Raw genomic sequence first — 132,117 nt, 5'->3', positions numbered from 1 at the left:
AGTAATGGAATGACTTTGTTTTTAAAGCCAGAGTAGACCTGACCATATTTTTACAGGGAGAACAGGGACCATGATGCGGAAGAAGCTGAATGCTCACGAAAAGCAGAACTGTGAAGCAGCTTTTTTGGACAGCGGGGAGGAGAGTGATCCGGCACACAGGGCAACGGGGCACCTTTATAAGGGAACAGACATTTCTTCATAAACAGGAGCGAGAAGAGAGATGAGGCTAAGCCACGCTGTCCATAAGAGGAGTGAAATTAGGATTTATATTGGAATGGCTTCAGTCTGCTCAGTGACATGGGATGTGAGATCATCTGCTAAGACTTCAGGGAGCAGCTGGCAGTGGGATAAGTGTTTAAAGAGAATTTAAAGGGTATGTGGCAGCTACTGGGGAAAACCGGCAGGGTCAACTCTGAAAGAAGGAATGACCTGCAGGGAGGATGGACAGAAGTTAGAGCTCAGGGGGACACTGGGGAGCAGGTGTTCCCAAAAACAGGAGCATTGATTGAAAGTCTGTGTAAGGACAGTTACCTTCCAAGCTGTCCACCTCCACCCGGCATGAGGCTGAAGTTCATTTTCTAGAGAGACTGAAACAGAGGTATCACTGAGGTTAAGAGAATTCAATAAAAATGGACCCACTAAATGGTAAGACCCCTGAGCCCCTTCAGTTCAGAGCACATGCGTTGCCAGATTTATACTCTTCCTGCTACACACTCACGCTAGGACTTTGAGGATTTCTCTTGAGCCCTAACAATGATCCAAACATAGCAAGGGAAAGACCCAGCCAAACCTCCCTACCTTGAAGCCAGCAGTCAGCAAGCCTCACCCACAGATACTTTGGAACACACCGCCTTTAAATATGAACTATCAGCAGACATTTCACAAAAGCATCTACAAGCACAGGGTTTCTCAGCCTCAGCACTATTGTGATTTGCGGCTGGAAAATCCTTTGCTATGGCAAAGTGTATTAGTCAGGGTTGTCTAGAGGGACAGGACTAACAGGATAGATGTATATACGAAAGGGAGTTTATTAAGGAGCATTGACTCACACGGTCACAAAGTGAAGTCCTACAATAGGCCATCTGCAAGCTGAGGAGCAAGAAAGCCACTCCAAGTCCCAAAACCTCAAAAGTAAGAAGGCGACAGTGCAGCCTTCAGTCTGTGTCCAAAGGCCTGAGATCCCCCTGGCAAACCACTGGTGTAGGTCCAAGAGTCCAAAAGCTGAAGAACTTGGAGTCCAATGTTCTAGGGCAGGAAGCATCCAGCATGGGAGAAAGATGAAAGCCAGAAGACTCAGCCAGTCTAGTTCCTCCACATTCTTCTGCCTGCTTTATTCCAGCTGCACTGGCAGCTGATTAGATTGTGCCCACCCAGATTGAGGGTGGGTCTGCCTTTTCCCGTCCACTGACTCAAATGTGAATCTCCTTTGGCAACAGCCCTACAGACACACCCAGGAACAATACTTTGCATCCGTCAATCCAATCAGGTTGACACTCAGTATTAACCATCACAGGGGGCTATTCTGTGCATTGTAAAATGCTTAACAACATCCCTGGCCTCCACCTGCTAGATGCTAGCAGCACCCACGCCAGTTGTGACAACTCAAACTATTTCCAGCTATTGACAAATATCTATTGAAGACGAAATATCTGCCTACCCCCAACCCAGTTGAGAATCACTTATCTAACATGAAAGGAAAGACAAACTCTAAAAAATAAAAAATAGAAAAAAAGAGATGTTGCAGGGAGCATAATATGTCTTTTGAGGAAAAAACTATAATTAATATCCTAATAGCTATTAGTAGATATTTTTTAAATAAAATCAGAATAAAGTGTAATTACAAAAAAAATAGATTCAAGCAACTAAAAATAGACATAGGAAACTAAAAATATCAGGTCAAAGTGAAAAATAGATGCATTGAAAGGCAAAATTGAACAAAGAAATCTTCCAGCTAGTAAGACAAAGTGACAGAGAGATGAAAATGGGAGAGAAAATTAAACAAAATGAAAAGATCATTCCAGGAAGCCAACATCCACATAACAGATATTTTAGAAAGTAACTTCACAGCAAAATGGAGAATAAATTACCAAATAAATAATTTAGGAATATTTCCAGGAACTGAAGGACGCAAGACTCCAGTTGGAAAGTTACCTTTAAACATCCAGTACAAATGGATGAAAGACACTTACCTCAATGCAATCCATGTAAATTTTCAGAAAACTGGGGCTAAAGAGAAGAACTTCAAGGCTTTTAGAGCAAAAACTAGGGCACAAAAGATTGGAAATGAGAATGGTGTTGGATTCCTCTTCAGCAATAATGGAAGCTATACAATAAAGAAGAACAATTCAGAGTCTTAAGAAACAGTGCCAAGTGTTGACAAGGATGGGCAACTATTAAAATCTCATGCGTTGCTGGCACAAATGCAAAATGGCACAGCTACTTTGGAAAAGAGTTTGGCCATTTCTTATAAACTTAAGTACAAACTTACCATATGACCTAGCAATACCACTCATTGAAAAAGAAATGAAATAAACACATGTGTGCACACAAAGACTTGTATGCTAATGTTTGTTTCAGAATAATTAATAAAATCCCAAAATGGATGCAAATAAATTGTCTATCAGTTGTTGAAGGGACGTTACAGGATATCCATACTAGGGAATACTACTCAGCCATAAAATGAAATGAAATACTGGCATACACAACAACATGGATGAATCACAAAACATACTAAATAAGAAGTTAAACACAAGAGTCTACATAATGTGTGATTCCTTTTATATGAAGTTCTGGAAAAGGCAAATCTATAGTGACGCAAAGCAGAGCACTGGCTGCCTGAGGTTCAAATATAGAGGGGCATGAGGAATTGTTTTAGGGTGATAGGACTGTTCTGTATCTTGATAGTAGTAGTTGTTACACAGTTGTATACAGTTACCAAAATCATAAAACTGTATACTTTTTAATGAGTGATCATTATTTCTTGTAAATTATGTATCAGTAAAGCTAATAAAAGAGTATTAAAAATCAAAAAATAATTGTTCACCCCCTAAAATTTTATACCTAGCCAAATTGTCATTCAATTAAAGTGTTAAGAAAAATACATCTTAAAAATGCAGAAATTCAATACCTTCTAGGTCCCCTTTCTTCACATTTCTTAACAGGATCCTAAAGATATATTTCATCCACATGAGAAAGATAACCATGAAAGAGGACTGAACATATGATAACCTAGGACAGGAGAAATATTGAACAGCTCCCTGAAGGATAATGAATAGACACTCCAGGACGGAATCTGTGCCACAGCCCTACTGGAGCATGAAGATGGAGGAAGAGTCTCTGAAAAAAACATTTGAAAAAAGGAAACTACAGGTTACTCTTGAGACCTTTGAATATATTAAGGAAAAAATATATTTTTGGTGGAAAGTCCAGCATTAAAATAGTGGAAAGTACATAAAAACTAAGCAAAGGTAAAATTAGAAAATTATTAACTCCAGGAAAGAAAATGCAATGACAGTATGTTAAATGACTCAGCTGTGGATTACATTAACAAAGACATAATAAAGAAAACATCTAAACATCAATTGTATTGAGAAAATAAGGGAAAGGAAAGATCAGAAGGAGAGGCAAATCCTCATGTTTCGTGTAGGAAGTCATCATACAATATCTGAAACTGAAAAATTAAGAAAGAGCTACATAAGCATGTTTTAGAAATATGGAAGTGCCCAAAGGAGCAGCTGAAAAAGTTGAAAGCTATTTTGGCGGGGAAACAGGACATGGAAATGGAAATTTTGGGGCATAGAATGCTGTGTTTTTCTTATCAGCTTTGTAGAATCATGTAATATTTTCACAAGTAAGAAACAAAAACCAGGCAATGGGCCAAGAGGGAAGGGGAATGTGTATGCTAAAAAAATTAGGCTGACGTAGAGGCGGAGGCTAAAAAGAAAATGAAGGTTAAATGGCGGTGGTTGGAAGAAATTAATGAGAGAGCAGAGACACAGTCATAGTGGGGCTGTGGAGCAAGGTCAGTAAATGGCTGTGGTTGCAGACATGCACAGGAAATTAATTGAGGCAGCAGGAGGGTAGGGGTGGAATTCAGCATTCGGATCAGAACAATGTGTCTCGAAAACCATCTTCATCAGTTTTCTGTTCATCTGCAGGTCAGGTATTCAAGCACTTCATTTCTCAAACAAAATGTCCCTTTTGTTCTATTCTAAATCATTTTATCAATAAAGTAAGAGTCATAATAATGAAGAACAGTTACCGAGACAGTACTGCCACTGCCCAAGTTTTCAAGGGACACATGCACTAAACATTTATATGCTGTAACACTTTGCTGGAAATTCTGCCTTTGGCAGATGAATGTGCTTCTCTTTACATAACCTGGTCTACCAGATTAACTAAAGGTCTGCAGGACTCATGATGAACATGATTAAGAAAACAAAGTCTAAGCCACGACATGAATATCATGCTTTTAAGAATTGGCTCCAAAGAACTCTAAAAGCATAGACAGGCTAAAGCCTCTAAATGCAGAATACAACCAATGGCATTATATACATCTTCAAAATGGAGATAATAGTTCCCAATCCATAGGGTCAGTGTCAGGGTTAAATGAAAAAAAAAAAAACGAGAGCACTTAGAATGACATCTGGCATGGCATGTGAGCTGGACACCTGTTCATAGTCACAGCCATGGTGGTCGTGCTGTTGCTGGTGGCAGCTGGCATGGTAGCATGTGTGGTACCACCATGCAAGCTTGCCTTCCCCCTGCACATAGAGTCTGCTCCTCTTTGGGGGCAAGCTTATGCCCTGCTTTGTAATGCACTTTAGTTTGATCCTAACTTTTCTTCCTTGTTAGGCTGAAATGTTTCAAAAAGCAAGAACTCTGTCTCATGTATCATTGATTTTTCAACATGCTGGAGTAGGGGGACTCAACACAGATGCTCAACACCTACAGTGCAATTAGAAATTTTTGAAATAATGGGCATTTGAATGACCCACCATTCAAGGATGTTTATCCACTCTAAAGGGTGACAGAGAATTTGTTGTCTGAGACTCCACAATAAGGAACCTATGGACTTTCGTTTTATTTCATCCATGGGACATGGGTTGGCAACAGTTCCATCTCAGATGTGCTCCCTGATAGATGGAAGATACAGACCCCCGGCTCCTCACTGCCTGTTAAGAAAACATAAGCGCCTCACTTTCATTTATAACTCTATGAGTTAGAGTGGTGCTAGCTGCTGTAACAGGTAAGTCCCCAAATCTCTGGGATGCACACAATAGTAGTTCATTTATTGCTCAAGTTAAATCCAAAAGAAGTGTTCCTGAACATCAGGAGGCCTTCTATATGACCATTCAGGGACGTGGATGCTTTCCATCCTGTGGGGCTCTGCTATTGTCTCCATCTGTTAAGACTGCTAAAACAAAACTGCCATCATATGGGTGGCTTCTATACAGGAATTTATTTTTCACAGCTCTGGAGGCTGGCAAGTCCAAGGTCTAGGTGCAGATTCTGCATCCAGTGAGGGTCTGTCTCCTGGTTCATAGAAGATACCCTCTTGCTGTGTTCTTATGTGGTGGAAGAGGCATGGGAGCTCTCTCAGGCCTCAATTATAAGGGCATAAATTCCATTCATAATGGCTTCCTCCTCATGACCTCCCTCCCCCATCCAAGACCCCACCTCTTAACACTGTCACACTGAGGATTAGATTTCAACACAGGATTTCTGGGAGAACACAAACATTCAAATACTAGCAGCCCTCTTAAACCAGTTCCAAAGTCACCCTAATGGGCATGAAAATAAAAGTGCTATGTGTGATCCTCCATTCTCTTTCCCCATCATGGAAACAAGGAGAAAGAGAACGGAGGACCACACATAGCACTTTTATTTTCTATGCTCCTGGCTTGAAAGTGGCTCATGTGGCTTCTGCCCTGTGGTTTCACTGGCCAGGACTCAGGCACCTGGCCACATTTCACTACCAGGAAGGCTGGCCAGTGTTGACAGGCTGTTCCCAAGATGAAGAGAAGACAGGCTGGTGAGCTGTTAGCCAGCTCGGCTACAGTGGCCATCTGTTGTCCAGCCTGGCCTTCACCTACCTCTCCAGACTCAGATTCCACTGCACCCCTCCAAGCTCCCTATGCACTTCCCAGCCTGGAAGAGTTGCTATTCCTCAAAAGAAGTGTTTTCTTGCCTCTGTGTGTGGCCCTTCCTAAAATGTCCTTTTCCCTATCTCCACCTGTTCAACTTCTATGCTTTCTTCGAGACCTATATTTCTCTATCAAGTATTCCCCTAGTCAACATTGAGCTCTCCCCCTTCCCATTCTTCATCTGTTTGTCTGTCAGAGGACTCACCACTTTTACCTTATTGGGGAACATGTCTGTCACTTCCATGAAAAAGCAAACTCCTTGAAGACAGATGGCCACGTCTTGCCATTGTGCCTCACCGAAGAAAACCTATAAGCACTACCTGTGCCTGACTGCATCCTTCACTCTGTCCCCGTGAAATTGGTACAATGCCTTGGACATGGTAGATGCAGAGTGAACTAGAGCCCAACTCATGCTCTCTGGTGTCATCTGCCCCAGTCACAAACTGACCATGGCTATCCAACTCCTAGAATGAAATCTGTTGCATCTGCAGACACGGAGAGTGGGCTTGCCAGAATTTGTGGCAGACAGGGTTATCCACTGACTACGTACTTGTCAAAGGCATGGTAGAACATGTTTTCTCTTACCTCAAAACCAAACTATAGGGAAGTTATTTTCTTTCTCACCTAGTGACTTTGTTTCTTTTCTCTCTTCCTTTCCGGTCTCCCTTCCTTTGATTCTTTTCTTCCTTCTTTTTGCCCTTCCTCCAGCTTCATTATGCTTTTGGTCTTTAGTTCTTTCAAAACATTATTTACTTTTTTATCTGCTATGTGTACAAGACAGAACTGGATCAATAATCAGTAATGAGGTACTAAATTACATAAGCTTGTTTTTCCCACTTTGATCTTCTGCAAGCCAGCAGAAAATTTTCCAGAACAGAAGGGGTAGCATAGAATAGGAAAGTGAACCTGGTCCCTTTCCCCACCTGCCAAGAACCTACACAGCCTTCTTGCTTGCAAATATGCTATATGGCTCTATTCAGACAAGGTAGCCTGGATCTGCTTCCAACAGGCTGCCAATTGATGCTTTGCAGCTTGATGTAGATTATGCTGGAGTTGCTGATATGCAGTTCTGAAAGCAGCCAAAGTGGAAATAAATTTTCTGTATCCTCCCTACTCAGAGTTGATAGCTGTGCTTGAAGAATAAAACATCAGGCTTCACCTAGCCGGCTTCTCTTCTTTGGCAGATGAACTTGTCAACATTTGCTTCCATCAGCTTGAGACATCTGCATTGTCACTCCTGTCAATTGCTTTCATCCAGTTTCTGGACCAGAAATTGAGAACTTTGGCTGTATTTTCAGTCTTTGATGTGTCCTTGAACAAGTCACTGTGGGGACAAGAAAGCTGAGACAGTGTCTAGGATGAAAGAAAGAACTTTTGCAAGGAAAGGCAGCCCCCAGTAAGCACTTAGCTCTAAGCACTTAGCTCTAGCGAGCTCAGCCCCCAGTGATAAGTAAAGGAAATCGGAGGCTAGGCATGGGGGCCGTGACAACTGTCCCACAAGGATAAAAGACCAGGAGTCAGTACAGTTAGAAGCAGCATCCTATGGGGCAAAAGGCACAGGCTCTGAAAAGTCTGCTCAGAAGGAATCAGTGGTTCTACCATTTATGAATGACCTGGGAAATTTGTCAAGGGACTCTGTGCCTCTGTTTATTTGTCTGAAGATTGGATAACTACGAGTGTCCACCTCAGAGGCTTCTTGTGAGGATTAAAAGGAGATAATCCTTGCAAAGTCCTCAGCATGGCATCGGGCACAGAGGAAGCACTCCTTGAACACTGGCCATGTTTCTGAGACTGGCTAGGTGCTCACCACCTCCATCTGCTCATCTGGGCAAACAGGAGGATGATCTTCCCACCCTCCCTTGCAACCAGGGCTGTGCTGTGTGATTTGAGCTGACCGATGGAATGCAAGTGGGCATGGGCGCCACTTCTAGGCATGATAATAAAACAAACAAACATGTGCAGTGGGTTGAATAGCACCCCCCTAAAAGATGTACCCAAGCCCTAACTCATGGAACTCGTGAAGGAAACCTTATCTGAAAAAACGTATTTTTGTAGATGTAAGTTAAAGATCAAAAGATGAGATCATCCTGGATTTAGGGTAGGCCCTAAAGCCAATGACTGCTGTCCTTGTAAGAGGCAAAAAAAAAAAAAAAAAAAAAAAAAGAAGAAGATTCACACAGGCACAAAGGGCGATGTGGGGATGGAGGCAGAGACTGGAGTTCCGTGTCTACACTCCAAGGAATGCCAAGGACTGCTGGCAGCCACCAGAAGCTAAGAGAGCCATGGAACAGATTCTCCCTCTGTCTCCAGAAGGAACCACCCCTGCCAACACCTTGGTTTCAGAATTTCAGCCTCCAGAACTGTAAGACAACAAATTTTTATTGTGTAAACTATCCAGTGTGGAAATTTGTTATGGCAGCCCTAGAAACTAACACATTTTGTGATCATCCAAGCTCTTTCTCTCAGAAGCAAATGACCCAAAGACACAGTCATCCAAGGGACAGAGCCTGCATCCCTGAGTCACTGCCTGAAGGGAGAGCTGCCTAGATAGCTGCATAAAGCTCATCAGGCTTCACAGGAGTGAGAACGATACTTCCTGTGTATTAAATCACTGAATGGTGGGGTTGTTAGTTATAGCATCTGGCATTGATTATCCCAAGCAATATGACTACTATTCTTAAGGGATCTATAGTAGGGATCTAGATAGAGAGGAAAAGAAGCCTGGATATTAGGAAAGGTGGTGAAGAACTAATTACAGTGATTAGCAGTTCCAGCCCCTCACCTTCAGTAGCATATCAAGTTCTGGACCTTTCTAGTGGATATGGGTTCAGGATAGAATGACTCACACAGTCCTGCTAAGCCCCACATTATCCTCACAACCTACTGAACTAACTGCTGTCTTAGAGACTAAGTCAGACTTCGTATTACAAACAGAATGATAGAGTCCATGAACCCTGTGGAAAGCCACTGGGGAGACCTCAGATTGGGAATGAGTGTGATTCCAGACCAGAGGAAGCCAAGAGAAACATCCCAGGACTGCTTCAATCCAGAATGAGCATCCAGTTTAAAGCAAGTTAAAGATAATGTAATCTATCTAGATGGTAACTCAGCTTGTTACACTGCCCATAAAGGAAACTAGAAAATCATAGCATGGGACTTAAAAACTATAGGAAAAGAGGAAAGACAGGACCCTGGAAAATGCTGAGGGGCTACAGTGGAATCAATTTCACCCCAAACTGGATTTATTTTAGTTAGAATAGCTTTTCACAGCCCTAGACTAGCACAGGTGCTGGGAGGTGGGCTCTGCTATTTGCAGGCTATAGAGTCATGCCTCTCTGCAGCCAGGGTGGCTGAGAGCTTTTGTCCACCAAAGAACATTGGCACAAGGTGTCAGGGAGCCTCCTGGGAAGCAGCTAGCCAAGGACAGAGGGCTTCAAGGTGACTGAGGTGACCAAACACAGAATCGTTCTCAGGGAGTGAGGACCATTCCAAGAATGGTCTGAGGGTAAGGGGCATCCCACTGGGATGAAGCTTCCAGAAAAAAATAGAGACTGCATCTCTCTCATCTTCATACCTTCAGGACTTAGATGGATCCCAACACAAAGCAGTTGGGTCACACCCTCCTACTCTACCTTCCTTCCCTTCAAGGAAAGGAAATAACTCTTGATAGACATAAACTAAGTTAATATCTGCCCATTTTTATCTTAAGGCACTGATTTCTTAATTTAAAAAAAGAGGTTGTGAAAAATAAGACATAAACAAACCATGGTACATATGGTCCAGAATGCTTGGAACCTGAAGTTCTTCAGCAGAGAACAAATGGGCAAGCATCAGGAAGACAGAGAGGGGCCAGGCCATGGGTAACATGGCACGGGGAAGGGAGGGGATGAACATGTGCACAGAGCACATCCCTGTTTTAACCCGAGATGCAGAAGCAGATTCAAGATGTCAGCATATCCCAGAGAGTGGAGAACCAAGTCACACATGCAAATCAGTCAAGAAAACAGCGTCCCTGAAGCCACCGAAATGCATGTTCCACCAACCTAGAAAAGCAGAGGGAGAGTTTGTATACAATTCCCAAGGAAGCAGAAGGGAGGGGTTCATGGCTGAAATGCTTGTGATCAAATAGATGAGGCTGAAGCAGCAGCACGTGATCTTGTGATGGACACTGAGACCCTCACTCTTGGGCTGAGGGTCCTTTCTCCTCCTCCCACTTCTCTGGTCCTCTTCTAGAAGCTTCTGGCTTCCCAGCTATCCATGGAGTCGTGTCCCTTTCTCAAGGACACATTTGCTTTTTCATAAATGTGAGCTTCACTGCGATACATCTTGCATTTCTCTCTCGTGCTCTTAGCTGACCTCTCATATACATGTCTCTTAAGTCTCCCATTTGAATGTAGCTTCCAGGGAAAGTAGAGGCCACGTCTCTCTCATCTTCGTGCTTCCAGGACTTAGATGAATTCCAGCACAGAGCAGATGGGTCCTCCTACTCCACCTGCCTTCCTTTGTAGGGAAGCTTTTCCTTCAAGGAAAGGAAACACTCTTGATGGACAAAAACTAAGTTAATTTCTGCCCATTTATATCTTAAGAGGCTGATTTCTTAATTGAAAAAAAAGAGGTTGTGAAACCTAAGATGTAAACAAAACATATGGTGCATATGGTCCAGAATTCTTGGAACCTGGAGTTTTAGCTAAAAATGCCCACGTCTCTCCTTTGCCATATGTCTTAGGATGGGTTCTCCTAGATGGCAAACCTTGAGACAAGCATTTAAATATAAGTGGTTGGTTTGGGAGGTTATCTGGGGAGTATCAGGAGGGAAGTGAGCATGTGAGACAGGGAGCAAAGCCCAGGCAAAGTGCTCCCTCCAGCAGTTTACTGCATGTGACCTGGGGCTCACCCCTACAATGGAACTCTGGAAGGCAGAACAGTACGGCCTCAGAAGCGATTTCACATAGAGAGCAAGTTAGCTGGGATATTTATCCTCCAAGTCCCACCAGGCATTGGCCAGGAACAGTGCTGAGCAGCAGGAATGCCAATCACTTCCAGCTGCCCTGTGTGCTGGCTAGGAGATGCATCAACATTAGCTGGAAGGATGAGTGCTGGGAAGATGCGTGCATGGATGGAAACCATCTTCTGCCATACCAATCACATGTCTCCAGGCCACACAGCACCAGGAGAATTGGACAGGTGTCAACTCTCTAGGGAACTCAGGCCACATGTGTGCCTATCTACCTAGTTTAGGCCACAAAAGATGGCCCATGAGGCAGAGACTGTGCTCTTCTCCATCCATCCTCCCAGTTGTCCACCACCTTGTCCCCTTCTTGTGGCTGGACATGAATGCAGTGGTGATCCATCTCAGGCTATGAGAGGAAGGGCAGGACACTAAAGATGGCCAGACAAGGTAGAAGTTCTGGTCCTGATACAGGAAGCTGCTGTTCATCCAGACTCTTACAGATGAGACACATGAGCCCTGTCATTGAAGCCACCGTTACTGGGGGTGTCAGACAAAGTGCTGAGATTCCATCCTGATGGCCACATCCCTTCCCTCCACTCTTCTGAAATTCGGACTGAAAAAGCAATGGAGTGGGCCACTGTCTGTTTGCTTTTGCTCTTTCTTCCATGTCTATTCCCAGGGAATTCAAGCAAGTGATTGGGCAACCTGGCCAGCAACGGGCGTCTCGGGGCCTGAATGGACAAAACACAGCCTCCCATCTCTGGTGGAGAGTTGCAGATGGGTGGCGGCAGCCTTGCTGAGGGTTCAGCTGCATCAGGGTACGCACTGGCCCTGAAGGTTGCTATGCCTGGGCCTGGCCCGTGGTCGCAGGCAAGTGCTCCATTTCTCAGAGCTTTGCTTCACTTGTTTATAAAATGCAGGGATGGATGAGGTCCCTAAGGTAGCTAGCAGCACTCACGCTCTTTGATTTATAAACATGAAGACACATCAGGGAGCCGGTAGATGTGGGGGAGAGGCACTGAGTAAATGAGAGCTGGACTGGGAGCCAGGCATTCAGAAAGGAGCTGAAGAATGCCTTTGTTCATTGAGACCAAGCCAATCAAAAAGGGGAGCCCAACAACTCTAATCACTGTCCCACGGAGTTCGCTCACCTTCACACACCCACAAGGAGGTCATCAAAGTCATAAAACACCCACTTTCTGCTTTACCACCCCACCGGTGTACACTGGGTGGGTGGGCAGCTCCTCCCCTGGGAGCTTGACAGCAGTGGGGCCAGGGAATGCAGGGAATGGCATGGTATTTCAGGCAGGAATACAAATGGTGCAGAGTCTTCACGGCTCCCTCTCGGCCTGCAGCTCTGCAGTGGCAGAACCATTTGCACGGCAGCCAGATTTATTGTCTTGGCTCCGTGCCTGGGGTTGCAGAGGCTGCTGGCTTGGTTGCAAACAAATCACACGAAAGAGCCTGAGCAACACCTGAACAAGGAGAATATCTGGCCAGTGCTGGCCACAGGCCAGCCTCCAAATCTCACCCACAGTTGTCAGGCCACAGCAGCTGATGAAACACGATGCTGCTGGCTTGCCTCAGCCCTCGGCACCTCCCTGTCCAAGGGGGTCCTACAGAGACTGTGGTATAATCATGTTGCTGCAGATCCCACCCATTCCCAGAGACCAGGGCTGAGGACAGTGTGATCTGCCAGCCATCTCAGTAACCTCACCACCGCACCACAGTTTTAAAGACCAGAAAACATTTCCTCGGCTCTTCTGTATCTGCACTGTCCTCATGGAGAGGGATGTACTGGATGACTCTCTCGAGGGATGCTGTGTGGGCTGGGGTGATAATAATTAGTGTATGCGTAACAGTTGAGCTGCAAGACCACACCAGGCATTAAGGTACAAGAGACATGGCACAGAAATTACCACTGCATTATAATTTCTAAATTACCACGAACCTAGTAGCTTCAAACCACACAAATTTACTATGCTATAGTTCTGGGGCTCAGAAGTCCAAACTGTGTCTATTATAATAAGGTAAAAATCAAAGTTTTGGCAGGGCTGTGTTCCTTCTGGAGGCTCCTAGGGAGAATCTGTTCCTTCCCTTTCTAGAGGCCACCTGCATTCCTTGGCTCTTGGCCCCTTCCTCCATCCTCAAAGCACATTCCTCCCACCTTTTTTTCCAAGGCAGATCCTCTCTTACCTCCTTCTTAGAAATATGCTTGTGATTTTACTGAACCCACTGACGCAATCCAGTACAATATTTCCATCTCAAAATCCTTAACTTAATCACATCCATGAAGTCCTTTTGGGCATATTCATGTGTGCTGGGGTTTTGGACATGGACATCTTTAGGGGTCTTATTCTGTCTACAGTCATCACTACTGGAATGCAGAGGCAGAGGATCCCCAAAGGACTTGAATCATGAGAGGCATCATGGGGGCACTGGAGATTACAGAACCCAAACGGTGCCCCACATGGATAGGAAGCACTGTAAGTTACAAAATACATTGGTGTTCAATGCCTCCTACTAGATGAAGTGGGTGTCAAAGACTTCAGGCTCTCAAGTCAAACCCAGATGCAGAATTCAACCTCATCTGTCAATAGCTGCATGACCCTCATCCTCTCTGAGCCTTAGGTTTCTTGTCTGTAAAATGGGGATAAAGTACATCCTCTTTAAGACTATTCAGACTCAATGAAATAATATGTGTGAAGCCCTTCACAGCTTGCCACAACCCAATACACAGGAAGAGCTCCACACAGGTTGCTTTTAATCCCTCCCTACCATCCTGGGAGTTATGTCCATTTTATAGAGGGGTAGGTTGCGGCCAGAGGAAGTTGTGCTTCTTTCCCAGGACAACTCTAGTACTAGACTGGCTGACCACAAGCCCAGGGCAGTCCACTGCCCACAGTGAGGGTAGGCTAACAGCAGGCATTTGTTCTGTACAGAAAGAATGACATGGCCAGGCGTGTTTGCTCACGCCTGTAATCCCAGCACTCTGGGAGGCTGAGGTGGATGGATCACCTGACGTTAGGAGTTTGAGACCAGCCTGGCCAACATGGTGAAACCCCATCTCTACTAAAAATACAAAAATTAGCCGGGCATGGTGGTGGGCACCTGTAATCCTAGCTACTTGGGAGGCTGAGACAGGAGAATCGCTTGAACCCAGGAGGTGGAAGTTGCAGGTTGCAAAGAGCCTGTAAAGAAAGAATAGCATGGAAGAAAGTAGGATCCTGGGTTTGCAGTTTTCAGGTGCCTGTTGACCTGAAGACCACCATAGGCTTGGGGATTTGTTCAGCTTTTTGGGGGAATAAACAGAGGCCTAGAAATGTACCTGTGTCTTGGTGCCTGTCTGTCCTGAATTCCACTCTATGTCTAGCCATTGTAAATTAGGATGACAAGAAAATCTACAGCACAGTGGCTTTCTAACACCCTCCTTAGAGAGGAAAATGAAAAGCTGAAGCATACCGGCTGACTTTGGACTCTGACCAGATCAAGGTCTTCCTTGACTGTTTACTGAATGAAAACATTAGGGTTCCTTTATGTACCTCTGCCCTCAGATACACTGGGAAAGATGATTTCTGTAGAGTGTGTGCCACGAATGTGGGCATGGATGCATTTATTCATTCTTGCTGCAAGTTCTTACAGAGCACCTGAACCGTTGGTAAAACGGTGTCCCTGACCTCATGGAGCAGCATGGAGGAGATGAGTATTGATCGGACAATCACAGTGATGCCTGTGAATTACAGTTGTAATAAGTGCCACCAGGAACAGGACCATAGGTGAGTGGGGTGGGTAGGTATGTGGGAAGGGTTGGGGTGTGAGGGGAGGGGGCTGTGGCAGAAACTGCAGTGATGCCCCAAACCTGCTTCCTCTACTTCCTGAGCACACAGGTGGACTGCATTTCCCCGCTCACCTGCACATAGGCGAGACCAGGTGTTTTCTCCCAGCCAGTGGAATCAATGTCAATCAGTCACTTCTGGGTTTAACCCATCAGAAACTTTTGACACAGCCTCCCGCATGGAAAATGCAGATGACTCTGGAGCACCAGTCTTGGATTCTGCTGTAAGCAAGAAATAAAGGCACCGGGATTTGGGGGTTTATCTTTCCATCAGTTAGTTCTCCCTCAACTACTCCAGAAAGTAACAGGTCAGCTCAGAACTAAGATGATAGGAAGTACCAGATGCAGAGAAAGAGGGGCAGGGTGAGACTGAGAAGCAGACTCAAGCGTCTTGATGTTGGGGCGGGCAGGAGAGCACATCCCAGGAACATCAGAAGCCTCCAGAACGAGAGGAGAGGTGGCAGTGTGGGTGCCACACAGAGGAAATTGGCTTTATCCTATGAGCACAGTTAAGACATTGAAGAATGTTGAATTTTGAGGGGAGGGAAGCATGGAAAAGATGATAGGACCAGGTTTGCAGTTTTTAAAAATTACTCTGGCTGCTACAGAAAATACTAGAAAGAGGAAATGATGTGGTGAAATTGGAGGGATGGTCACTGAAAGTATCCAGGTATAGAACAGTGTTAGCTCTCAGTATTAGCACTGTCTAAGCCTCTGCACCTGTCAAGAGTTACAGAGTCAGCCACAAGCGATTTTGTCTAGGGCCAGACATGCCGCATGTGTGGCTCCCAAACCACAGTGCTTGGTTAGGAGGCCTGGGTACAGGTGGCCTGGCTGCAGCAGAGGGAGGAAAGCAGCCAGCTGAATATTGTTGGCATCAGTAAGGTTCACATAAGAATACAGCAGGAAGGCGTGGACTCCTCCTAGTTTCATCAAATACCATGTGATTTCACCTGAGTCTAGGCATTTCCGTGCAGGAATCCATCTCACTAAATCAAAGACAGCCTGGCTTTGAACAAGACAATCATCTAACAACATAGTTCATGCCGTAGGTAGCCTAGAAAATTCTTCCTTAGCTTGGGGACTGTAAGAAAGACCCCCAATAGAAGCCCCAGAAGCACTAACAGAAAAGTACATCTCTCTCCTTTGTGAGCTGTCATGGTCCATGTGATGGTAGCTCTTTAATCCCTCAGATGCCAGAGAAAGCCTGAAGTACAGGCATATAGAAATAATGAGTGGTTAGCTTTTGGGGGCGGGGGAGGGGCAAAAATTTCATATTCAAATCAGCTTTACAGGGCAGAGAGCAAAAACAGTGACTCTACTTTAACAATTCTCTGGCGGTTTTATTCATAAAGCCTGATCAAGCCTCACCCTCTAGCAGGTGCCCTCCAACATATGCCTCAGCCCAAACCCATCATCATCCCCTCTCTGCAGACTCCTAACTCCCATGGAGGGCACATAAAGCATAGCAGCATTCTGCTTACCCTTAATTCTTATTGAATTAAGTAACTGTTAACAAAAGAGCAGAAGAATTCCTAAAGGGCAATGGGGCACTGAACAGAGTGCATTGTCACAGCGGTAGGGAAAATGGAGCCAGTCTTGAAGCAGCAACCGGAGGGGAAGGGTGGCAGGCGATGAGCATAAATCCACATTGTGCAGTAAATCAATGGGCAGTAAATAAAGTCCAATCTACTGTTCAGTCTGATCAAATTACAGAAAATGAAGCCCAAGGGTGAGCTGAATGTTATGGACTGAATGTTTATGTCCCTTTAAATTCACATGGTGAATCCCTAACCCCCAAGATGATGATATTGAAGTGGGACCTTTGGGAGGTAATTAGGCTTAGATGAAATAAAGAGGGTTGGGCCCCATGATGGGACTATTACCCTTACAAGAAGAGACAAAGCTGGGCGCAGTGGCTCATGGATGTAATCCCAGCACTTTGGGAGGCTGAGGTGGGTGGATCACCTGAGGTCAGAAGTTTGAGACCAGCATGGCCAAAATGGTGAAACCCCATCTCTACTAAAAATACAAAAATTAGCGGGGCGTGGTGGTGCACACCTATAATCCCAGCTACTCAGGAGGCTGAGGCAGGAGAATTGCTTGAACCCAGGAGGCAGAGGTTGCAGTGAGCTGAGATCCCACCATTCCACTCCAGCCTGGGTAACATAGTGAGACCTCCATCTCAAAACAACAACAACAAAAAAAGAAGAACAGCAAGTTCACTACCATGAACCATGGTACCATGTGAGGACACAGCAAGAAGGTGGCTGTCTAAAAGCCAGGAAGAGAGACCTCACCGGGAACCAAGTCCTGCAGCACCTTCATCTTGGACATCCTAGCCTCCGGAAGTGTGAAAAATAAGTGTCTATTGTTTAAGCCACTCTCGTATGGTATTTTGTTATAGCATCTCTAGCTAAAAGAGTGACCAAGGGACTCTACCTTGATTGTCCACGATTTGAGCTGTAATCAAGTGAAATCTCCTAAACATGACATTTCTGTGAGTCCTCATCTTAAACGCAAATCCTAAATAAGCCCTAACCCTAAACTCTTCCTGTTCAATCTCCCCTTACAATTATACTAATTTATTTAGGTTAATCTCCACAGTCTATAAAATGTGTGCATTCAAAGGTACAATAAGAGACTCATAAAACTTGAGAAAAGATGATCTTATGAAGTTAAAATCAATCAACCCAAAATAGCTGACCCATGCAAATGACAACCCCGTGAGATGGTCTGTCACTATAACTGTTGAGACTGAACTCATGCCCAAGCCTCCCTCAACACACAAGAATTAATTATAAGGAAGATGAGACAGAACAAAGGAAAGGAATTGAAAGTAGTTGGAAAGAAGAGACAAAATTATTGTTATTTGCAAGTGATAGGACCTGGAAATCCAAAAATATTCACTGAAAAATGATCGGGACTGTAGTTCAGTAAGATGAATAGTTACAGAGCTAAATATACAGAAATCAGTAGTTCTTTGAGATAACAGCAACACCCACTAGAGAATGCTTTCAAAAAAGATCGTGCTTACCAGGACAACAAAAACTATGAAACACTTAGAAATAGAACAAAAAGAAATGTGCAAGACCTACATGAAGAAAACTATAAAACCACCAAACGTCATAAAGTGCTGTAAAAACAATAATATAAAGACGTCAATTCTTCCCCACTGTGCCCCAGTTTATTTATAAATCTAATATAATTCTGCCTGCCCACGGTGTTCTGTTCTTTTCTTGGGTGTCTTCGATGTTCTATTCTTGGATGTCTGTGAGACCTGAATAATTCTCTCTTTTTTTAGCTAGTATGAGTGGGTTTCTATTCATTGCTACCAAATGACTAACTCAACCTAGGCTACCTCTTCATCTCTCATGGGCTCATGTACCTTGAGTCTCAAATCCTCTCCTTCTTCCTGCACCTGTCTCCACATGGGCTTTTGCAGTTCCTTGAAAAAAAAAAAAAACAGTTTTTTAAAACCTTTTTTGCAGCTTTTACCTGTCACCACACCAGCCTTGTCCCAGCTCAACATCTACCTCAACTTAACTGGCTCAGCTCCTATGATGGTTAATTCAGAATCACTAGAGAAATATTCAGACAGGCTGAGCCCACCCCTTGAGTCAAGTGCCTACCACTGGTCCAACTGGCTGTAGCCAAGGGAAACTGAGTCCCATGGCTTCCGTTGAGTGAGGTGTTGTGTGTTGCGTGTTGATAAGGGAAGCCATGGTTGACTCTTTACCACACTGGTTTATCAATAATGACAGCTTACATTTATTAGACACCTACACTGAGCCAGACACTCATGCGTTTTGCCTCATTCTAAATTCCTAACACTTTGCCAACCACCTTACCACAAAGATTTTATCATCACTTTGCTGTTAAAGAAACTGGCTGCTTGAGGTAGGCAACTTCTCTGTAGTCACTTGACTGACTGTAAGTCAAAGATGGATCCAGTTTCAAGTCTCAAATACTTGGGTTCTTGCCTCCTGGCCTCCCCAAGTTCAGAGAGCAGAGTCACATCCCCCAGGCTGAAGTGCACTGATAAATTCAGCCTCTGGGATGGCAAAGTTTGTCACCTCCTTCTCAAGGACTTTGCCCAGACACTTCTTCACCAACCACCGCCTTTATTTACCCAGGAATTCCTGTCAGCCTTCAGTGCACTGCCGGGCATGGCTAGACCTGGAGAAGACTTGAGTGATTGATTCTCCATGCTCTGCCTTGCTGTGCCCCTCCTTCTGTTCCAGCATCTGCTTATCCTCGTCCCTTCCCCACCAGCCTGACAGCACCTTGACAAGGACTGTCCTGCTTTGCAGCCACTGCACCAAGTCCACACCCACAGCATGAGTTGAATACACACGGCTGAAGGGACATTGAATTAGTGATGCTCCAAATTGCTGGCACCCCGTAGCACCTCAGGAGTTTCCTTCCTTTACCCTAAATAAATACTGCAGCCCATGGCAAGGAAAAGGTGCTCCCAAGCCTGGAGCCACAATCCCTTGTCCTTCTTCTGGTTTTGTGAGACCATAGACACAACATACCCAGTTCCTATGATGAGGGGGGTGCATTTGGAATCTTCCCCATGCTGTTAGCTGAAGCTCTAGACCCTGATGAATCTACCTGGGAAGTGAATAGTTAAATTCATCCCGATGGTTCAAAGGAAAGCAGTTATACCCGCCCTGTGATTGGAACAAGAGAGGCACATCACAATCTTTGAGGGACCTCTCCAAATTTCACATCTCTCACCCCACTCTCATCCTTCTTCCCCCAGTGGGCCATTGTTACTGAAAGAATATTCCCAGTCCCTTGGGGACATAGGGAAGAACCACTCCATTGGGATTTTCTGCTGTACATGGAGAGTCCCCTCTAAAAAAAGCATCCTCATTATAAGCCAGATTAGCTTCCAGAGGGGTCAGCGTCGGGGCACCACCGGCCAGAGTGCAGCCAGTAGAGACAGCGCCCCTACTTTCTTTAGGTGAACTATTCAGAGGATGGAGATGCTTGAAGTATGAGGTGTGGTGAAACTGATCCAAAATATGTAAGTGCTTGTTTTGTTCCTGGCTTACTTTACATTGGTAGCTTAAGGGAACGCCAAAGAAGACTACATCGAGACCCACCTGATTTCTGTGGCATTCGTACCCCTGCTGTCTCAGGAAGCTTTTCCTGGAGTGTCCCTTCAGCCTGTGGTCCTCTTTTCAGTAGCCCCACAGCATCAGGAGCCCCACAGAGGCCTCGCTGGTTATCAGGGCCAAGTGATCCTATTTAGCTCTCTGATGATTGGAAATTCATCAGAGTCTATGAGTTTTCCCTGTCTCTAATGACTGCAGGGAATTGTCTGGCAGGAGAGATTTCCTTACACGAGAAAATATGCACATTTTCAGAGGGATTTTCGAGACAGTAAATCACCCAAGCACTCCAGCGTTTCTCGACCTGTGCCCTCCCGACAATAAACGGGGCCCTGCCGCAGGAACAGCGGCACATCCACCTGCAGTCATTGCCCTGCCCACGCCTCACTCCCACCATCCCTTACATCCACACACCCATGCACATGCATGTGCACACGCACGGCATCATCCCTCGCCCCTTTTCCCATTATTCTTCATGCTCCACCTTGACCTTTTGTTAAGGAGCTGGCAAAGGAAAGACATGCAATGTCCCACGGTGTACAAGAGCAGTCGTGGAGCATCTCAAGCATCTCAGGAGGTTGAAGATGAGATGTGACTTACACATCACGTTATCATGTGGAAAACTTCAAACAAAAGCCACAAGTACCTCCCAAGGCGGGTACCCACCCAACCAACTGGCCCCCAAATCAGTGGCGGTGAGGTCCTCTCCATGTGACGGACCTCTCCTCACTGCCTACAAAACTACTTTGGGATTTACAGAACAGTTTACCTGCAAGGTTTGCATGGGAGAAGATGGAGTGGAAGAGAAGCCTGATAGCTTCTCTAAATTGCTATAGGTTGTAATAAGTAACCCTACCAGGTGGCAAATCACAGCATAGAGGGAGTTGGGGGATCTGGAGAAGGTGCTGGTACCCTGGAGCCACACAGGTGCAGAGCACCGCAGGTAAGCTGCAGAATGGCCTGTAACAGGCTAGGGTGTCCCCTTTGGAGATTTGAAATGGGTCTGCTGAGTAAATCTGGGGATGCTCCAAACACAGATGCATCACCTTCTCCCATTTTGTCCTCCTGAAGCAGTCATAATTCCCCAGGGAAACTTCTGTCTTTGGCACCCGAGGATACAGGGCTCTATTCCCATGATAAGAAGAAAATATGTTGCCATCGCCAGCCAGCACTTAGGACTCTCCAAATGAGGCAAGCATGGCTGAAAATGGATCTCTCACTCTCAGCAAAAAAGCTCCTAACAGAAGATGATGTGTTACATCTCTGACTCCAAAGAAAAAGAAATAGACACCTGGCTCACAGTCACCTCTAACATCGGGTAAAATAAAGAGAGAGAGAAAGGCAGTCACTTGAATTCACTCATCTTAACTTCATTTTATTACAACATCAAGGAAAATAGTTGCAGGAGGAATGAAAATGGAGAGAAACATAGAGATTAAGCTACTCACAATTCCATCGTCTATACCTTCCTACAAGGGTATAAATATCACGGGTTTCTGTACATGCATTGGAGGTTTGCTGTGTGTGTGTGGATTGTGTGTGGATGACTTCTCTCTAGGGTGTTGTTCTTTTAATTTCTTGACAGGTGATGGTTGAATTTGGTGTTTTCAGGTGGACTAGGAGCGGGCTTTCCCGCTAGGACTGAGACCCAGCCTTCTTCTTCTGGAATTTTCTGAACTGAGACTGAATGGCCACCGCTGCACGTTCTGTCTCTGGTGCGTCCATGTCAATGTCAAATTCTTCTTGAACTTTCTTCTGTCCATCTGTAGCAAGACAAACACAAACAGAAGGCAATCACTGAGCTGAAAATAGGAACACAGACAGCCCCCACTAGATAAGTGAAGCCAGGGAGTCCACCTTGGGGCACACACGGGGGCTTGACTTACACCCCAGGACAAAAGCTCATTTGCAAAGTAAAATCCAGTGGAGTGTTTTGACAGAGCTTAGAATCTACCACCTGAGCAGGACGATGAAACTCAAGGACACAGTCTCAACACTTCATGTATTTTCTGCACATGATTTGCTGTTCTCAATGACCATCTTGATATATGGCTGTGCTGTTACTTTCTCCTGCTATCTCACATAGGTGCCACTTAAATATTGCTAAGATATTGGTCCAGTGATAGCTGATATTCACAATTACTGAGTTAGCAAAGTTGTACACTGAGTTTCCGTGTGTAATTCTGTGTGTCATTCTCAGGAAAGATTTGCTTATTGCAATCAGGGCTTCCTTTTTTATCATCGTCAAGATGGGATGACACCATTTGACCTTCAAAGTTCGACTGAACTTTCACAAAGCTTACATTCTTGTTCCTATGAGGTAGACTTGGCAAATGGCTTGCTAAAGTGGAGAGATTTCACCAATTCACACGGTGACAGGATACAAAGCGGGGGGCGGTGGGGAGCAAAGGCTTGGGCCTCTGTGCTGTGTACCTTACTACAGCACAGGGCCAGTGCAGCCAAGATGGAAAAACAAATAAATCAATAAAATTCTTCAGTCGTGGAAGGTAAATGTCTTTCAAAAGCCTCTAGTCTGATGAGACCCGGCGTGTTCAGGGTGGTATGGCCGTAGAGTGTATAGTGTATGCTGCTCAGGTGATGGGTGCATCAAAATCTTACAAATCACCACTGAAGAACTTACTCATGTAACCAAACACCACCTGTTCCCCAAAAACCTACAGAAATAAAAAACTAAAATAAAATAATAAATGCCTCTAGTCTGATGAAGGCTAAACATCAGATTCATCAAAGGCATCCTTTTCCTTTTTCTTTCTTTTTTTAAATACAGGCATGACGGTCTCACCCCAGACTCAGGGCTTCCTCCTTGCACAGCCGCAGTGGGAAGGGTGCTCCTAAGGGCAAGATGGATGTTGAGAAATCCGTGTCCCTGGGGGGAGGCCAGACAGCTACACTTTTAAAAAGACTCTCAGGTGTGGCCGGAATTGAGATCCAAGGACAAAGAAGGTCTTGGAGTTAGCTCAAGCCAGAACTGGGGACAGAACTCACCTCTCCTGGGACCTGGGCCAAGAGCCTCACTGCCACCCTGGGCTTGCACCTAGCGCAGAGGAGGACAGCCCTGTGAGGAGCACAGCCGGCTTGGAGATGGGAGAACTGGAGGCATTCTGAGGCAGAGGAAAAGCCCCAGCCAGTGGGCAGGGCGTGGGCTCTATTCCTGAGTGTCACCAGGCAGCCTGAGTTCATCATCTGCTACCTTGTTTAGGGACTTTGCATAACAATGCTTAGGCACCAGCTCTATCAGAGAGGGTGGAGGAAGCTGGGCTTCCTTGAGGACTTGAGGTAAGGCCTGCCTATTCTATCCTGCTTGCTCTAGATTAGATAGATAGATTAGATAGATGATAGATAGATAGATTAGATATAGATAGATAGATAGATAGATAGATAGATGATAGATGATATAGATAGGTAGATAGATAGATGATAGATAGATAGATAGATAGATAGATGATAGATAGATAGATGATAGATAGATGATAGATAGATAGATGATAGACAGACAAACATAAGTAGGATGATAGATAGATACAGATAGACAGGTAATAGATAGATGAGAATTAGCACTTATTTCAGACGCATCTGCAGAGCTGTAAGCAGCCTCCTCTCAATTTTCCTAGATCCTAAGCAGCTTCCACCAGGAACCCTTCAATCATACTCTCACCTAGGAGGAGGGAATATCAGCTCTGGCTTTGGAAGCCTTGTAGGACTGATGGAGCCATGACCCAAATCAGAGAACTGTTGTCTTCTATTTCAAACTTGCCGCCAATGCTCATAAAAGCAGAGATGTTGAGTGCACCAATGTTCAGGAATATTTCAGAGGCAGGGGAGGGGGGTGCTTCCTTTTTAACCCACGACAGCCCAAATGATAGAGAGACAAATGGAACTGTTTCTCACACTCCAGGTAGCTATTCACATTGTCTTCTACATTGCCAAGGCCCTTTCTTTGCAGAACAATAAGGGGTAGGATCACTGGGAGAAGTAAAAGTTTCCTGTGGCTCAAGTAGATGCTTTAAAAGTGGTTAATTAATGTTATCACATGAGCCTGGGACTGGAGGGCAAGTGTCTAGCAAACCCAGAATGTAAATGGCTCCAGTGTTTGTGCTGATGGCAATAAACCCTTTAGTACCAATAACATCCTTGGTTAGGTAGCATCTACAGCACTAGGAGTTGTCATTCTTCATAAGATGGTTTATAGTCCCAAATCCTTCTACTCCCAGAGGAATCCTTGCATCGACTGTACAGTGAGTGCAAGGGGGAAAAATTCACTCGGATTCCAAGTAGGAGGGGAAGTTTCCCTTTTAAATGTAAAATGTTGCTGCAATCTGAAGTATTTAAAGGGCCTGATTCATCTTTTCCCTTTTATAATAATGGAAGAAAGCGGCAATATTATTTTTTGACAAATGACAAACGAAGATGCAGAAAATTATGTATATTAAGGAAATATATAATGAAACAGTGAGGACAGGTCACAAAAATCAATTTTGCACTTATATCTTAAACTGATATCTCAGCCAAAAGTGATTGATTGATTCCTCATTTGAAAAATACTACATTGTTTAAAAAAGAAACCACTAACATTTAAGGAATCGCTACTTTCTGTATCCTTCAGACAGTCCAGTTCCCGGGGGGAAGGTCAGATGCTGTGAGAGGAGTGACAGGAGCTCCTTCCGCTGAGCCAGCCAGGAGTGTGTAAGGAAGAGAACGGGGCACCCGACTGCAGTGGAGAAGGGACAACCAATTAGACTCGGTGGCACGGGGTTCAATACAAATGGTCTGTGGCCCTGGAAGTCAGGAAAGTACAGTTCTAAATACCCCGGATTCGGCGGGCACAAAGGTGGGGGAAGAGAGTAAGGGAAGGGACCACAGCCAGGCATCCACTCCCAGAACCACTCTTCAGGGCCTTGGAGCCTGCCAAGGTTCCCCAAGGATGACCCTCGTGATAGTGACAAGGCCACAGGAGCAGGGTGGCCCTGTGAGGAGCCTCCCCAGCCCCATCACTCCCGGGCAGAGGCGCGGACCCACGGGCAGTACAGGGGGCCCTTTCTACTGCTGACACCAGCAGGGAAGCCCTCGGCCATGCCTGCTGGGAAGACTGAAGAGCCCTAGGCGAGGACATTCCCCGAATATGTCCCCTAGGGGCACGCCACACCCCCAAGCCTGCATTGCAGTTCTTCACAGTTCAATTGCTACCCATTACTTTACGTCTTTCTTTCCTTCCCTGGTTTGTCCTCTGTCTTCTACTCTAGAGTGTGAGCTCTGTGAGGCCAGGGACTTTGTCTGCCTTGTTCCAACAGCTTACATAGGACCCAGCACACAGTAGGTGTTCAATTAAAAACTGTTGATTGCAAGTGAGTCCATTACTCAATATGCTAGGCAGCTGTCCAATGCATACGTTTATCTGGAGAACTAAACAAGCATGGTACCCTCCTTAGTAACCATTTAACTTCAGTTTCTGAGGCGAGTCCTTGTCCTCACTCCCTGCAGCATTGTCATGGAGGAGGGTCTCAACAGGCCTCTAAGGGGGACATGTAGCTGGGAGCTGTCCTGAGAAAGCCACTGTCTGGGCAGCCAGAGGGACACAGCCCACAGGTGGCACCGTAAGGAAGATGGAAAACCTGGCGCCTGAGAATGATGTCAGGAAGCACTGCTGTTTCGTGGGGGAAAGCCTCGGGAAATGCTCAAGGCCGGATGCAGAGAAGAGGGGCACAGGTGTCCAGGGGCAGACGTCCAGACCTCAACAGACACACAGGGAAAGAGGAAGGCACGGGTGCACCCTCATGCCCCTGGGCCAGGGCCTGTGGCCCCAGAGGAGGCTGTGGGGACCCAGCAAAGCCAGAGAAGCTCCAGGTGGGTTTTTAAGCCTCTTCTTGCCTAGAACAGAGCCTGCCACCAATAGCTGGCCAGGGAATAAACCAAACCTGGGGCCAGGTGTGGTGGCTCGTGCCGGTAATCTCAGCACATTCAGAGACTGAGGTGAGAGTTTGAGACCAGCCTGGGCAGCATATGGAGACAACGTTTCTACAAAAAGTTAAAAATTAGCCAGGAGTAGTGGCAGCTAATTTTTACACAGAGCTGAGCATAGTCCCAGCTACTCAGGAGACTGAGATGGGAGGATCACTGGAGCCCGGCAGGTGGAGGCTGCTGTGAGCTATGATTGCACCACTGCACTCCAGCCTGGGCAACAGAGTGAGACCTGTCTCAAACAAAAACAAAAACAAAAAACACAGGCCTCGTGTCCCAGCAGCCAAAGCCCTCAGTCTCCTTGGGGACGAGAGGCTGCCTCTCTCCTCTCACCTAGATACTCCCTGCACTGAGGCAGGCATCCTGCATAAGTGGGGCTATGGAGTTCAGGTAAAATCTGAATTTGGGGATTGCCTCTGACTGCTCTGTGACTCTGAAAAAAGTTCTTAGCTTCTCTGGTGCTCAGTTTTCTCATCTAGAAAACAAAAGCCTGTGCTACCTGGCTCCCAGTGTTAGGTTTATGTTCAGATCAACACTCGGTTGTACCTTAAAGCACAGGCCACACCGTACTGGGCATGGCATGGCCAGAGCTGCAAAGGCCAGTGAAGGGGACATGGGCAGTAAGGTGGCTCTCCAGCCTCAGGGTGTCTGTGTCTGCTCAGGGGTGAGATTCATGGATCACTCGGGCCCCCATCTAGGGAGGAAGGGGGCACTTTCCATCATGGCCGCCCGCGTGGCCATCATGGCCGCCCGCGTGGCCATCATGGCCAGCTGTGTTTGCTGGGCTTGTTGCAAGATGGCCCCAGCTCAGAAATACAAACAGGAAAGAATATCCTTAAAATTTGTTCAAAAGAGAGACTTCCCACTGCCGACCGATACAGTCCACAACTCACAAGTCATGTCACTGCAAAGCTTAGACAATGCAGAAGGACATTCTCCTTAGCTACAAGGGCACACACCACGCCCTCCTAGTGGCCTAGAGGCCTTTGCAGAGCTTCTGTGTCCAGGAGGGAGCAGGGCATCTAAATGAGTGGTACCGACGAAACAAATGCCATTGTCATGTCCAGATTGCAGTACAATCATTTCCGTCATATTACCACTTGCTCCTTCACACAGATGTCTGAAGGCGTAGGTCTGGACTGGGTGGCCTCTCCCTGACGTGCACGTAGGATTCTGCCGCCTGTATTGGAAAATCACCTTGGCCACACCCACTCTCTTTTTTTTTTTTTTTTTTTCAGTACCCAAAGTATTTTTATTGCTATATTAGCAATGGGTTTTTTGGATATTTTTTAAGGGCCACAAAAAAATAGATTCAAGGAACAAATTAAATTGAAGTCCTAGATTTAAATGTTTGGTTTAAAGAATTTTCTACAACAAATTTCATGTTTATGTATGAAAAGTTATATAACCTTATATGAAAATGTCATGAAGTATTTTCTACACTATACTAAATGTGTTCCCCAAGAGGGAAAAAATTAAAATATCTAAAATATATTAGATTAAGATTACAAGACCATCATAGATCTTTTGAACATGCATCTGTTTACAGAATTAACAGTATACAAAATTTTTATTTCATTATGGACCATAAAGAAATGAGTTGGTGACAACTATCCTTTGCACAACAATATCAACTCACTTTAGCCACAAGCATGTCCTTGGTATGTGTGTAAAAGAAATAGGTTCATTTATCCCTCATCAAATCATCCACAGGTTTACTTGGAAGTAAAGATGAAGGTACAGAAATGTGAAATATGTCAAGTATATTTTTTCTTTCTTTCAAACAACATCCCAAGCATGGCCTCAGTAGCCTGAAATTATAAAATACTTAACTGGGCTTTTACTTATCTACACTGACTGCCAGAATGTAAATTAAGTTGCCCAAATTAGCACATCAAATAACAAAATCAGCCAGAAGGCAGGCTGAAAAGCATTAAATGTTTCATATAGGTGAGTTTTTAAATCATTTAATTTCTATGGAAAAATTTTATTCACAATATAATGTGACAGAAATTGCCACAGGAATGATATACTGATTGCAATAAGGTTGCATGCAGCAGCAGCTTTGTACTTTATAGCTATTTTTGTTTATAAAAATTAAACCTCTCCAGTCATGCTTATCACATGGTCTTAGATTTGTAATGTAAGTGAATAAGGAATACCATCTAGTTCAAAGAGAAAATGTAATTTTGAATGTGAATTATCTGTATGAAACATGAAGTATACTACTGAACCCTGAAACATGCATGTCTAGATTTGCTTTTTGTCCAAATCCAGCCTGTTTGCAATCACTTCCTACTCATATAATACCAAGAGGATCCGTTTGTAATTGTGGTTGTATCAGCTGAGGTTGCAATGGTGGCAGCAACTGAAGTGGTACCATTGGTTCCACCAACTGTCCTGGGTTTGAAGGTGGTGGAGGAGCCACAATGTTCGTCATTTCTACAATTTCCCCATTGTAAAAGAAAAACTGACACTGCTGAATGAATGTTTCAACAACAGATTGATGAATCTTAGTAGTAGACAGAAACTCTCGATTTTCAAAATCAGCTCTCATCAAGGTTGGCCAAAAACGGATAAGTTGTCTGCTGTCATTAGGTTGATTTTATTTTGCTGACTAACCCTGTTTAGATGTGTTATCACATATCTGAACACATCATAGTTTACAGGATGAAATTTCTTAACAATTTCTTTCAAGGCATGAAGACGTTCTGTTTTATCCGAGATTTTTGCTGCTTCCAATAGTTCCGGATGAAGAGAATATGGAGTTAAAGGATCTGGCAGATCTGCAAAGAAAGCTTTAAGGGCTCCAGCTACAGCATTTACTGTTACTTCCGTTGACACTAGATTGATATTATGATCTTGATCAAACTGCTTTTGAATATTGTCTTGGTCAGTTTTGTTCCCACTGACATGGTAGAGTCCTTCGGTACATAACCCTGTATCTTCAATAAATTCCACACATTTCTCAACAAGTAGTGGTACGAGCTTCTCAGCTGTAACCAGATCCTGGAGGGGCATCCCAAAGTAATTACTTTCCCAATTTCTACGTGTTGGTGGATTGAAGTTCTTAGTTTTCTTTTTCTGCTTTTTATCTTCTTTCACTTTGTGGGTTTTCTTCTTCATCTTCTTATCATCTAACTCCTGGTCAGAAGTGATTGCAGGATTATCAATACCACCTTTCCAAGTTTCAACAGGAGAAAGAAGTGGATCTTCTTCACTTCCACGATGTCTTCCTTTTCTTTTTGTTTTAGAAGTGGTGAAAGCCTCATCATCACTGGCATCTGAATGTGTTCTTCTATAGTATGACTTGGCTTTACTAAACAAGGTTTTAGATTTATATTTGTATTTTGAAGGCCTCCATTCCCCATGACTTTTTGAGGTTCTATCAGAAAATCCATTTTCTTCATCTCCTTGGGTATTATTTACAAATGAGTTTCGAATTTTAATGCGATTTTGACTATCATCTGGGACAACATAAATCTCATCAGAATAGCCCTTCTTCTGTTTGAAAATCGTATCAATGGGTTCCGCATAGCTATCTGAAGGATCCATATCTTCAGGATGTGCCAAAGGCACCCGGGAAGTCTGCTTTCTTGGATTTTTACCAATACCAGCTTCAATTGTTTTTAAAAGGTTTGGATCCAGTTTTTTCACATTTGTCTTAGGTACAACTGGTTTAGGTTTAATAGGTGGAGGCACTTTATGGTTGCGTTCATGGTCATGACAGTTTGGGGTACTATGAATAGGATATTCATTTCCTTCCAAATGTAATCTATATCTGGAACGGTGGCTTTTCAGTCTGAGCGAGCAGCAGGTTACACTAGATTACATTTGGCCTGAGGATGCCTCCATACTCCAGTCCTCAAATAAAAACTACAATCTTGGCCGGGCGCGGTGGCTCACGCTTGTAATCCCAGCACTTTGGGAGGCCGAGGCGGGCGGATCACGAGGTCAGGAGATCGAGACCACAGTGAAACCCCGTCTCTACTAAAAAATACAAAAAATTAGCCGGGCGTGGTGGCGGGCGCCTGTAGTCCCAGCTACTCGGAGAGGCTGAGGCAGGAGAATGGCGTGAACCCGGGAGGCGGAGCTTGCAGTGAGCCGAGATTGAGCCACTGCACTCCAGCCTGGGCGACAGAGCGATACTCCGTCTCAAAAAAAAAAAAAAAAAAAAAAAAAAAAAAAAAAAAAAAAAAAACTACAATCTTACTTAGTACAAAAACTAACTAGAAGCCTAACTCAGGAGTACTGTACAGGTGTGCTCTGGTCAACAAACAGTGGGGTCTCCGTCAATCACAGCAGCCCATTTTCAGTCAATCACAGGTGGGCAACTTACTCAAACAGGGCAAAATGCTGCACTGTAACCAGTTAAGCTGCCTCGGTGCCTCACATCTGCTTTCTGCCCATCAAGGCGGCCGGACCACGTGGCAGGTTGGAGTTCTGCGAACGTGTTCTGGTTCAGAGAGATGCCTAATTCTGGAATCATTCTTTGTTCAACTCCACTACATTTGACTTGTCCTCGGCTTTTCCTTTTAAGAAGTATTTCACCAAAATACCTTGTAAGCCATCCAGGGCTTCACAGTTGTCATACTTGCATTTGCCTCAGGTCCTGGAATTCTACCTTTTCCCACTCTGCATAGACATTCTGAAATTCTCAAGCTGACCACAGAACAGTCAAGAGATATTCATGCCAATTAGCAGATTTGATGTAAGAGAACAGCAATTCCAACTCCACTAGAAGGCGAGGGAAACCCGACTTATTGATCATTATAGCTCAATAAAAACAGTCCCATGATTCAACGTCCTGTGTCCCTGGGGGGCCATTATCCCTCATAAGGCCTTCAGACTTCAGCCAAGTCCATCACCTGTAAGATCTCACCTCAAAGGAAGTGACAATGCAAATCTATCAGGCTGGGCAGCTATGTGAACTGCTACATTATCTAGCTACCTGTCCATTACCTGTCTACCTGTCACATTGCCCTTTCTCAATAAAGAGTGTAGCTGCAAAATGGCTCCAAGCAATGAGGCTTTTCCCTCTGAGCAGAAACCTCATTAAACCACCAGGACCTGACACAGAGCTCTGCCAATGGCCCTTGAATAATGAAGAAATGATGATGCTCCCTGAGGCTTGGAACGTCCCCTGATTCAGTTCTGCCATGACCTCCACTAGGGAGCAAAACAGTCCTATTCAAGTTTAAACTTTGCACTAGTATAGACATTTCTTATGCTACTTTCCTGAAATACTGCCTTTCCCCCAGAGAAACTGAATAGAAGGTGGCCTCTGCAATTATGTTTTATGATGTCATAAGAGAAAGCTCAGGCAGCCCTTCTTAAAGATGGAATGGTAATAAAAACCACTCTTTATTGAGCATTAAATAGATCCTCCCTCATATACTCAAGTAGATTTTATTTTACAGATCATTTGATGGGCAAATGTAAAATAGAGAATCATAAATATAAAGGTTAGGAACTATTATACTACCAGTTGAAGACAATCCCAAATGAATATTACAAGTCTCAGGGCCAGGCATGGTGACTCACACCTGTAATCCTAGCACTTTGGGAGGCCAAGGCAGGAGGGTCACTTGAGCCCAGGAGTTTGAGACTAGCCTGGGCAACATAGTGAGATCCTGTCTCCATACTTTTTTTAAGTCTCTGGTATTGTGGTGAAAATCCAAAGAACAGAAAAATGCTTTGATAAATTAAAATTCCACTTGCATTTATCTATTCTGATAAAACAGAGTTTGGTGCTGGAGCAGAGGTTCTCACATCAGTCCCATAGTCCATCAGCAGATACTTGTCAAGAAGAGTATGAGTTTGCTCAGGCTGCCATAACAAAATACCAGAGACTAGGTGGCTTCACCAATGGGAATTTATTTTCCCACAGTTCTGGAGGCCGGAAGTTGGAGACGAAGGTGTTGGCAGGTGTGGTTTCTCATGAGGCCTCTCTCCATGGCTTGCAGATGGCCACCTTTTTGCTGTGTTGTCACCACATGAGGACATTAATTTAACATTAATCAATTAACCATCTCTTTAACCATCTCCAAAAGTAGTTACACTCTGGGGTTACTAGAGGTTAGAGCTTCCACATATTAATTTGGGTGGGGAGATGACATGGCTCAGCCTATAACCGCACCTGACCTAATTTGGAGGCTTCATAGGTTTTAAAGTAGCTTTGCATCATAGAGAATCTATATTTAAGATTCCCTATTTTACAAAGAGAATTTGGGTTTCTGTAATCTGTAGTTTGGACTTACGTAGTCATTTATGAGAGCTGAGGAAACATTCATCATCCCCATTCCAGAAGGGTGCTTAAGATCACCTTGTGAAAACTGGCCAAGCCTGAGTTGGGATCTGGGTCTTGTTCCAAATCTTGTTTTCATGCTGTGGGGTTGTGCTACTTCATCTCCTTAGATGTAGACCAAGTTGACAGACTTCTTTATGGACCAGTTAATACAGCTCTGGGGAAAAAGCACCTCTTGGATGGTCCAAGTCTAAACACATAATACAGTCAACCAGCTTGCAAACTCTGCTGGTTTACCAGGCAGTCTGGGGGAACTATACCAAATTCATGCATTCGGCGAGTGGTCTGAGAGAGCCATCCCTGTCCTGGGGGCTGGGAGGGAGCAGAGAACAAACCTAGTCCCCTCCCTCCCCAGGAAAACAAATGGAAAGGTAAATGCACAACTAAGTAATAGAATTTCAGAGATTCAAAGAGCAAAGCAGGCTGCTGGAGAGGGTGAGGTAACATTGTCAGGGGGGGCCTCTGCCAAGGAGCCATCCTGGGAGGGGCACAGCCCCACAGTGAGGCCAACCAGGATGGGGGCGGCAGCCAGGGCTCTTCACGGATGGTGGGAAATAGCACTTCCAGAAAAATGGTCTTCATCTGTGCACTCACAATCGAAGTGGCAGGCTTCAAATAATTAACATAAATTCCTAGGAAATTAACAGACATGAAAAGTCACCTAGGGCATGGCAGAGATATTCATGGATCCTGCAACAGTCCCAGAAGGGATAAAAAGTTTGAAACACAGCACTATTCAAAAACACATTAACCCCTAAACTTGGGAAAGGAAGCTCTCAAATCTGTTTGTTTCCCAGTTGATGGCGATGAAGGGTCATTGCTCACATCATCATGGTTACGTCATTGGAGGAACCAGCAATAAGTCACCACAGCAGCTTTTACTTTTAACACACAGACACACGCACATACAACATGCCACACACGCACAACAGACCGACACATCCACACCCATCACATAGTCACATACCACACACACTCACACAAACACACCACACACACACCACACCAAACATATATATCATACCACATACGCAAACACACCACACACATACCACACACACATCACACCACATGACACATCAAGTACACACCACACACACACCACACACATACTACACCACACACACTCACACCACACGAAACACATGTCCTACACACAACACACACACCACACACAAACACACCACACCCACACCACACCAAACACACATATCGTATCACACACACACACCACACCCATCACACATCACACATCAAACACACTACACCACACACACCACACACACAAACACCCCACACACAGACCAAACACACACAATCACACACACCACACACACACAAACACACCCTACACACACCACACACACACGCCTACACCCACACACCACACACATCACACATCAAACACACCCCACACACAAACACATGACACAGACACCAACACACACCCCTCACTCCACACACATGCAATCATACACAAACACACCTCACCACACACACTCCTACACAAACAACCCTCACCGCACACACTCACACACACCACACACAAACACACCACACCACACACACAAAACACACATACCACACACTCACAAATACACCACATTACACACACAAACACATACCACACATACACAAATACACATTACACACCTCACACTACACACACACACACACACCACACACACACAAACCACACACACCATACACATACACACATTAGACCACACACATCACACCACATACACACTCATACACACCACATAAACAGGTAAATGCTTTAATTCACATATTGATCACTCTTCATATTTTAAGATTGATTTGATAGAAACGAATGACCTCCTAACGCCTAATCCTGTAGATCAGAAATTTGTGCCCAAGCAGTAAATTGGGATGTAATAGTCCGGAGTAGGAGTCTGCCTTCATTAGGAGTCGCAGCACATAGCATAGTATAAAAGCACCTAAATTTTAGCACGCTATAAAGAAATAACAGTCATTGAACTTAAGTATGCCTTCCAATTGGGGTATTTTAATGCCAAGGTTCTTAGAACGTTCTACCTTCTTTCAAAGTATGATATTAACTTTGGAAGAATTAACGTCTGTCAGCTGTGTTGCCCTTGATATAGTTAAGCTAATTGATGCAGAGTTCTGTGCTGCTGGGGCCCTCTTAGCTGGGATTCCCTCCGCCACACCAAGGCCACTCAGCCAAGGAGATGGAGTGGGGGTTCCCTCCTAAGGACCCAAACCCTTGCCCTTGAGGCAGAGAAAGCCAAAGAGACAGGTAACAAAGCAAGCAAGGATTGCAATTTTATCCTTTACACCTCACATTGGATCAAGATATACTCAAAGAATAAGGCATCTAGTGTTGGAGAAAAGGTCAATTCCTCCAGAGGAAAAAAACTATAACAATAAATTTATACCTGTAGTACCTAATAATGCTGGCATACAGCATCACGCTTTATGCAATGCCAATTAAAAAAAAAGACAATAAGCTCTTTAAAAAGCTGGGAACAAAGCATGCAGAGAGGCACTGTGTCCTTCTGCCTGACTTCCTGAGTTGCAGCCCCTCCACAGCTTGGGGAGTGTGGGATTCCAACGAGCCAGCCCCACAGCCCAGAGCCACTTCTCGTTCCTGCCCGCTGGCTCCGTATTTACCGAACGGGGGCTGCTGGTGTGGAGAATTGCAATTTTCCAGGTCTGTGCTAAGAGGCAGAGATTAATGAGCAAGTTCAGGCATTAGCAGTCCCAGGCAAGGGGACTTTCTGCATCTATTGTATTCCCCAGATCAAATAAAAACACAATTTGCATTTCTTCTAGCATTCCGTTTACCAAGTTAGTGCCTTCTTTGGTACTTAAAGCTTTTTCCAAGAGCGAACAATTCTCTTTTGTCCTAAAATAGAAGTATTCTGAAACCCACAGTCTTCGATTGTTCAAATCAAGTTCAAATCAGTTCTCATTAATACAAAGCCTAATTTGGTAGCCAAAAGTAAGAGTTTACTCTGAGCTCCTCTCGGTCATCTATTTCCCATTCTTCTGTCTCTCGGGCTTCCATCCAGAGGCACCCTGGCTTATATAAAACGCCCACTGTGGCACTAGATAATCAAATTAGCACAAATCCATGCTTATCGATTCCAAAGAATGAGAACTAATGAGATCAGATCTTCCTCCAAATTTATTAAGCGAGGAAGGGCACAAAAAAACAAGGTATAATCATCACTGAAGAAACACTAATTTTTCTGTTGAAAAGGCAAAATTCATTCCTATTTGTATGAATTGCTTAGGCTGTCATGACAAAGTATCACACACGGGGTCACTTAAGCAACAGAAATTTATGTTCTCACATCCAGGAGGCTGGAGTCCAAGATGAAGGTGTTGGCAGAGCAGGTTCCTCCTAAGACCTCTCTCCTGGCTTGCAGATGGCTTCCCTCTGTGTCCTCACATGAGGATCCCTTTGTGAATGTCTGTGTCCTGATTTCTTCTTCTAAGGACAGCAGCCAGACCGGATGAGGGCCCAGCCTGAGGACATCATTTCGATTGAATTACCTCTATAAAGACCCTATCTCCAAATAAGCTCAAATTCTGAGGTCATGGAGATTAGGGCTTCAACACTTGAACTGGATAAGGAGGGACTACACAATTCAACCCAGAACCACTAGCCAAATGCCTACATTTTCAAGAAAAAAATAAAGACAATCAGAGAGGTATGATGAGAAGCAGCTTGACTAAGAACAGCTTGAATTCAAGTCATGACTCTTGACTGTGGTCAGATTTGCCTTCCTGAGGTTCAAATCCTTGCCCAGGCTTGTTTTTCTCTGGAAAGCATGTGCAGGGACACAGTTTGTAAGGAGTAGAGGGCCATCCCAATGCAGAGGTGCATTGCCCAAGATGGCAGCCGGCAGCCTGGCTTACCCAAAGCACCCTCCTTCCAGCTTCTCCATCTACCACCAGGCTGAGAAGCTGGAGGACATCATTCCCAGATGTCTCAGGGGTGGAAGTCTGCCGCACAGGTGAGGGCTGGCCAGGCAGGTGCACTAGAAGGTTATGAGGCAGAAGTGCGCACCAGGGGCCAGCCAACCACAGGAAGATCCCACCTTCTGGTAAGCCCTGAGGCGGAGGTACTGGGTTTCTCTGGGGCAGCTGTGGGGACATCCCAGTGTCCTTTGCCTGGTGGCACATGCCAGGCAACATTAGGAGCAGTCAAGCATCTGCTAGAAAGATCTATCGTGTCGCTAAATATCTTCCATATGAATTGTTTCTAGCTGGACACCATCTAGGCTGAGCTCTCTGCCTCCCAGAAATTTTTTTTTTCTGTAACTTTTATTGTAAGTTCCGGGGTACATGTGTAGGATGTGCAGGTTTGCTACATAGGTAAATGTGTGCCATGGTGATCTGCTTCACAGATCAACCCATCACCTAGGTATTAAGCCCAGCATCCATTAGCTATTCTTCCGGATGCTCTCCCTCCCGATAAGCCCCAGTGTGTATTGTTCTCCCCCATGCATTCATGTGTTCTCATCATTCAGCTCCCACTTATAAGTGAGAACACGTGGTGTTTCATTTTCTGTTCCTGTGTTAGTTTGCTGAGGATAACAGCTTCTAACTCCATCCATGTCCCTGCAAAGGATACGATCTCATTCCTTTTTTAGAGCTGCATAGTATGCCATGGTTTTTATCCAGTCTATTATTGATGGGCATTTAGGTTGATTTCATGTCTCTGCTATTGTGAATAGTGCTGCAATGAACATACACATGCTTCTGTCTTTATAATAGAATGATTTATATCCCTTTGGGTATATACCCAATAACGGGATTGCTGGGTCAAATGGTATTTCTGCTTCTAGATATTTGAGGAATCACCACACTGTCTTCCACAGTGGTTGCACAATGGTTGAACTAAGACATACATAGTTTCAAAACAAAGGGATGGAGGAAAATTTACCAAGCCAGAAATTATTAAAGGACTTGTAATAAAAGCCCTTTCTTCCAAATCCAACAAGAGTAGATTCTGCTGTCTGCACCACCACCTCCTATGGCCATAACCAGTTACGCTGGGGCCAGGGGAGGAGAGAAATAGTATATAAAGAAAAGGGGTAATCTTGTGCTGTTAGAGATCAGATTGCAAGATTTTAGTTTATTTACATAGAAAATATGTTAATATTTACTCGAGAATACCTTGAAGGAAAGTGGGTAAATGAAAATGCTTTTGGGAGTGAGAATAACATACCAAATGCTTTCTTCTCTCTGAGCACATGGAAGGAACTGAAATTCCTTCCCAGGAATCAGCAGCTAGCTGCCCTAACAGCAAACCACAGAAAAGCCACAGTTTGCCCTTCTTCACACTCTGACTAGGAAACATAGAAAAAAAATCTCTTCAGGCTAATTGGAGGGATAGAGGACAAATTAGTCATCCGACAATTCAGACAACCCCTCTGTGCAAGCTAACGAGCTTGTAAGTACCCAATAAACTCCAGGAGCAGAAAGGTGTTGTGGCTGAGTCTGTTCATTGCCTTTGTTTATCCGCTTTTTCTTAGTTCCAAAACCCCTGATCTGGGGCTGAGCACATGGTTATCCAGAAAACAGTTTCCAGCCTCCTTACTGTTGGATGTGTCTCTGCAACTAGGATTTGGTCAATATGATGTAAGTGGAAAAAAGAAATCTTACAATAAAATTAACAGACATCCCTTGCCCATTTTTTCCCTCTGTTCATATCTGTTTTCTGTTGGCTGAAAGGTAGGTGCAATGGCTGGTGCTCATGCAGCCATATTCAACCATAAGTTGGAAGTCTTATGCCAAATATTGCCAAACAGTAACAGATGCTTGATGCTCCTTGAAACTACACGGACTGCCCTTGACCATCTACCTCCAGAATCCTTCTATATGAGAGAGAAATAACCTTCTCTATTGTTTAAGCAGTTGTTATCTTGGGGTTTCAGCTTCTTTTAAATGAATCTCATCTTCTACCCATATGTGATAATCAGTGTATAATTCATCAGGAAACATTTTATTTCAAGTTGATAATGGAAATTCACATGTATTTTACTGTGTATTGGATGGGTTCATTTCCTTCCCTGAACTGCACATTTTATCTTTTGCTTATGTGCATCCATTCAGTTTCTGAAATGGGTGGTCATTTCTTCATAGTATTTAATGCTTTAAAAATCCCAGAGATTTTTTTTTTTGCAGAAATACTTCCTTTATATTCAGTAACCTTTGGCAACATTCCCTCTGAGGCTTCCCTGCTTCATGTTATTTTTTTTCTCCTTGTGGGGCATTTGCTTCTCCTTCCATACCCTTCCCTTTGCAGTTGTGGAAACTATGTAGTTTTTCACGTGCCTGAAAACACAGGAAATTGATGTGAGCAGGTCCTGCTCCAGGGAAGGTGACCTCCCTAGTCAGATTTCAGGCCACTCCCTTCATTCTGCACTAGGTCTATTTGTTTCTTCCTTTCACAGCTTTGGAATAATTGGAGTTTTCCTTTTCCTCTGATATTCCCTGGTTTTACCAGGTATCAACTGACTCTCCTGAGGGTGCTCACCACCTTCTAGGACTCACATGTGTCCCAGCTTCTAAAATTTCCAATACCAGATTTACAGCATTAAACTCTAAAAATTTCACCACCATAGAGAATTTCATACAGTTCCCCAGTTTTTAAATAGAAAAAAAAGTCGAATGCAATCATAATTACAGGACATTTTTAAGTAGTCTCAAAGGAACATCAATTAGCCTAATTAATATAAGAACCTCACTTGAACCCACTGAGTTTCTTCTAATTAATTCTCCTTGCCCCATAATTCTACAAAGAATTTTACTTTCTTTTTTTCTTTTTCTTTTTCTTTTTTTTTTTTTTTTTTTTTTTTTTTTGAGATAGCTCTGTCACGCAGGCTGGAGTGCAGTGGCATGATCCTGGCTCACTGCAACCTCTGCCTCCTGGGTTCAAGAGATTCTCCTGCCTCAGCCTCCTGAGTACCTGAGATTATAGGCACGTGCCACCACACCCAGCTAATTTTGTGTGTGTGTGTTTTTAGTAGAGATGGTGTTTCACCATGTTGGCCAGGCTGATCTCGAACTCCTGACCTCAGGTGATCCACTTGCCTCAGCTTCCCAAAGTGCTGGGATTACAGACATGAGCCACCATGCCTGGCCAAAGATTTTGACTTTAAGAAGGAAAGGTAGAAGCCAAGGCAAATGGAGTGTGTTCCAGGGTTCGGTGAAGAAGGAAGAGAAAGGCTGGTAAGAGCCCCCGAGAGCTTCATGAACAATGGAGAAAGCAAAGAGCAGCTTGGGTTGCAAAATCATCACAGGTACATCAGAAAGGGACTAAAGCTGCTTTCAAAAGTGGGTATTCTGGGCCTTTTCTCCTTACAAATACTCTTTATTTTCTTTGGGGCTGTCTGATTTAAATAAAGAATAAGAATACTCTTAAAGAATAAGAATACTCTTTCTTCTCTTTGGTGCTGTCTGATTTAAATGCCTTTCTCCCACAGCGTGTGTGTGCATCTGGCATCCTTCATGACGCACGTTTCTGCATCCTTCTTGGCCCTGGCTGTCAACTCAGCTGCTGGGCCATGCTATCTCATGGGGCACTTCCCGCCCTGGCTCTTCACCCTGAGCTACCAATCCCTGCAGACAGGTGTTTCTCTTTGTGTATTTCCAGGGATTACAAGCTTCCTTAAATGCACGAGACTATTCGGGAGATGGGTCTGTCGTGTATGGAATTTCACGTGGGGTACAACTCTCTGGCAACTCCAAAGGGGGTCTGTGAAGCAAAGCCAGGGCCAAGTCCATCCCAGGTCCAACCACGCAGCTGAGCTGATAGACGCCCATCACTGCTCAAAATCTCAAGCCCGAGGCTACCACCAACCTGGAATCTCCATTCAGTCGTGGGTCCTGTGTTTCGTTTCATGCTCTACACTTTTCACGCATGGCAAGAAAATGGCAGAGCAGAAATAGACACCACTGTATATAACTCTGAAGTCCCATGTTTTAAAATACCCTTCAAACATGCTGAACATGACTGGGCATCCCACGTCAGAATGTTGTCATAAGGACAGAGAGGGCTGTTGCCCAGAGGTGTGTGCCTGGATTTGTAAGTGAGTATTTTATGTCTAAACAAAGATGAGTGCTGATTTCTAGGGATGGCCAGCCCTGTGACAGTTAAACTTCACTATCTCCAGTTTGCTAATCCACAGCCACAGCCCCTCACGTCCCTTCTCTTGGTAGGTTTGGAGCAAAGACGTAGCACTTCTATTTGCTTTTTTTAAGATGACACTATCTTAAGAGCTCATGGCCAGACACTTGCTGATTTCTTGGAAATACCTTTTTAAAGATGGGTCATTTTAAGCTTTGTACCTTTTTCTACTTATCAGGAAGATGAGTTCTTATATTTATAAAAAGATAATAAAATTAAATACCCCAGAAGTAAAGTTATGTGGCATTCTAGACTAAGTAGCTGAACTACATATAGTAACCTGGACTCAAAAAGATTAACTAAGAGTAGAGTTTTGGTGTCAGTTTTAAGCAACAAGTAATAATGTCCTCACTTTGGGAGGCCTAGATGAGAGGATCCCTTGAGGCCAGGAGTTTGAGACCAGCCTGCGCAACACAGTGAGACCTCATCTCTTCAAAAAATAAGTTACCTGGTTATAGTGGCCTGCACCTGTAGTCCCAGCTACTCTGGAGGCTGAAGCAGGAGGATTGCTTGAGCTGGGAGTTCAAGGTTATAGTGAGCTAAGATCTCACTACTGCACTCCAGCCTGGGAGACAGAGCAAGACCTTGTCTCTAAAAAATAAAAATAAAAATAGATTAAATTAAAATAATAATGTTCTGACACCTAATCACCCCGAAAAATGGCACTGGGAAGTTCTTCCCAGGGTTGTGAAAAGTTCTGAAGCTGCAGACTTTTTTTATATTGGTTCAGGTAGATGAACACCTAGGCAGAATTCAGTTGGGGCCTGGTTAAATGTGACCATTTAACCAGGGCCTGTTTTATGTGGTACCTTGGCAGGAAAGCAAGGCTCCTGCCCTTTGTGGGTGCCATCGGAGCATGCCCGTCCAAAAAGCTTTTACAAACCAAAAATAAAGTGGATTACTTTTATTCTTTTCAAGAAATTTCAAAGACAGAAAGAAATTTTCTGGGATCAGGGCAACAGGATCAAAAATTAATCAGTTTGGAAATACTTTAAAAAAAACAAACCTTTCAAAAGACCAACAATGAAATATCATCCCTTAACACATTCTAATTATCGGCAGAGGTAGTAGAAGCATTTCTGTCTAAACCAAAAATTTAAGCAGTGATAAAATATGCATTTGGGGCTGCCATGGCTCAAGGGAGCATTAACAGAGGCTGATGTCAAGAAACTGATGGGGAAAACAAATTTAGATAGAATGTGAGAAAAAAAAATGTCTAACATCAGTCTATTAGAGATTGAAAACACCTCCCAGGAGCAGCAGCATCTGACCTTTTGCTAAAGTCATTTGAAGCTGAACTGAGGAAATACACAACAGGGAGTCATATTTCACCAGCTGTGAATGGCTGGGGTGACCTAATAGGCCGTTTCTAGCCCAGATAGGTAATTGGCAACGTTTTATAGTTTTGTTTAACTGTGAGATATGTGAATAGAATAAGAGTGAACATCTTATCTGCAGGTAGCTCATCTTGTCTTCTAAAACCCTATCTCCTTCTTCCACAAACAAGTCTGGATTATAATTTCAAAATTACGGTTCAACTCTTCCACATACAGCCATCATTTAAGGTAACAATAGGCTGGATTTATAGAAAAGACAAGTGAGGCTTTTTCAAGAAACAGCTATAACTCAGTATTCCGTTGCCATGGGGCTGGGAGCACCTATCCCGGCAACCTCTGGCTGAGGTTTCCCATAGTGCTTGGTTGGTACCAGGTCACGCTGACGAGGCCCACAGGTGAAAAGGCTGTACAGTTTCTAAAGAATGTTGGCTACCTTCTGCCTGAAAGATCGCAGTCATACTTTAATTTCATGTATGCAAATTGCCACCAGAGGGAGGCACCCACTTCTTTTGTGTTTCTGTGTCGAGTGGACCACTGTTGTCTACACCTGTGCTCACCTCGAGGCCAGTCCCTGGGGCGCCAGCCTCCTTTCTAAACTGGACACACACTACAGAAAGGTCCAGGAAAATAAACCCTGTTTCCCTGTTTTACTGTCAGATAGTCGGAAATGCAGTTTTTCTAGAGGAAAAGTTAAATTTTCCCATTTTCACCCATTTTGTTGAAATAGTTGTTATTTCAACAAAAATAACTACTTGTTATCCTGTGTTCACAGCCGGTGACAATCCCATTCAGATTCCATCCATTGCCCTCACTTTCCCCTCCATTGCCTCCATCAAGAAAAATCATCATATTTCTCCTGTGGACTCATATGTGATATCCCCTTGATGCTTACAGAAAATAAAATCAAAAGGAGTCAAATGTCCTACACTGTCCCAGGAAAGAGACAGCCACAGAATCATAAAGAGTCAGAATTCGACAAGTCCCCAAAGACAATGTCATCGTACAATGCTGCAACCCAAAGAAGGTGAACCAGGAACAAATGAGTAAAGCATAGAACGGCAGGGACAGAACAAATGGGAATTCACCCAAGCCCCACCCTTCATGAGTAAACCAAGAGTCAGATGAGGTTTATTGGCAGGGCTTTGGGCCAAGCAGCTCAGGGGCACTGCAACAGGGGAAATGGCTAAAGGGCGAGGAGGACCCTAAAAACAGTCAGCAAAAATGCCCAACTCCTGCTGGCACGGAGGCAGCCTGGCGTCAGCTAATCCATGGAAAACCCCAGCCAAAACTGGATGCTAAACATTGTTCTATCTTCTTCTGAAAGTTCTATGAAACAATTATTGAGCTCAGAGCTACCTGGGAGGAACCTTCAAAGCACTTTCCCCAACCAGCAAATGCATTACAGTCTACAACCAAGCATCTGCATGGACCGTTTCTCATTGCCTGGCCCATTTTCAAAGCTCACTATAAAAACACTTTTTTTTTTAATGGACTGGTGGGAAATTGGATTTTGGTGAGTGCACATCCATCCAAACTGCCAAAAGCTTTATGTTTGCGTGGAAACAGCGAAACTCGAAGTGTAAGAAAGGTTGGGGGCAACAAGGATCATGGTCCTACGGTGATTAGCCCTGTTCGCAATGACTGCTGTGGGAAGCGAGGTCTGCCCTCCTACACAGGCCAGGTCTGTTGCACTTGGATTTGGTGAACTGGTAGCAACTGGAGTCTGAAGTGAGACTTGCTTCACTCACATCAGTGCCCGGCCACTAAAGCGTCTCTCTGACATCCGAGGAGACTTTGCTTTCTAAATGAACGCCAGAGCGTGATTCGATTTCCAATTGTTTTCAGGGTCTGGGATGGTAGAATAGCAGAGAGAGAAGAACGCACCTTAGAAATATTGAAGAAGCCTTGAGAGGCCGAGGCAGGCAGATCGCCCGAGATCGGGAATTTGAGACCAGCCTGACAAACATGGAGAAATCCCATTTCTACTAAAAATACAAAAATTAGCCAGACGTAGTGGCGCATGCCTATAATCCCAGCTACTCAGGAGGCTGAGGCAGGAGAATCGCTTGAACCCGGGAGGCAGAGGTTGCGGTGAGCCAAGGTCATGCCATTGCACTCCAGCCTGGGTAACAAGAGTGAAACTCCATCTCAAAAAAAAAAAAAAAAAAAGAAAGGAAGGAAGAAATTTTGAAGAAGCTGCTTGCCAAGCACAAAAACAGCAGCAAGCATCCCCTTCACATAACTGTACATTCCTGAAGGGAGAGTTTTCATAAACATTGTGATGGAGGCCACGTCCCTGACTTCCCAGTTCCTCCTCCCGGCACCCCCAGCCATATCTGGGTCTATCCAACCGATACGTATTTCCACTGATCACAGTTCTACACCATTCCACATCCCAAGAGGTAAAAAGGAAATGGCAGCAGGAAGAGAAAAACCATGACTAGAATGCAAGGCGATCCCAGCAGGTGAATATGAAGCATCTGCTCCTTAGTGAATAGGAGAAGGGGGTAACTTTCAAAGGAAATACAATTTTAAAATTAAACCTAGTGATATGCAAATAATTTGGCTTCTTGCTCATGATGAGACTGAGGGAAATAACATGACAGAAAAACAGAGCAGCGACACGGAACAACAGTCTGTAAGAAAAGGGTGTGCTCAGCCTGAGCAGATACAGGATCTGCCCAAGGAAAAAGCGATAGTAAAAGAACAGATCAATACGCCATAATATCCACAAGAAACTGTCATTATAATAACTGTAATATCTACTCCTTCGAATTAATGCTGGAAATAGTGAAGTCTATAAATGGCTGCATTTTAAATTTAATGATCTCACAGTACTTGTTATTCTTCTTCCTTCTTGAACATTCAGAATGTACTTGACATTAAAGGGGCCCTGATCTCATTTCTTCACCATGGTGCAAAAAAGAGCAATTCCCCAGGTTGTGTCGGGGGAGGAGAGAGAAGAACTTAAAAGGAAATACGTATAATTTAAATAAAGAGATGGTCATTTCTCATATTTTTAAGCAGCTGATCTTGCAGTCACAAATTTGAAGTTTAATTCAAGGTAATGAAGCCAGGAAATCCAAGAGGGACCTAAATGAAAGCAGATTGGCTCCTTGATGCCTGTCCATGGGGTGGAGGCAAAGTTTAGCCTCTCCTCTGAGACCTCAGTGCTGCCTTCCAACCCAGACCAACACCTACAGCCCCAGGCCCAGTAGCAGCTACTCCAACCTCCCAGAGAGCACCTGGGGCCGCAGGCACTCCCACCCTCCTCCCCACCTTTCCTTTGGGTCGAGGCAGCTGGGGAGTCATCCAGAGACTCTGCTCAGTGGGAGCAGAGCCTGGGGCGCCACTGAGCCCTTGAGAAAGCAGCTTTCTGGAAGCCCGCAGTCTGTGGGTGTGTGGCTGGAAGCTACTCTCCTCCTCCCTCCTGGTCTGACAAACCCCAGCTTACAGGGGAGAACCGTGCCTGCCCAGTCCCCTCCCCATTTCCCAGTTGGCCTGCCATTCAGCCGGGCCTTCCGTTCAGACTGGGTGGAGGTGTGAACAGCTCTGTATCCACCCTCACCCACCTTCCAGCCAGCTTCCTCTTGTGTCTCCTCTTTGGCCACCTCCTTGTCCCCTTAATGACACCTGAGGAGGGATGAGGGGCTTACACCGACTGTGGGGAACACACATTAACCTTCACAGGGACAGCTTCATCACTCCAGGAATGTCAAATATGTCATCCTTAAAAAAGAGATCTGACAGTTTTCCTTCCTTTAGAAATACTAAGCCAGCCAATTACACTACACAGTTAACATGAAAGCATGGTTTCAATAAACCACTTTTCTTGCTTTTTTTTTCCTGAAGCCAATCCAGAATTTGTATACAAAAAATCAGTCCCACTTTGTCTTTGGGAAACTGCAACCACTTATCGTATCATAAGCTACATTTTTTAATTAGTGGGGACCGACAGGGGAACAGGGTGACCTGGCCCAAAAGCCAGGAAGGGAAGTGCATTGGCAACAACTGGAAAAAGGCACTTGATACAATGGAACGCTGCATTTCTTCCTTCTCAGATTCACTCTCCTCTCTTCTCTTGTCCCACCTAATCATTGCTCTGTAGTTTTGGCTGGGAAAGTCCAACCCGTAGAAGTGATTAGAAGGCACTTTTTTTTTTTGAGACAGTCTCATTCTGTTGCCCAGGCTGGAGTGCAGTGGCACGATCTCTGCTCACCTCAATCTCCGCCTCCTGGGTTCAAGTGATTCTCATGCCTCAGCCTCCCAAGTAGCTGGGATTACAGGTGCCTGCCACCACGCCCAGATAATTTTTGTATTTTTTAGTAGAGATGGAGTTTCACCATGTTGGCCGGGCTGGCCTCAAACTCCTGACTTCAGGTGATCCACCCACCTCGGCCTCCCAAAGTGCTGGGAGCCACCACACAGGGCCTTTATGTCTCAATTCTAGCAGTCCTACTAGTCTCCGCAAAGTTGCCACAGCTTAGCTATGCCTTTCAACAGGCCGAAGCCCCTGTCTGTCTACTCCTCCAGATAGGCCTCCCTGGGATTCTGGTTTCTCCTTTTCTGGGTCTGCATTTCCCCCAGGCTTTGTTCTAGATTGGCTGCTAGAGAGCTTTCTTGGGCGACCCTGGGGACTTCTGCCTCGGGGTCCGAGGCATGTTCTGTGGTTGCTCTAAGGATATCTTGGAGACACGCTCAGGGCTGCAAGGCTGATTCTTCCCTGCCTCATGTGGAGGGGAGAACAGGTCTAGCTTGAGAGGGAGATGTACTCTCTGAGGACAATTCAGCCCACTCCGTCTACTGACAGCATTATTTTCCAAGGAGAAATATTAGCATTTTTCCGTGCTTTTGTAATCCCAGATGTACCTAACTAATATGAAACCTACAAATTTAAACCATCTTATCATTTGGCCCAGCCTGAAATTTAGGTTGGGTTTTGCTTCTGAAAAACTGCCTGCTGTGCAAATTAATTCTATAAATAAGATTATGAGTGTTTCACCTACTTAAAAGAGCAAAAATGTTTTCAAGCCTGTGAGAAATACTATTTCCATAAAAGTAATTGACAAGCAGAACCTGAAACATTTGAAACCTGGAATATCTCCTGCTTGGGGCAGGTTTCCAAAGCCTACAAGGATCCACATTCTCCTGGTTCAAGCTGCTTCACAGCCAAGATCTTGAAGAAGATCTTTAAGAGCAATTCATTTAGAATAATGTATAACTTCACTTTTTCACCAAGGTGTATAAGCTTTCTCTGTATGATGTGGAATGAAATTCTATTTCAGCTGATCTAAAGCTGTCCACTGCTCAATCTCAAAAAGAAAGAAGGAAGAAAAGGATGAAAGGTAGGAAGAAAAGATGGAAGGAAGGGCAGGAAAGGGGGAAGGAAGGGGAAGAAGGAGGAGAGGAAGGGGAAGAAGGAGGAGAGGAAGGAAGAAAGGAGGGAGAAAGAGGGTGAGGAAGAGGGCAGGTGAAATATGAAAAGGCTATAAATGAGCATGTTGCTTTGATGTTTTAATTTTGAAAATTATCACGGCTGTCCCTGTTATTAGTCTGAGATCACCTCTATTTGCCAGAGGCTAGTTAATTAAACTTATGAGATAATGGTACTATGGAGACAAGAGTTTCTGGTTTGGCTGAGATGTAGCCCGTTAACCTTATTTTGTTCCAGGGGCTTAGACCACAGCCCACCCAAGTTGCCCATCTACAAACAAGACCCTGGTCAGGAGGGAAGTCAGGAGAAAGTGTAAATAGAGACAACCTGGTGTGTTTGGACTGTGGGTCAGATGACCAAAACTTTCCTCCTCTTATTTATGTGACCTTAGGACAATCTCGAGTTCACCAGCAACTCTGCCTGAGATCCTCTCCCAACCCACCTGCAAGGCCGTGGTGAAATCAAAGGGAAGACAGCATGGGGGAGCATTTTTTTTTTTTGAGACGGAGTCTTGCTCTGTTGCCCAGGCTGGAGTGCAGTGGTGCCATATCGGCTCACTGCAAGCTCTGCCTGCCGGGTTCACCCCATTCTCCTGCCTCAGCCTCAGGAGTAGCTGGGACTACAGGCGCCCGCCACCACGCCCGGCTAATTTTTTGTATTTTTAGTAGAGACGGGGTTTCACCGTGTTAGCCAGGATGGTCTCAACCTCCTGACCTCATGATCCACCCGCCTCAGCCTCCCAAAGTGCTGGGATTACAGGCGTGAGCCACCACGCCCCGCCGCATTTTTTTAAACTATGCAAATCCATAGAGACGTAAAGAATTGCAACCAGGGATTGGTAGGAATCTCCACTTCTGTCCACAAGGCTTCAAGCACTTTCACACCCAAGACTGATCAGAAGCACCGTACTTATCCAAGGTGTTCCTTGCTCAATGAAGTTATTATAATGCTCACTCCGAAGGGCAAAACAAACAAAAAGTCACTCTTCTAACTGAGATGGATGTTAATAAATTCCCTCTCAGCATTAATCCCTAAAGTAACCTTCAGGCAGAATCAGCTCACTTGTTGAGCAATATCACCCATTGACTGGGTTTGTCTGGAGACTGCGATGGCTTTAAATGCCCGGCTTAATAAGCAATTCCAATGTCATTCTTTCCCCATCTGGATCAATATCAGAAGCAGCTTTGTTTGTCCATTTCTTCCTTCTGGAGTAGAGACTCTTTAGAGTGTTTGGAGCCGAAAGCGCAAAGGACCCCACCTCTTGAGCATCAGTCACTTTTGTTTTGATTTTTTTTTCTGATTTCTTCAAATACGGAAAAGGAAGGAGATAAAGGGCCAAGAACCCCCAGATGGAGACCAGAGCTGTTTGAGTTTTTACCTTTAAGGCGCCACCACCCATGTGCCTCTGGTATTCACAGCAGCACTCACTATCTCTCAGTATGGTGGATTCTGAGCTTTAGGCAGCTCAGAGCTTCATTGCCCTAGCAGGAAACAGATTGAGAGCTTTCTAGCCTGGGATATGTTGCACACCTTAGACATTAATGACTTTAGGGAGGTGCTTTTTTCACAGCCAGTGCTGTCTGTGAAAGTTATAAACAGCACATTTCTGACACACGTTGCAGGTGGATACTCAAAGTTGTCTCTGTTCCTTTTCAAAGAGGCTCATCTTGGCTTGGTAAGTTTCCATGTGGACTATTGAGATTTGTGCAGAATTGGCATATTAGACCCTCAGTGTGGACTCAAGCTTCACCTCCACCTGGATTCCAGACACCTGCACCCTCTGGCCTACAGGAACAGCAAAATTCTAGATCGCAGGCTGCTCTGTCTTCCGTGTACCCTGATCCATCCTCAAACTCTGATCTGACCACAACCCATATCTGAAGCAGAGCAGAGCAGAGCTGAATCACTGCTGCAGGCAGGGGCAGAGTGTATTCCCTCTGTAACCTTTCTAGAATGCATTTCTTCCTCTTGCCTTCCATCCAGCCACCCTGTGCCCAGGAGCAAGATCAGCCAGGCAGCATCCTCTGCCAAAACTGACCTCCTCTCTTGGGTATGATAGTGATCACTCAATCATCTTTGGTTCCTGGACTCAACATCAGTTCCTTCTTACTCCAGGCTGATGCCCAGCCTTGCACACGAAGCCTTATTCCACACAATTCCACATACCAAGGAGAGTTGATAGATAAAATATACCCTAAGCAGAATCTGCCTAAGTCAGCACGTAGGTCTTGAAAGATAATCTTGCACCAAGAACACAGACACAAGTGGGAGGGGGAGAATGTCTACTGGGAGATATGGAGCCACAAAGGGCCAGGGGTAGGGGGCAGTGAAATTTCTTTGGAAATAAATTTTTGGGTTATATTTTTTTATTTGAAAAATCACAGTCCATTTAATGGTAGCATGTACATCTGTCTGCCTATAAATGCAAGTCCTTCTTGGGACCTCTCTACCTACTTAAGAGCAGAAAAATAAGAAAGTGACTCTGTGTGTGTACATGTGTGTGTGTTTCCTCAAAATCCAAAGGTGAGATAAACTTAAACTTTTATGGTTTGGGATTTATTCAAAACAGGGAGAGGAAAGTACCCAGTACATTAACATTTCATCTTATTTATTCTTGGCAATCATATAATCATATCAAATCAAACTAAGTCTTAAGTACTCCTAGAATATCCCCACACCTACTGAAACTTCTCAGGCCACAGTCTCTCTCCCAAAGAAGGGGCACAGGTATTCAAGCATGGAGCCTCAGCTTGTGCAAGGCTACTCACACTCAAAGAAACACAACTACAGTGAGTCCCACAGGTAGTTCAAAATAATACTTTCCTCTGTAGCATTTACCTACAGCCTGGATGTGAGGGGATTCTTTTCTTAAAAGCAGGTGTGTTCATACACCTTCCACCCGCAGAAACAGAACCTTTTGGAAACAAATGCATCACAGCTCACTAAGTCAAGAGAAATCCATTCCAGTTTTAGAAATTCAATTTAGCTTGGGTAAGCCTCCAAGCTCTGAAAGTAAGCCCCATCACGAGGTTTATTATTCATAAATCTCTTTTTCAGGTTGGAAGCCTCCCAGCAGCCACTCTGCTTCCAGTATTTTTCTGCTTTTGTGTGTCAATAAAAAAATTTAACTCTTGGAGTCTCTCCAGACAACCAATATCAAGGTATGGATCAAGAAATCCAGCAATGTTGTAGTTTCCCCCAAAAATCTTTTGGTTGTGTTCAAATTACTAATTTGTGGTGAATAATCTAGATTCAGATGGTTGTGTCTATATTTGTAAACATGTTTGAATTTAATTTAGCCATTTAAATGAGACAAAAAGATTTATAATGGAAGCTATGAGGTATTGTTTCTTTCAAGTAGAAAGTTTTTTCCAGAAATGAAATCTGTGGCCTAACTAATCAAATGATGAAGGCACTTTGCTCATATAGGAATGAAAAATCTCTGAACCTCCAAGCCCTGAAACGTTTATTTTCAACATTTAAAAAAATTATAACCCTAATATTTCTGAAAAACCTGTCTTCCTACTGCAGATGATACCACAAAATCTAGTTCTAGCAGAATCATTGGGTTTGAGTATGTGTACTGAGGTTAACATCCTGGGAAAACGAGGAGGATTTTGAAACATTCTGGAGAGTATGCAGTAGGTCATATTTCACATCAATAAATACCATGATGACAACAACAACAAAAATAAATATTGAATTTATGAGAAATTTGATTCCCAGAAAATGGTGCTCTCAAGATAATATTCAATGTAATGAAATGGCAGGAAAGCCCAGGAATCTAAATATCTTCTGAAGTTTTAATGTACCTGACTTGGGTCTTTTGTGATCCAAATAATTTCAAGGCACCTATAGTTCACTCCCACAGTCTTTATTGCTTTATACGTTAAATGGGAACCTCAACTAAATTTACAATATTTGGATAACGAACACCCTGACCTGTACGGACAATTAATACAATTGAAAATGTTCCTTTTATTATTAAGTGTTACTATCCAAATTTTATAACATTTTGATGGTTTTTTAAAATACTTCATATTTCAATACTCAAGGGTCCTTGCTCCTTCAAGACATTTGATATTAATAGGAAATATACATTAACATAACAGATCTCCCTAGATATGTGTAATGACAGAATAAAATCATTTGAATTTCAATGGAATGTAATACTAGGTTAAAACGGAAATTCCAAGATGATCATCTCATATCAGGAATTTAAGAATAAAAAATTAAGTAACTTTAATTCTTTAGGAAAATGTTTTTTCGATTACTTCTAGAAGTTTTTACCCTCATCTTTCTTGGGCTGTTCTGGTTTTTGTCTTTGCTCCTTTTTAAAGGCAAAAGTACAGACTTTAAATAATAATAAAGTATCATGTACAAGTATCATATATAGGCAGTTTTAGCTGAAATTAAAGTATAGCATGTTAATAATAATTTACATTTATACATTGCCATTATCCAGTAACTGTAAAATAATCTCGAATTCCCTTTTCTACCCAAAAGTGACTATCGTTTAATATCTAGAATTATCTAAAGAAAAGCCTTATTCATAGCATCAGGAATATTTCCATTTAATTAATTTTTATACCTCCATAAAAAAACTCACTCAGTTTCCACTGGTGTGGACCAGTTTTCAGCTAAAAGAAATTCCATGTCTTTGAATGGCAGAAAATGGCATCATCTACAGTAGCCGGTAATTCCCTTTGGTGCAAAGCACTGAGTGTGTCAGCATGGTTTGAAAGACCAATAGGATGCCAACGTAAAGCCAAGAGGCAGAGACATCGAACACATAAGTCCTAGTCCTGGCTTCGTCACCACGTGCCTGGTCTTCAGGCTCCTCCAAACATGACATGAGACATGCTGAGCAGTAGTTCCCAAAGTGTGAACCAGGTACCCTGGGGGGGTGCCTACATCCTTTAAGGGAGCCCAAAAGATCAAAAATATTTTTGGTCTTATAAAATACATTGTTATTATAAAAGGTAAGAGTTTGATCTTAAAGGATATTACTTGCTTTTTTAAATCTCATACTCTCACAAGTGAGCAGTGGAATTTTCCATAGGCTACACATCACATGATATAACAGATTGAATGCAGAAGCCAATATGAAAATCCAGCTGTCCTCTGTCAAGCCAGACTTTAAAGAGAGTTGCAGAAATGTAAAATTGCCACTTTTTACTAAATATCCTTTTCCATTTTGGAAAATATAATGACTTTTCATTTTTCAAAATGTTACTTACATTAACATGTAGTAGGTTTATTATTTTATTTTTAATAAATTAATAAGAAAACCATTTAAAACTTTCTCCATTTTAATTTCTAACATAGGAGACAGTGTATGGCAGATACACCTGATATCAATAGCCTAACTTAAGCATACCCTGAGAATGACCCTATGGTCTAAGAAGAATGTGTGCTTAGAGTTGAGTTCCAAGCTAAGGAATCTGGGAGTGGCCAATCTAGAGATTCGTTCTTATCTATGAAGAACATCTGAATTCCCAGCCCATCCCATGGGATGCAGGCCATACAGGGGATTGGGGACCTTTGTTTTGGAATGAATGTAGATTGCCAAGTAGAAGTTGCTAGAGGGAGGGTGCCAAGTGAAAACGTTGTGTAAACTGCATGCTTGTTAACAGGCAGTTGTGGTTCTTTTATCCAGCCCATCGCTGCTGGACTGCCCTAGAGGTAACTCCCCTCAATAAATCCTATGTCTTGTTCACTGCCTCCAGGTCTTTTCTTCGGTACCATCTCTATTAGAGTCAGTAGGGTTCCAGCATGACAAACATCAATAGATATCACCAACATAAACAAAAGTTCTTTGGGGTCCTCAAGAATTCTTTAAAATTGAAAGGAGTTGTGAGAACAAAAATGTTGGCTGGGTGTGGTGGCTCACACCTGTAATCCCAGCACTTTGGGAGGCCAAGGTGGGTGGATCAGCTGAGTTCAGGAGTTCGAGACCAGCCTGGCCAACATGGTGAAATCCTGTCTCTACTAAAAATACAAAAATTAGCCAGGCGTGGTGGTGGGTGCCTGTAATCCCAGCTACTCAGGAGGCTGAGGCAGGAGAATCACTTGAACCCTGGAGGCGGAGGTTGCAGCGAGCCGAGATTGTCCCATTGCACTCCAGCCTGGGCGACAAGAGCAAAACTCTGTCTCAAAAAAAAAAAAAGTTGAGAATCACTACAATAGAGGATCTCTGAGAAGTCTTTTGACTGTAAAACTCTGTAATTCTAAGGTTGTGAGGTTCAGTGGAAAGGAATTTGCGTGAAAGATGGCTATGAATGTATGAACTGGGAAAATCAGTGGAGGCTCACAGTGCCCTATGCTCCCCTATGGCAGGCAGTGGGTCCTTCCTCATATAGGCAACTACAGTATGCTCCTCCCTTTTAAGCCCCATCCTTTGCTCCTTCCTCTGCTTCGTGCCTTCCTTGCCAGTACCCCACACACCCACCCCAACTCACACACAGGAGACAGGGGAAGCCCTGGGCAGCAAAGGAAGAGCCATCAGCCTCATGGAAAACCTTATTTCCTTCTTCTCCCAGCCCCCTAGCTCCAATTAGGACATTGTAGAGCCCCCACCTCTCTACTTATTGATATGATGACCCCTTTATCCAGGGAGCACTGCACTCACCCTGCCCAATAGGACTGTCCTAAATGGGTGGGCATGTTGGCAGGCTGCAGATGCAGAGCAACATTCTCACACTTGAGTCTTGCTCAGCTCAGACCCACCACCCACCACCCACCACAGAGGCTCCAAAGGGGTTGTCAGGCCCCAGGGAATTTTAACAGGTGGTATTTCAGATTGGCATTATCCACAGTCTGATTGGTGGACACCAGCATCAATTTCATCCAGTCGGCAGCAAGAGTCATTTTCCATAAAAGGAGAGTTCATCTTGAGTTAACAGAAAGGAAGAACACCCAGAGTCTCACCTCACCAGAACTATGCTGCGGCCCTTGGTGCATACCACTGGGTATTTTTTATTATTATGCTTGTTCTTATGTCAATTGCTAAAGTTAGAGACCTGGGGTTCCAACTGGCTCTATTTCCTTCAGGATCCATGGACTTCCCATTTCTAGCTAAATCTCACCCCAATGCCAAGCCTCCGTTTCCTGATCCATAAAAATATGATGATCATTCCTACAATTTAGGATCATGGTTGAGATGGGCACATGAAGAGGCAGGATGCAATGTTCCTGTCACTGCTATCGTTTTTATTTGCTGGTGAATCACTGCAGTGACATTCACTGACTCAGCACCTTCCAACGGACCAGCACCGCATCCTGTGTGCTCCGGAGGGCTGAAGCAAGTTTTAAAACATCATTTCAGAAGTTGTGTACTTCACAGTTTTCAAATCACTTATCTCATTTGATCTCATTTTATCCTCACAACAACTTGGATGATTCTCGCCCACCCTAATGAAGAAAGCAGAGAACCAGATTTGCATTGTAATTACCATGTTGCCCAAAATGGGAGTCCTCCTATGGAAGGGAAACTTCTTATCATGGCATTTAGCTAGCTCAGTTTCCTTCGTAAAACCAGACCTCAGCGCTCACTGTGAATTGCTAAAATCCTCTGTAAGCTGAAGCACAGACACATATAGAAAGCTGATTGGGATGGGATGTATGATCCGCACCTGCTGCGTACCCAGGGCTGCAGATGGCAAAAGAGAAAGAACTTGGACTATTCATGTCCTCTTACCATTTTCACCAGATGTCTTGTCTTTTCCATTGGTTGCCCCAGCACCTTGTCGCTAAAGGCAAAAAAATAAAAGAAAAAAGAAATTGTTATCAGATATACTCGGCATTACTTTTGTCTCTTTTATTGTTCCAAACATCTCTTGCATTATATCAAGTTCTATGTTACTTTAGCTCAGATGGCTAAAACACTGTGCTAGTGAGAGTAGGAATGGATCCACCAAGAAAGGATGTACTGAAGCTGCACAGACCGACCCCGTCATCCACATCCACTGCTCTAGGAATGCAGGTCACCAGTAACAAGAGAAACCAGGAGGGAGATCAAGCACAACTTCACTGCAAATATGAAGGCAACAGCCAAGGTTCTGTATCAGCTACAAGATCAGCATTGTTACTTTTGTTAATGATGGTCATTAGGCTGCTGTATTTTCATTCCAGTCACCATGTCCAATGTCTTTTTTTTTTGAGATGGAGTCTGGCTCTGTCGCCCAGGCTGGAGTGCAGTGGTGCAATCTTGGCTCATGGCAACCTCCGCCCTCCAGGTTCACACCATTCTCCTGCTTCAGCCTCCCAAGTGGGTGGGACTACAGGCGCCCACAACTACATCTGGCTAATTTTTTGTATTTTTAGTAGAGACGGGTTTCACCGTGTTAGCCAGGATGGTCTCGATCTCCTGACCTCGTAATCCATCCGCCTCAGCCTCCCAAAGTGCTGGGATTACAGGTGTGAGCCACCACGCCCGGCCCAATGTCTTCTTTTTAAATAAATTTTAATCAACTAAGAAACTCTTATGTTTCCTCCTACTTATAAACTATTTTTTCTGCCATTGTTTATACCTAGCCTTTGCATTTTCATTTTACCAGGTTAACTAGAAGTATGAAGTCTTTTAAGGTTAGACTTAACTCTTTGGGCAAGATTCTCTGGGTGTGAAGTCTGGGGAGCCGCGTGAAATGCACCACACATGTAAACAGAAAGGGTGTTTCCTCAAAGCTTAACGTGATTCTAGTTGATGGAGAGAGAAGCATTTTGTCAATCCCACTTTTTGGTTGTTATCAAAAAGTATGCTTTGAGTTGAAAAGGACTGAAAAGCTTATAAAGTCTCTAACTTTTTTTTTTTTTTTTTTTTTTTTTTTTTTTGAGACAGAGTCTCACTCTGTCCCAGGCTGGAGTGCAGTGGCAGGATCTCGGCTCACTGCAACCTCTGCCTCCCAGGTTCAAGCTATTCTCCTACCTCAGCCCACAGAGTAGCTGGGATTACAGGCACGTGCCACCACCCCCGGCTAATTTTTGTATTTTTTGTAGAGATGGGGTTTCACCATGTTGGCCAGGCTGGTCTTGAACTCCTGACCCCATGATCCGCCCGCCTCGCCCTCCCAAAGTGCTGGGATTACAGGCATGAGCCACCATGCCTGGCCAAGTCTCTAACTTTCAGATGAAGAAAATGAGGGAGGTAGGGAGCATGACTTGCCCCAGATCATGCAGCTAATGAGTGGCAGAGTCAAGACTGGAGCCTGGACTTCCTTGACCTCAGGAATTGCTACTGTGATGCCACTATCTGAATGGGATCCTAGAAAAAAACAGCAGAGTGCTGAACAAGGAGAAAACCATGATAGGTGACTAAGGGATAAGGTACCGTCAAAATTCATATTTGGGTCCAGGTCTTTAGCTTAAAAACAATATCAGAAAAATAACAATCAGCTCCCTTTGACATTCAACATTGTCGTAAGAAATTCTCAGGTCATTTGTCAACCCTTAATTAATGGTAAATGGGTCATCTGGGAAAACCTTGCTTTCAGAGTCTGAGAAGTATAAATAAATAGAGTAAATGATCCAGATTTATATTAACAAAGTGAACCATCCTCGTGTGCGCTTATTGCGTTATGCAGACAATAACCCAATAAAGAAGCAAAGTAAAGCTTCCCACTTATTACCAAGACCATTCACCTTCCATCTGAGTCAATGTGAAATGATTTAAATCAGTTAAACCATTTCTTAAATATAGTAGATTTGCAAGTAAAAATGCCTGCTTCTTTTTGTCTGTCCTTATGTTGATGCCTCCTCTTTTTAAACACAAGGCTCGTACGTTTGCTGCACCGGGTGGAAATCTGACTACTACTGAATTGGACAAAATCCGAGATGGAACAGCCGCCTCAGGTGATTAAACTCTGGCATTCAAATCCAGTATCTTTCCCTGCATAATTCATAGATGGCTCAAATAAAAGAAAATTTCACGGAATAAAAGAACAGTGTTTTAGAGTAGAATAAAGTCAAATTAAATGGAAGGCAAGTGCAAAATAGGTGCATGCTCAACCCCACTGTCTTTAAATGCCTTAAACATGGATGCCTTTCAAATGTCATGAATAACTTGTTCCATAAAAGATCACTTTTTAGAAACCAGAGGAAAACCAAAATGAAATGTGCACAGGGGATAAAAGGAGTCATTTTTTCGGGATTTCTAAGATGGGGTTTTTATGTCAGGTTCTATTTAATGGAGACACAATGAAGGTGATTTATGTCATAGGAGAAGGTGTCGCGCATCAAAAAATAATCCTGACAAAAAAGAACTCGTTATTCAAAGTATCTCGTTTCAGAATTCTTTGAGACCTTTTGACATTTTCAATGGAGGTCTGAGGGCAGAGGGGGAATTCTCCAAGAGCTACCCTATTCCCAGGGTCTGGTCTTTACAATGCCAGGCAGTTGCAGTTTCACTGAACTTATAGTGGAGAGAGTCTACACCAGGCTGGGTGTCGGGTAATCATGGCTCATGCTGATGGGGCCAGGCTTCAAGGGCGCTCAAGCATCATCAACTCATTGAGTTCTGACAGCATCCCTGATGGGGTAGATGCCCTTAGTGTCCTCATCAGCCTCACTTTACCAATTATATCCTGAGGCACAGAGAGGAATTTGCTCAAGCCCACAAAGTGGGGAAGAGGCAGAGGCAGAATTCAGCCCCCAAGAAGCTGGCTCTGGAGCCCTTCCTTTTAGCCACTGTACTTAAGCATCTCTCAGTACTGTGTGCAGCATCCCTCCTGAGGGCCTCTATCAGCGGGTGGGGAGTTAGGCGGCAGTAAGATTTGAGTTTGAAGGTAAATGTGACTTCATTAACACCACAGGCTGGAGTTTTAAGAATGCTTGGCTTTTAGGAGTAAGCAGAGTCAAATGACAGCCACGGGCTCAATTCCAGAAATGCTATCAGATCTTTGTTAATGTTTAAATAACATAAGCACCCAGAGCTAGGCTCTACTAAAATAAATAGCAGATGGATGTGTGGATGGATAGATGAATGGATGGGTAGATGAATGGATAGGTGGATGAATGGGTGGGTGGGTGGGTGGATGGATGGATGGATGGATGGATGGATGGACCTAAGGATGGATGAGTGGGTGGATGGATGGATGGGTGGGTGGATGGATGAATGGGTGGGTGGATGAATGGATGGATGGATGGATGGATGGATAGATGAACAGATGAGTAGATAAATGGGTAGATGGATGGGTAGATGGGTGGATGGTCAAATGAACAGACAGATGGAGGTAGTTCATTCTCTAAGCAACCAAGGAAAAGATTCTTTTTCATGAGGTGATAGAAGTTAGCGTCTTCGGGAAGAGGCTGCCTTTTCTCTCCACCCGACTCTCATCCCCAAATAGGAGAAGATGTGACCTCTTATCTCTGTTCTAAATGAGCTCCAACTACAAGTTCATCATCCTAAGAACATATGTTGCCCACTAAACAGAAGTAGTCATAGTTCAAAAGTATTATTTATTATAATTGAACTAATAAATGAAATCAAGTATTCAAGAAACAGGGCACAATAAATTGGCTTCAGAGCAAACCCTGATATGAGATTCTGGAATCCTGAGCTCTTTCTTAGGAATTTCAGAAATGATTCAATGGTATCATGAATGCCACCAATGTGTCATTCGGTTTAGATATCAATATAGCTTAATATGTTAGGTTATGCAGAAGGCAGTACAAGTTCTCCCTAAACAAATATGCATAGCCACAATGACCAACTTAATGCAGGTGTAGAAAATATGCTATTAGAATTATCTAGAGAACTACGGACTAGAGTATTTGAGAGCTTCATGAATATGCATTCAGATATCTGCGAATTTGTCAGCAGATATCTTCTTTGATGTTTTCCAAGGGATCTAGAGAGTGAGTCAGTTATGACTGCTAAGAAGAGCATGGGTTGATACATGTGGGATTTCGCTTATCTTTTCTTCTGGGGAAGGGGGTAGTAGGGTGGTAGTAGAGGAAAAAGTCAGCATCAACTTCAACTACAGCAAAACCAGATCCATTAGATTGTCTAATAATTCCACTCCCAGGAGGATGCCACCATGAGTCTTGCAGTCTATGTCACAATACTCAGCTCAGATGTTCTCATTCTTGTCCTGATCATCTCCAGCCTGACACCCACCCTAATGACTTCTCTTTCATAAAATGCTCCTGTTTGGGACCCTCCGCAACACCTTGTCCCCATGCAGACATGGCATCTTCCTGGATGTTCACCGAAGAGTCTAGAAGAAGGACACCCCCTTCCTCCTTCAACCGCCTGAAATCAGCGTCCCTGGTGCTCAAGCCAGCTCTGTGTCTATCTACATCATCAGAGACACTGGCCCTCCCTCTTTAAACATGTTAGAGCAATGTCCCTATTGTTATCTCCAGAGACCTCCACAAAACACAGGTGGCCCTCTGTGAGACAGTGTATTCCACTTGGATTGACCTTCACGATCACAAATAGTAACACCACTTGGCTCTTTCAAACAAAAGGCACATTTCCCTCACAATGACTTCCTTCAATATTGTCCTTATTTCACCATTAGAACATGCTACATACCCATCTAAAGTTCAACACAGGAATTCAAAATCACAGCCTGCATCCTTGGCCCTGTGCCAGGCAGGTGGTGCGTGTGCTGGGACTCCGTGGAGGGGCCACAGGAGGATCCAGGGAGGCAGATGAGACTCTCTGGGTTCTTAAACATGTGCCAAGCAACTCACACAGCTTCAGAAAGCGAGGTTTCCATTCTTGGCAGTGTTCATGAATAAAAGTAGAGCGCTTCAGAATTTAATAAAACCCCAATTAAAGGGAACCTAAATAACAAATGGGTGTATGAAGATCCTTGTGCCTCTAAATATTTCCTCTGATAATCTCATACGTGCCCAGTATCCATAAAAAGGCAAGAGAGGTGTTTAAAGATACAATTTTTTGAGGTAAATTTTCCTGAGAGTTCTGTTGCACCAAGATCTGCAGGAAAGTAGTGAAGAATATCTATTAGTCTGGGTTTCCCAGAAAACAGAGCATGAGGCAGATGCCAGTTGCACTACGGTTTTATTAGAGAAGGCAGTGCCAGAAGTGAAAGAGAGAGGATGGGAAGGTGGGGAGTGGAGAGGCAGCTGCTATGAGGATTCTTCATCAGACTGGCCATTGAGAGGTATAACCAAATGCTGATCCTCCAAGCCCCGGAGGGTAACCATCTTTCTACCCTCTATGTCTATGAGTTCAATTGTTTTGATTTTTAGACCTGACAAGTAAGTAAGAATACGCAATGTTTGTCTTTCTGTAACTGGCTTATTTCCCTTAACATAATAATCTCCAGTTCCATCCATGTTGTTGCAGATGACTAGATCTCACTCTTTTTTATGGCTGAATAGGGGAGGTGGGGATGGTTAATAGGTACAAAAAATAGTTAGAATAAATAAGACCTACTATTTGATAGCACAACAGGGAGATGGTAGTCAATAATAACTATACATTTTAAAACAACTTAAAAGAGTGTAACTGAATTGTTTGTAACTCAAAGGATACATGTTAAGGGAATGCATATCCCATTCTCCATGATGTATTTATTTCACATTGCATGCCTATATCAAAATGTCTCATGTCCCCTATAAATATATACACCTACTATATACCCACAAAAATTAAAGTTTAAAAAAAGTTTTAAAACACAAAATTCTAACTGCTGATCTTACAGTGTGGCCCCTGAGAGCTGTGTGAACTGTGTCTGAGGACAGAGGCTCTAGGGAGAAGACTAAAGAGTTATCCACCATGGGGCGGAGGATTACCCAGATGCCGAGGCAAGAGACTGAAGGCACAAACTGTTTCAGTATACTAAAGAAAATAGTTAGAATAAGAATAGTCATAATACAAACTAGATATAGAGATGATCATGAACAATTATCAATCATTATTATAAACATTATTAATCATTAGCTTTTAATATTACTCTTTGTTGCATTACTAATGTAACCTAGGAATAACCGGCGGACATGGGGTGAGGTGCTGAAGGGACATTGTGAGAAGTGACCTAGAAGGCAAGAGGTGAGCCTTCTGTCACGCCCGCATAAGGGCCACTTGAGGGCTCCTTGATCGAGCGGTAACACCAGTGTCTGGGAAGGTACCCGTTACTTAGCAGACCGCAAAAGGGGGTCTCCTTTCCTTGGAGGAGTCAGGGAACGCTCTGCTCCACCCGCTTCTTGTGGAAGGCTGGATATTATCCAGGCCTGTCCGCAGTCATCCGGAGGCCTAAACCACTCCCTGTGGTGCTGTGCTTCAATGGTCACGCTCCTTGTCCACTTTCATGCTCCTCCCGTACTCCTGGTTCCTCTTTGAAGTTCATAGTAGATAGCAGTAGAAGAAATAGTGAAAGTCTTAGAGTCTTTGATCTTTCTTATAAGTGCAGAGAAGAAAACGCTGACCTATGCTGCCTTCTCTCTCTGCTTCGGCTACCTAAAAGGGAAGGGCCCCCTATCCTGTAATCATGTGATTTGCTTCACCTTGTCAATCACTTAGAAGATTCACCCTCCTTACCCTGCCCCCTTGTCTTGTATGCAATAAATAACAGCGAGCCCAGCCGTTTGGGGCCACTACCGGTCTCTGCGTCTTGATGGTAGTGGTCCCCCAGGCCCAGCTGTTTTCTCTTGATCTCTTTGTCTTATGCCTTTATTTATTACAATCTCTCGTCTCCACACACGGGGAGAACACCCACTAAGCCCCGTAGGGCTGGACCCTACACCACCAGCTGCCGTCTCTCGCTGATCCAAGGTGCTCCACAGAGCACCAATTCCCCATGCATCTGGACCATGCAAAGTCTTGCACCTGGCATCTGCCTGGGTTGATGAGGAAGCCCCAAGGCAAGGGGTGGAGGTGGAGGTGATTGATGGGGGCAGGAGATGACATGCTGTTACTGTGCAACTGCCTGAAGTTTGCAGAGCCCACGCTGAGTCAGCCACCCACGGGGGTCCTCAGAGAGGGCCTAGTGACACATGAGAGGTGTCTGACTCAGCACACAGACATGGCTGGGTGACTATTTTTTTTTCACTAAGTTGCAAAATCACAAACAATCCCTTCATATTCAATACCCTGCTAGTTGAACGGACCACATCAAGTTCCACGTGAATAGTTGGCCTTGGATCCATTTCTGTCTGTACTTTGAGCTTAGAATGGACATAAAGATAAGTCTGACCATATGTATGCTACAGTTAGGAGCTGTGCAACATCATTAATACCTAGGTCTTCAGTTCAGGGCTTGAATAGAAAATGTGCTGGCATCCTGAACATCACTAACAGTCCCACAAACAAATTCCTTTGAAAACAAAAAACTCGATGACTTCTCAGTCTACTATTCTTCCTTGTGAAATCCATTACAAAAATCACAGTGTTTTTGAAATAGCCACCACTGGGTAAAGCAAGCAAGGCATTTCCCCTGGGCACAAAATTTAAGAGGGCTCCAAGAAACTCAGTAATCAAAATAAATCATATGTTAATGCAATATTTTTCAAATAAAAAGTACTGCAAAACGTCATGATGAATAAAATATTAAATTTTTGTCCAGGCACGGCGGCTCGCACCTGTAATCCCAGCACTTTGGGAGGCCGAGGTGGGTGGATCACCTGAGGTCAGGAGTTTGAGACCAGCCTGGCCAACATGGTGAAACCCTGTCTCTACTAAAAATAAAAATAAAAAAAAAAAATGAGCTGGGTGGGGTGGCAAATGCCTGTAATCCCAGCCACTCTGGAGGCTGGGGCAGGAGAATCGCTTGAACTGGGGAGGCCGAGGTTGCACTGAGCCGAGGTCATGCCACTGCACTCCAGCCTGGGCAACAAGAGTGAGGCTGTCTCAAAATAAATAAATAGATAGATAAATAAATATTAAAATTTGAAATAGACAGGATTGGAATGACTGATATTTCCTTCTGCCTTGGGCTTCAGTGTGGCTCAACCCAACTCTAGTCACCATGTCTCCCTGAAGTAAGGAAAAGATTGGAGAAACCCAGTAATTCCAAGCTTTCAGAAAATTATTCTAATACAGTCATTGAAACCTTTTCATTGTATCATGGGCCATGCCTGGGCCTGAAGGACTCCTGTGGTTGTTTTGAGAGTATTTATTATACTACCTCTAGAATGCTGCAGTGGAAGGCCTCGCTTCCACCCTTTGTTGTCCATACCCATAAAATCAGTGTGCTATTCATATATCAGTAAGAAGCCAACTCACCCAAACCTGTTTTATCATTCATCATAACCCAGAACATGAGACAGATCATGCCTATTTGGGAAATAATTCAGCCCAGTACACTTTGTTCCATCTTTAGGATAAAATACAAGTTCCCATTAAAAGACACTTATTTTTCATTCCAGAGATTGAGGAATATGAAATGCGAAGTGAATTCCAGCTGGTTAAATTTGGGGTCCAAATTGCAGTCTAATAATTTTTTTCTGAATGTATGCCTCTAGCATTTAAGTGGGTAAATCTGTATTCACTTGGTTTGAGGCCGGGCGGGGTGGCTCACGCCTGTAATCCCAGCACTTTGGGAGGCCGAGGCAGGCAGATCACGAGGTCAGGAGATAGAGACCATCCTGGCTAACACGGTGAAACCCCGTCTCTACTAAAAATACAAAAAATTAGCCAGGCGTGGTGGCAGGCGCCTGTAGTCCCAGCTACTCGGGAGGCTGAGGCAGGAGAATGGCGTGAAACTGGGAGGCGGAGCTTGCAGTGAGCTGAGATCGTGCCACTGCACTCCAGCCTGGGCGACAAAGTGAGACTCCGTCTCAAAAAAAAAAAAAAAAAAAGAACTTGGTTTGATATTTAATTTGGTGAGATATGGTTGGACTGGGGGGGTTCACCACTTTTGAAGACCCCTAAGGGTTAGGGAATAAGGAGGCTTCTGAAGCTGTCAGGGCCCAGGTCACCCCCAAATTTCTTAGGGTACCATACACCCCTCCCTTTCTTTCCCATCTCGCCAGTAGACTTGCCTATGTGGCCACCAAATATTCGGAAGAGCTTTATTCATAAATCTGGCTTTGGCAACGCTAGAAAGAGAGAGAGAGTCCTCATGCAGCCAGATCCATAGGGAACAAGGGACAACTGGACCCACAGAGGCCCCTGACTCACAGAGGCGTTCCCTCTCAGCCCAGTGATCAAGCCACCCAGGGATGGAAGTGAAATGGGCTCCTCCCAGTCCTGCTGTCAGCCTCTCACGGCTACTGCACAGGAAAACTTCTCTAGTTAAAGGACTATGGTGTCTCCCAGGCTAAGAAGCAAAGGCTACTTTCTAAAGTGAAACGTGGAAATTAGGTACATTTACCAATGTGCAAAGCTGTCAGGAGAAAAAGTCACGGGTACGGGGTCAGACAGGTACCCAGACTCAGCCAGGTCAGGGGACCAACTCCTGGACTGTTCGTTTTTGCCTTTGCTGAGCCAGGTCCTGGGCTAGGCCTGAGGATCCCAAGCAGAAGGGACCCACTGCTCCCACTATGGTGGCTCACAGCCTGGAGGGCCAGGCAGAGAATAAAGCAACCATCTCAGCATGGAGGGGAGGAGCTGAGACCCAAGAATGATTGACATCAGGGGCAGTGGGGGAGTCCCCTAACTCACACCGCTGTCAGCTCTTGAGGGAGGTGTGCCAACCACTGACTGTCCCCACCAGCTGCGTATCACTGGAGAAATTCCTCATTGAAGTCTCAGTCCCCTCCCTGCCAAAGGAAAATGATAATCCATGCCTCCTACTGGCCACATCTAAGGAACCAGGACCCAGCAGCCATGCTCTCCCCACCTGTTCATCAATGACAGCATTTACCACAAGAGCCGTTGTTGAGTGATGTTAAATGGGTGGTTTATCTCTATGAAAAGAAAGGAAGTATTTGTTCCTAAGTCTTCTTTAAAATTTTGCCCCCTGTTCCCAACATCTGACTTCTGTTGGCCCCTGTCTACCACGAAGTTGCTGAGATTCTGCAAAGGAAGAAAGTAATAAATCCATCTCATTCTCATGGTGGCTTGAAAGCTCTTGTTAGCAAGTGCTACTTAACACCTTCTATCCCCCGGTGATGTGTCTTCTCTTAAGTTATTTTTCTCCACAGTGCTGTCTTCTTTTTGTGCTGTAGCATCCTGATATCAACACTTCTAATGGTTTCAGGGTTTTTAGTTACCCTGGAATGGCAGCATCTCGACAAGCAGTTCCCTAGATGGATCATAAAAAAGGGGAAAAACACAAATCCGCATATCTTTGGTATATATTGCACATGGGGACCATGAAGTTTCAGATATTGCATATTCCTCGCACAATTAATACCCCACACAGCAGAGACACAAAATGCAGGACTGCCTCCAGTCACCCCAGTAAGCCCTTCTAAGGGTTTCTTGTCTGCTTTCTCTGAATCACCATGTTTATAAAGAAACAAAAAGGCCTGTTACTATGGTACTATATTTAATGTTATTTTGACAAAGGCTAATCAGGCTCTTAGATGATCCACCTTTAAATGAACAGAGAAACAAAGCCACAGGGATTGCACAGTGAAATGGCATCAACAGCCGGGCAGGTAAGCAAGTAGCTGACGACTGCTTGAGGCCACCTCGATCATTAAGCAAATGAGTTCTCAGGAACACTGAAGACCTATCATTAAAGGCAACTTTGAAATCAAAGTTGCTGAATTTGTCTGAAGAGCAGAAAAGACTTTTATGCCTACATTTTGTGATAGAGACAGAAAAGATTTAAATTCTCGCCAGTGATATTTTTAAGTCATCTATAATTCTCCTAATAACATTCCAAAAATTGAGCATTAATTTAATCCCTAAAGGTGTAGAAATTCATGTCAAAAGAAAACTTCAGCTAGAAGGTTTTTAAAAAAAAAAAAAAAAAAAAAAAGTTGGTTAAAAAAAAGTGATGGGATTTTCAATGACAAATGCATTAACCTTTCTAATTCCTCCTCTCTTCTTTCATTCTCACCTCTGGAAGACCCAAAGGCTGAAATTCTGCCTCAAATACTATATTCTATTCCTACCATTTTTTCTCCTGACCTTTATGGTAAGAGAATTAATTCGCATCACTGCAGTTTAGGCAAAACATTTATAAACGTACCATCATTTTCAGGTATCCATGATTTATTTTATTGGAATTAATTTTGTACTTTTTTTTCACAGCTATATTTCTAAAATTCGCATTTTCTACTTTAAAAAAAAATCTTCTTTGTGCCAATTTTCATGTTGAAGAACACTGTTTTCTATTTGCAAAAGTAGGATATGGCCATTGTGAAATTTTTGGAACATAAATGTGCAAGGAAAAATGCAAAAAGCCACCTACAATTCAACTAATCAGAGTTAATCCATGTTAATACTTCAGAATATTTTCTTTCCATCTTCTTATAGGTGGACATATATATACTCTCTCTTTTATAAAACCAACCACATGCCATATATATAATTTCATAAAGGTATACATTTATGTATATATATACAACATATATATGTATACATTATATATGTATACATATATATGTATATATGTGTATATATATATATACAATTTATATATACAACTTAAAGAACAGTTGCTATTTAATGACTTCTGTGTGGACTCTTCTAATTTCACAGATTTCACAGTGAAATGTCCAGCCCACACTGTTGAATTCATTTGGAACTCCCCCTGACTTTTCAAATCCTACATATTTCATACCTGCCAATAAAGCCACTTGTTTATTCAACTTGGCTCAACGAAGACTCATGGTGATGACTTGTGTGTTGCTGTCAGTTTCCTGAAATCAATATCATAGAAGGTTCTGAATGGTCCTTGGCGTTAGGCAGAGCTACTACCACTTTTGCAGTGTGGTGGGCTGAATTGGGACCTCCACTCACAATTCACACGAGGAAGCCCTAAACCCCAAGTACCCCACAGTGTCATCCTCTTGAAAGAGAACATCTTTGCAATCGAGTAAAGAAGAGCTCATTGGAATGGGCTCTAATCAAATATGACTGTGTCCTTATTAAAAGGGACAATTTGAACACAGACGTGCAGAGGGAAGACAGTGTGGACACACAGGGAGAAGACGGCATCTGCAAGCCCAGGAGAGCGGCCTGGAGCAGATCCTCCCTCACGGCGCTCAGAAGGAACCAACCCAGCAGACACCATGATTGTAAACTTCTGGTCTCCAGAACTATAAGAGAATACATTTCTGTTGTTTAAGCTGCCCGCAGACTAATTAGTACGTTCAGACAGCAACATAGGAAAGAACAGACTCATCCACAGACGCTCAGGAAAGAAAGCCGGGCACAGGCCCGGCTCTGCAGGCTCTGAGGCCTGTCCTGGCATCCTTTCCCAGGGGAGGGAGAGGGTGCCTGGCTTTGGGGGATGCCCAGAGCACAGGGGAGGGCATCTCCTTCAGCGCAGCTTGGGTGTGTGCCCTCTGCCGGGCATGGGCTGAATTCTCTCCTGAACCCCAAACCACATGGAGGTAGGACACTCCCTGGGCTAGAAAGAAGAGATGTGTCCTCCCTCAACCACATGCCCAGAACTGTTTCTCCAGCCCCGAACCAGAGGTTTCCCCAGCTGCCAGCGTGATGTCCTTCTCAGCTGCCTTGTGAGGGCAGCGCCTGGCAGAGGGGCGAGCTGTGGTCAGAGCAGAGGGAGGGCAGCTGGGAGCTCCGCTGGGCCTCAGGCTCGTTGCTTCTTAGCAACCGACACCTCCCACAGCCCTGGCTCCCCCGGGGACTACATGGTTGAATAGCCCCCTGGAGCAGGAGCAGGTGGCACTTGCTGAGTGTCAGTTTGAGAAGGGGCAGGACAGAAACCCATTTAAAGGCTCCGGCCGGGGCTGCTGTTCAGAATCACAAGCGCTCCCATTCATTGAATGCCCTCCCTGCAGTCAGAGATCCTGGCATAATTTACAAAGACCAGGAACATAGGTCACTCTGGTGTCATTTTGTTACTTTTCTATACTTCAGCTCTTCATTATAAAGTAACATTTATAAACTGTTGCACTATGAGATTTAATTGACTTAAAAGCCGATATGATCATACTATTCTCAAAACGGCATAAATACCTTGCATCGTAATTGGGCTTATTTTTATTTAAGGTGTGCTGGTGAAGCATGTGGGCTCTAGGGCCAAGGGTGGAAAGACAGGACTGCCCATAAGCACACAAAGAAACTGTTCGGGTGATAGAATAATCGCTCACTCTCTCTGTCTCGCTCTTTTTTTTTTTTTAAGACGGAGTCTCCTCTGTCACCCAGCCTGGAGTGCAGTGGCATGATCTCCGCTCACTGCAACCTCGGCCTCCTTGGGTTCAAGCGATTGTCCTGTCTCAGCCTCCCGAGTAGCTGGGATTACAGGCACATGCCACCACACCCGGCTAACTTTTGTATTTTTAGTAGAGACAAGGTTTTGCCATGTTGGCCAGGCTGGTCTCGAACTCCTGACCTCAGGTGACCTGCCTGCCTCAGCCTCCCAAAGTGCTGGGATTACAGGTATGAGCCACCATGCCTGGCCAGAATAGTCTATCTCTCAATTATAAGACTGCATATGTGTCAGCTGGGTGCGGTGGCTCACTCCTGTGATCCCAGCACTTTGGGAGTCCAACACAGGCGGACCACCTGAGGTCGGGAGTTTGAAAACAGCCTGACCAACATGGTGAAACCCCATCTCTACTAAAAATACAAAATTAGCTGGGTGTGGTGGTACATGCCTGTAATCCCAGCTACTTGGGAGGCTGAGGCAGGAGAATTGCTTGAACCTGGGAGGCGGAGGTTGCAGTGAGCCAAGATCACACCATTACACTCCAGCCTGGGCAACAAAAGAGAAATTCCATCTCAAAAAAAAAAAAAGACTGCGTATCTGTCAAAACTCATCGAACATACAACTAAAAGGAGTAGATTTTACCACATGTAAATTACACCTTAATAAATTTAACCTCAAAAATAAGTGTGCTGGAATCCGACTACCCAGGTAATCCCAGCCCTGGCCCCAAGCAGCTGTGTGGCCCAGTTCAGGTCACACTTAATTTCTCTGAGCCTCAGTGTCTGTTTTTATTAAATGAGAATAACAATATACCCACCTCATTATCGTGTGAGAACTAATGAGATAAAAACGCTCACATTGCATGGATTTGGTCTCTAGGAAAAATCAGAGAGCAAAATAATGGTAAAACAGGGTTAAGAAGAGATGTTTCTCCATTTTTTCATTGTATTCAACTTGCAATATAGTAAAGGTTATGAAAACAGTGCATTGAGCTCACAGTTGAAACACTGGGAGTAAATATGGCTGAATCATCACAAATAAATGATTCCGCTCCTCAAAGCCTCAGCTTCTTTATCTGACCAGTCTCTTTTTCACAGTGAATTAAAATAAAATAGAATACAGAAAATATGTACCTCACATGGATGTTAAGAGACTCCAAAGAATACTAATATTTGTGTCATTTTTCTCATGAAGGATGCAGGCTCTACCTGTGTTATGAAGTTGTTAATTTCAGCTGAAGTTTCCTGGATCTCTGATTCTGACGGATGCATTTCGTGTGTTTCGTACAAATCACAGCTCATATTTTTTTCTAGAAAGGGAAGATACAGGAGGAGGGTACACTGATGACAAAGAAGAAATGTGGATGGAAGTCCAGGAGAACTCAGTGGCCCTGTTACAAGGTGTGTGCATCTGCTCCAATCAGCAGCCTCTCCCCAATCCAGAGGTTGGATCAAAGGGCCCAGGAATCAACATACAAGCACCTCCATTTATCCCAGCTACAGCCAAATTCACCTGCGCGCCCCCCAACCCCACCAAGCCACCCTTGGAAACCCCATGGATCTGTAGGGTGCTAGGACAATGCATAAACGTAGGTGTCTACCACCTTCTGCATCTGAACTGCACCCAAAGAAATACTTCTCCATCCAACCCACTTCTTTGATTGCCTTCCTGAATTTGTGTTGAATCCTTAGATTAGTCTCAGAATAAAGGCTGCTGGTATATGAGCCAGATGCTAGCCAGAGCAGCTGCTGTGATTAGAAAAAAAATAACAGTGGGCTCTCGGACAAAGGCAAAGAGACCCAAATGTTTATTACAAGGTTATATTCTCACAGTCTACATAGAAGTTGCCAGATTGAAGTAGTACAGAGAAGAATAGAAGAGATTCGATTTCTCTCCCCATCCCTAGAAGTTATGGCTGACCAGCCCGATGCCAAGAGTAACAGAGGGTAGAAAACTGTCAATGAAAGATCAGCGTAATGACAGAAACTGAGCTGTGCCTGTAACTCACCCATTTAAGGGCAAGTCTTTCTTATACAGATGATTAGGAGAAAAACCAACAGGCAGGGCCAGTCTTCTAGAACTAAATGAAACTGACAATGTAACCATTTCAAGAACACTAAGGATGCCTGCCTGTCCCTCCGAGGATGACGTGGTTCTTCTAGCAATTTTATACTTCAAAGGCTAGGGAAGCTGACATGAGATCAGAAAACCCACATGGGGTCTTCCCGGATTACAGAAACCGGCCACGGAGAAAGACACATCTTTTCTTTGCTTTCAGCAGTAATACCGGCTTTCCATTCCCCCAGTCCTCCCCAGTACAGTCGGTAAAATGCCATGCCAGGTGTACTCAGATAAAAGCCAAAGAATGAACAAAGGCCACAGAATGAAATGCCGCCATCGCTGGGAGACTCTTCCCTGCCGGTCCCTAAGCAGTCATCCATCCTGAATGATCTCTCACCATGGCCACACTGGCTCTGCCATGGTTGAGCCAAGCACAATGTACCGCTGCAGTCAGCATCCTCATCAAGTGAACAAAAAGGTGTGAGAAAGAAAGGACACAGGCCAAACCTACTGTTATCCAAGAGAAGCCCATACTTAGAGCTGAGTGAATAGATGACACCGCTAAGTTCGGCAAAGATGTTTTCCTTTCTTTGCACCAAGGCACAAGGCTCTGTCTGCAAATGCAAGCAGCTATGTTTCTTCAGTCACAGTAACAACAGCTAAACACTTTCATGGAAACAAGCCTACTACGAGGTGGCTACTACCTTTATCTCAACTGGGTGGAGATAAAACTTGAGACACAGAGAGGCTTAGGAATATGCCCAAGCTTTTTGCAGCTACGTGAGGGGATCAGGGAATGGAATTTGAGTCTAGGCAGATCGACTTGGTAGTCTGAGCACTTGCCATTTAATCTTTCTGGTCTAGAGGGGGAAAGATTGGCTTGGAAGATGGAAAACCTGACCTGGACGCCCCCTTTCTGCCATCAACAATGCAGACATATTATGCCTCAGTCCATCTGGTTGCAGAGTCGGAATCACGTTTCCTGCCCTTTCTTATTTTAAAGCAACATTGTGGAAATGTATGACATCGCACAAGACTCTGCATTTGAAAATAGGTGGGCCATTTTAGGAAAAAGACGGGACAAATGCATTTCACATTGTCAGGGAACTCAATAATGCATCACACAGGTTCCCGTGTCCGCTGTGATGTCAGAATTGCAGATGTACGTTTCATGCATCTGTGAGGACAGGACCCCGGCACCATGAAAACAGCTCTTGCTTCGTAATTCACTCTGTTTAGGTGTCTCAATGGGTTTTTCATGTGTTTAACTGGCTTCCTAGAACCCCATGCAAACCCTTTTCCTATGGAGGCTAATGCCACTGTTCCTGCCATGACCTGTTGTGATGAAATGCAGGTGTGTAGTTTATCTGGCACTGTGTGCTGCTAAACATGTTTCTCCAATAGTGAGTGTCCCAAGCTTCAGAAGCTGGAGACTTTCTTTTTTGGTATAATAATAAACAAATAGCCAGGTTTTTCCCCCCAACATTCAACTAGAACAAAAATAGCTTCAGAAAACAGTAGAAGCCAGAGGTTGTATACTTTTGGAAGAAAAGGAATGTTTTGTCCTAAATCAGCTGCACAGCCCAAGAAGTGGATTGAGACTCAGATTAGAAGACAGGTAAAAGTTGTATGGGCCACTTGATCAGCTGCTCCCTGCAGAAGTGAAAATTCTCTCCCACAAAAAAAAAAAAAAAAAAAAAAAAAACCACGATCACCACTACCAACAACCAACTCATCTAACAGCTGTGCCTCCTTCATAATAGATATTTGTTCCATATTTTGTTTCAAATTCCTCTGAAATCCAGAAGGATTTAATTGACTGGAAAATAAACCCAATTCCAATTTAAACATTGTTTTCCAGGAACAAGGCACTTACAAATGGCCAAAGCTCACACCACCAAATTACTTCCTATCTGCACATATTGATCCCGGAATTACTAAGGTAGACCTCTTTATTTCCAAAGCCCAGCATACAAAAATGTTTCTTTAATTGAAAAGCCTAGTACATCTGCATTCTGTTCCCTCTGGACATACTCAAGAAGAAGAAGTGAGGACCAAAGACTTGATAGAAAAAGACTTGGGACAAAACTGGCCAGCGGATGCTTTCACCTGGATAAACAACCAGCACTCGATAAAGACAGCTGGAATCAGAATTCGAGGACATTTGCACACAGAGTTTAGCATTTATATGGTCTTTAAACATACACAAGTATACACACACACTCACACACACGCACACACATGCACATGCATATGCATATTCCAAATGATTTTGAATCCATTTTATTACTTCATCATCAAAAGAGTCCTCAGCACCAGCCAAGCTGATCCTTGAACACAATAGTTTCTTATTCAAGCATGCTGCTAGGGAGGCTTCCTCCAAACCAACTTGAAAGCTCCCTTGGATTGGGGGGAAAGACCCTCCACCCACTGACCTCCATGGTCAGGCTTGGGCCATTTTGAGAGCTTCCACTTGGGCAGGGAATATATATATATAGCTCCAGACATTGCAAAGATAATGGAATTATGTTTCTTCAGCTCTGCCTCTTTTGTTTTTAGTTTGTTCATTAAAAAGCAATTGGGATGCTTCTTATTTTGACCCAGGACTGGCCTCATGGGAGAGTGACCCATGCGGTCCAAGGGGGCCCACTCTCAGAAGGGCCCTGGCTTGGTCTGATATGTTGCTGTCCCCATCTTCAAATTCTAATCAATGTTTAACAAGGGGCATCGTATTGATTTTTCATTGGGGCCACAAATTATGTCACTGGTCCTGCCCTACTCCCTGTCACAGGTTCTTATGGATGTCCAAACTCCGAGCTACGTTACCTCAAAAAGAGGTTGAAGGCAGAGGGGGCCAGCAGGGAGGGTTACAGAACTGTGATGTGTTTTTAACTGGACTCACTTCTGCCAGTATCTGCCTGACTCTTCAGCCCGTGTCCTTTTCCTTGTTGTAATACTAATGGGGACATTAAGGAGCCAGAGAAGGGGCCTCCAACGCCACTGCTTGTACCTCTGGAGTTACATTTAGCAGCATTTATATTTTGTCATGTGAAATTCGAAATCCTCATCCAAAATGCAACTGTGGGGGAACTCTCAGAGGAATTTCAGCCAATTCTGGCTCCCAGCAAGAACTCAGCAAAAAAGTGATGACATGGAAATTCATAGAATAGTGCCTGAAAAATGAAATGAATCATTTTTAAAGATGGCAAAGAAGGAATCTGGATGAAAAATAACTATGAACTTGAAGGAGGTATTTGGTGGAGGTGCTTGACAAATTGCTACATCTATTTTAAGAAACTTTCTTGGCCGGGCATGGTGGCTTAATGCCTATAATCCCAGCTCTTTGGGAGGCCAAGGCAAGCAGATCACTTGAGGTCAGGAGTTTGAGACCAGCTCAGCCAACGTGGTGAGACCCCATCTCTACTAAAATTACAAAATTAGCTGGGCGGGGTGGCACGCACCTGTAATCCCAGCTACTCAGGAGGCTGAGGCAGGAGAATCACTTGAACCCAGGAGGTGGAGTTTGCAGTGAGCTGAGATAGCGCCATTGCACTCCATCCTGGGCAAAAAGAGTGAAATTCAGTCTCAAAAAAAAAAAAAAGAAAAAGAAAAGAAAAGAAAATTTTCTTCAAGAAGAGGTAAAATATCCCACATTTCTGAGGTATAGAACATTTCCAGAAATAATATTTGAGGTGTGGCACTGTATTATCTAGATATTTTGACAGGACTTAAGCATATGTGAGAGCAGAGTTATAAATATAGGGTTGAGCCCATCCCCTGAGCAAACTTCAAAGAGAAGACAGTAATATAATGGTTAAGAAGCCACTAGAAGCTCTGAGATACAGAGTGCAATGATACTCTACCATGAGCAAGCACAGACAGATACTCTCACAAAGGGAAATAACAGACAGACCTAAATCCACGTACACAGTTCTCACAACTGGATCACGTAAATTTTACAACCAACCAATGTGTGCACTTTCAAAAATGTAATTGACTGTCCTCATGCAATCTCTTTCCAAGATACAGAAGACTTTTCACTTTTAAAGAAAGATGCAACAAGTCCATAGGGCCCAAATATTCATCGATGTGGATGAGAAAATGTCCAAGATGTTTAAAGCAATTTTTGTCACCAGGCAGGAGTTTAGAATTAACTACAGTATCATAATGGACACGTATCTATATAATGAGCTTGAAGATTGCTAAATTCTCACATGGCTCTAAATTGTATGACTTTTAAGATTCACAGAGTGCTACCGTACTGCTATTCTTCAGTCAATGTGTGCTGAGCCCCTACTTCTGTAAGCCCCTGCTGCTTTGGGAAGGTTACCCATTGGCATCTTCTTTCCACTCCTTCCCAGCCCCGCAATGGCAAATTAACCCATGCATCCTGGCACTTGCTTTACACAGAGAATAGGCCTGTAGCTCTGCATGGACACCAGAGTAGAGTTAATTTTATGTGATTCTATCTCCCCCTACAAGTTCTTTAAGGGGTAAGGACCACGTCTTATTGATTCTCCATCAATGTGAGTTCAATGATAGAGTGCTGGGAAGATGAAATGGTATAGAAGAAGACATAATCTATCTCTCTCTCTCTCTCTCATCACAATCTAGAAGAAAAAAAGAAATGTGACTACAAAATTTGTGATGACTGATTATATATGCAATGGTTTTGACCATAAAAAGGGCCACCATTTTCTGGACAAATGTTTTCTAAAAATTACGTATGTTAGGGTTCAGAATGCTCTTTCTCATTCAAACAGAGCACTAGAGAGTAAGCAAGGCATAAAGGTGATTGGTATAACCTCAGAGTCAAGAACACTACCCGGCAAAACAAAAGAAAACTTTGCCAACAAGGCTCTTGTTTCTTTGATTGTTTTGTTTTTGTGTTTGTTTTTGTTTTGAGGCAGGATCTGGCCCTGTTGTCCAGGTTGGAGTGCAGTGGCATGATCATGGCTCACTGCAACCCCCACCTCCCAGGCTCAAACCATCCACCCATCTCAGCCTCCTGAGTAACTGGGACTACAGGAATGCACCACCACACCCGGCTATTTTTTTTTTTTTTTTTAATTTTTGGTAGAGACGGGGTTTCGCCATGTTGCCCAGGCTGGTCTCTAACTCCTGGGCTTAACCAATCCTCCCACCTGGGTCTCCCAAAGTGCTGGGATTACAGGACTGAGCCACCGTGCCCAACAAGGGTCTTAATGAAACATTCCACAGGGTAGCATTATTAACATTTCTCAGCTTCTCCATGTGTGATGGGATGGGAGGCTGGGGGTGTCAGGGTGGAAGCTGGAATCCCTAGAAATAGAGTGGAAGAGCTGATGAAGAAAAAAATGGCTTTGTCAAGATTTCTGTGGCTATTCTTTTTTTACTCAAGGCTAATAAAAATATTCAGGACAATTTTAATTTAATAAATTACTTGTACAAACCCTAAGTGGAATTTGAACAGGTTTAAAAGAAATTGGGTTGTATCCAGAAAATGAGAAATGTAATAGGATGGAAAATGTGGAAGGGAAACTTAGGCTTTCTCTCAAGAAGCTCTGTGATTTTGCACAGGATTCATCATTGGACACTCAGTCCCCTATTTTAAAATGACTGCTTTGAATGAAATGACAACGATGCCCTTCTCTGATTCCCTGAATTCTAAGTGGAACTATAAAAATGACAGCCTTTCTCAAGGTCAACAGTCCTTAAGCAGGCTGACGTCAACTCAAGGAAGGGCAGAGCCACCATGTTCAGTAGCATAGGTTGTTCACAGCGCAAATCCAGGGGGTGCTGTTGGCACAGACCACAGTGTCAATGGCACCTCTGGGGTTGTAAGGTGCTTCACTGTCAAACACTCATGGTAAAGAAGACTTTAGAATTTCTATTTATATTTGTGTAGGATCTAAGATCAATTTAAAAATTAGGTTTCATTAATAGCTAATATCTGGATTGATACTGACATAATCACTTGGTGGGTAGGAAAGAGTAGCAGTCCCACAGTTGGAGATTGTCCCAGACACACTGCCTGTTGACGTGCTCTCAGAATATCATCATGTGATGCATTCCAGTTCCTTATGTTCCATTAAGAGGATTTATAGATTATACAATCTACCTTTAACTAAACTAATCTTCCCACAGTAGGTAAGTGGCTTTTAAAATGTCTTATATAGTCACAGGCCACAACATAGATGAACCTTGAAGACACTATGCTAAGTAAAATAAGCCAGTCACAAAAAGACAAATACTGTATGATTCCACGCATAGGAGGTACCAAAAGTAGCCAAATTGATAGAGGTAAGAAATAGAATGGGTTTGCCAGAGGAGAGGGGCGGGGTAATGGAGAGTGGTTGTTGAATGGGTGCAGAGTCTTGGCTTTGAAAGATGAAAAAGTTCTGTGGACCTGTTTCACAACAGTGTAAATATAATTAATACTGCTGAACTGTACACTTAAAGGTAGTTAAAATAGTAAATTGTATATGTCTTTTATTGAAAAATTGTGCATTAAATCATAGGCTGAAAATAATACTAACACCATCAGCACAAACACCAAGGAAACAATAGAAGCACTAACTAAACCTTCTATTCTTAGGATGTCTTCATGAGCACCGATACAAGCTTAAAAACCTCAGCCATCAAATTAGACTCAAAAAGAGGTACAGTTACCAAAAAGCCTATTGGAATTATAGATTTCCTTACCCTTCCTTTAGCGATTAACTCTTAGTGTATTAGCATATTCGCATGTATACATAGTTGTAAAATCAATAAAAATTTGTGTATACATGGTCAAATTTTTTCCCTATTAAGGTACACTATCAAAAACTTCAGAGTATTGATATCCATAATCACTGCAGACACTATTCCATTGCTCTGTTATGGATCTGCAGGAAGATTGAGAAGATAGTTCCCAAAACATTGATATGCTAAAACAGACAGTTGTTGTTAGAGCAATGACAATTGTGGAAAGTCATAGAAGGCAAGAGGATAAAATCACGTCAAGTCGCCCTTATTGTTTTAAGGAGAAGATGTCACTATGGCATAATGGTTTGAAGTTTTGCTTGTTGCTATTTCCACCTAAAACTCTCAGGAAGATGCAGAGATACGATCTGTAAAGGAAGGCTCCACACCATCGCCCATCTTGGACATGGGCAGTCTTGTGGCAGCGCCAGCGTCTGTGTGTATGCTGTCACCCCTCAGAGATGAGGAGACCAGCACCCAGGATGCTGTCACACAGTTATACTCAGCTCAAAATTTGACCCATTCATTGCATCAGAGATTTCTCTGCATAACAACAACAACAAAAAAAACTGTGAGAAAATTTACAATTTGAAAAAGAAAACCCTAAATACAATTAGTCATTCTGCTGGGCGCAAGAAAAAAAAAAGTGATATTTTTCTAACAACTCCTAATGAAACAGTGGCTATTATTTAATAAAGAAATTGCATACAGTAGTTCCCCCTTAACCTTCCTTGGTTTCACTTTCTGAGGTTTTAGTTACCTGCTGTTAACCACAGTCCAAAAATATTCAATGGAAAATCCCAGAAATAAAAAATTCGTAAGTTGCAAATTGCACACTGTACTGAGTAGCGTTATGAAACCGCTTGCTGTCTAAGAACATGAATCATTCATCTGTCCAGCGTATCCACACTGCCTACACTATGTGCCCATAGCCACTTAGTAGCACTTTCAGTTATTATCGGATGGAAAAAGCATAGCATGCATAGGATTCGGTACCATCCACACTTTCAGCCATCCACCGGGCATCTGAAGATAAGGGGGAACTACTGTACATAAGAATCATATATTTTAAAGCAGGCGTAACCTTTTAACTAGCTTTTTTTTTAAATACTAGAACTTAACCACCTGATGAACAGATGTTTGTATGGTTTTTTTTTGTTTTTTTTTTTAAAGACCTTGAAAAAAAAGGAAGAAATTATATCATTTCTCCCTCTTGTGTTTTTGTGTTTCCTTGTTATATTTTTACTCTTATTTGATTAAGACACATGTTAATGGGTCTTGTCAATTTCTGGAGTCCTTTTCTCAGAGGTCGTATAAAATTAAGCTAACCATTGCTTCATTCGATTATTGACCAAACCACAGATGTGGTGCTACGGGAACAGATGACTGTGTCTTTTGTCATGCCACTACACCACAGACTTGGATTGTTATACCAGGAATAGCGTGATCTCAAGCCAATCTGGATCCCAATTTGCTATCAAATCGTCGTAAATAATATTTAACATTCAAAAGTTGTCTTTCGAACTACGAGGCAGAGGTCTGACTCATGTATGGCTGGAGACGTTTTAGTCTCATCCAGGTCCAAGACTGTGTAAAAAGGAGGGCAGAAGCCTTGAAGAGAGGGACTCCCCTGCTCCCTATTCTAGCTCCTTTGTGAGGAAAATTGCCTTATTTGAATGGTTGGAACAGTTCACAGCTTTTGCTTCCTTGCCCTTAAATGTTCAATTTGTGGATGATTACCTTCCTGCTTTATGAGTCTAATTTGTCTTCCTTTCATTTATAAAATGGCGAGTTAAGAGTAAAATATAAAATAATGGCATTTAGTGGGTGATTGATTTTTCTACTGGCAATGTCATAAATATGGGCCAAGTGTTTCCCTTCCAGAAATGGAACGAGCAGTAAATTCAGTGAGATTCTGAAGCATAAATTTAGAGCTCTTTGTGAGGCATAAACAATATACAAGCAGACCCATGCCTGGAATGAGTGGCTTATGATAAATTGGTCATGTGGAATGACCCCAACATGAATGTGGCATTTATAGGTTTGAGCCATTGATGACTGTGGCAAGCTTGCTGTTTGTGGCACAAAACAATCCATTATCGAACATTCCCATATCTATACCCCAAAGGCACCTGTGCCAGGTGATTGGAAAACGTTTCCCTATTCATTGTTCATATTGCACCTCATTTGAAAGATGGGAAGAAGAATGGTAAATAGTTTATCCCTGGGGATGATAGGAAAGCAGAGATCCTATCAGATTAATCACACGGGGATATGGACGTGCAATTCAGTTTCGAACTCCCCAAGAAAAGAAATTTGAATCCATCCCTTTTGCATATAAATTTTCATATATTCCTATTTCAAATATAAATTTACTAAAATATTTAAATATTCAAATATCAATTATTTATTTTAATTAATATTATGAGTATGCTATTAAGAATTAATTTTAGATGATAATTAAACTATTTCCTTGCAATAATATGCAACTTGCTTTCCACGTGCTAGATGTTTACCTTCAACAATATGCCAGACTTTACAACTGGGCTGATGGAGATTGGGCACTGGGGCTATATTACTACAGGTCTGCTTAGACTCTCTCTTATTCTCTTCTAATCACAGCCAAATTGGTTTTCTGTTTCAATACAGCAAACCACTTTCCAAGGTATTCACAGGCTCTGCCTCTCTGGCTAGTCTCTTTTGTTTGAATTTCATTGAGCTTATCTGAAGTGAGCTAGTCTCAACTGAGACAACATGGAAACACAGGATATTAGAATTCTACGTCCCTTGCTCAGTTCCCATATTTTCCCTGACATTTTCCCAAATGTCAAGAGTTCCTTCTGTTGAGATCCTTCTTATTTTTTCTCATTTTCTTTTACTGTCATGAGAGCACTCATGTCGCGTATATAACAATGCACCCATATCCCACATAAAAGGATTTACATGGCAAACACAGGTTTCAAACCAGGAGTAAAGAACAAAAGATGGAATACATCTCTTCCAAATGTATCCACCACAAGCCTCAACATTTAGAAAACAGGGTGCCTGGACTATTGATTATAGCAAGTGATAAATCCACATCCCAAAACTTATTTATTCATTCAGTAACTGGACATTTACCAAGTGCCCAACCAGCAGTCAGACTTGTGAATGACATAAAATTGTCCCTTTTGGGAAGTTCACAGTCTAGGATGCTTCTAATCAATACTATGCAGCCTATGATACTTTAACAGCATGATATTTAATGTTGTGTTTCATAAAAAATATCATTCAATATAACATAAACCTGTATGCATGCATCCCCTAAAATTCTTCTTTTCTCCCAGTATGAAGACCTTTCTAGAAAGTCATTTTAAATTAATGAAAAGCCCCAGGCTTAGGTCCTGATATTATTTGTGCGTCCAAATAGTTCAACGTACCCAGTGGTCTAAGAACAGAAGGACCATAGACAAATTGTGAATGCCTTCCCCCGGTCACATCTCTAATGAAGCACTGAGAGTAGAAATTAGAATTTTAAAAAATAACGCAGGTCGGGTACGGTGGCTCACACCTGTAATCCCAGCACTTTGGGAGGCCGAGGCGGGCGGATCACCTGAGGTCAGGAGTTCGACACCAGTCAGACCAATATGGCGAAGCCCCGTCTCTACTAAAACTACAAAAATTAGCTGGGCGTGGTGGTAGGCGCCTATAGTCCCAGCAACTCAGGAGGGTGAGACAAGAGAATTGCTTGAACCTGGGAGGCGGAGGTTGCAGTGAGCCGAGATCGCGCTACTGCACTCCAGCCTGGGCAACAGAGCGAGACTCCACCTCAAATAAATAAGTAAATAAATAACACAAAGAATGTGCTCATCATAAGTTTAAGAAACTTTCCGTTACAAAAACACATGTTTTCTTTTCATCTTGATCGTACTACTTCACTAAACCTTTAATGAAATCAATAATGAGTCATTTATTTTCTTTTTGAAAAAAAAATACACATCTTGCATTGTGTCATTCTTAAAATTCAAAAGAGAAAACCTGAGACTTTTGAACCCCACAGCATTTCTTCATAAAATTCATGATTGGGGAAACAAGTTTTATGGCAACTCTTTGCAATCATCGGCCCTGGGAAACACATATTTGACCTCTTCTCTATTAGGAAAAGTTGAACTTCAAACCCAAATTGTAGCTGGTGACTGTGTGGACTTAATATCCCCAATTAGAGGAAAGACTATCTTTCATGGTGTTGTCCAATAAAACTAAAACTGATCTTGCTTGATCTGTCAGAGTCCTTGCTGCAGGTACACCCTCAAATGGGTTTATAATTACATAAGAAGTTGAATTGTCATTTGACCTTCTGTTGCTGGGTTTTGCAGACCATTTGCAAAACCCACATTTTACGCAGTCACTCTCAGAATCTGTGCTTAACAACTGGTCTAAAATATACAGGTCCTTACAAATCTAATCACCCACCCATTAGCATCTATTTGAGTTTACCCTTACATTGTAAGAAGCTCAAAGCCATCGTCTTTCTCTTCTTAGGATCTGTTTCGTTTTAACATTAGTCCCTCCACTGGGTAACCGTGATAGTCAACTATGTAAGCCCCAAACCACTGTTGTATGCATGATATTTTTAAATCAGTGGCAAAACATTTTTTTTTAATTCATGTTTTTTCTATGTCCTCACCTCACGAGTTAACTTCATGTAGCCTCCCGTTTGCAATCTCTGTCAAGAAAAATGCCATTTACAGCTTTCTTCTTTCTTTAGAGATCATTGTACGTTTTAACGTATACATTAAGTTCGACATTGATTCTGTTTGGGTGCTAAGAACAGACATGTGTATCTAAAGATTTGCCCTTAAATGTCCTTGATGTTGTTCAAATCATGCCTTTGATGGGCATCGTCTTTCGCTGCGGCCAATGTCTAGACGAAAGAAAGAGCCACAGCCCTTGTACTGAGTTGCACTTTCCCATCCATCCACGCCAAAGCAGGAAAAGAGCCCAGCCCGTGACCATGAAACTCGGGGTTACGAACAGGCTTTTCCCAAAGGGGTCTCAAGTCCAGTTAATAGCTGTCATTTGATTATGTGACCTGGAACGTCTCCAACCCTCACCCTAAACAGGGCAAGGGTGTCACGTTTTTAAATTCACGCTCCAGATGTTTGTCCTTATGCCTTCCAACCTTGCCCCTGGCTCTCCTAAATGAGTTCTTTTGAAAAGCAACTTAAAAATAGACACCTAAAGGAGAACATGTGACTGACTGTCATTCCAGGAACTCTTTTTTCAAAAGCTCTATTAAGTGGCCAAAGGTAGTCATTTTTCTTGTGCCTGGGTGAGTACGATGAGGGAGCAAGAATGCACCTTGTAAACTGAGGCTGTGATGGTTAAGATTTCTGATCCAGCTGATAGACTTAAGCCTGCATTCTGATCCCTGCTACATTCTCTTCCAATTCATCTCATAGATTGCTCCAGGCACATGTGACATATTTTAATACCAAAATGTAAATCAGACACCCCCACAAACCACCTCCTCTCTCTCACATTACCCTAAATTTGGACTTTACTTTTCTCGCTGTACTTTACTTTCCTGAGCTGTTCTTTTCTATCACATGTCATTTCCCCTAAAAAGTGTTGTTACAGGAAATAAAGAAGACGTCCTGTTGTAAAGCTGCCCAGTTTAAAGCCAGTTCGAGGCTCCCTTTGCCACTCCATCTTTCCCTTAAAGGCGGGGAGGCCTGGAAGTGCAGAGCAGGCCCCGGGGAGTATATGACACTTTGGGGTCCTCTCCAGCCAGCAGGCTTGCCCACTGGCCCGGGTAAGCAGCTAATGAGCTCCGGAGCCTCTGCAGCAGGCACTCAGCCCTGGCACTGCAGCAGGCACTATCTGCCCACCAGACCCCCAATCAATCCTAAGGTCAAGGAAAGTCTGGCAAAATCCATTGCTCTGGCTTTCTTTGGTAATTAGTCACACATGCAAGTAAATGATGATCTGAAAGCCATTTCTGCCTGAGAGTTATTGAAACTAGAAGCCACATTTAATTCATCCAACCAAAGAAACCCCTTGAGGGGTGCCATGAAGGGGGAATCCAGTTCTCTACCCAGAAAGGAGCTTCTGTTCCACTTTATTAAATATTTTAAGCAGATTTGAGGTTTAGTCAAAGGACAAATTCCTGCTCTCCAAGGAGCACACACCCAGGAACTTGGAGATCAGCCAGGAGCGGTGGCCATGCTGGTGGTCAGAGGGAGGGGGCCTCATGTGATGTGAGGGGGAGAAGAGGGCAGGAGGGAGGACGTGGAGCAGGAGCTGGGAGGGGTTTTGTGAGCAGCAAGGGGAGGCAGAAAAGTGGGATGCGCCTCTTGTGTGCTTTTATCCACATTAAAGGAACTAAGGCAAGAGCTCCTGCAAGAACCTGCAAATGTGTCTGGTAAGCGTCACGGCGGGGCGGTGACTACAGAGCTGCCCTGATTACCCATTCAGCAGGAACCAGGCTGTGACCCTAATCACAGGTGAGCTCTGGAACACGCGCTCTCTCCCTGGAGACCCACACAGTTGAGTGAGCCCAGCAGAGCTGAGCCAGAATCCCAGGGTAGCTGACTTGACCCGAGAGGCCACCCCTCAGTGCTGTGCTGCTTTTTAAGTCCTTCTTCTATAGGAAACTCTTATTGAATAAGTTGTATATCAAGAAAAACCACTCCACACAGCCATCCCTTCTTGTTGCAAGCAAGGTGAGCTGATGTGGACACAGGAGCTTCTGAAATATCTGTAGAGTCCAGCAGAAAGCCCCTCCTCCTAGCATGTGGGAAATGGAGGTCTCATCCTCATCATTCCATCTCTATTTCAGAGCCCCAACTTCTTTCTTTCTTTCTCCTCACCTCCCCTCTCCTCCTTCAGCCTCTGGCATCCCCGCTGTTCGGCAAATTCCATACACATTTAGACATCAAGATTCACCTGGCAGTCAACCACCCAGCATTGCAGCCGAAGTCTTGGCTCTACTGTTCTTTAGCTGGTGACCTCGAACCACTTGGTTCCCATCTCTGTGTCTCAGCATCCTCATCTGTCAGTTGGGAATAATAATGGTGCCCACTGCACAGAGTTGTTGAGAGGTTCAAAGAAGGTGACAGGTGCAGAGACAGCCTGACACTGTCAGCACACAGACCATTAGGCAAGTGTTAGCCGCTGTTATAGGTACCATTGATGGTGGTGGTGGGAGAATTCCCATCTTCCACACCACAGTTGGTCTCTCACTGCCTCAAACCCTTGGCTCTGTCCCAAACCCCGTTTCTAAGTTTTATAGTGCTTTGCTCTTCTTCTTGTCATGTTTACATCAAAAATCACCCATCAGAGAGATAAAAGCAGGGAGGAGGCATTTTATTTCTGAAGTTGTTAATTTTACCCTAGACTTCCAAGAAAAGAATCATCCATCTGTCAAAAAGAGACAGAGAAGATAAAAGATCTTTAAAAGTAATTATTTAAGTGCCAACCAAGAGGAAATGAAAATGCATTTGGCTCGGTTATTGAGGTGAATTAGAGAATGGTGTTGTACCACCACTAATCTGCTTCATAGATGAGAAAAAAGGAGAAGATGATTTAAAAAAAAACAAACGTGCTGTCAGTTGGCCCCAATAAAACACATTCTGTGTAAACATGTTTAGAGAAGTGACTTTGGATTTGCAAAAGTGTAGCTCCTCTTCTGCCGGGGCCGCCTCCGGTCTTAGAGCCACAGATCAATACACACGGATGTTTCCCAGCTCCTACTACTGTTTGCATTTCTTTCCCTGGTGCTCTGATTAACTGCAGGGGTAGTTTGTACAACTGAGCCATGAAATGCCACCCAACGGCCAGCCCTTTCCCCACCTCGTCCCCTTCCCTTCCAAGGCTTGCGTTCACCAGATGACCACCTGCCCAATCACATTCTGAAAGGTATCACCGCGGGAATCATGCAAAGACATGCATCTTCATAAGAGAATAAAACATTTGGCTTTCTCTTCTGAGATCTAAAACCCAAAGCACTTTCCAAAGTCACAATTCAATCAGAAAGCAAACCTTTCTCTTCCTCAGGCTAATTGTAAAATTTGCAAACTTAACCAATTTCTGCACTTACCATTCAAACAAAGAGATCAATCCTGTCAGTTCTCCAAGCAAATAATTACATGATTAATTTGTTCCTCAGCACTGCTAAGCCTCTCACATTTCCTGAGACTAAGCCTTCAGCCGAGGTCCCTCCTCACTCCTAAGTTTCCCTCTCCAGGTCGAAGCGTCACTCACCTCACTCATGTTGGCTCTAACTCAACAGCTCAGTCCCGCCGCTCAGCACAGAGAACACTGCTCAGGGGTCGCTGCTCCACCGGTTCTGGCTTTTCTCTTAAAAAGAGCTGCCCGGTGGCATCATGCCTCCCTGGAGCCAATGAGATGCATTCACCTGTCTGCAAGCCTGGCCGACATCTGAGAGCACCAGGGGCCACCTAGTGGTGCAAAAGAGAACGGCACGTTAGGTCGCTGCTCCAAATTCCGCCAGGATGGAAGGAAATGCTTCTTTAGGAAATGCTTCTAAAGGAAATGATTTCTTTAAAAAGTAATACACTCCAGCCTGGGCAGCAGAACGAGACCCTGTCTCTTTAAAAAAAAAAAAAGAAAGAAAAAGGTAAAAGCTAAAGTTTCAAAGATCATCACAGGGATGCCATTGTGCGTTTTTCAATGAGTGCAAGATTTACATGCATGAAAAATACCTTTCAAATGTCAGCGGGAAGGATTGTTTTTCTAAGGGAATAAGAGCTCTGAAAATACCTGCGTGCCCTCTCACGCACTTTCAGGTTTTCCCAGGAGCTGGGTTTCCCTTGTCCTTTATAACACGAAACTCAGCCCAAGGACTTTAATATCTCTGCTGTCTCTCCCCCGTCCCAAATCTGTCGCCCTGCTTGTACCCTGAGCTGGAAGGATAAGAGTAGATGTACTGGGACGTGGGAATGGGCCCCCACGACTTCAACAAAGGAGGCGAGCGGCTCCAGCAGCCTTGCTGATGTGCCCTCCTCACGACCACAGTGGGGCCAGGAAGGAGCCTGGACACTGGCCCTGGCCTGGTCGAAGCTCTCCTTGCCTTAGTCCTGTTCGCTTTTCTGGGAAGTGGTTCCATCCTTTGTTCAGTCCCAACATCGTGAGGCTCTGAAGAGTCTTCAAGGCATCAGAGTGGGCCCTCAACTGTCCCAAAAAAGCGTTGTGCAGACTGAAGGCACATTCACATCTGTTACTCTGCCAGTCCTGGTACAGGACTAAGCGGGTCTGGCGAGAAGATTGAAGCGTCTTGCGACCCGTCCCCAGCGCCCCTCGTCTCCCTGTGCAGAGCAGGCCACCATTCTCCAGCCCATCAATCCTCTCTCCTCAGCTCAGCAGCCCCACGCCCTCTGACCTGGACTGAGGTCAGGTCACTGATGCGACCACATCCTCAGGTCCACCTTGGACAGCAAGCAGAAGGCCATGCGCCCCCAAATGGGCACCGGCGAGCACAGGCTGCCCTCAGAGGCCATGGCCAGGAGCGCCAGCTGGTCAGCACCCTCGCCCACACTGTGGGAACACCAGCCAGCAAGACAGAGTCTCATACATGAGTTATTATAAAATAACCCATATTTCACAGATCAATAGAAATGAACATTATATATATTATATAAAATATGTAAGTGTGTTATATTCATTTACTTTTATATGTATATAAATTATTTATTTACATATCCTGACCACACAAATCATTTGCAAACTAATAACGGCAGCATCCTCCTTCTCCTCTCACTCCCCTTCTCCTCCTTGCCCCCAATGCCACGCTTGGGAAGGCCCACGTGGGATGCCTTTAGGGCTGCGCAGGTGGTTAGTAGTGGGAGAGGAGGAGAAGGAGGGCAGGGTGAGGAACCGGAGCCATAGTGTCATCTGCGATGTATGACAGATCAACAGATTGGAAGAAGGGTGCTTGCTTATCTATACTAGGAGACACTTGTGATTTCTCAGGGGCAAAAACCACACCCTCCCCAGGAGACTCCTGCCCTGTTGGGGGCTGGAGCCCCCACAGCCTGGAGGAGTAGAAGGGGCCTCCCAGTGGCAGCCTCCATGGGGTCCCTGCTGTGGTCCTCCAGGCTGTGCAGAGGGCACGTGGAGAATCAGCCTGTGCTCTGCTGGCTGGCTCTGGAGCAGACCTGCATTTTCTAACAACACAAAGACACATCAAGGGCTGCAGCAGCCTGGGCTTGGCAGCACAGCAGTTAGTGCTGAGGCTCCAAGTAGAGGGGCAGGATTGCAGGTGCAGGGCTGGGCTGAGGCTTTGCTGGGTAGACTCAGCAATTCTTTGGGACCAACCAAGAGACTATGAAGACTATTGGGGAGAGGATGGGTTATGGTCTGAGCTGATTGCCTTCCTCCAGAATTCATACGTTCAAGTCCTAACCCTCAATATCTCAAAATGTGACCTTATTTGGAGATAAGGTCTTTAAAGATGTGATTAAGTTAAAACAAGGTCACTAGGGTGGGCCCTAATCCAATAGGACTGGTGTCCTTATAAGAAGAATAGATTAGGGCACAGGCACTGGCAGAGGGACAACGCTGTGAGGATACAGGGAGATGGCAGCATCTACAAGCAAAGGAGAGAGGTCTCAGAGGAACCAACCATGCTGCCCCTTGACCTCACACTTTCAGCCTCCAGAACTGCCAGGGGATACATTTCGGTTGCTTAAGCCACGCAGTCTTGGTACTTGATTCTGGTAGCCACAGGAAACGAACACAGATGCCATCACAAGCACATGGAGAAATTTCAGGGAAAGGATAGAAGTAGTTTAAGGGGGATTTTCTCAAGGCCTTGTGGTATGCAATTTCATCCTATTTATCTCCCCAGGATATCTTTAGCAAAATAACTATCTCCTGTTAATGAGTTGTGGAGTTGTCCTGTTACAGAGAACACAAAATTAATGTTCAGTGTTGCTACAAAGGGAGGGTCAAGCTGCCCTGGGAAATCAGTGCTCGCCAGTGACACAAGACAGGTCTGAGTGTGCAACCCACCGGGTCTCAAGTGCAAGCGTGCTAGCTGTCAAGCGGCACCCCAGCCTGAACACACATTGCATCCTCTCCCACAGATGGGCCCTGGGACAACATCTCCTAGCCCCATTGATCCTCGTGGGACAGTACTACCCCAACAAGACCAGTTACCAGATCGAGAACGCCAGAGACTACCTGGACCTCTTCATAGCATATCCAGGGACAAGGACAGTCAACAAGCAATCTTTCAACCTTTTCCTGTGGTTCCGATGAGCAGTCAGGTTTGATAAGTGCTGCTTGACGCAGTGATACTCTCTCCCTTTCTACCTCCTTTTCAGGCCTGCTTGGCTGTGGTTTACTTTTACACGTGTATGTCAATAGCTTCAACGTGCCCCATCATTCGACTTTTCTTGGGTTAGCCAAACACTGTTACGTGACCAATGGGGTTCTGAACCAGAAGCTTAGAACTTGGATCCTAGATGTGAGAAATCATTTTCAGTATGACCTTGGCAAAGTTGTTCCATTGCTCAGTGTCTGATTTTCTCCACTGGTAATATAGAAGTACTCAAGCCTTGCATCTGCCAACCTAAGCAAACATATATACATGAAATATATTGAGCTGGGAAATAAATTTTGAAGGAACTTCAGAAGAATTAGATCTACAAATCGTATATTAGATCTTGGGGAAAACTTCAGCCTGGCTGAATTAAAATACAGACATGTGGTTTATAATTTATGGAAATGTATACATATAATAAGGACAGGTTATTTTCATCTTCTTAGCAGCATGATCCTGCCTGAAGGGGCAGAGTTGGCCCAAGCTGTCTTTGAGATTATTTATAGGGACACTATATATTAATGACCTAGGGCTTTTCATCAGACTTTCATACCAAATGCATCATTTGTGTACGGTTTCTGGGGATGTGGGGGACTTTGAAAAAGAATCTACCTCCTGCTTCATTTCCTCGCCTTTGAGGACATAGCGCTGTTTTAATCCAGCACAGACGAAGAAGGTGGTCATCCTCCTTGGAACGGAGACTGCACAGCCTGGCCGTGATGGCGAGGCTGCCTTCTTCTGCCTTCACTGCTTCCCAGCCCGATGCCAACTATACACTCTGGGTGTCTACATGGGGAACCTCAGCATCCCTGGCCTGATGGGTGAGCCCAGAGGCTCCTGTCTTTGACTCCTCACCTCCTTCCCTGCTGCCCTGAGCTTGAATCTTCCTGCAGACTCTAGCCTGCTGCCAACCACTGGATGTGATGTGGCCCCGAGCCAGGAGGCTATGCAGGTTCTATCCACAGATATGGACACGCAGCCTAATTCTTTAAACCCCTCCTGGAAGGATGTACTTGTTGTGAGGATGCATGAATATGTGTGCTTGTTTACTCAAGACTTGTCTCCCACCTTCTGGACTTTAAGCCTCTTGAGAGAGGGAGAGGCCAGGCCATATCATCCCACTTATTTTTTCATTGCCATGCCTGGAAATGCCATGCCGATCACTGAGTCGGCACCTGAAACCACTTCTGAATAAATAAATACCCAGCGGTCACTAAGTGTGAATGTTGCTGTAGGAAAGAAAGCTCTTTTGTTCTGTGAAACTAAATTCTCTTTCCCGTGCCAACAGGTAAGAATTCTCTCTTTTGAAAATGAGAAAAAAGGGTATTTTTTAAATCTGCTGTCAAATTTTAGTCCAGTTTTCTAAAATGTTAAAAAATCTTCCCACAAAACACACCTGTTTTAAACCTAGATAATTGGGTTTTACTGCCTTTTTGAAGAAAAATAATAATCAATAGAAATATTTGGCTATGGTCTTCCAGGATTTTAGCAACTAATATTGCACAAACATCATTATGCCTCTACTTCATACCCCATATCTTCTCCACACTACTGGTCACTCTTAATTAGCCACTCTATATAGTAGGTGTGTATGTTGTTTTTATTTCTTGAAGTTATTGAAAACTTGGTATGCATGACTTGTATTTTCTTTCTCTCTCTGTCTCTCTTTCCTTTACCCTCTATGTCTCCCTCTAATATGAAATAACTTGTGTTTTATGCACACAACCTTCCATCCCATCTTCACACTAGGTAAGGTGACTCTTGCAAAAGGCACCAGCCAACAGGAGAGAAAGGAAGAACACGGGAGACATGCATGGACAGGTAAAATCCATTCATGATGCTCCTGTGGATCTCTGTCTTGTCACATCTTCTAATTCCAAGTGCTACGAACATAACTGAAGCCACTGCTATTCTTAAGGCTTAAATTATTCCCTATGTATGGATGAAAAGGTCATTTTATAACTCATAGTTCCTTTCAGCCCAATTAAATGCCCAAGCCTGTCCTGCCGATGAGGACTGGCTGGCTGAACTGCAGAGCCTGCGCGTCACCTCTACAGCCCCTCTCTTTGATGAAAAGGTCAGTGGGTGTTTGTCTTCAAAGTGCCACTGCAGCTCTGAAGGCCGCACTGTGGGCCGGCTGAAAGGACCTCTCGATTCTCAGCAGCCTGACAGCTTTCAGAATTGGGCTTGGTTGAGTCCTTAATTATTTTCCCTGTCTCCACTCTCTACACAGGTGAACTCCTCCAATTCACTTTTCAGTAATTGTTCCCAAAATTTCAGATCCATGATTCTTTCTGTAGAACCAGCCTGCTCGTCTAGAGCTATGGACCAGATCGTGTCCCTGCAATATTCATATGCTGAAGGCCTGCGCCCGAGTACGACTGTATGTGGAGATAGGGCCTCTAATGAGGTTTAAGGTTCAATGAGGTATATAAGTGTTGGACCCTAATCTATTATGACTGGTGTCCTTATAAGAAGAAGAGATTGAGACACAGACATGCACAGGGGGATGGTCCTGTGGAGACACAGGGAGAAAAAGCCAAGGGGAGAGACCTCAGAAGGAGCCAGCCCTGGCACCTTGACCTTGGATTTCCAGCCTCCAGAACTGTTAGAACGTAATTTTCTGTTGCTGACCCTCCCTACTGTGGTATTCTTTTAAGGCATCCTGACGTGACTAAGACCTCTGACCAAGAGCTAAGGTTGGTTCCTGTGCTGGACTCCATAGTGGACCACCCCAATCCCCCGCCCTCTGGGGACTAAAGTACTCATTGTCCCGCCTGCCGAGAGTGTTGGTGATGGACCCAACTCTCAATTCTGAGCCCCTAAAGAGATTGCTGTCAGCCAAAGGGAGCAGAAGGGGGCAGAACATATCTAAAAAAGGCCTGGCCCCCTGGTCCCAATTTGGGAAAACTCTGCAGAATCTTCCATTCCATCTCCAAAGCTTGCTGTAGGATCCATGGAGGCATTGCTCTGCCTCAATCATGGCCTGAGTTCTGTCTCTGCCCCATCCTGCCCCATTCACTGCCACACAGTATCATGACAAGGCATGGCTCAGTATCACACTGCATTCTCTTCTCCACCTTAGAGGCAGCTTCCAGGAAACTGACCTGACCGTCACATCAGGAGCAGTGGGAAGAAAGCAGACCTTGGCACAGGGTTTGGAGCTGGATCACCTGCCAGCCAGCTGAAAGTGTGGACCCTCAGTGCAGCATGCAGGTTCAGCATGGAGCCCCACTGAAGTGCAGCGGTGTGCAGGTTTTAGGGCACTCACCCTGGGGAAGTGGGGTGCTACACCTGTGGAAAGAACGCACGATGTGGGAACCATGAAGTGGCTGCGTCAGAGAGCCAAGAAATATGTGGGAAAGAGTAGTTATAAAGACAATGAAATCAGATATCTGCTGCTGCGGAAATCAAGGCTATAGACAGAAATAAAGCAAGGCTGGGGGTGATTCATTAGGAACTCAAGGCTAAGTATGAAACCCAGGCCCATTTTGGAAGCTCTAGTTTATTTTATAAAAGTAAAGAAGACTTTTATTTCCTATGGGCTGCAGGGAGAGGAAGCTGAAGAAAGGCCCAAGGTTTATCATGAGCCTAGCAGAACCCCACATAAATCTAAATCCTCAGTGTCAGCAGGTGTGCTGGGCCAAGGTCAGGGTCTGACTGAAACAGAAATGGATCCTGAGTCACGGGTTGATGTGCTTGAAGATCTCAAATTCCCAGATCCCTCTGATGCCTCTGGGCTTGCAATACTGGCCTTCTCCTCCCTATCTAAGGCTAGTGCCCCTGGTGCTTGAAGATGATGCAGAGTCTCTGTCTGGTAGGATAATACACACCTATCCCAAGAGAATTTCCACCTTCCCTCATGCCCAACAAACTCATGACTAAGCTAGAATCACCCAATAGCTGGTGGGGAAGAGTGCTAAGCCCGATATTGGAGGAAAGGGCTCTCCCCAAAGGACCTGCAGGACTTGGCCAACATGTACAAAGAATGTGTAGGAGACTGGATTTGAGCATCAGATCAAGGCAGGAAGGCTCTAGCAGGAGCAGAAGCAGGAGCAGAAAATGAAGTTGGGCAAGAGAAAGTTCATTGATACAGGATAACTATCTTATGATACAGGACTTAACACTTTAGGAAAGACCTCAGGAGATGATACCTAAAAGCTGCTAGGGTGGCTTTTGGAACCTTGAAGAAGATGGTGCCCATATTGACTGAGGCCAAAATGCCAGACCCACCATGGCAACAAGTGGATGTGGGGACCAAGGGCCTAGAGTTGAGGGCATGCCACAGCAGATACACCATGAAAGTCTGAAAAAGTGCAATGAGGGCATTGCCTTTACCAAAGCAACAAGGAACGTGCTAATGACAGGGACCTCAAAAGTACTGAGTAATATGGTGGTGTCCATCCTCTGCAGGACAGGACTGGGCATAGGGGAAGCCACTACAGAACCAGCCTCCCTGATAGCAACAGGCATGGCAGGATCTAGAAATAATAGAGGCTGCGTGGCAACAATCACCCATCAAAAGCAAGGTGGATGCAATAATCATAAAAGGGCAGGCAGCAGGCTGGCCTTACACCAAGCTATGGTAACAGATGTTAATAGAACACAGCACCCATACCAACAAGACAGAGGGCAGCCAACAAGTGAAGCCCTCAATCTACCCTTGTGGCTCCCAAAGGAGGAGCAGGGCATTTCCTCTTCTCTCCCTGGGGAGACACTGGCAATGTCTGGAGACATTTTTGTTGTCACAGCTGGGGGAAAATATTTTCAGTTATTATAATCTGAACTGGGAGAATGTAAATGATATCTAGTGTGTAGAGACCAGGGATGCTGCTAAATATCCTACTGATATGGTTTGGCTGTGTCCTCACCCAAATCTTATCTTGAATTATAGTTCTCATAATTCCCACGTGTCATGGGAGGGACCCAGTGGGAGGTAGTTGAATCGTGGGAGTGGTTGCCCCTATGCTGTTCTCATGATAGTGAGTGAGTTCTCACGAGATCTGATGGTTTCATAAGGGGCTTTTCCCCCTTTGCTTGGCACTCATTCTCTCTCCTGCTGCCCTGTGAAGAGGTGCCTTCACCATGATTGTAAGTTTCCCAAGGACTCCCCAGCCATGCAGAACCACGAATCAATTAAACCTCTTTTCTTTATAAAATACCCAGTTTGGGATATATTTCTTCATAGCAATGTGAAAACAGACTAATACAGTAAATTGGTACCAGGAGTGGAGTGCTGCTATAAGGATACCTGAAAATGTGGAAGCAACTTTGGAACTGGGTAACAGGCAGAGGTTGAAACAGTTTGAAGGGCTCAGAAGAAGACAGGAAAATGTGGGAACATTTGGAACTTCCTAGAGACTTGTTGAATGGCTTTGACCAAAATGCTGATAGTGATATGGACAATGAAGTCCAGGCTGAGGGTCTCAGATGGAGATGAGGAACTTGTTGGGAATTGGAGTTAAGGTAACTCTTGTCATGCTTTAGCAAAGAGACTGGTGGCATTTTACCCCTACCCTAGAGATCTGTGGAACTTTGAACTTGAGAGATGATTTAGGATATTTGGCAGAAAAAAATTCTAAGTGGCAAAGCATTCAAGAAGCAGCAGAGCATAAAAGTTTGGAAAATTTGCAGACTGATGATGTAATAGAAAAGAAAAGCCCAGTTTCTGGAGAGAAATTCAAGCTGGCTGCAGAAATTTGCATAAATAATGAGAAGCCAAATGTTAACTGCCAAGACAATGGGGAAAATGTCTCCAGGGCATTTCAGAGACCCTCACAGCAGCCCCTCCCATCACAGGACCAGAGGCCTAGGAGGGAAAAATGGTTTCGTGGGCTGGGTCCAGGGCCGTCCCCTGCTGTGTGCAGCCTCAAGACTTGGTGTCTTGTATCCCAGTTGCTCCAGCCATGTCCAAAAGAGCCCAAGGTAGAGCTCGAGTCATTGCTTCAGAGGCACAAGCCCCCAGCCTTGGCAGCTTCCACTTGGTGTTGGTCGTGCAGGTACACAGAAGACAAGAATTGAGGTTTGGGAACCTCCACCTAGATTTCAGATGATGTATGGAAACACCTGGATGTCCAGACAGAAATTTGCTGCAGGGGCAGAGCCCTCATGGAGAACCTCTGCTATGGCAGTGTGGAAAGGAAATGTGGGGCCAGAGCCCACACACAGAGTCTTCATGGGGCACTGCCTGGTGGAGCTGTGAGAAGACAGCCACTGTCCTCCAGACCCCAGAATAGTAGATCCACCAGCAGCTTGCACTGTGCACTTGGAAAAGCTGCAGACACTCAACCCCAGTCTGTGAAAGCAGCTGGGAGGAAGTTCTGTACCCCACGAAGCCACAGGAGTGGAGCTGCCCAAGGCTGTGGGAGTCCACCTCCTGCATCGACGTGACCTGGGTGTGACACATGGAGTCAAAGGAGATTATTTTGGAACTTTAAAGTTTAATGACTGCTCTATTGGATTTCAGACTTGCATGGAACCTGTAGCCCCTTTGTTTTAGCCAATTTCTCCCATTTGGAACAGGTATATTTACCCAGTGCCTGTACCCCCATTGTATCTAGGAAGTAACTAACTTGCTTTTGATTTTACAGGCTCATAAGCAGAAGGTACTTGCCTTGTCTCAGATGAGGCTTTGGACTTTGTCTTTTGGGTTAATGCTGGAATGAGTTAAGACTCTGGGGGACTGTTGGAAAGGCATGATTGTGTTTTGAAATGTAAGGACATAAGACTTGGGAGGGACCAGGGTGGCATGATATAGTTTGGCTGTTTCCCCACCCAAATCTCATTTTGAATTGTAGTTCCCCTAATCCCCACATGTCACGGGAAGGACCTGGTGGGAGGTAGTTGAATCTTGGGGGCAGTTACCCCCATACTGTTCTTGTGATAGTGAGTTCTCATGAGATCTGATGGTTTTATAAGGGGCTTTTCCCCCTTTGCTTGGCACTCATTCTCTCTCCTGCCTCCCTCTGAAGAGGTGCCTTCTGCCATGATTGTAAGTTTCCTGAGGCCTCCCAAGTCATCCAGAACTGTGAGTCAATTAAGCCTCTTTTCTTTATAAAATACTCAGTCTCGAGTATTTCTTTATAGCAGCATGAGAATGGACTAATTAATACAGCTACAGTATTCAGGACTGCACCCGACAGCAAAGAATGATCTGGCTCAAAATGTTAATGGTGCCAAGATTGAGAAAACCTGAGCTATACAAACACACCTATACAAAGATCTATAAATATATACAAGAAACCAAAGACAGACAATCAAAGGACTGAGGGCTGACATCTCAGTAAGAAGTCAAGATCCCTTGCTCTGTTTTTAGATCTGAACCAGTTTTCAGATCCAGAAGCAATTGACAGAAAGCCAAGTCCCTAGGAGAAAGGATCTACCAACATCGAGGCTACTGTATGCAGTAGTAATTTTCCTAGTTTTTCCTCAAAGGGACCCATAGACATTTCCTTGAGTAACAGTGCACCAGGGAAGGAGAACACTCAAACATCTTGAAGATTTTTAACTGTAGAATCCAAGTGGAAAGGGGGATCCAAAGCGTTGGCCTTCCTGTTAGAGAAGGGGCATCCAGGGGTTGAGTATAGATGGGATCCTGGCACAGGTACAAAGTGGATGGACTGGAAATAGATGTATTGGACAGTTGACAGAACATCCATATTAGACTCATGGCTTGTGGCGTAAGAGCGTTCTTAGTTGGGAAGGCTAAGTAGAAGCTCTGAGCTGCCCTTGCTCCAGCCAAAATAATAAATAAAAAGTAATATCACATCCCAACGAAATGGCAGAGATTAAGGTCACTCTTACATACCCACAAGAAGCTGGGGTGGTGATGAACCCCATCTTCATTTAATTCACCGGTGTGGTCTCTACAGAAACCAGACAGAGCCTGAAGGATGTCAGTGGAGTGCTTCAAACTCAGTCGAGTGGCAGCCCCAACTGCATCTGCTGCATCTTTGCTAGAGGAAAGCAACATGGCTCCAGGTACATGGCATGTGGTCAGTGACCTGGAAAATACCTCCCTTCCTTTCACAGCCAGGAAGGAGGATCAGAAGGTCTGAGCCCCTGACATGGCACCAGCTTTCAAGGAGACCAGCTTTTGGTTTCAAATTGAGGTCATTAAAGTCCTTCTACCCCAGAAGAGGCAATAATCCTCCTTGACAGGAATTGACACATATTCTGGTGTGCGTTTCCTTTCCAGTCCACAAGCCTCTATCGATCCAAATGCAGCAGCACGACCTGAGGCTCCACGTGTGACCCACTGACACAGGACACTGCGTAGCATCACCTGGAACAAGGGCCCACTCTATGTCAACAGAGGTATGACAGAGGCATACTAGAGTGGGTATACCATGTAAATCTGCAAAAGGCAATGAGGTCATCACCTCCACCAGGGGACACCAGGGAGACTAATTTTGCAAGACTCAATAGCAAAAATAAGGGAGCTGCAGAGAGAGAGCTGCAGAGGTCTTCAGAGCATTTCCTTGAGTCTTTGAATACCGATCTATGCGAGAAAATTCCCTGAAGCCAAAATGAAGGAAACCACCCAAGCTCAAGGAAAAGCTCCATGAATAATTCCCAGAGCTCCAATGGAATTGGAATCACTCATCTTCCCACCAGGCAAAATGAAGCAACCTCAAAACACTCAGGCATGGGGTAGAGGCTCCACCCATCTTCTTATTAGAATTAACGTAGTCTTTGACTCACCATGACAAAGCCTCAGATCAAGCCTCAGCAGAATCAGACTTGTCCAAAGGTTACTTAATTGCACGCAAGAAAAGTAAGTAATCCAACACTCTTTAAGGGAATATGATAAAATTTAGTACCCCAAAATATGAAATTCACATCTGGCATCCAAAATTACTAGGCATGCAAAAAAGAAAAAAAGGTAAGAACCACAATCCATTTATTTCATAGAAACTAAAGGCAAAGAAGATGTAATTACTAGACCGTCCCTCCTATGCCTCTGCTCTGTGATCCTGGACATAGAGCAGATGTACTCCAGCCTGGGTGACAGAATGAGACCCTGTCTCTAGGAAAAAAAAAAAAAAAAGTTTCATCATGGTTTTCCCCCCCACCTTGGATATATCAATATGGTAGAAATCATTTCTCTTTCATACTCAAAAATGGTCATTTTCCTGTATTAAGGATTATGTCAGACAATCAAACAAGACGAAAGTGTGTACATGTGTGCCTGTGTGTGTGTGTTACAGGTGGAAGCTGGAGAAAGGGGTAGATGAAAAGTAAACCCACCACAGTACACTCCCAGTGACTACTGGGTGAAATTGTACAGCATTTAAATGGGTCACAAAAGAAGAACTATTAATAGTTACTCCTATGCAGGCTTAATGCTTATGTCAATAAAATACTGTGAAACTATGCCAACTTCTTTCCAGATGAAAGCAAAAACGATATCCAGAATTGATGTCCTGCAAAACATTCATATCATTTCAGTTATTTCAAGACTGTAAAACAATAGCATAAAAGGTGATAAGTTCATTCCTGTTAATATGAATCCTTGCTTTAAATAATTTCAAATACTAAATCATACTGAAGAACTTATTACCAATATAATAACATTAAAAAACTCCTCAGTCTATTAAATTCAGTCAACCAAAAGTCTTCAGAAAAATGTAATTCCCTAATTAAGCTGCAGCGAGGTGGGGACCTACAAGTCCTACTGTGTGGCAAGGTTTCCAGCAGGGCGGCGCCAGGGTTACCAGCCATATGCATGAGCTGTTTCAACCAAGACACAGCTGTGGAGAATGAAGCTGAAAAATGCATAAATGCCAGCATATATTTGGATCCCAAAAGGCAAAAGCATTTTCATCGTAAAGAGAAATTGGCCAAAAAAAAAACCTTTATTTCTCTTCTAAAAAATAGCTTTTGCAACCATGTTCCTGAGAAGGTCATCCAAAGATGTTTGGGGTTATAATATTTAATTCAATGACCCTACTTTGGCCTGAATATTCCAAAAGCCAGAATGTCATCTATAGCATCATCCCTACCCAAGACATTCAGGTGTGGACAAGCTCACTGTCCACTCTGCATTAAACACATATCCTTTAACAGTAACAGTCATGCCTTTCATATGGTCCATAGGGACATATCATTCTTTGAGGTCCTGGCATCCCTGGTCTCTAGGGTCACAGAAAAAATACCTGAAACTTCATAAAAAACTAGAACTACCATAGGAGTGGGGCAGAAACATTCAAGAATACCAGTCCAAAGGACCAGGGATGGATAAATAGCTGCAGGAAGGGACTTTTAACTTTGGGAGAAGGGAACGGTTCTGTAGTGGAGAGGGAGGGAGAGGCTGTGGAAGGTAAGTGCACTCTTTGTGTGGAAAATTTGCATCGAGAGAACCAGGGACAAGAAGAGACTGATGGGAGAGTGGGGTCAAGACATAGAAACAAGGCTGGGTGTGGTGGCTCATGCCTGTAAATCCAGCGCTTTGGGAGGCCAAGGCAGGAGGATCATTTGAGCTCAGGAGTTTGAGACCAGCCTGGGCAACATAGTAAGACCTTATCTCTACTAAAAATTTTAAAAAATTAGCAGGGTGTGCTGGTGCACACCTGCAGTCTCAGCTACTCAGGAGGCTGAGGCAGGAGGAGCTCTTGAGCCCGGGAGGTCAAGGCTGCAGTGAGCCATGATCATGCCACTGCACTCCAGCCTGGGCTACGCAGAAAGACCCTGTCTCAACAACAACAAAAAAAAAAAAAGAAGAAGAAAAAAGAAAAGAAAAGAGAAGAAAAGAAAAGAAAAAAAGACAGAGAGGAGAAGAGTCAGGGGAGATTACCCAAAAGGTCTCCCCAAGAATCACTGAGTGCAGAAGAGGGAAAGAGGCCCAGAGACAAGTTACAGAAAAGATCTTAGATTGTGAGTAAGCAAATCACGCATCAGATTAGAGGAGTTAGGAAGAGACAGCTAGGTCAGCACCTGCGAAGCAGGAGACCAGGTTGCATGGCAAGGGAGAGAAGTGAGGCAATCAGGGGCCTCAGTCTGAAGAAGAAGAGCTGCATCTTATGATGCCCTGGATCGTCCTACTAGGCGTGGAGAATTCTTATGGGAGAAAGCTGGGCTGAACTAATAAGTGAATGGCAGTGGGGAGGGGATCCATGGGCACTGGTACTGGCTGCCCAAGCCCTGGCCCAGGGACACCTGCCAGGGATGAGTCATCCATCTGTGGCTGGAGCCATCCTGTCTCTCTGGGGGATGGTTATCATATTGTGCCAGGATAGCTCTGGGGTCACTCGCCCAGGAAGTCAGGAAACCCAGACTGTATATTCTCAAAACAGATGAAAGGGAATCTCTCTCTGTCTGGACCCAGAAGCATGGGAAACAAGGAGATAACAAAAGACTGGCTCCCCAGTCCCTGCCTTCAGGAACATAGTGAGATAAGGTGTCACTATGTGTTGAGTCTGATCTCAAACTCCTGAGCTCCTGACCCCACCATGGCTAAGATCTGTTCACCGTATCCACATGTGAAGGGGCTCTGATTTGAGGCTTCAGGTGGAGTGAGACTTCTTGCAGTGAGGAGGAACCAAAGAGGAGCCAGGAACGATGATGGCACCTGGATGAAGCAGGTGGTGTGGGTCTGTCTCTCTCAGGGACCCCAGAGCTGATTGTTAGCAATGTAAGAGCCAGAAACTGATGGAACTGCATTGTCTTCTCCATGAGCTTATGAAAGAGAAACAAAGCCCAACACTAGTTAAAGTGGTAAGGATAGACTTTATTCAGCAGCAACTATTGCAGTAGAGAAGGGGTCTAGCATTAACTAAGCTCAACTTTGCCAAAACAACCATAAAGAGACTTTTACAGACTGGAGTGTGCTGAGGGAAAGACAGTGCCAGCTGCTAGGCTGGACTGGTTCATGTGACCAGGACACACCTGGGTTGGTTAATAGGCACTTATCCAGAGGACAGACAAACATCTCATGTCTTTAGGACAGGAGGTGGTGGTGCAAATAAGAGCAAGGTGCCCACCAAAGTCAGGGCCTTGCCCTCGCATGGGGATAGGAGTGGAGTTATGCCTCTGAATGTTTGCAATTCAGTGAGTCAGCTCACAGGTCCTTGAGAAGACAGTTCCAGGTGGTAGAAGATTTACATCTCAAATGGGCAGAGAAAAGATTTACAATTGCAAGCTTTCCAAAGGAACTGCTCTTAAATGGGGCTCAGGGCCTATCTGCCTGCCACCAGGTGTTGGCTGGAACAAATGGTAGATTTTTTTGTCAGTGATGAGCTTTCACAAGCAGGAATTTTAGGGGCTGGAGTCATTGTCATCCCAGGGACACAGCCCTGAGCTGTTAAAAACCATGCAAGTGTTTATTTAAGTCTCTTAATGTAGGAGGCAAATAAAATCATTTGTGCTGAGAGTCTGCAGTTTTCACAAGCCAAGCTTGAGGCCTAGTTAAGAAGACGGCTCAGAGGTGCCTGAGAAGAGCTTAGTCAAGGAGAATCTTGGCCCAGCTGCACTGTCAACTCCATGGCTGCACCATGCCTTCCATGATGGCACCATCTTCTCCATGAGCTGCACCGTCATCTCCATGACTGCCCCATGCTTTCCATGATGGCACTATCCTCTCTGTGAGCTGCACCATCTTCTCCATGAGCTGCACTGTCTCCTTCATGAACTGTCTTGGTGAGATCCTAGACAAGGCATGATCGTCACTCAGTATCTAGTGCGCCCATCTGAAGGAGACGTAGCAAGGCTGAATGCAGAGCAGTGCTGCTTTGGGAGCTGGCTGGCAGAGAGTAGCTCAGAACCAGAGCAGGGTCTGTTCCTGCCAAGGGAAGGAGGCAGCACCTGAGGGTCTGATTCCCTGAGCACATCCCAAGAGAGCTCCTCAGCTTGGATGCTGCTTTTCATGGTGGCAGTTGGCCATGGTGAACCTGTGACATGGCTGGCAGGCAGCAGCTGTGGATAAAAGGGAGCCAGAGCCAGAGGGGAAAGAAAGAACAGACACAAGAACTCACTCATGCATGAGCCCAGGAGCCACGCTTCTGAGACTCCCAGGGATTCCTGGAGGTCTCTTGGACAGCTGTTCATTTCCAGCCCTGAGGCCAAGAGAGATGAAGTGACCAAAACCAATCATTGCAAGGGAGTGTGACATTATTTTTTAAGCCCCAGGCTGCCGAATCCCGGAGTGTCTGTGTCTTCATCACAGTCTAGCAGCCAGAATAGATGAGGTCAAACTCCATGGGAAACAGGACAGGCTCTGCGAGCCTCCGCTGCCAGCCCTCTCTTGAGATGCAAATGTTTAGGATCCTCTGGGTTGATTCCCCTTGTAACGCCATCCAGCCATTTTAGTTGTCTTTTGCACACGAATTTCCTGCCAAAGCAGCAGAGATTGCAGGAAAGGATGATTTTTTTCTACAGACGGCAGAGGGGAACGGTGTGCCCAAAGGCCCACACGGGCAGCTGGGTTCTAGACAGAGACCTCAAGGGAAGACGGAGTCCTCTGGAAAAGGAAACAAAGCTTAATTCTCCTTCCAGGGTCAGTCCTGGGGCCTCTGGGTTGTATTTAATTTTGTTTGGGAAGATGGCATTTCTTTTTCACATCTGTGATGTGCACTAAGAGGATAACCTTTCCCCTGGAGAAGCTGGTGGCCCTGTTCCGTCCCCCACCAGCCAGCCACCTCCACAGCCTCAAGCTCAGCAGAACTGGGAGAAGGCGGGTGCTAAAAACCTTGGGCCAGGGTGGGAATGACAGGTCACGCCCTGGAGCAGCGAATGTATGCAGGGTGGGTAAACACAATTGTCAGTTCCTACGGAGCAGCCACTGTACTCAGCACTTCTTATGCAGGAAACCGAGGCTGGCAACGGGAGAGCACTGCCCACAGCCAGAGCTAGCAGCCAGAGGCTGAGCTGCAGGGCCAGGCAGTCTGCTCCGAAGCCTCAGCTCCCCATCGTGCGACTCTGCCTGGCCAGCCTGTCTCAGCCTCTGTCAACTTTGTGTGTGTGTGTGTGTGTGTGTGTGTGTGTGTGTGTGTGTGTGTGTTTGCCCTTGTCCTTGGCTGCTGGCTGTTTGAAGATACAGTAAGCCCCACTAAACAATGGGATGGCATTGGCACAAAAAACACAAATCAAGTGATCAATGCCCCGTGATTTGGCTCCAGGGCTACACCTGATGGCCCCTTGGCATCAAAGAAAGATCACACGATCAAAGTTTCCACTGCCAAGTATGTTGTTTCAGTTTCTAAAGCACGTTCGTAAGCCTTACGACACCTCATCCCATCATGATTTGGGCATAATTAGCCCCATTTTTAAATACAAAATGAGCTGAGGCTTAGTGGACTGTCTGTATTGATTTCCCATTGCTGCTGTAACAATCCACTGCAAACTTCGTGCCTTAAAACAACACAAATCCCGTATCTCTTAGTTCCAGATGTCAGCAGCCTAAAATGCGTCAGGGGGACTGCATTCCTTGTGGAGGCTGCAGGAGAGAACCTATGTCCCTGGTCTTTCCTGGGCTTGTGCCCAGTGTCACTCCCACATCTGCCTCGGCTGTCTCATCCCCTTCTCTCACCCTCTTGTCCCCTCTTCCATCTTAAGGACCCTTGTAACTACAGTGGGCCCACCGAGATAATTCAGAAAATCTCATCACAAAATCCCTAACTTAATCACGCCTCCAGAGTCCCTTTTCACCATGTAAGGCCCCATATCCTCAGGTTCCAGTGATCGGCACATGGACACGTGTGGGGAGCACAGTGCCCAAGCCCCACAACTCAGAAATGAAAGAGTGAGGCTACCATAGCTGCCGCTAAAAGGCCTGGTGCTTGAGAGATGGTCTTTGCATAGACATGGATGCATCAGGGTGTCTGGGCACACAGAGCCGCCAGCACAGATTACTTCCCAACCAATCCATTCCCCTGCCTTCCAACTCTCTCTCTCTCACACACACACACACACATGCCCCCCACACACATACACATACACACACACACAGGCACACACATACAGGCACACACACACACTGCCAACATGAGGCTTCGGACCACAGGAAATCCGACTCTACTGAACAAGCCCTTCCCTCGGCCCCCAGAGGTGTGAGCAAATGACTGAATGAATGAAGTAGATTGAGATATGAAGAGCTGAGACCGAGACCCGAAGTACAGCAGGGCTCTGCAGGGGCCGGGCTATGGTTGCCAAGTGCTCCGAGTTATCTATTTTTGCCAGAGTTGAAAGTCAACTCTGGCAAAAACATTGCAGGAAATTCTCAAATCTCAAAGAATTTTGCTACTTGTTTGAGGAGTTGAGCATCTGGTTCTCATTGTGCAACAGACTCAGTCCGTTTGCTTCCTCATAAATTAAGTGTATTACTTTTTCAAGATGATGTGATCTAATACTTACAATTATAAAAATAGAAGAGTAGAGTAAATGTCTGTTGCTGTCAAGATTCCTTTCAGCATCAGAAGATAAATTTTTTTATGTATAATTTTATTAGTCGATGCTGAAACCATTATTTCCAAGTAGTTCAGTGACTTTTCCAAAGATAAAGCCTTGGAGATAATTAAGCTGTAACATTTATGCTATGATAATCTGAGCACAAGGAAAATAGCTGCTCTTCTTGCCTAAGAAAAATACACAAAATTGACAAGCATTCATAGGTAATAGTTATCTGATACATAACTATTAAGTAAGAAAGCACCCAGGTTCTTACTTCAAAATGAAGTTCAGTTATGATGATGCATTTCCATTTTATTAAAATTAGCTGCACAACAAACAGGTAAATATTGTTTGCATTTCAAGAGAAATGACAAGACCAATTTCAAAAAAGCGTTGCAAGAAAAAAATCATAAAATTTGGGAAACCGGGAAATTGTTTGATTGAACTTGTTTTAAATAATGATAGCTTCCAGATTCACAGATAATTTGCCTTCATAATTATGGAAAATTCATCTTGAACAATGAAAGCTAAAGATTTCTACTCTAAAAATATTAATCTCCTGTGGAGTCTAAGATGAGCATCTTCACATTTGCATTAAGTTTCACTTTTTATCTTCTAAAGGGGCTCTGAAGTGTGGTTCATTTTCCACATTTCTGTTATACTCGTGCAAGGGTAGACCCGATAGAGTTATCTCACTTAGGCTTATTCTGGTTTCAAAAAACAGCAAACATTCCCAACCGGCTTAAGCCAAAGAGGAGGAGGGGTTGCTGGGAAACAGGGCTGGTTCATGGAAGCCAAGGACAGGAAGTCAGGTGACCCACGAGGAAGGCCCCTGGGAAACCAGGAGGAATCACTGGTGAGCTTCCACCCTCTCTCTGCACAAACTGGCCTTCTCAGTCCCTCAAGGCCACAGGGTAGGTAGACGATGACCATCCACAGCCCCTGAGTTCACATGTGGCAGGGCCCATGTGTGCACGTGGTCAGATTTCCCATAGCCCGGCTAGGCCAGGTGCCCACCCACAGCTGGATCATCCCTACTGGGGGGATGTGAGCACACAACAGAGTCATGGCCCAGGAGCCAGTCCTAAGCCAGGTGGGGCCAGCATGTTCCCAAAAGGGGCAGGTCATCCCACCAGGCAGCCATCCAAGCAAAGTACCCGCCTCGTCCGCTGGGACTCATTGAAGGCTAAGGATCGGATTCCACTGTCTGAAGAAACGTGGGGTTCATGTGGGCCCATGTTCCTAAACAGGAAGCAAAAGGCATTTGGAGCAAAATGCTTGGTCATCAGTCAGCCTGACCCACACTGCAGGGGGCTTCATACCTCTACCCCACCTACTATAAACCAAAGGGTCCCCTCCCCAGTCTTCATGACACTAAACCACCCACCTTCATGTCACGTGCCTCCTCAGAGCACAACACTGCATCTTATTGAAAAGCACTGGGTTTTAGTCCAAGCCTTTTGAAGTTCACAGTGAGGGTCCGGAGACCCAGAGCAAGATACAAAAGAGTGCAAGCGATTTAGCATCAGACAGTGGCCTCTGCCGGCCTCCTAACCATGCAGCCTTAGAAATACCTTCACATCCATGGACCACGGCTCCTCACCATCCAAAAAAATGAATTCAATGGCACCTCTCCCATAGACTTATTGTAAGGATTAAGTGAAATCAGATGTTAGATTGAGCCATATGAAATGTCTGGATCTGTAGGACAAACAGTTGAATATCTTATTTCACATGGCTCACGTAACACTCAAGGGCTCTAGCACATAGTAAGTGTTCAATAAATATGAATCCTACAGGGATGAAAATTAAACTCAGACTATGCAAAATACAATGAAAACATAACTTCTACCTAAGAGCACTGTATCCCCACCCCACCTCAACTTTAGACAGAATATAGCACATGGCATTAACTAAGGTAGAAACGATAGTGCTAAGAAAGTATCCTTGGGGGAAATTTTAATTAAGCACCATCTGTGACAGTTCAAAGAAAGGTGGTTAAGTGACAACAGGAAGGACAAAAGGAGGCATCATTCCAATGGAGCTGTAGAGCTTGTGGCCAAGCAGTCTTCTGCTTATAGGAGACCCTGGAGAAAGCGATTCTCAGCCGTTGTGCCCCAAAGACAACACAAAGCCTTGGTCTCCAGCAAGCAGGAGGCGGGGGGACAGGGATTGGTAATTGGCAGGGTGGTTGACTTTGGGGTGGTATTCATATTTAACTGTTTCAGCCTTACCGTGAATTTTGCATAAAAGAAATGGCTTTTATTTCAAGCTCCATGAGTCCCTAACCTGTCCTGTGCATACATACACCACCCTGAGACCCTCCACTGCCTCCAGTTCTGAGCCCCAGCAGGCCAGCAAAACACGGAGTGCATGAACGGCCTGGGCACAGCCCAAGGAGTATCCTTGGCACTTTCCACTAGCAGTTAACTTTTAATTAAAAGGTAAAGAGATATTAATTATCAGTTAACAAATTTCAATCTCTATTCAGACAAGGGAATTAATGTGTTTTTTAAAAGGCCTCAATAATTATTTCTTGAAGTTGAGAAAAGGGGTGAAGATAAAAATACACCTTTGCCCACACTCTTCTCTTCTCATTTTGGAAAACTTGTGTGCAAGGGCAGCCACACCCGACACCTGCCTGCTGGTGCTCTGCATTTAAGGAATGCAAGTTATTTGGCGTAAGACAGTGGCCGGTCTGTGGACTGAATTATTAACATCTTTGAAAGGAAGGGCGTCAGACCCCAGCAGAAGGGGAAGGTGTCTGCACGCTCTTGGTTGGTCTTGGTCATTTTTGGAAGACTTTGGAACTCTACACAGGAACGTCTTTCTCGGCTTGCTCCTGCCCTGTCCCCATAGAGCTTGGCTTTCCGAGTGCAGGTGGAAATAGCTTCTGCTGCTCACCTCTAAGTCCAGATGGATTTTTGCCACATACAAAAAGTTTCTAGAGGTCAAATAAAATTGTTCCCAGGAAGGGGAAAGAAAGGGTTCTCTTGCCATCGCGACTTTACAGTCATCACGCTGGCAGAGCTTTGTGGTGGAGGACAATGATTTTCTACTGCCCTTGTTGAGTTATTTGTAACCTTGTGATTTTTTTCTCCCCAAAACCTCCTCCTGAGATATTCTCCTACTTTTTTCCAGAAAGGTCATTTCCTTTCTTTCCCTGGAAGGAAAATTGAACTGGTACGTCTTACTTGAATTACTCAGCCTCTGAGAATGGAAAGTACGAGGGAGATCAAACGGCTTTAAGCTCCTCGGCTTAAAATTGCTCCAAGGTAGCTCTGCCAGATGGGCAACATGCTGTGAGGTCACCTGCCATGAATAAATTAAAACCTGGGTCAAATACAGAAAGGAAAAGAAAATTCATGTGAAAGACCCCAGTGTAGGTTGAGCTTTCAGTTCCTCCACGGGCCCACAAACACAGTTCGTAGTAACAGAATTAAAAACTCCCCAGGACTCCAACCTTGCAGGCCAAGGGGTTGAGGAGCAAGTTTTGCAAAAGTTGAAGCAAAAGACAGCACCAACGCACTATTGTCAAAGATGCTCATTCCTCACAAGGAGGGGACAAGAGTTCGAAACAGACCAGGGCCTCTATGTACGTGAGTGGTGCCCTCAGCATGGATCCCATCCCTGGTCCTCCTGTCCTCAAATATCCTCTCCTCCTCCTCCTCCTCCGTCGCCACCATTGCACCCTCAGAGAAGCAAGGGCTACAGCCTTTTCCCAGGCGCTCATGTCTCCACAGACCCAGCACCAGACTGAGGGTGCCTCCTGGGTTACAGACCATCCCAGGGCTTATCCCACGCAATTGTTGGTCCCAAAGGTGTCCTCATGAAGAGGGAGAGGGTGGAGTCAGTCAGACTCACAGGTCCTGGGCTTTGGGGACTGCGTGATTTTGAGAAAGCTGTGTGACCTCTCTCATCCCTACTCTCTTTTTTGTTTTTTCTTTTCCTTTTCTCTCTCTCTTTTTTTTTTTTTTTTTTATATGGACTTTCACTCTTTTTACCCAGGTGGGAATGCAGGGGCAGGATCTTGGTTCACTGCAACCTCCACCTCCCGGGCTCAAGCTATTCTCCTGCCTCGGTCTCCCAAGTGGCTGGGATTACAGGTGTGTGCCAACATGCCCGGCTAGTTTTTGTATTTTTAGTAGAGACGGAGTTTCACCATGTTAGTCAGGCTGGTCTCGAACTCCTGACCTCAAGTGATCCACCCACCTCAGCCTCCCAAAGTTCTGAGATTACAGGCATGAGCCACCACATCCAGCCTGATCCCCACTCTCCTTCCCTGCAATCAACCGGAACTGGAAACATCAACCTCACGGGAGAACCAAGGAAGCCTCCACAGAGTGGAGTCAACACATCTCAGTTCCCCTTCCGCACCACACCACCAGCCCTGAGACTGTGCTCGCTCCACCTCTGCCCCAGCACCAAGCACTGACCAGATCCATGGTAGATATTCAGTAAAGACACAGTCAATGGACCCGCCCAAACCCACAGACACCAAAGTCTTTTTTACCTCAGACATCAAAGTCTCAAGATAACAAAGACAATCGCAGGTAGAATATTGGATGAAACGATGCAATTCGCTTTGCTTGATTCTGGGCTCACCAGTACATGTTTTTTGGATTGTTTGTTTGTTTGTTTGTTTTTGAGGTGGAGTCTCGCTTTCTTGCCCAGGCTGGAGTGCAGTGGTGCGATCTCGGCTCACTGCAAGCTCCGCCCCCCGGGGTTCACGCCGTTCTCCTGCCTCAGCCTCCCGAGTAGCTGGGACTACAGGCGCCTGCCACCACGCCTGGCTAATTTTTTGTATTTTTAGTAGAGACGGGATTTCACTGTGTTAGCCAGGATGGTCTCGATCTCCTGACCTCGTGATCCGCCCGCTTTGGCCTCCCAAAGTGCTGGGATTACAGGCGTGAGCCACAGCGCCTGGCCCATGTTTTTATTTTTATTTATTTTTGAGACAGGGTCTCACTCTGTCACCCAGGCTGGAGTGCAGTGGCATGATCACGGCTCACTGAAGCCTCAACCTCCTAGGATCACGTGATCCTCCCACCTCAGCCTCCCAAGTAGCTGAGACTACTGATGAAACAGTGTTTCACTATGTTGCCTGGGCTGGTCTCAAACTCCTAGCCTCAAGCAATCCACCTGCCTTGGCCTTCCAAAGGGCTGGGATTACAGACGTGAGCCATGGTGCCCAGCCCCAAGCACATATCTGATTTTCATCTTTACTTCCCTTCCTGAATAGAGCACAAGTCTCTTAACCAGTGAAAAGGAATGTTCTCTTGGGTAAGTTAATAAAATATGTTCTTGGACCTTACCCTGGCCCTTAACAGGAAACCTCATATTCTAGATATTCCTGTGTTGTGGCATCACTTAAATTCAGTTGCTAAACGCAAAAAGTGTGGGTGACACCCCAGATGAGTGGTGGCCGCATCAGCCACAGGCCCCTCTCCTCCTCCTCCTCCCTTCCTCTTCCTTCCCCTACACTGTTACTGTCTCTCGCACTCCCTCCTTCCTTACCACTCTCCAAACCTATTTTCCTCTCTAAATCCCAAATCACCTGCTACCGAATCCCCAAGAAGGTAGATTTGGGGATACCACAGCCCCATCACAGACTCCCTCTCCCACTCAGTGGGATCACACTAGCTGAGCAGGGGACAAGCCGCCTACAGCTCCAGATGACAAAACACACACACGACCATGTACCCAGAGAGCTGGTGAGAACAGAAAACTTCCTTAAGTCAGCAAAGTCCGGAGCCAGACTGAGACCCAGACCCGCAAGCCCCCCGGGGCATCACAGTGCCCTCCACACAGATGGAGGACACAGGAGTCCGGTTTTCTTCTCAGCCTTTTACTCCAATTTGTGATTTTTCTCAACTTGATTAGATCATCTGTTTATATCTTTGGTCTCTAGTCTTCCGGAAATAAAGAGGTTAGACAACTGTTAGGCAAGAAATGGAAAATGCGCTATTTTAAAAACAAGCAAATAAGCAATGACAACAACAACAATTTCTAGAACGTCCACTCTGTACCAGGCTCCTTGCTAGAAAATGAAAGTAAGCCTCAATTGTTCTCCTTAAAGACTCATGACTTTTTAGGACAATTTATGTGTGGATGGGTGAGTGCGATCTGCTGTGGCTTCATAACACAGGCGCTAAGGAGCAGCCAGATGGCCTGCGAGGGTCAAGGAAACCCATGCGAGCTGGGGCTTAGCATCATCTAGAGTTTTACGATAGTTTAGTATTTATACTGTGTTTATACTGTGTTTCATCATCTAGAGCTATAGAAGGAATGGGGTGAAGGATGAGGATGAGCAATGGGGAAGGGAGTATTGCAGACTCGGTGACCACAGTGAGCTAAGATACAGAAGAACTGACAATCCCAGTGTTCTGTTATCTGCCAGCAGCTGTGGAGAGCGGGCATGGTGCATAGATGAGGCAGGAGCCACTGAGGCTGAAGAGAGAATTTGGAATGAGAGAGTGAAAAACACCACCTACCCCTCTCTAGGAAGGCGGCCTGGGTAACAGGAAGCCACGGATTGCTTTGAAGTGTTCTAAGAAGGAGCTCTCTTGGTAGTTCAGAAGATGAGCTCAGAGGGGCAGGAGACATGTCAGCAGCAAATGATGAGCCCTTGGCAATATTGATAAAAATTTTAAATGCATTTCCCCACTTCTAGGAATTGGCATTATACGTATGCCTGCACAGAAGTGAAACGCATCTGTTCATTGTGCCATTGTCTATGTTGGTTAATAAAAAGGGAGAAAGTGTCCGTCAACAGAGGACTTACTGAGCAAACTATAGAAACCCTGCAAAATGGAACACTATGCAAGCATCAAAAAGAAGGGAGAGAAGGAAGGAGGGAGACAGGAAAGTAAGGTGAGGCACTTTATGCAGTATTAGGAATATACCTTCAGGATAGATTGCTCAGTGAAAAGCGTGCTATCTATCATGTAAGAAAGGGGGAAATAAGAATACTTACGCAAGCCCAGGCGACATGGCAAAACCCTCTCTCTACAAAAAATACAAAAATTAACTGGGCATGGTGTCCTGCCCCTTTAGTCCTGGCTACTCAGGAGGCTGAGGTAGAAGGATCACTTGAGCCCAGGAGATCAAGGCTGCAGTGAGCCACGAGTGTGCCACTGCACTCAGCCTTGGCGGCAGAGTGAGGCCCTGTCACCAAAAAGAAAAAGAATATATATATGCAAAAGTTTCATGTTTACATAAGGAAAAACTAGTAACAGCAGTTACCTATAAAGTATAAGGAGTGGTAAGTGTATCATTCAGGGCCTGACTACAAACCGTTAGGCCACTCAGATGGTTTAACTGGAGAGTTGAATGTAGAGATTATATACCCAATCAATGCCAGTCAGTGTAGAGATGACACCCCACGTCTGCAGGCAGGAGTAAGAGAACCATAGAGGAAGTTAAACAGCCAGGGACTAATGGCTTCAGAAAGCCGTTTCCATCACCGCTTCCTCCTCCCATCGCCCCCTTGCCTGAGGGGCAGAAACAGTTACCTGAGTCCCACGAGAAGGGGATTCACCCAGGAGGCCACCCCAGAGAACCTGCTGCCATGTGAGAATGTAGCTGACCCCAATCATGGTGAGGCAGAGACGGAGCAGGAGGGGGAGGTTATGGAACCCGCTGGGTTCCCTCCTCTGGCTCAACCCCATGCCCTGTCTGCATCTCCCACTGGCTAAACAAAGCCCAAGAAGCAGGGCCGGTGCACTGTACGGGGGCAGCTTCCTGGGCTGAGCTGGGCATGAGGGTGGAGATTGGACATTGAGGTTGTGCACCTTTTATATTGTTTCAATTTTGAATCATGCAAATGTGTTCCCTGTTCAAAAAATAATAATATAATGCTAAAATATTCAAATAATTCAATCACTGGGACCCAGAATGACAGAGAAAACAGCGTGCCCATTGCCCCTCCCCCACTGGCCCATGCAAGTGGGGAGAAGAGGAGAATCTCTCCATGCCCAGAGTAGAGTCAAAACATCAACATGGAACCAAAATAGAAAAAGACAAAGAGTCGTGCACAGGATTGAGTGTGGGGCGAGGGTCTTACTCTATAACTTCTAATATATTGAAGTGTCTGAATTGGAAATCACCGCCACTGCTCTAATTGCTGGGGAAGGTTTGGAGGTAAAATCTTAGAGCAGCGTCCTCCTCCCTGTGTGGCAAAGAGAGGCTCATCTGCAGCCAGTGAGAAGGCATTTGTAAGGGAAGCCTGTCCTGGGAAGATGCCAAAAGCTCCAGGGAACGATGCAGGGCTTGTGGTTTGCAAGGGTTGATGCCAAGGCCATGCAGCAGGAGTGATACTCTTTTCATTGTGTGAGGCTGACTGTGTTGCCTCCAAGAAGAAACAGTGCTCACCCTGGCAAGGTTTGCCTGCTTTGCAGGTGAGAGGAAGCTGGCAGCTGCCCATCAGGCTGTTTGTGAGATGGAACTGGAGGTGAGGCATCTCCTTCACGCTCACTGTGGAACCGCCTGGACCCTTCCCCCTGGGGCATCAGTGGCAGTGACAGTCTCTATCCGCTCCCAGACCAGCCTGGAGGCACTCAGAAATCAAGATTCATGAAGGGAACCCAAGAAAGGACCAACTCAGTCCTTGTAGGGGAGCTCAAGGGCCTCCGAGGGAGCGTGGGGTCAGTGAATTCAGGGCCTTGAAAGAGGCTGTGCTGTCAGCGGGGAGGGTGGGAAAGGAGCACAGGTCATCATGAGGAAACTCCACGTGTGACAGCCTCCTCTCAAGACCTGCATCCTCACACGTCTCCCATGGAGGGTAAAAGGAACCCCGAGCTGCACAAAGTCCCAGCCTCACTTCTCTCAGCTCTGCACTCCTCTTCACTGATCGACCTGACCCTTCAGTGAAAAAACTCTATATCCCTCCTTCACCATCGAGGATGGGTTCAGAAAAACAGTACACCACGGAGAAGATAGTAAAAACCCCAAAACTGTATTGTCCTGATAGGAAGGTGCAGGGCCCCTCCAACACAGCACCAAGCCCCTTTATAAGATAAATCCATGCTTCCCAAATCAAATGAAAATGACAAAAACAGGCAATGCTCCTGAACCTTAAATAAATATATGATTTTGAAAATTCTGATTGCTCTAAATTAAATGTGTGTTTCATTCCTATCACTCATGCCTTGTATTTTTAAAACATGACTTGGTAAACATCGTATCACCTGAAGCTTTGTGCATTATTCCTTCTCTATTATAGAAGCCTTATCATTGCATTATTTCCAATTGATTTGTGCAGTTCCCTCACACAAGACACAAAAAAGATAACACCCCACCATCTTGTGTAGATGAAGGTCAGGCCTTCAAGGCCAAGTGCGGCATCCTAAATGTGGGGCTTGCAAACTTGGAGGACTCACAAGGTCTTCGTGACCCACGAGGGTTAAAATTCCTTCCCCTTTTCAGCAGGAAGTGCCCCACCTCATTGCCCCAGCAAGGGTGGAATTCCACCTCTCCATCCAGTGTATGGATACGCAATATTAGTTCTCAGCATTCATGTGAGTGGCACTTATTTATTATTTGAAGAGCCATGCATTAACCCCTGCAGGTGCTTTATAACGTAGGAGCTAGGATCCTATCCTAGTTAGGTGAACACCCCACAAATTAGGGACAGTAGAACCCATAAGTAACTGTAGCACAAGATTAAAATTGCCCAGCAAGAGTCGTAGATAGGTATATTGCTATGTTAATTTTTTTTCTGCAAAAATTCAAAAAACTTCAAACCTCTGAAAAAAGTCAATGATTACAATCAACACCTATGCACCCTTCACCTCAATTCACCAGTTGTTAACATTTTCCCACATTTGCTTTCTCCCTTCCTCCCCTTTCTTCTCTCTTGCTCTCTCTCCCTTTCTTCCTCTCTCAGTCTCCAAATCATTCAAAAGTAAGTTACAGTCATTGTGATACTTTTATGTTTCATTTTACACAAATGTTTCTTCTAGGAAAAAGGATATTTTTCCTATATAACTTGAATGTCATTATCACACCCAGGAAATGCAACATTGATCAATAATATTACCAAATGCACAGTCTATATTCCAATGTCCCGGTTTTCCAAGACCCTCCCAAGGATCATGCAATGTGTTCAATCTTCATCACTCTTAAGTCTTTTTTACCTAGAACAGATCCTTTGCCTATGTTTATGTTTTGTTGGTTTATTTATTGTAACATATTTTTTAAGAGTCCAGGCCAGTCATTTTGTAGAATGTGCTCAGTCTGTATTTGTCTGACTGTGTCCTCGCTAACCTTAGATTCCAGTTAAGGGCTTTGGGCCAGAATGCTAAATATTTGACGGCATGCCCTCCCCCTTGCATCATGTCAGCTTCTCCCATGATGGTGACGTCATTAGATGGCTGTGCTAAGTGTTGAACCTCTCCACTGAGAGGAAATGTTTTCCCTTGCAATTAACAAATAACTTAGGGAGGGCATGACGCTCTGAGACCCTGTAACCATCCCGTTCCCAACAACTGCTCCTCTCAGGGTCTTCACCTGACTCAGTTACAGCAGCAGTTGCAAAATAATGATTTTCTCATTCCATCATTTTCCATCTAATTCTTTCTCTTCTTTTTTTTGCTTTGTTGTTTTGCTTTTGCTACTTGGAAGTGAAGAAGGAAAGAGACCATCACTCTCTGGGGTGATGAAGGAAACCTCAGGAGAGGGCGTTTGGAGATGTGGAAGGAGACCTAAAAAGCTGCATTTGCTGCCTTATATTAGGAAACAGATGTTTCCTAATAAACACTAAAAAAACAAAAAGGGCATCCTGGCTGAGCTAGGCTTAGGTGGCCTCCTTTTCTCATGGATTTACTCCCATCCACTAGTTTGTGAGGACACAAGTGAAGAACTACATGGGGGCAGGTGGGGCTAGAACTGTGTCCACAATCGGGGCAACAGGTTGCTAGGCTCCTGAGCAAGAAGAGAGGATTAGGCTGTGGTCCTTTTCTTCATGCACGGAACACTCAATAAACCCCGGGCTAAACCCCTTCCTTTGATACTGTGCTGCTCTGCTGGGCTAATTATTCACCAAATACTGAGGAATCTCAGACACACAACTGCAGAGTACATGCACTTGACGCAGCATCCCAAGGCACTGTTGCTACTTAAAGGTTTAGGGGAAAAGAGAAATTTTGTATTAAAACACGTAGGAATATGATTAGAACACAAATTGCAGGCAAAATGTTCAACTAAAGCATGAGATTTCACAAAAATGTTGTGCTTTCGGTAAGCCATTGTGGACTTTGGTGAGCCCCCAGAATCCCAGGGACACACAGCTTCTCCCTTCTGCTGCAAAGACAAGATTGAGAAGAACATTTGGGAAACATGCTCAAAGTCAATTAAGCAATGAATGAGCCACAAACATCAGGTATCAGGGAGCAAAGGTAGGTAACAAGCAGATTCAATGGTGCAAATGTTGACTGCTGTGGGATCCATAGTATACTCATGCAAAGGAGTATTACTAACACATATGTTAACACTTCGTTTCTAATAATGTCATTATTTGTAAGAAGGATTCTAAACCATTCTAAATTGGCCTTCGTTCTGATTCTCATCAATGATAAGTCTTCTTTGTCTTATCCTAGAGGTAACTGGATACTCCATGGGATGTGTTAGTAAACAGAAGAAAGGTTCTAACTTTCTTTAGGGTGTAAATTCTGTATTCTGCAGACAGAGAGAGAGAGATTAATAAAGAAAACACTCAACAAAGGAAATCCATTGGAATAGAATAAGAATTCCAGGGCCTTATCAAGATTTGGAATCCAGCCTATTATTTTATAAAATGAAAAAAAAAAGACATTAAAGCTTTAAAATGAATAGAATGAGGCCCTTATCCTTATGGAATTGCTAGAAATCCAAGCTCTGAGGGCTCAGATTGAGTTAAACCATTTGTAAACCTTGCAAGAAGAAAATGAAAATTATTAAGGTTTTTTGAGTGTTTATTTTTATGAATTGGAAACTATACTCAATTTTATAACTGTGAAGCAGGAGGCTTCTTAGGCTCTGACCATCAATTTCAATTCTGAGCTCTTCTAAATATTTAGTTCACTGCCTCTTTTGAACCGAAGTCTCAGTAGCTAAGACTTTAATGATGTTAGAAAGGACTCCCTATGACCCTGCCCAGTGGAGTGTGTTGGGTAACCGATCACGTGCTCACAGAGAGGAGCACTGCACTGCATGAACTCAGAGCCTCTGATGCCACTCAAGCAGCTGATGACCAGGTGCAGGGTCCTTCCCCCGAGGGACATGTGTCAGGGAGGAGCACCTTGACAGACTGCGGGGCAATGAACAAGGGCAAAGCTCCACTCCATCTCTTCACCTATGGATCCTTAAACCCAATCTATACTATGTCCTTCCTGCACTCTTTTTATCCAACTATAATATCTATCACAGTTTATAGTTTTCTATTTGTGTGTCCAAGATATGTCTTCTCCACTTCACCAAAGTTCCTTGCAGGAGGGGCTCATGCTCTTGTCCGCCCCTAGGGACCCAGCACCTACAGCCTACCTTAGAGTACATTGCAAGTTCAGCATTTGTTAATGAATGAACGAATGGCTCCCAAGTAGGAATCACATCTGAGAGTTTTCTCCCTTGCCTAGGCATTGGTCACTGGATAGTTGGAGCTGCAGTCTACCTGGATTTTTATTTAACCAAGTGAGTAGATCCAAGACTGTCCTATAGCTTCAATCATTCATCCAGCTCATGTTCTCTGAGCCCTTACTATGTCCTAAAGACTATTACAGGAACTGAGGATGTGAAGATGAATAGGACATGTACACATGAGTTAACACATCAGTCAAATCAAAGCCTGCTGCCAACAACTCTTTCTTTTCAGGGTCAACCAAGCACATTGAATCTTTTGCTTAACATGCAATATGAAGAAGGAGATAAATTATAAATTTAAGAAGATAGACAAAAGAGATGGTGACCTCGACTCACCAGTACCCAGGCCCAAAGAGGAGCATGTTCTCTGATTTCACTCCCTGGAGCCCCAAACTTTCTTCTTCTTCTCCAAGCAGCAGACATTAAGAGAGACTGCTGAATTTCTTATGCATAGAGACCCTTGACAGCCAAAATTGCAAGCAAATTTAAATTCCAAGGCCAACTCTATTGATTGGTATTGTTCTCCTCTAGCCGTGGGTTGAGACACTACTACTGGACTAAGTGAGAAAGGCCACCATCAGTTAATGATGTCTTCCATTGGTGCTACATGCCATATTTTTGTTAGTCTTTCCCTCAGAGGTGGACATTACTATGGGGCTGACAGGGAGGAGATCACAGGAGAAATTTCTACCATTGCCTTAGCACAATATAGGGCATATACTAGATGCTAAAGAAAAATTTAAGCAGCCATAAAAAATGATGAGTTCATGTCCTTTGTAGGGACATGGATGAAGCTGGAAACCATCATTCTCAGCAAACTATCGCAAGGACAAAAAACCAAACACCGTATGTTCTCACTCATAGGTGGGAATTGAACAATGAGAACACATGGTCACAGGAAGGGGAACATCACACACCGGGGCCTGTTGTGGGGTGGGGGGATGGGGGAGAGATAGCATTAGGAGACATACCTAATGTAAATGATGAGTTAATGGGTGCAGCACACCAACATGGCACATGTATACATATGTAACAGACCTGCACGTTGTGCACATGTACCCTAAAACTTAACGTATAATTAAAAAATAAAAGAAAAATTTAAGTAGATCGATAATAGTCTCTGTTCTATCAATGTTCTCTTTGTGAGATTCATGCCACATTTTCTGTACCAATTTGCAGCTGAAGTGTCTATGGGAAGGCTATGATTTTGGGATGAACAGATTGCACATGGCCTTTGTTCTGATTTTCATCAATGATTATCCAATAGGGTCTTCTGATTCATGCAACAGAGTTCAAGGCATTCTTGATTTAAATTATGACAGAGATTATCTGTGTTTGCCCAGGACAATACTTACTACACTCTGTTATGATAATTCATTTATTCATCTGCAAGTTCTGCAGAGACAGTAACAACCACTAATTCATTTTTGTTTTGTCAACCCCAAGAGTAGTGCTTGGTGCATTAAATTAATGTTTAATTAAGTAAATGAGCTGAAAATTTTCTACCAAGAAGATGGAACTTTTGGCTTAACAGATAGGACATCTCTTAATAGAACAGATGGATATTTGAACCACAGGTGACATCTTAGTTTTCCCCATATTACAGAGTAGTAGAATAACTGAGGTGTCTCTGAGTTGGAAAGAAAAGGATAAATTATATTTAAAGTAAGGCAGGAAAATAGTATCTATCATAAATTTTTAAATCAAAAAATAGCACAAAAATACTATAATGTTAAATATACAGAAAATAATCATGGGGAACTCAGCAACAAAAAAACAACTCAATCAAAAAATGGGCAAAAGACTTCAGCCATTACTCCAAATAAGATACACAAATAGCCAATAAGCAAATAAAAAGATGTTCAAAATCACTAATCATTAGGGAAATGCAAATCAAAATCACGAGATTTGTTCTGGACCGAATGTGCATCCCCAGAAAATGCATATGTTGAAATACTAACTTCAGTGTATAATAAGAGATGGTAACTTTGGAAGGTAATTAGGTCATGAGGGTGCAGCCCTCATGAATAGGACTAGTGTCCTGATGAGGATAGACTCATGAGCTCGCTCTCTTTCTCTCTATCTCCCTCTCTCTCTCCTTTCTCTCTCTCTCTTTCTCTTCTCTCTTCTTTGTGAGAATACACAGAGAAGTGAGCCATCTGTAAACCAGGAAGAATGTCTTTACCAGACACCAAACATGCTAGCACCTTGATCTTGGACTTCCCAGCCTCCAGAACCAAAGCAATAAATGTTTGTTGTTTAAGTCACTCTTTCTATAATATATTTGTTATAACAGCTCAAGATGACTAAGATAATATACCACTTCACGCCCATTAAGATAGCTATTATCCAAAAAGAAAACCCAGAAATTAACAAGTATTGGCGAGGATGTAGGATGTAGTGAAATTGGAGTTCCCACCATTGCTGGTGAGAATGTAAAATGGTGTAGCCACTGTTGAAACCATATGGTAATTCTAAAAATTAAGCATAGAATTACTATATGATTCAGCAATTCCACTTCTGGGAATATATCCAAAAGAAGTGAAAGCATGGACTAGAACAAATGTTTGTACACTAATGTTCACAGCAGCATTATTCACAATAATCAAAAGGTGGAAATGATTCAAATGTCTATCGATGGATGAATGGTTAAACAAAATGTGTGTATACAAACAAGGGACTATAGTTCAGCCTTTAAAAAGAAGGAAATTCTGACACATGTTACATGAATGAACCTTGAAGACATTTACATAGTGAAATAAGCCAGACACAAAAGGAATATATTGTATGATTCCGCTTGCATAAGATACCTAGTGGTCAAATTCATAGAAATGGATAGTCGCATTATGGCTGGTAGGTGCTGGGGAATGGGAAATTAGCGTTTAATGGGTACAGAATTTCAATTAGGGAAGATGAAAATATTCTGGAGATGGAGATTGGTAACAGTTGCACAACAATATCAATGTACTTAATACCACTGAACTGTACATTTAAAAATCATTAAAATGGCAAATTTTGTTTTGCATATTTTACCATAATAAAATAAATATATTTTTAAAAACAACAAATGCATATGCCCTTAGGATTCTATTTCACTTTTGTGGAATTTTTTCCTACATATATAATCACAAATACATAAAATGACACACAGACTTGCCATGGTTTGACTTAGGATTTTTTGGCTTACGATGGTTTATAAGGACACAGCCCCATCATGAATCAAGAATCATTTATATACATAAAGTGATGTCTTGCAGCGTGATATATAATAACAAAATATTGGAAGCCATCTAAATTGCCTTCGTGAAAGGACCAACTGGATATATTATCATTCTAAGCATACAGTGGAAAGTTTTGCAGCTATAAAAATGTATCAAGATGCTCTGCATAGACTTATACGGAAAGTTTACCAGGATATATACTTGAGTGGAAAAAAAGCAAGGTGCAAAGCAGAGTATGATATGCTATAATTTGTGTTTTAAAAACATGGGAAGAATATCTCCTTGAATTGTTTGTAGATGCACATGAATCTCCTGGAAGAATACATAAGAAACAAATTTTAAAAATGTCTGTGAAGAGGGGAAACAGGAGCTGGGGAAGGAGAAGGGCTTTTCATCTCATTCCCTGCTTAGTTTTTAATTTGGGAACCATGTGAATGTACTGTCTGTTCATATAGATTCCTAAAAACTAGTTTTTAAAATAAAAATAAGCTATGTCAACAGAAGAAAAAACAATTCTGCAGAAATTTTACTTATAGTAATAATCTGTGATAGCCAATTATTTGGATTTGCTGTATTAAATCGTAGGGCTGCCTTAACAAATGACCACAAACTGCCTGCTTTATAAAAACAGGCATTTATTCTCTCACTGTTCTGGAGGCCAGAAGTCTGAAATGAGTATCAGCAGGAACACGTTCTCTCTGAAGCCTCCAGAGCAGGATCCTTCCTTGTCTCTTCCAGCTTCTGGTGGCGGCTGCAATCTATGGTGCTCCTTGGCTTCTATACGCATTACTCCAATCTTCACCTCTGTCTGTCTTCACCCAGCATTCTCCCTGTATATGTGTCTCTCTATTTCCAATTTCTCCTTTTTTAAGGACACCATTCATGTTGGATTTAGGGTTCCCCCTAATGACTTCATCTTAACTTGATTGCATCTGCAAAGACCCTATTTCCAAGTAAAGTCACATTCACAGATTCTGAATGGACATGAATTTGGGAAGACAGTATTAAAGTCAGTATATGCACTAAAAATTATGCTGGTGTCTCAATGTGCTTGTGTAATTACTACCCTCTTCCCTGGCCCCATCATAGGGGCCTCCTGTCTTTCTTTCTCCCCAGAAGATTGGTGTAGAGATGTAATCAAAAGGAACACCTAAATTACCTAACAGGACAGTTGATGTCCACTCTTCTTCTTATTATTTCCATCGTTCTCTCCTGCTCAATCCCAGCCCAGCAGTTTCAGATATTTCCATTTCAACCAATAAATAAATAAATAAATAAATATCACTGATTATTTTATGGAGTAGAAGCAATCAGTTGACTATTGCAGGGGAGAGATGATGCTGGCTTTGATGGGATGATAGTAATGGAGGTTATATTAGTTGTCTATTGCAGCTGTGACAAGTTGTCACACACTTAATGCCTTAAAATAGCACTAATTTATTATCCTACAGTTCTGTAGATCAGAGGCTGATATGGTCTTATGAGACTAAAATCAAGGAGTGGGCGAGGTTGCATTCCTTTTGGGAACAACTTATTTCCTGTTTGAGTTGTGAGAATTCAGTTTGTTTTCTTGGTCAAAGGACCAAGGTCTCTGTTTTCTTCCAAGCTGTAAAATGACAGCTGTTTTCAGCTTTTAGAGGCTGCCACATTCCCTGGTTGTGACCCTTTTCCTTCAACTTCAAAGCCAGCAGCAGCAGTTCAGTCCTTCTAATGTCATATCTCTCTGACCCACATTTCAGCCTTTCTCTTCTACTTTTAGAGGCTCATGTGAATTAGGCTGGACTTACTCAGATAATCTAGGATAATCTCCTGTCTCAAGGTCTATTACCTTAATTACATCTGCACAGTCTCTTTTGTCATGTAAAGTAATAGTTACAAGTTCTAAGGATTAGAGCATGAACATCTTTGAGGGGCCATAATTATGCCTACCACAGAAGGGATGACAAATAGATGAATTCTAGATGTATTTTAAGGATATTGCCAACAAGACAATGAATGAAATATGTAAAAAAGAGAACCCAAGCCAGGTAGCCTGACTACTAGCAGCACCATTTACTGATTTGAGGGGCAGTGAGTTTGGGAAGAAATCTGATATTCCTATGTATACCGAGGTGTCCATTCAATATCCACATGAGATACCAAATAGCAAATTGGATAACAAATATTGAGTTTAGTGAGGAGGTCAAAGATAAAGAAAAAACATGAAGCTGTCATCATATTTCTGGTTTTTTAGTGCCATGAGACAGTGAAACTACCTAGGGAGGAGTTGTAGATAAAGAAGAGAACAAAAAACTGAGTCCAGAATGACTCTTAGTCCAGTCTCAACCAATATTTAGAGGTCACAAGAAGAGGACAATCCTAAAAATACAAAGCATAGAAAGAGAAGCTAATGACATGGGATGGGGAGAATCGAGATTCATAGACACCAAATGAGATTTCAAGAAGAAGGAAGTGATCAAGTGTATCAAATGTTGCTGGTGCATCACACAAGATGAAGACTGCAGATTGTGCCTTGGATTTGACAAGATGGAGGTGGTTGATGACTTTGACAAAAGTGATTGCAATGTGGAGAATTAATCCTTCACAGGAATGGAAAGAAGGGAGCCTGACAGAGGAGAGAGTGGAAACTGATTTGAGGAAGTAACTCTTTTGAAGGTTTTGCTGTAAAGATCAGCAAATTAAGTTCGTGACTAGAAGCAGATGAGAAGTCAAAGAATGATATTTTGGTATGGGAGATCATACAGCATATTTGCTGATGAGAGTGATCCATGAGAGAAAAGGGATGATCCAAGGAAGCCACCTGTATAGACAGAAGCAATGATATCTAAGGCACAGTTGGAGGATTTGGGCTTAGACACAGCAGGCCTTGTATCACAGGAGCAAACGCAGAGTGCATGAGATAGACAAATGCTGTTGGGTTAGCAGATTTGGTGGGGAAAACATAAGGTAGTTCTCTGTTGATTGTTCAATGAAATAAAGCAAGGTCATCAACTGGGAGTGATTATTATTCAGCAAATATTCGCTCCCTTTCCCTGCCATCTCCCTCTGAAGAATATACTTTCCCACCTCATTGATGTGGGACTTGGCCTTGTGACTTAGTTTGGCCAATGAAATTTGAGTAAATATGAAGTGAACAGAGTGCTTTTGCCACTGTCAAGAGAAGAATATGCCCTTGGCAACCAGGTGGTACCGGAATAATGAGAGACACATGAAACAAGGAGCTCCAGCTGATGCATAAACCTGTGAGCATGATTACAAATTCTTACCACTGTATGCCACTGGGATTGCGTCCTTGCCCGTTAGACAGCAAAAACTGACTGATACAGAAGGATATTGGCATTTCGAGGGGAGATAAGAAAGTATGAAATAGTTGTTTCTGGGTGTGGAAAAAAATTGACAAGAGAAAGTAATAGGTTAGTCAGGCAGTGCTGAGGAGCTACATGAGGTTGTGTGTTATGAATTCAAAGTGGAACCAGTCCGTGCTGGTAGCAATTGTTTCTAGCCACCTTCAGTTGCTTGGATGCAGGTGTGAAATGGCCAGAAGTTTTAGCCAAGGCTGAATTTTGCCAAGCAAAGTCAAGAGGAGCAAAACAGCTGAGGATGTTTTCAAAGTAGTGAGTATATTTAAGAACTCTGTAAACTCGAAACTGGGTCAATAAAAAAACAAGAAAAGAAAGAGCAGACATAGGGGTAAGGACGAGTGAAAAAGAAATTGGATTCATTGGCATTCCCAAAGTAGATGAAGTGTTGTTGGAAAAGAATGATTAAGATAAGTAAAGAAATGAGGGAGATCTTGGAGAAAAATGCTTATAATTAAAATTTTGGAGGTCTAAGGAATAACCAAAGGAGTAGGATGTGGCTGAGACAGCAGAGAAAAATTTGTGCACGCAACAATGAGGAAATGAAGAAACTGGGGAGCCCAAGTGTGGTGGTTTGACATGAATGTTGAATCACCAAAAATGCTAGGAAAATTCTGGGAGCAGTTTTGAAGACAAAGTGAAGTGTTTAATATTTATATTTGTTCGTATTAAGTTGAAAAGACAGGTGTTCTGGAGCAAGAACAGATTAATAATTCTTACTTATGCCGGGCGCAGTGGCTCCCGCCTTTAATCCCAGCACTTTGGGAGCCCGAGGCAGGCGGATCACAAGGTCAGGAGATCGAGACCATCCTGGCTAACACAGTGAAACCCCATCTCTGCTAAAAATACAAAAAAATTCGCCGGGCGTGGTGGCAGGTGCCTGTAGTCCCAGCTACTCGGGAGGCTGAGGCAGGAAAATGGTGTGAACCCAGGAGGCGGAGCTTGCAGTGAGCCGAGATCGGGCCACTGCACTCCAGCCTGGGGGCAACAGAGCGAGACTCTGTCTCAAAAAAAAAATAAAATAATTCTTACTTACAGTAACCATACTCTTCCCTCCATGGCTTATTCTTACCCCAAGGGGGTACAGTGAAAGCCAGATCAGACATCACCCTCCATATACCATGCTCTGCAATGACATCATAAACCTGGGTAGTTACTGAGGCTGACTTAGAGAGTAGCCCTCCTCTGCTCTGAGACAGAGAAATAATCTCCCTAGGTAAATAAATTCTCTTTAGAAAATACCCAGGGATTTTACACTTCAGAATATAAATAAATGTTTCTAAAAGGAAGAGAAGACTAGTGTCTCCAGATTTGGATCCCAGGAATATGCCCATGGTCCCAGGTCTCATCCCCCTTGAAATGTAAACACATACCTTCGGGAGGATAAATCTCTCTGGAAAGTCTGTCAGTATCTAATCATTCTTTAGCTTTCAAGTCATATTCTTTTAATAAAATCTTAATAAAATTTGCCCATAAAATTCTAACTCCAGAAACACAAAAATATTTTCTCTATAGTTCCCTAGCTAGTAAGAATGACATGAATGTTATAACCTTTAGCGAGCAAGGAGAAGTAACCAGAAGATGAGCTGAGGCTTGTGACAAGTGCAGAGTGATGGTTAATTTTAATGTATCATTTTGACTGGGCCACATGGTGACCAGATATTTGATTAAATTTGTCTTCTCTATTCTCATTTTAGCCATTGTTCCAATACTCCACTTATCCAAACAATAAAGCATGATATTTTAGGTGTCTGTGTGAGGGTATTTCTGGATGAGATTAACATTTGAATTAGTAGACTGAGTCAAGTAAATAACCCTCCCTAATGTGAGTAGGCCTCATCCAATCCATTGAAGGTACAAATAGAAGCAAAGGCTGAGTAAGAAGGAATTCTTTCTCTGCCTGACTGTCTTTGAGCTGGGACATTGGTCTTCTCCTTCCCTTGAACTTGAACTCAGACTAAAAATTATATCATCAGTTATCCTGGTTGTCATGCCCTTGGACTTTGCCTGGAACTTACACTATTGGCTCTCCTGGTTCCCAGGCCTTCCAAGATGGGCAGGAACTACACCATTTACTCTCCTGAGTCTGCAGCTCGCTGACCACAAATCTTGAACTCATCCTCCATAATAGCATGAGCTAATTTATTACAGTAAATCACTTGGTAGAAGATAGATGATAGATAGATAGATAATAGATAGATAGATAAATAGATAGATATAGATAGATAGATAGATAGATAGATAGATAGATAGATGATGATAGATAGATAGATAGATAGATAGATAGATAGATAGATAGCCTATTGGTTGTTTCTCTGGAGAACCCAGACTAACTCCCATGATAATGGCAGTTACCTCAGAGGACCAGAATTTTTTAGGAAAGGGGGAAGAAAATGATCAAGAAGAGATCATGCAAATCAGAAAGGATACCTGCCATACTTCCCAACTCTGTATTCTATGCAGAATGGGAGAGGAAATAGCCACCATTCAAGAGGACTACAGGAGAAAGCAGGGTCCTCAGGGGAGAGCAGATCTCAGAGAAGAGAACTTTCTGAGAAAAGACTGGACATACAGGGAGTTTTGCTGATGATAGTGCTGATTCCAGAGGACACAGTGGAAGTATCTGCTTGGTAAGGAAGGGCTGGAAGATTGAGTCCTCTTAAGGAATGTGAAGAACCTCCTGAAGGCACAAGTCAGGGTATGGGGAAAGGGCCTTCTCAAAGGCTTGACATTCTGGTGGACGCTGAGACGTACAGAGTGATGAGATTATTTCTCATGGTCTTTTAGGAGAAAGTCGATAAGTAGCCCTAAGGATATCCTCATACAGACAGACAGGCTGGGGAAGGAGAAGTCTTGCAAGGATTACTGTGCCCTGTGCGCCCCTTACCTTAAATGTTCAATGAGAGGTGTGCCAGAGATAGGCGGTCTTTCTAGGAGAAATCCCTAGCTATGTACTTGGCAGTACTGAAGAGACTCTTGTCTGGAGACGTGTTTCCATGCAGACTCTGCTCAAATCATTAATGAGTGGACTTAACAACCAAAAAATGGGAAGTGAAACTTGGACTTCAGTTACACAATGGAAGATGATGTATGGTAAAAGTGCTCTGAGGAGAATCTGGCCATTCAAAACTACTCATTTCCTCAGGAGACTCTCAGTAACACATCACCCACGAATTACCAAAGACCTTCCCCTAGGGTAGGTCCTTAATAATATTTTCCATGTTCTTTATTCTTGTTCATCCCTGCTCATCATTAAAGCCTGTTTCTCACTAGATCATGTGTCTGCTGCCTGACTTATCTTGGGCTATACCCTGACCTCCTCTTCCTCTCCTATTACTTCTTTCCCCTCAGATCTCTCCAACATCTTTCCCTCCCATAGTGAAGGACAAAATCCACCACCTCCATGTATTTCTTCAACCTTCACTGGGCTTCTTCATTTTACACATCTACATCTCTCTTTATCCATTAATTCAGCGTTATTAAGAGCAACAACTTTTGCTAGATTGCCTAAAGTATGTATTCCTTTCTGCAAATGCCTAAAGTATGTGTTCTTCTCTGGAAAATGTACTAAGTGCACTGCTGACCACAGTTTCATCATCTTCAAGTAATCTTTGGAATCCCAGTCTACTCATCTCCAATCCCCTCTCTTATCATTATCTCATCCTAAATTTAAGCAGTCCTTGAAATCCATTTATTCCAAAAAAAGCTTACCACTATGTGAAAACGATGGCAAAATCTCCCAGCCCACCCTCCCTACATGAAATCTCATAACAATACTCCCTACCTTGCTACTTGGTAATGATGTTAATAGCCTGCTTTTTAAAACATTCATTTAAATGTTCACCTGGTTGACTCTACATTATTTCATTTCTAACCTCAGTAATCCGTTCAGTATTTTAAGCTTTTAAGAAGGCATAAATCACAGCTTGATTTTATGTAGTGTCACACTCAGACACATGTTATTACTTATTTTTATCTTAATGATGGAATAAAAAGTCAAGAGTATTCTGGAGTTATCCTTAAACATGGCCGACCATAGTCAATGCTCTTACTACAATTTGTCTTTGTCTTGGAAGGTTAGGGTTGTGCATTTTCCAGAGAATATACATAAATGTTGCATTCTTGCAGGCTGCTATTGCACTTGCCCACAATTGCCCTGAAAAAACAAATATGTTTAAAGCATGTCACATGCACTAATTTTAAGTCTAGCTATTCCTACAGATCTGTACAAGAAGAACCAATTGCATATCAAGAACGACAGAAGAATGTTCATTAATACCCCCAGATTTATTGATTAATTTGTTTCCTTATAATTATCATAATCAAAGAGTAGTTGCAAGTGTGGTACAATTTCTCAGCAGTTTACCAATAAAGCAGAAAGACTTAAAAAGTCAACTCTTGGTGCCAGAAGTTGTAGTATTCAAATATGGGATTTTTTAAATCCTCTGCTTCTACTCTTCCCCTAATATTTGCTTATTTGATTCTGAAGTCAAATAGAAAAAGGGAAAAGAGGCAAAATTCCCTGAAGTAGATGCCTTTGGTGTTCTAGGTCCCATCTCCTTGACCCAATGCCTCCAGATAGGATGAAGAGTTTTGGGTGAGCTCAAACCCATTATATTAGTCTGTTCTCATGTTACTAATAAAGACATACCTGAGACTAGGTAATTTATAAAGGAAAGAAGGTTAATTGACTCAGTTCTACATAATCATGGCAGAAGACAAAGGTGGCAGGCAAGAGAGCTTGTGCAGGGGGAATTCCCATTTATAAAACCATCAGATCTCATGAGACTTATTCACTATCATGAGAACAGCATGGGAGAGACCCTCCCTCATGATTCAATTACCACCCACCGGGTCCTTCCCATGACACGTGGGAATTATAGGAGCTACAATTCAAGATGAGATTTGGGTGGGGGTACAGCCAAACCATATCACCCATCTTGCATTTTGCAGCATCTCACCTCAGATGGCCACCTTGGGTCTTTCTCTTTTGCCTGCTCTGGAGTCTTCTCAGTAGTTGGGAGCAAGGGAGGAGGAGGTTAATATCCCCAACCAATGGGAATGGGAACAGATGAATAAATGTTGCAACCTCCTGTCCTTCAAGCAGACCTTTCTGGGAGGCATCCCATACTCCTCACAGGGGCTCCACTGGGCTTGTACCCTCATCAACTACAGAAGCAACCCCTACTGGCTTTATGTATTATACTGATAACATATGAGGGTACCCTCATATGACAAACCCTCTGTCAATCTCCCTACTCTCTAACTCATGCTTTCTGGAATCACCTTATTTGGTGGGGGAGGAGACTCAAACTAAACTCCTCCTCTCCATCAATTTTGCTACTACTGAGTCACATGTTTAGTCAGGAAATTGAGTGATAAGGAAACTGAATTTAAGAGCCAATTTTAATTCCAAGTAACTGCTATGGTTTGAAAAGTTCATATATTGGAAATTTAATTTCCAATGCAATAGTATTGATGGGTGAGACCTTTAAAAGATGATTAGGTCATGAGGGCTCTGTTGTCATAGGTGGATTCATGCCATTATATCACAGGAGTGCATTATCACATGAGCAGGTTCCTGACAAAAGGATGAGTTCAGCTGTCTTCCCTTCCCTTTCCTTCCCTTCCCTTCCCTCCCCTCCCCTCCTCTTCTCTCTCTCTCTCTCTCTCACAAGGATGCTCTCTTGCTTTGTCTCCTTCTCTCTTTTCCTTTCACCTTCACTAGGAGATGACAGAGCATAAAGGCCCTCACCAGATGCCAGCACTATGCTCTTGGACTTTGCAGCCCTCAAAACTATAAGCTAAATAAATTTCTGTTCTTTCTAAAGTATCTATTCTCAGGTATTCTGTTATAGCAGCAGAAAACAAACTAAGACAGTGACAATTTTGGATCATCTGAAAATTTCACTAATACCTCAAAAAGTCCTGACCTGTACATTGGCAGCAAGAAATATAAACTAAATAGAGAAGAAATATAAAGTAAACAGACCTGAGAAGCAAAGAAATTTTTCTCTTTCAGAGAGTATTACCTCATGTGAGAACTCAAATGCAAGTCCACAGGGAAAACTGCAATCATCATTCAACCTTAAAACAACAATTTGACAAAACCAATAACTTGAAAATTCCGTGAGGATAGCACTTTATTCTTTATGTCCTAAGAAACCTTGGAAGATTAATAAATGTTTATTGCCTGACTTTGAAGTAGCTTCTATCAAAGATAATAAAATAAATGTTCTGAACAAAATTTGGCCTTCCATTGACATGATACTTCTGGAGTCCCAGAGAGGCCATTTTCTAGCGTGAGTCAGGGTTTATCTTAGAAGTCAAATCATCCAACTATGGTAAATCTCTCCTTGGCTATTCATTTTTAATTTCTATATAATTTTCACTCACAGTATTTGCTGACTCACATGAAAGAAAAATGTTTCATTTAAGTTTTCCTCTCCATTTTTTTTAACTAACACAAATTACTTCATAGCAACATGGATTTAAATAACACTTTTTGTGTATTAAGATACATATAAATATACTTTAGAAAAATGTTCATGTTAAAATACTTATAGGGGTTAGGAATGAATTTGTATGACTTTAGGGTTTTTTTATTTGGGGTTTGGGGTTTGAGTTTTTTGGAAGGAGATGATTTTTATTATGTGTGTGTTTCCTGGTACATGAACAAGATTATCCAAGAAATAGAGAAAAAGAGAAATATCAGAATTAGAAGGACTACTTTGTTATTGATGGGCTTAAAGATACAAAATGTATGATTTTGAATTATTGGATATTAGTGCTAGAATCTGACATATAGCTTTGTAAATTATTTACGTGAGGGAGTGCATGTGAATTGTCATTTACAGATGACAGAAAACTTAGAAGGGATAAGCACAAAGAAGTTTATACAAACAGAAAAAAAGGCAGATGGCTGTTAATGTAGGCAAGGGCAGGTTGATACATTTTTTGAGAAGTAATGCATATAAAAGGGGTTACATTCGTTTGCTTGGACTCACACAGAATACTGCAGACTGGGTGGCTTAAACAAAGAAGTTTATTTTTTTCACAGTTTTGGAAATTAGAAGTTTAAGAGCAAAATGCCAGCAAATCCCATTCCTGGTGAGGGCTCTTTTCTTGGCTTACAGACAGCCACCTTCTTGCTGTGTACTCACATGGCAGCTGGAGACAGAGAGCTTTTGGGTGTCTCCACCTCCTCTTATAAAGTCACCAGTTCCATTGGCTTAAGGCCCCACCCTTCTGAACTCGCTTAACCCTAATTACCTCCCAAAGGCCCCATCTCCAATACCATCTCACTGGGACCTAGGGCTTCAATATATGAATTTTGGAGGGACACAATTCAGCCCCTGACAGGGGTCATGACCTTTGGTGCAGTAATTTCTCTTTTCAGAACCTATCTTAAGAGACTATTCCAAACTATAGGAAAAGATGTGCATAAGGATTTTTCTTTATGGGAAAAAAATGGAACAAACCTGAAATGTGCAATGATAGAGAAAGGCATAAGTGAAGAACAAGAAAGCACTCAAAGAAACCATCAGCAGCCATTAAAAATGGCAGCCATGAAGACTATGCAGCGATAGGGAAAATACCTACAGTGATAGGTGATTTTTTTTTTAAGACAAGAAGTGACGTTGAGTAAATCTAGTTAGGATTGAACTGCTTTAGGTTTTTGTCTTAGCTATGGTTACTATTATGGACTGAATTCTGTCCCCTCCCCCAAAATTTCTATGTTGAAGCCCTAACCTGCAATGTGATTGTATTTGGAGATAGGGTCTTTAAAGAGGTAATTAAGTTTAAATGAAATCATAATTAAGGCCTAATCCAATCTGACTGATGTCTTTATTAAAGAGAATAGGGATGCATGCACACCACAAAAAGGCCGTGTGAAGCCACAGGGAGAAGATGACCATCTGCAAGCCAAGGAGAGAGGCCTCAAAGGAACCAACCCTGCTGACACCTTGATCTCAGACTTCCAGCCTCTAGAACTATGAGAAAGTAGATCTCTGTGTTTTCAACTACTGCAGCCTGTGGCACTTTGTTACAACAGCCCTAGTAAACTTATACAATTACCATCCCTGTGCCAAAGCTTTTTCATCCCATTAACAATGCTTTGGCTTAGGATGGGGGCTTTAGGGCTCAGAGGTTTTTCTCACTGATCTTACTCCACTGACTCAGTTTTTGCCCAATCCTACGTGCCAGCCTCACAGAGGACGTTTCTTCAAGCTCCGTCCTTCACCATCAGTAGATGCTGCTGTTTGTCACTCAGTATTTGCAAGGCTGGTGGTAGGTGGCAAGCATATCTCTGTTGTCCTAGGCTTGCATCAGTCTTAGATAGTCCTTGTGTGTTTGGGGCTTAAGAATATAGCATAAGGAAGGAAAATGTTTTGCCTTCTACTCTCCTAGGTTCAATGGCTGGGGTCAGGGAATCAAACTGATAAAAGACAGATTAGCAAGAGAAAAAAAAATGGTTTTAATTATCAAAAATGCTTGGGAGTTCACAAAGAAAAAAATCCATCTCAGGGAGGTGCCAGATGATTGAGGCTTATATACCATGTTAGGTTAAACAAAGGAATGGGGGTTAGGGGAATATGGGGAGTGGGAAGGGAAGGTGGCGAGTTATGGGAATTGGACCAGAGAAAGTAAACAAAGGTTATTTTGTTAGATTTGCTATGCAAATTTGAGTCTGCATCTTCTCCATTGATAAAAGTTAAGAGTCCTCCTCTTCCTGGTATGGGAGAAGGAGACACATTTCCAAATGGAAATTTCCTTTCTAAATGCAAATTTCTTTTACATAAAGAAAACTTTGCCCTATTTTTAGAGCTTTTTCTGCATCTGCTGGTTGTCAGTGGCCTTTAGCTCAAAATAATCCATATGCTGAAGAGATATATTTTAGGGTGGAATATCCTGGCACACTCCAGC

The 132,117-nt window shown here is 43.8% G+C and overlaps 1 protein-coding gene and 1 pseudogene across 2 annotated transcripts; both read right to left on the bottom strand.

The window, feature by feature from the left end:
• Positions 1–21,404: 21,404 nt before the first annotated feature.
• Positions 21,405–85,717, bottom strand: PCP4 (Purkinje cell protein 4). Its single transcript, XM_003280257.2, has 3 exons — positions 85,529–85,717; positions 54,997–55,048; positions 21,405–21,818 (listed from the first exon to the last, which is right to left on the bottom strand). The coding sequence occupies exons 1-3, from the start codon at positions 85,535–85,537 to the stop codon at positions 21,691–21,693; spliced, it is 189 nt and encodes a 62-aa protein (XP_003280305.1). The 5' UTR covers positions 85,538–85,717; the 3' UTR covers positions 21,405–21,690.
• LOC115833158 lies at positions 27,318–29,523 on the bottom strand (annotated as a pseudogene). The gene has a single exon (XR_004028603.1). The product of XR_004028603.1 is annotated as a rho GTPase-activating protein 5 pseudogene (transcript).
• Positions 85,718–132,117: the final 46,400 nt, after the last annotated feature.

The sequence above is a fragment of the Nomascus leucogenys genome, chromosome 25, assembly GCF_006542625.1.
Source record: "Nomascus leucogenys isolate Asia chromosome 25, Asia_NLE_v1, whole genome shotgun sequence".
NCBI classification, from domain to species: Eukaryota; Metazoa; Chordata; class Mammalia; order Primates; family Hylobatidae; genus Nomascus; species Nomascus leucogenys.
The sequence above is the reverse complement of the archived record's forward strand: the minus strand, read 5'-3'. Positions and strand labels throughout refer to the sequence as shown.

Excerpts from the sequence above, each read along its gene's own strand:
- PCP4 (XM_003280257.2), bottom strand. Across the intron at positions 21,819-54,996 it reads CAAGACATCTGGTGAAAATG|ATGGACAGAAGAAAGTTCAA; the intron begins GTAAGAGGACAT and ends GTCTTGCTACAG.